The sequence below is a fragment of the Oculina patagonica genome, chromosome 2 (assembly GCF_052425735.1).
Source record: "Oculina patagonica isolate OP01 chromosome 2, crgOcupat, whole genome shotgun sequence".
Taxonomy (NCBI): Eukaryota; Metazoa; Cnidaria; class Anthozoa; order Scleractinia; family Oculinidae; genus Oculina; species Oculina patagonica.
This window is the reverse complement of record NC_135759.1, coordinates 8,696,848-8,827,181: the sequence shown is the minus strand read 5'-3', so window position 1 is coordinate 8,827,181 and position 130,334 is coordinate 8,696,848. Positions and strand designations below refer to the sequence as shown.

Genomic DNA, 130,334 nt, shown 5'->3' with positions numbered 1-130,334 from the left:
GTTATAGGCCCATGTACCTGGAAACAGGAAACCTGGAAACCGGATATAAGCCTCCCTCTGTCGGATGACAGTACTGAACAGGGCTAATAATTTTGCTTTATTATGCATTTTAAACTTAAAAAACATATTTCGATCAACACTCCCGTGGCTCGCTTAGAAACATTTTTTTAATTTCGCTTTTAAGAAGCCCTCCCACATATAAGCCCCTCTGCTTATAAGCCCACACAAAACTCCTTACGAAGTTGTATGCCCAGGGCTTATAACCGGAATTTTATGTTATTGCAATAACTTTTCTTAAGTTCTGATTGGTAAACAGGCAATGGTACATGTATATGAGCTCATATACCATTGACCACAAATATGGTTGGTATTCGTAACAACGAGAACAGCCGAGGAGCTCAAATATTGCAATTTTGTGTTTGCACACACGCTGCTCATCACTATAGGATCATGTGTATACTGAAAAATTTCGTCACATAGGGGATATATAACAATTATTCCATGAGGGTGCGTTGATATGAGATGGTAGATAGCCAGCTATAACTACCTCATATCCAACAAGCGCGAGTGGAATACTGTAACAGGGACTGTGCAGGAAGTATTTGAGGTGGGGGGGGGGGGGGGGCCTTAAACTCGAACACGGAAGCATGAGCCAGCTGGAACAGGGGGGAGGGGGGTCTGGGGGCATGCTCTCCCGGGAAAATTTGGATTTCAATTTCTCTTGGATTCTGAAAAAAGCATTTGAAATTTAAGAATTCAATCGTTCAGCTCTTTAATGAATGAAAACAGAAAAGACAACTGCACTTTCATTGTTACAAAATTAATTACCTTTAGCATGAGCTCGAAAACAAATTGTGTTGTCTTATAAACTTAACCCATTTGTTCGGATCGAAACTGACCAATGATGAAACAGGCCTAGCTTTTTCCTGAGAAGGGCACTCCCTCTTAAAAAGCCAGTTTTTATTAAAGGGCATGATCCTGTAGTAGTTTAACATTTTCCGAGTCTATTTTAGTAATAGTAATTGCTGTCACTTTCGTCCTTTACAAACTGAATCAATAATATGGCATCCAGAAACAAAATATTTTCAGTAGTTTTTTTTTTTTTTAAATTCATTATAATTTTTTCATGTTACTGTAAGAACGTGGGAGGGCTAACTGAAAGCCCCCCTAGCCCCTCCCTCTCCGCGGTCCCTGTGTAACTTTTTTTTATTAAAAACACCCAAAGAAAAATGGAAGTCACAAGTGGGACCCTCATAGTATATCAAAAGAAAAAATTGTATATAAACTATTTTATCCCATACTTTACCCATTACAGTGTTAATTGTATGGGTAACTTGCAATAGAATAAAAGGATTGGCCAAAGATTTCTGGCCATTTTCTGAAGATTATCATCAACTTTACAAATTAGAGTTTTAAAAATCATTTTCTCAAGTTCATTTGTTTATTCCTGATCATTCATTTCTGAACATAATTTTTTTAAAGATTTCGGAGATTTTCAATGGAAATCAAACTATGTCTTGATTATAGAAGGCGTTTTTGGTTTGAGACCCCCCCCCCCAACCCAGCCTTGTTTAGCTTCATATTTTTCATAAAAAAGTCTTGCATTTGAAATCTACAACCCCCCCCCCTCCTTAGAATATCGAGTGACCTGTTGGGTGGGGATGGGAATATAATTGATTTTTTTCCTAAAAAATACTTGCTCTTGAGCCTCCCAAAAAAATTTTAAAATAATTAAATATAATGTTTAAGAATATTTATTTTTTATTAACATTGTGAAATAGTTTTTCCGATTCGGGGTGAAATTGTGGATTTCATTCCACCCTTCACGTGCAGTGGACATAATTTGCAAACTTAATGTTTCCACTGGCTCAGAAAAATTGCAAGAAACAAAATAATCTCTGTGGAATATTCCAGAAAAAGACAGTGCATAATAGCCTCTTGTCCAAAAGAAACCCCAGTATAATATGACGTAAATTACATGTAAACCCTAAAATAAATTAAGAAATAAACGAATATAAAGAGGGCACAGGGAACAACGGTTTGTACAGATGAAAAAGAACAACCTTGTAGCATGAAGCAAGGTAAGTTTATGCTCTTAATTTATTTATGTGTTGTAATGCGTTAATAAAATTAAAGCTTCAAATAATTATTCCCTACTATTAAAGAGGATCCTGGATGGGGGGGTATAAATCTCATTTTCCCAGCCAAAATTGTGCCCAAATCCCATTTCCCAGCAATTTACAAGAACAGTACCGATTTCCAATATTTTAGACAACACAAGAACAATCTATACCATGTTCTATATTTTCATCGACCAGTTTTACTTGAAGTCTTAAACCTAGCATTTGAGCACGCAATGATTTAGCAACTAGGTTCCACGATAGTTGTGCGCTTTCACGCTGTAGGCTAGCACAGTGATAAATGGATACATGAGCAATAGATTACAGTCGTAATGGTGTTAGTGTCGAACTGTGCGGTGTGGGGGTGGGGGGGGGGGGTGGGAGTTAGGGGGTGCCGTAGAGGAGAGAAATGAAAGAAAAATCGAAGGGGTTACTCTGGAGCGGTTTCAGAGCCGTCGTTGATTTTCGAAAATTAAAGGTGGCTCTGAAACCACTCCGGAGAATTTTTTTTTATTTTTGCTAAAAGATGTATCTTAATATGCTAATCATTATTCAATAATAAAAAAATGGGGGTCACAGGGCTCGTTTTTGAGTTATAAGCGCTTAAAGAAAAATTTAGGGTGTTTTTAACAGGTTATACAAGTGACGTCATGAAAATAACCACAACTTGTTCAGCAATGATTGGACATACGTTTGGTATCATTTTTGTAGTAGCAACTGATAAAGATTTGTAGTACTGACCCATCAAAGTATAAGAGCTTGAAAGTGCTAGAAACCGTTGTGAGCCTCCTTAAATAAATTGTAGATATGTTATTATTATGTTGATATGCTACTGATTTTTTTTTATATTTAAACAAAAATACGCCACTATTTGTGCCGTTGTGACTGACGCCGGATAACTTTTTTTTAAATAATTTGCCAATATGTTAGAGCGCCACTTACGTTTAGAGAATTTATTTTTCTTGAGTGATTGTAAATATGTAGCAAAATATGTCGCCATGCTGCAGCTGCATCACGTCATTCAAAGATTTTTCTCGATTTTTCAATTGGTGATTGTAAGTATTTTGTTTAGTATGTCAAATGATTTTGTATATTTCACCAAATACAATAATATGTCGCTGAATTTCAAACAGTTTATTTATTTTTTTTTAAATTGACAATTGTAAATATTTTTCCAAATATGTCAAATGTGACTATATAAAATGACGGCAATCATTTCATCGAAAACATGTACTTTTAAGGCAAACTCTTTCAGGGAAACAAAAGAAACTAAAACAATGTATCTGCAAACCTCATAACATTGCTAGTATAAAAAAGAGTCGATTAGTTGTTAGTAGGAAATAATAATAAAAAAATAAAGCTATTTATCGGCTCTTTTTTTGCGGCGGGGGGGGGGGGGGGAAGAAAGGAACTACCACCCTACCAGCTGGAAACAAGTGACTTCATCGAAAAAGAAGATTAAGCACTACTCCACTTTCTTTAGTAGTGACAGGAGATTGATCTTGGATTCAGGGCCTTAAAGGGACTGTGTCACTGCTGAGTTAAGTTTATTTTATTTAGTTTTGCCTAATTCTTGCTATGAAACTTAATGTTTGCAGATAAATTAATTCGATGGATCTAAATTACAAAATCACAGCTTCATAGCTTCAAACAAATGTGTCTCGATCTCCCGGGCGTTATAAGCAAACTACTCTAACTTTGAAAACTTTAAAAACTGTTCAGCCCAACTATTTCAAAAACCCATATCGAAATCTGTTTCAATCTTAGTCACTTTGGCTATCCGTACCTTCTTTTGTATTTTCTGTTTTAGGGACGGACCATTATTTTCTTGGAGGGGGGGGATGAAAAATTTTTCTCTGCAAACTTTTTTTTTAGTTTATGCACCTCTGCAAACTTTTTTTTTCGAAATTCTTACTATTTTTTGTTATACATATCGTGTTTGCAAACAATTTATTTTGTCTTTCCAGGCCCTGCAAACAACTTTTTTCAATATTTTTCATCCCCCCCCTCCAAAAAAATAATGGTCCGTCCCTTATTGAAATGTTTCTTCACTGTTTTTAGAGGTTATGTTTTATATCTCACCGAAATTGATGGTCATTTCCCATCACTACATTTGGCTAAAATCTGTGACACAGTCCCTTTAAACACTTGCAGAACTACAACTAACAAAGAAAACTATCACGTAAAACAGAATTTTGTGCTGTCTGTAACACTTGTTTATTTTCAAGTTAGTTGTTCTATTTTGCTCACTTTTTGTTACATTTTACAATGATAATGAGCACTTGAATTAATCAGGTTAGCTATAATAAAATTTGGTTGAAATTTAAGTTTAAAACTGACTCAACTATCGTCTATCGCCATTTCGAATTGTAAAACTTTCAGTTAATATTTTGCTTTGAGATTGGTACCTCTCAGAGACAAAATAAATTTGAACCACGCTCACAAAATGAGATTCTGATACCATATTTGAAGAACTATCACCCCGTGATATTTACATGGGAGGTCTTCGGGTTCTTAGAGGGGGTGGGAGGTGGTGTCTTAGGTCCACTAGAGTCAAGGATTGCCTTGGATTACAAAAGCATTTAGCTGAATCCCTTCCCCGGGTGGATTTGGACTCACAGCATTGTCATTACCAATAATTATCTTCTTAAGGAATTCGCGAAAATCTTTCATCTGTGCAACGTATATGAAGAAGTTAATGGCACTGTTTGAGAACAACAGCACAGCGCCAGCACACCTTGTTATAAAGTCTGCTTGAAAATCAAGTGAAGGTTTCGCCAACATTACATAGGTTGCATAATAAAATGTCGCTGAATATGGGATGATGAAAGCAAACGTTAAAGCGACAAGGAGATATGTCCTTCGGAGTGTGGCAGTCCTCAGAATAACCCTGATGGCGTTGTCGCTCTGAATATCTACTCTTCTCTTATGTTTTGTCCACATTGTTTTTGCAACGGGAATATTAAGATAACTTAAAATAACACAAGGTATAAGATGTTGTATTATGGTATAACTTACTGTATAATGTGTATCGTTAAGATCGTATCTCATCCCTTTGAATGTTGCCGTTGGACCTAAAACAAAGAAAAAACCTACAATCCATGCGCTAAAAACTAGTTTACGAACAGTAGAGACTGTGACTGAACGTGCAAGGAACGGCTCTAGTTGTCAAGTACATCTTAATGCTTATTACTATCAAATTATTCATTGTGATAGAAGCAAACAGTATGTTGAGGAATCTAACAATTTTGCATGCCCAGCTACGTTGGAATACATCAAACATAACCTGAATACAAATCAAAGGAAGTGAAATCATATTAGAAAATATATCTGAAAGAGCCAAGCTCTTAATGTAAACGTTTACATTTCGTAGAAATGGATTGTACTTTAAATATGAGACACTTTGTTTCTTCAAAGAGATAAAGTAATAGATGAAAAAATTGCCGACAAGTCCAACAAATCCAACTATTGCCAAAAGTAAGACTATAACGAGTTTAGTGGTAAAAGTGGCTGGTGTGAAAACGTAAATTCGATTTCTTATTTCTGTGGTGTTGATGAGAGCAGTCTGATTGTTGGTAGAGAGGTTGGTCAACTGCTTTCATGTTGGCCATCTGAAAAAAAAAAGACTGTTAAAGCGTAAATACTCAAATTGTGTGATCTTGTAAGGCCTAAAGCCCCATTTAAGCCCTATTTACACGACAGAAAATTTTTGGTACGCCTCGGGTAAAAATGGTACGCGTACCGAAAAGAATGGTTCGGAACGGATAAATTTTGTCGTGTAAACGACTTTGCCTCACCCGTGCCGAACCATAATTTTACCCGTGCACGGACCTAGTCGCGAGGTAGTCCGAGCACGGATAAAATTGGTACGCATTCCTGAAAATCTAACCCGGCCCGAATATAATGTGTAGTGTAAACGATTAGTCGTGCTGAACCAACTCTTTTCTTATGAAATTTCATTCAATAAATTTGCAGCAATTCCACTCGATCGATATGGCGGTCTGTTAGACGTGTATTTTAAGAAAAATAGTTGCCAAGAAAATCTCATGAACATTCATGGAAGAACTAGCGTGACATTCAGCAGTCTTCTTTGGACGCTTTCTCCTGAGTTCGTGATCGTTAGTGTCCATAGTCAAAAGCTTAAATTCTGCCTTGGAAGAGCATGATGTAAGGAGTTGATCCAATAATGCAAGGAGAATAAAATAATAATAAAAATAACCGTCGTCGTTAATAGGGGAGATATAAGCCATCACTGCTGCCATTAACTGCTGCCATTTGAACAAGAACCATATACCTTTGATCACCGCTTTCTTGTCTTCTGGGAGAAAGTCAAATAGACGCGCTACTCGTATGTGACGTTTAAATGAAATAGCGGCATGCGCACTAAGGCAGAATCGCGTACGCTGGACTTTGACACATTGCCGGCTCAAAAGACCTTCCGAGTTGATAATGTTTGCAACAACGTGCACTACTCAAGTCTGTAAATAGTAAGGAATTATATTTCAGGAGTTGATTCACGATGAGCTTAAACCTGTACCATGAAAGAAGCAAATTTGAGAACTCCTTTTCAAATAAGAATATAGCATGTTTCAAAGTTAAGATTTCGCATTTTTACTCTCTTAGAACGGCCAATAATTCTAAGTAATTTTTGAAATCGAGAATTTTCTTCTGTCACGATACAAAAGTGGTCATGATTTATCACAAGGTTATATGATCATTTAAATCGGTCCGCTATTCTAGCTGAAACCTTGGACACGAAATCGTTTAACACTTGGCATACATTCCGAGGGTAATTTGGGTCATTTTTTGACATAAAGAGCTGCTTAAAGTGTGTCCCTGAATAGCGTAAAAATCTCAGAATGTCAGTTTCCTACTCGTAATGAGCGCAGAAATGCATCTGTTTTGGTGCCCCTTGACCCCCTGATGGGCTCCTTCGGTTAGCTACTCGGGCTAAGCCGAGTCAAGTTTTCGCTCGCGTTTTTTTTTGTGTGTGTCGCAATTGTCCTGGTAAGGATGGGTCTATAATCGATATCAAGTATTCGAATTACTGATATTTTGAAAATTGTTTTATGTGTCGACTACCAACAAACCAAGGAAATTAGCACACATTTAACAGCCAAACAAAGCTTTAATATTTGAAAGATCATCGAAATAGTACAAAAATAAATCCAAACATTTTTTGAATTGAACGGAATTCAAGCAAAAAAGACGTTCACGCACAAATGAAAAAGTGCAATCTAAAAAAGATATCTCTAACTAGGGGAAAAAACCTCCCACAAGCGTAAACCATGGACTAGCTATCAATCCTTTCGGAGATTTGCTCGAAAATCTTATAGAGCAGTGGAAAATGTTTTTTCCGGTCTGTTTTCTTCGTAAGATAAAAAAAAATTGAACACGAATTTTTCGAGATGTAACATGAACAACCACATGCACAGATTTTCTACCAAACTAAGGAAATTAGCGCACATTTAATAGCATTTAATGGCATATAAAGGTAATACGGAATGCCATTAGCTGATAAGATTATGTAGAAAATCGTCGTTTGACGAGGTTTAAAATAATTTGTGTGGAAGAAAGTCCATTTTGAGCTGACACTAAAAACATTGGACTAAATGCGCTTGAATGTGTTCACGAAATTATGAAAGGATTTTGAGAAACTTTTTCCTTTCTCAGGCTCAACCCACTTAGATATATCCAAATTGTTTATTTTTTTTAGTGGGTTTTGTAACTGGCCGGACCGTTTTCAATTATTACTATTAACAGTAATTTTTGCAACACCAAAAATAAACAAAATTCTTATCAATACCTGCATCAGGTACTAGTACTCTTTTCGTACCTTGCAGATGAATTTTGAAATGTCAGGTTGTTCAGGTTTCTGATGGCTGCATCGAGTTTCTTTGTTGTCGATAAATGGTGCGAAGCTGAGGAAAAATATTTAGTTTATATATCTAAGCACTTATTAAATCTGAACGTGTTTTGAACTCGATCACTCACCATCTTTACTGCTCACGCCAAATATCAGAGAATTGCATCTTACACTGTGATGTGGCACAAACTTGTGATTTTACAGATATGAGTTAATGTTATTGTTCCAAATATTTTGAGGTACGTTTGCTTTCATGTGAAACTGATTTGTCTCGTATTGATGCGACACACAAAAGGGTTTGCTGCATGCATCAGTTTGGAGACTCAGATATGGCCTAAATTGATTTGACACTTTCTGATTGGTCGAGTTCACCCGAGATAAGTTGCTTTCTATTTTGGAACTGGTCATATATGAATGATTTTCAAGATTTTGAATGAATGGCTACCTCAATTTCCTGGTCTATTATCCTGCTCTGACGTATTATACCCTTTTTGGAGATAATAAATAAATGAAATACAACAGAGTTAATTTTCGTTTTTCAAGAAAAATTCTACTATTTTTTTACGAATACGTGTTGAAGTAGAATATGTCTGAGGCATACATACGTCTTCTAAGACAGATTCCATGTAATGCCATCGAAACCAGGCTTCAATACGTGTCGAAAAAAATATCTTACTGAATACAAAATGTAAAATTTCCTGACCGAATACAAAATGTACATTTTCTATTTCCTTTTGCAATTTTAGAAAAGCAAAGGACAGCGATTAAAAAAAGGCATTTTAGCAGCTGGATTATCAATACTTAGATTGGAAAGAAAACATTTCCATGCCAATTTTATTATTCTACGATGTTGATAAAACTTCACTTTACACTGCCTTATTAAACAGTCATACTTGCTTCAGGTCTCCCTTACTATTTTTATCTTTTGTAATAACAAAAAGATGCAAATTTAAAACAAAACAGAGCATAAATCGCTCGTTTCCGAATTTTCCGTAATATTTATCGTTTCCTGTTCAAATTAAAACCTTTTGCCTGTGACACATAATCCATCATTAGATATCAAGCACTGCAAGTTCTCCCTTATAAGTACTTACAGTGAAAATGAGAAGGAACAGAAATAATATATTCTTATTTCCGTCTTCTCCGTAATATTCCTTTGTACCGTCTTTCAAAAAATCTTTTTGTTGTTTAATATAATCCATCATTAAATATCAAGCACTGCAAGTTATTCCTCTAAAAGACTTCTAAAATGAAAACGGAAAGGACGGTCAACACGGTAAAGACGGAAACTAGACTGTATTATTTAGTTTTACTTCTTTTCTTTACTGTAGGTAGCATATTAAATTATTCTTATAAGTACTTACCGAGCTTTACCGTGAAAAAGAGAAGAAACAGAAATAATATATTCTTATATAACCTTCTTCTCCGTGATATTCCTTCTAACCGTCTTTCAAAGAAAACTTTTTATTGTTTAATATAATCCATCATTAAATATCAAGCACTGCAAGTTATTTCTCATGAAAGACTTTTAAAATGAAAGCGGAAAGGACGGTCAACCGTTCCATTTTGAAACTGTTCAGTTGTCTTACTTTAGTCCAGTAGCTTCTCACAGATGCAGGGAACTCGGGAAAGGAATGCCAAAATGGAAAGGACCGTTCCACTCGGTTTGCCCAGTTAAATTAAGCGGAAAATGTCGTTCCATTTTAAACGGTCAGTTCCAGTTGGTCCGACCAGTCACACTTTGAAAATGGAAGGCACCCTTAATGTTTTGTACACGACATAGGCAGGAAATGCGTGCATAACTACTTTTCCTTTCACATGATAGCCAACTACACTTCCAGATTTGCAACGCGAGTAAGAAATGCTGTTTCAACTGGCAGACATGTGCTCCACTTTTGTTATAAATTTCGGCTACTTTTCTTTTTAATTATCACGGTGGGTAAACTACATATTTACAGTTCAAGTATGATACATTATGCTCAGCTAATAACGTAGTCGATGTTCCTTTCTCTTAAAACTGTCCTACAAGCTCATCTTCAAATTTTTTCATGCTAGATCACGACCCGGGAAAAACTTATTTTTATTATATACATGGAACACACACCTAACACCTAAACAGATAAGTATGCCAAAACAATGGCTCAGATGCTCAATATTTAAAAAGTTTAATTCAAGATGAAGTCGCCTCTTTAGCGGCGGATATACAATATAGTATTCATAGTTCATATACAATATAGTATTCATAGTTCACGAGAAATGGCTAAATTATAAAACATAACTGTACAAGACAAGTCCAGTCAAACTTTACAAATAATTACAGGAATAAATGAAAATTAATTTTCCAAAGCAAAATGTTTAACGTGTTTAAATAGCAGTTATATGTATATAATATATATATATAAAATAGCCCGAAGACACGACCTCCTAAAGAGGGCGTGTACTCCAATTGTCATTAATATTCCTGATCTACGAACAGTTTGACATTTTCCCTACAAATTAAGACTATACGAGCCTACAATATTATTTGTAAACATTTTAAGGCTATTTTAAGACTTTGCTTGAAAAAAACGTTTGAACTGTTTGTAGAAATCAGTCTTGGTTTAAAAGAGCTAAGATAGAATCTAGAAAAAATGAAATTGCATTTAAGTGTGCATATTCCAATTAACACATATCAATGACAATTTTTTAGAATTGGTTCTTGGAGTATACAATAGTGACCCTAAATGCAATGAGTCATTATTTCAATGGATTAATCGTTTTGAAGAACAGATAAAACCCAAAGTCGTTGCCCGAGAGTTTTGTTTTCCTTGAACTTTGTTACTGATACAATTTAACTTTAATTGCATACGGTATGTCAATAATTTGCGTCGCACAATTCCTGAGTGATCATGCTCGTTATTCCAAATACACGAAAATTCGTTATCCTGAGTATTCCATTATACCGAAAGTTTGAATTTTTACTTTTTCGCAAAATGTGCGAATGTCGGTTATTTAGATAGATAAATAATGCATTCAGCATATTAAATTAAATGACTGAGAGGCATTTTTCCTGAATATTAAGCTGTATATCTTCGAATGCCTAGAAGTCAATGTTAGCTTCATAATACCTGTGTTTCTAAAAGTGAATCGGTAACTTTTAGAAACGGCGTCAACTCACAACGAAACTGTTGCGTCGTCTTTGTTCATTTGATCAATCTTTCGTGGATATTATGATACAATAGTTTCGATGTAGGATATTTTTTTTGGGGTTGTGACATAAAATATACTTCGATAATAGCCTCAAGTTGCCCAGCAAAGAGCGTCACTTTTTTGCCAAAAACTTGAAGAAACGAAGGTGGCTGGGGAAAATCGTATTTGCATCCTCCCTGCACTAAGTAACTAAATTACTCCTAATCGCCAGCTGTATAATATCTAGAGTATGGAGGGTCAACTAATATATTGGTGTAGGGGAATCTTTGCTAACGTCATTGTTTACATTTTGCCTCCTTAGCATACGACTTTGCGTAGAGCTTGTGAAACTTAATTATTAGCGAAAGTTTCAGTTCTTTGCGTGTAATATTGCAGGAGATACTAGTGTTCAAAAGCCTCACAATTTTTGGGTGGGAAAAGCGCCAATGAACCCATATATTCTTTGTAAAATTTTGAGTTTTCAAACCCGCATCACAAAGTATTAAATACAGTATATCGGGCTCAAATTCATAGCGAATGTTTATCGTGCCATGTTCTTTCAATGTTCAGAATTGATACTTTTGTAGCTCGATCAGAAACTGAAGCGCTTATGCCATGCATGATAAGGCAAATCTTGTAATTTGTAAACAAGGATTCCCCTACAAGGACTATCGTGCAAAAAAGTCTAAAAGTTAATTAAAGCGAGATTGGTTGGTGATCTGGAAAACTATGATCAAAAAGGAAAAAGATAGGGTGTTTAGCCATTTTGTCAGGATGCCGGAAGAAATTGCCGGTACCCATTTGTACCCCTGGGTTGAGAGAAGCATTGTGAAAGTACTGAATAGCAGCCAAGGGGAGCTCTGTCGACTCTCTTGAGCTACAATCAGCACGCCACATAGCTAGTAATTTAGAGAGGGTACGTCAGTGTTAGACTTGCCCCAAGTCGCTCGTTTCCTGCCGATAGAGTTACTTGTGTATTGCTTACCCGGGGGGGGGGGCTCCATATTCGGTGGTGTGTGCCGCCCGGGTTCTTCCCTGCCCTTTAGGATGCGAAAAGATCCCTTTGGCCCTAACACCCTTTCGGGGGCGTTCCGTGACGACGCAATACGGCTCACCGGCACCAAAAAAAAAATCTTTAAAAAAAAAAAATGCTTTACTAACACTTGAAGGATGCCTTTCGTTTGCTGGGCGTTTGCTGATGATTGGTCCTTCTGTCACGCACAGCAAAAGAGCAAAAGAGATACCCTATTTAAGGACTGGAACCTCACACCTATCGGGCGGCACATCCTATGCCCAGTCCCCCGGGCTTAAAAATCGCGCGCGAGTGACCGCGCAGAATTTTTTGTCCGTGCGTGATGCACGAAGCACACTAAATGACACTAAATTTTGGTTTTCAAGCCCGCGCCCTCGGTTTCCCTATCCAGCAATCTCCTGCGAATCTAACGAGCGACTTGGAGCAAGTCTAGGTACGTGTACTGTAAAAAGGCTAGAAATGAGTTTAATCACGAGTTTAAATCTCACCTAAACTTTACATACGTTCTTCCATTCGGTTTTGCCGATAAAAAAGGGACCCTTTGCAACGTGGGTAACATCATCCCACCAATAATAATAATGGCCTTTGAAGAAGTACGAGACACCGTCATAATACCACAGAAAAACACTATCGATGTTATTAGGGAGACCGGGCCATACCTCACTAATCGGTCTGGGGTATCCAAAGGCGACTTGGTCATTGATGTTATCATATAAGTACACTTGGTCACCTTTAAAAAAGTAGCTTCTGTCTTTACTCCAAGTAAACCCGGCATCAATTCCATCTGCCGGCAGTCCAGGCCATCCTTGCGAGATGTTTCTAGGATAGTTCGTTTCCACTACTTTCTGGTCATCGTTATACTTGTAATACATATGTCCTTTGAAAAAATAGGTATTCCAGTTGTGACCCCAGAGAAAAACTTCATCGATGTCATCTGGGACATTTCCCCATGACGGATTGACTGTCTTTGGGTAGCCACGTTCGCTCTCGTCTTTTGCGTCGTTGAGACGCCAGAAACTACCCCCGTTGAAAATGTAAGTTCTACCATCGCCCATCCAGTATTCAATGGCAGTCACTGTAGGCCTACAGTAACCTTCAAAGAGAGAATAGAAAACTACTTTTTAGTAAACATAGCCTGACAAAATAGTAGGATTTCTTTGGAGAAAAAAATGGTTTGTTACAAATATAATGGTGTCAATCTTTAAATGCTGCAAGAATGGGTTTTGATAAAAAACGAAGGTTCGGAAATCATATTAGGCGTGTCTAATTGTCGCCAATAAGAGTCTCGTCTACAGATACCCATTTAAAGATGTTTTATAGCGGAGCTCCCGCGCGTGCCGAAGGCGCGCGAGCGTACCCTCATACCTTAGAATTTTTGGTAAACCATCGAGCCGAAAAATTTTGGCTGTCACGTGACCGTCCGAACCGACCGTCCGACCGTACTTACACACGGATTAGGCCTGGGAACGAGGTCGCCCGTGGTTAAAGGAAAGTAAGAAAATAACAAACTGCAAATAAAGCTTGCAGGGTAAGTCAAAATACAGACAACGGGAAAGATTACTCAGAGACACTACACAGCAAAACGTCTGAGAGACTTATTATCCAACTGCTCTATTTTGTTTACCCTCAAAGTGATTGTATCGAAATCTCAGTGCGTATATTTGGTGTTAACGCAAAAAACTGTTGCTCTCTTTCGACAGCTGAACAGGTTAATTTTATTGGTTCTGGTCGCATTTTTCGGAACTCTAAAACAAGCAAATGACTAATTTTTTATCGACTGGATGATGTGGACGTTTCAGTTAGATCTAAACGAAGTGATGGTATGAAAGCGCGGCAAAATTTGTTGCGCGGTGTTAACTGTGCCGAGATTGAATGAATCGCGAGTAAGTGGAGCGACACAGGACTTTTTCCCAAACTATTTATTGTACGATGTGCTCAGAAGTCTCAGAGAAATCGTCTATATTCCGTGACGTTGTAACAAACGAGAATACGAGGACTCCAAATAATTGCGTTGTTGAAAGATATATTCCCTGTGTAAGTCCAGTTTGCTTGTCTACGGTTGAATCTGCCTGCGGTTGTCATCATCAAGAATATACAATTAAGCTAAAATGATTGTGTTGAAACGAAGCATGCATTGATGCATGGATCAAGTCCCCTGAAGTTAAGAACAAGTCCCTGATGTAAGGTAACAAACTCTACTGAATTACTTAGCCTAATTTTACGACAAAAAATGTTTTTACTTTCTGAACGCAGTTTCAAGATGATTTGTATCGGCTAGGTTTGGATCTTTTCGTAAATACTTTGCCGCTTTTGCCTTCATTTAGTCGGCGCTTCTGTGGTACATTTACGCTTACACGAGTTGACTCTTTTTGTTACCCTGAGTTGGTTTTATTTTGCTATCGGTTTACTGATTGTCTATTGCCGTAAGTTGATATTCTTTGGCCGTAGTTTGATTTTTTTATCCCTTGTCGTGATGTCCTGACAGGTGTGAGTTTCATTCATATTGTTGTAAGTTTATTCCGACTTAAAGCCGTAAATTTTCTCGCAGAAAAAATTCATACAGTATATTTAAGTGAAAATTTCCAAAGTGCTTAACGACGACAAAGCAGAAAGCTCGACCAAAATTAATTTATTTAAACTATAAACTTGCTCTGAAAATAATGTTTAATACCCCATCTACATGTATTTCGAGCGCGAGCTGTGATTACAACTGACTCAGAGTTTTTTAAGTAATTGCAAACAAATTTATTTGCCTCAATTAAGTTTACTTTTACACTGAATATTTCGTAGAGATAATTTAGTGAACAGTAAAAGTTGTTCAAACTGTGTAAAAGGCAAGAGATAAAAGTTTAAAGTTTTTGATGCGTACGTGCGTACGTGAGCAACCGAGTTGAGTGCAGCGATGTCAATTAATTTCAATAACCACAGGCCAGAAAAGTGAGACGGGGATACTTAACCACAAAAAATTCCGCGTCTCTTTTGTAAGCAAAACTATAACAGAATCGCTAAACTATTTTCTATTGCTAGAAAGCAGAGAATTTACTGTACTCTTAAGTAATTTCTCGTGCCATGAGTTACATTTGCTCTGCTTTAAGATTATTATTTTTCTCGCACCGCAGATATTCAGTTTAACCGTGAGCGAGTTTTAAAAATGTGTTTCAGTGCATCCATGAAACCACCGTTTACATTAGTGCTTTGGCCGCTTTATAATATTCACCAGAATGACAACCTTGTTAGCTTCAGTGAAAATTAAATAAATGGGGAGCTCCGCTTTTAGGCTTGCCTAAATTTATATATTACAGTAGCTCATGATCCAACAAAGGTACCCAATAAATTTATTTCTCTAATTTCCTCGGTGCTTCTTTCGTGTTTTAATTTAACAATAAATAACCGTTTACGTCTTGTATTTTCTTTTAATTCTGGGGCTGTGTTTGTTGACCTGTAGCCGTCAGTGGTAAGGGTCATTGAGGGTGTTATCTTTCTTTATGTGAAAGTAGCTTTTTTAATTTTATTAGTTCTCAGGAGTTCAATTCTGAAGATCTCACCATACGTCTGTTCAGTCAACACAAAGGCCCTTCATGCGAAAGCTCCGCCTTACATCTCTGGCCTTTTGAAGGCCAAGCCTGTTGGTCGGTACAACCTGCGTTCCGATGGCCATGATATGCTAGTTGTCCCTAAGACAATGCTGAAAACTTTGGGGGATAGAGCCTTTGCCAAGGAAGGCCCCTCCCTGTGGAATGAGCTTCCTGTTGACATTCGCAAAGCGTCATCAGTGGAGACTTTTAAAAGTCAATTGAAGACTTTCCTTTTTAAGAAAGCATTTCGCGTTTAAGCGTTTTAACTTTTCAATCACACTTTTTCTAGTTTGATTTGTATGTAGGTTCATTCTAATTTTTATATTTTTATATTATTTTTACATATTGTAAACAGCGCTTTAGAATATTTATAGTTTTAGCGCTATATAAATGTATAAATTATTATTATTATTATTAGTTTCATAATGCTGCAACCGGAAGTGTCACATACCATAAATTGAGCGGATACCGTTGACATCGTCATCAGATAGAACGACTTTGCTGTTTAAGTTGGTTGTAAATGAAGTCATGACAGAACCTGGCACATTAGAATGGCGCAGTCCCAGGCTGTGGCCTATCTCATGTACTGCAGTCGGCAGTAAAAAGTCGATAGTCCAATTCTCGTCATCATCAAAGTGAATGTCTCCTCCGTTATCAGGGTAGAAAGCGTGAGCTACAGCATTCCCTGGGCCGTCAAAAGCCTTAACGTCTCCGTGATTTCCTAACAGAAAAAAATTGAACGAAAGGTTTGAGATATAGAATATGAGCGATTCATTTTGCTTTTACGAAGGTCGTGCTTACAGTTTTGTTTTTAAAAGTGGCCCAATTCCCGAGTCTCCCTTATAGCTCAGTGGAAGGGCCACCTATGGGAAGGTAACATAGTGCAACCATCACGGAGTTTTAATGAACTGGGATATAACGAACCCCTCTAATATCAGAAACTAACCTCTTGGGCCGCCCGCCTTTCATATCATTCCTCGCCAGTTAAGAGAAACCCAGAAACATTTTTACGGCCGACTGAAAACTATTTGTTTTTCTTGATCAAAACTTTACTTTTTATCAACAATTATTAATCACTTTGTGACATAGCGGCTTACAAAAAGACAACCAAAATTCGAAATCATGCTAATGGCAACAAGCGTTTTCGATTTGTGTTGACTGAACAATATAATACCAAAAAACTTCTTGGGTACAGTACTTTGTAGCAGGGGCTTTTTCGGGGATTTAAATCTATGGCTGAGCGGGAAGTGCCCTGCCACCTTCCGGGATCTTTTATATCAAGTGGACCAAAACATCATCAAGGAACATGGCGTTTAATGGCGATCTTGACTCACTCGCTTACAGGCAGAACTCAAAGTTATTACAAAAAGGACAATTGTCATATACCAGTTGTAGCCAATAGCGTTTCGACAACTCAGTTTGACTTACGAAAGCTATTACAAATATAGAAAATTCTAAGGATATTACTTTTCACGCCCTTAAAACCTGGAGCTCATAACTTATTCGAAGGCTTTGTTCTAAGAGCAGGTGTAAAACACCTATACACTAGCTTTACGATAACAGAATATTGTGTTGTTTCAAAATCTACCTTTTTTTTTTTACCGAAAAACGTTCCGTAACAACTTTAACGAGGATCGACTCCTGTATAAACGTTCCACATCCGTGAACAAACTGGATTGCCTGACAAAAAATTAAGGTTTGAGTCGTCAATATTATCACAATATTTGACAATTTATGTGGGTTTGCCACTCATAGTCTTTGTGAATCTAGTTTGTCCTTCCGCCTTCGAAATGGCAATAAATAGCAGTGTCTAAGTTCCGATTAACGCAGGATCAACCATTTTTCGACCTTTCTAAACTCGTAGTTCGGAATTGGATGAAAAGTATTTTATGCTGGAATCAAACAGATTACGACAAATATATACAGAAACGTATTTCGACATAAAGATTAAGAATGAATAATTCGATGGCAAAACGCCACTATTCAACACTTTTTATGGAATCTCAGGGACTGATCATCAATTCTAGACGGAGCGGTTTTAAGTGGGACCATGCCAAGACTTCAGGCTTTCGATACTTGTACGATTAATTACATATAGTAATTGTTGTAAATGTTTGCTTCCGTCCAAATAGAAGGGATTTAGAAACGAACAGAAAATGGAGCTGGGTCAGGATGATTTTGGCAAAACATCTCAGTGCAAAAGAGAGATCGGAACTGACAATCCTGAATCTTATCCAGCTTTGTCTGATTAAAATCACTAAATGAATAAGTACCCATTTGCCGGTTTTGATTTAAATCTAAGCCAAAGCTGGAAGATGTGGACGCGATATAACTGACATAACTAACTGATACTGTGTCTGCATGCAATCGTGTTAAAAGGCACAGGGAAAACTCTAGCTAAAAATAGTAAATAACATGGCCAGGCGGCCAGTTCGCCGCCTGCTTCATATAATTAATTAAAAATGTTACGATCGCATTACTGTTGCACTAAATCAGATACCTAAAGGGTGTTAAGTGAGAGTATTGAAGTTGAGACTTGAAAAAAAGATTTGTACGAAAAAAAAAAAAAAGAAACGATCCTATCTGTCGAGCCTTGTATTTGTAAAATTTGCATCTAGCATCCAATGTGTAAAACATTGTTACTTGAACTAACAGGTGTCAGATCACTTAGATGAGTCAGTAGCAAGTGAAATACCGCGGAAAGAGGGTTTAGTTTCGTCCCGTTTTTCCCGTAATATTATCAAGATCCAAAATAGGATTACAAAATTGCCTAAATATGTTATCTTCCTATTGCAATTCATGGATGTTAAGTATCAATCCTAAAAAAACTAAAGTTACTTTGGGCAAGAAAAGAGGATTAATGTTTGCACGTCACAGATTGGCGGTTTTTTCTCTATCAAATACTCGAAAATACCGGAACACTTAATTAAACTGTAGCGTGACATACTTTCGCCGAATCGAATACTGGTGTTTTTTTCCTTCTTAACCAAAGTTAGTGCCATAGTTAGTGCCAAGCACTGAATGGTTTAAAGCCCTGCTGATGACGTTCATGTGGGACTTGGAAAACGAACAAGGCATGCAAGGCAAATTGTTGAAGTAAATTTTCGGGTTTAGTACCGTTATAGATAATAGAATTGGAAACGTTTCAATTCTAGTTTGAGTTTCTCGAGCTGGTTTCCGTGTTAACTTCCCGTGGAGAAATAGAAAAAGAAACAAATACTATACAGAGACTCGAAGAGACAGCGCAGGGCAGTGAGCACGATACGCGGCACAAGGTCACATCATTGGGAAGGTACTAGCGATCTAGAGGCGCGTTTACACGACTGAAAAATTTGGGTACGGACCCGTCAAAAAATTGGTCCGGACCTGACCACTTTTGTAGAGAAACAGTTAAATCAAAACGAGGCCATAGGCGCCTATGGCCCCGTTTTGATTTAACTGTTTCTCTACAAAAGTGGTTAGGTCCGGACCAATTTTTTGACGGGTCCGTACCCAAATTTTTCAGTCGTGTAAACGCGCCTTTTCATGGCGCGAAGAGAACTAACTAACTAACTAACTAACTAACTAACTAACTAACTAACTAACTAACTAACTAACTAACTAACTAACTAACTAACTAACTAACTAACTAACTAAATAACTAACTAACTAACTAACTAACTAACTAACTAACTAACTAACTAACTAACTAACTAACTAACTAACTTACTAACTTACTAACTAACTAGCTAGCTAGCTAGCTAGCTAACTAACTAACTAACTAACTAACTAACTAACTAACTAACTAACTAACTAACTAACTAACTAAATAACTAACTAACTAACTAACTAACTAACTAACTAACTAAATAACTAACTAACTAACTAACTAACTAACTAACTAACTAACTAACTTACTAGCTAGCTAGCTAGCTAGCTAACTAACTAACTAACTAACTAACTAACTAACTAACTAACTAACTAACTAACTAACTAACTAACTAACTAACTTACTAACTAACTAGCTAGCTAGCTAGCTAGCTAACTAACTAACTAACTAACTAACTAACTAACTAACTAACTAACTAACTAACTAACTAACTTACTAACTAACTAGCTAGCTAGCTAGCTAACTAACTAACTAACTAACTAACTAACTAACTAACTAACTAACTAACTAACTAACTAACTAACTAACTAACTAACTAACTAACTAACTAACTAACTAACTTACTAACTAACTAACTAACTAACTAACTAACTAACTAACTAACTTACTAACTAACTAGCTAGCTAGCTAGCTAACTAACTAACTAACTAACTAACTAACTAACTAACTAACTAACTAACTAACTAACTAACTAACTAACTAACTAAATAACTAACTAACTGTGAACAGGCTCATTGGGCAAGGATTGAGCAAAAAGAAAGCGGGAAGAGAAAGGAGGGGGAGGGGGAAGTGAGTTATTCCTCCCCCAGGCCCTTCTCGACTCGCTTCGCTCGTCGATCAGATCGGGAGCCTGCTTCAGGCTACTAATAAAGTCGCTTATGTGTAAAACATTACAATTCAGGAAGAATAACCTTAAGTTTGTATTTAGGTATCCATCGTTGCATTAAATATTCAGCAGGCAAATATAATTAAAGAACGTGAAAGTGTTTGGCTGTGAAAGAAGACTGAAGACCGGGAGGGCATGGGTTCGATTCCCGTCGGGGACTCAGAATTTTTCTTTGTCTCATGCTCGAGTCATGTTGAACACTTCATCTTCATTATTTATTACCGAGCTTAAAATTTACCATCTTTTTTATTTGCTACAAACTTGATGAATTCGACATTGCTGATCCTAGCAGTATGCAGGACGCGTGTCACTTATCAACCTAGTAAAATGGCCCAGCTCACAACGAGTCTCTCGTACCTCAGTTGGTTAGAGCGCCCAACCGGTATCTGGGAGGCCATGGGTTCGATTCCCGTCGGGGACACAGAATTTTTCTTTGTCCCATGCTCGAGTCATGTTGAACACTTCATCTTCATTAAGACTGAAAATAAAACTTGCAGGGATAGTATCATCTCTTATTAGGGCGTAGAAAAGAAAACACGAGAAAAGTATTGCAATTGTCGGATGTGTCGAAAACGAAGACCCAAAAACGAAGACCGAAGACCAAAGACTATGCGGTCTAAAACGAAGACCCAATAGTCTAAAACGAAGACCCACCGGTCTAAAACGAAGACCCACCGGTCTAAAACGAAGACCCATCGGTCTAAAACGTAGACCCATCGGTATAAAACGAAGACCCAGTGGTCTTAGACGAAGACCCGCTGGTCTAAAACGAAGACCCATCGGTCTAAAACGAAGACCCACTGGTCTAAAACGAAAACAGAAGGTAGAGTAGCGTTTACAAAAAAAAAAAACGCTAAAGCATAGCGCTCCTTTTTGCATAAATTTGTTTGAAAAGGCCAACATAACGTTGCAGTGTTTTGACAGATATATTTACAGAGTCATGATTTGTTACTTAATATTATCAGCTATCCTAAATGATATTAAATAAATAATTTGTTTATTTTCTTTCTTTTTTCACCTTAGCTTGTTCTGTACATGTCTAAACGGACTGATATATGAACGCGCATGTTATGAATACAGTACATAGTTTACTTTGCATACTGATATGCAGGTCACATGCAGAGTTGACCTTCACGCCTTACATTTGAAAGGGCTAAAGCGATCAGTACCAAAGGAAAAATAAATTCGTCAGTGTATTTTGCTCAATATGCATTTCAAAAATAAAATATGAATGATAATGAAATGAAACCGGATTACCTTGTAAAGCATCCATTGCGGATAAAATTAGGTTGCGTGACATGCGTGACACGATTTCACACGGATCGTACTGTTCAGAAAATAGTACAGTGTCAAATTTCTCGCGCGTTCGGATGACATTTTAATTTATGCAAAGAGGAGCGCTATGCTTCAGCGTTGTTTTGTAAACGCTACTCTATCTTCTGTTTTCGTGTTACAGTCAACTCTCTCTAAGACGGACACCTTCGGGACCGGCCGCAACTGTCCGTCTTAGAGAGGTGTCCGTCTTGTAGAGAGTCGAGGTAACGTGACACCAGTAATTCTGAGATAATGAAGCTAAACCTTGAAACAATGCAACAAACCTTTACTAACTGCAACAAGACTAAAATAATAAAAGGCCGTATTTGCTTGTTAAAGCAAAAATTAAGAGCTACAAACTATAATACTGTAAGTAGAAAACGACCTCTTTAGTGTCCATACACGTAAGCAGAGAAGTAATCCGTTAAAGCGTCATTGTTTCTGGTTAGTAAGCTTGGTCTGACACGTATCCTTAGGGCGCTGACTAACTTTGTTTTAGGTCGATACGACCTATGGTTTGGAAGTATTTTCAATAATAAAGCATGATAAAAAACACTTCTCAAGTGTCCGTTAATGATTTCAAAGTGTCCGTTGTCCATCCTCGGAGACCCAGGGGCAGTTAGTGGGGGCGACGGGCAGCTTATCGGGACAACGGGATTTTCGGGCGAAAGTTTACAACATAGAGCGTAACAGCCCCTGGGCACTTTGTCTTACCGAACCAGTTCCAGAAGCGTTTGAACTCCTTCCCCTTGATTGGCCACAAAAATATTTTTGTGGCCAATCAGCGAGGTTGACCAGAAGAGCGACTCTGACGTCTTCTTACACGAAGTTGTTTTCCTCATTGACTCGTCGTTGTTGTTAAGCCCGTCCATCGGATGACACTACGTGGGTCTTAGATAAAAAAGCAAAACAAAAACAAAACAACGAGGCCTGGGAATATGTTAAATGTAGCATAGCGCAAGGAAACCAAAAGTTTTTAAAGCTATACGCGAGCACCTCTTGTTTATAAGTTTTGTTTTTGTTATTTAAATATCCAACAAATTAAACAAAAACCCTTTGTTTCAACAGTCAAGCTGGCAACAAAATAACAATAGGTGACGACAGCGATATCTTCGCTAACGCGTGGCCCGTGCAGTGAAGTACCCAGACCGTGGCAAGTTCCAAAAGTCGGGCAAAGACCGAGAAAAATAATAAGAATTGTTGTTTACTTGAATAACTATTAAAAAGCGCGCAACTAACAGTGTAGAACTGGCAGTCGTCTAAGGCTTATTTTTTTCTGAGACTCTCCATGTAATAGCATCCGATTGATGGGCAGAGCATCCACGACGAGTCTATGAGGAAAACAACTTCGTGTAAGAAGACATCAGAGTCTCCTGGCCGGTCCTCGTCGCTGATTGGCCACAAAAATATTTTTGTGGCCAATCAGGAGGAAGGAGTTCAAACGCTTCTGGAACTGGTTCGGTAAGACAAAGTGCCCAGGGGCTGTTACGCTCTATGTTGTAAACTTTCGCCCGAAAATCCCGTTGTCCCGATAAGCTGCCCATCGCCCCCACTAACTTCCCCTGGGTCTCCGAGGATGTCCGTTGTCCGTCTTAGAGAAGTGTCCGTCTTATAGGGAGTTTGGTTACAGTAAAATGACTGAAAAACGGCAGGGACCATCACCAGGTGTCCGTCTTATGGAGGTGTCCGTCTTATAGAGGTGTCCGTTAAGAGAGAGTTGACTGTAGACCAGTGGGTCTTCGTTTTAGACCAGTGTGTCTTCGTTTTAGACCAGTGGGTCTTCGTTTTAGACTATTGGGTCTTCGTTTTAGACTAGTGGGTCTTTGTTTTAGACCGGTGGGTCTTCGTTTTAGACCGGTGGGTCTTCGTTTTAGACCACAGTATGATTGAAAATGAAGCTGTGGAAACTGAATGCTCTGTGTTTCTGCGAAGCAATGAAACGTAAATTAAATACTATTAGTGGCGGAAACGTTATGAATGCTGTCTCACTGGGTTTCGAAAATTGTGACATGTTCACGGTATCTCCTAGGCAAACCACAACAAGCAAAGATTTGTAAGAAGCAACATATTTTTGCTTTTAACTAAACAAAACTAAACGTTCCATTCGAAGCAAATTTCAGTTAGCGAGCATAAACGATTTAAGGTGTTGGTATCGAAGTGCCAAAAGATGAAGTCGCCGAATGATGATAAAAAGGCGTAAGCCGGTTTGCAATACCCAACAATTATAAAAGTTCACTTGACTGTTTTGAATTTTGGCCTTTCGTCGTGTTACGTGCTCTATGACAAGGGTTAACGAAAATGATAAAACCGCTAAATAGAGATTACTCCATGGAAAATACGCGCGTACGATTTTTATTCACGAGTTGAGTAGTATCAGAAAACGAACGAGTGAGCGTTAGCGAACGAGTGAGTTTTCTGATACAACTCTACGAGTGAATAAAAAATCGTACGCGCGCATTTTTCATGGTTACGCGCGTGTTTAGGAAACCCATTTTTCCAATTAAGGTTAGGTGGAAATAGGCGGCAAGCGGCAAGGATTCACAACTAGAAAAGAACTTGCGCTGCACGTGGTTGTATTATTAAGGACATGAATCACACGGAACGCTCCTTACCTGTGACAAACTTAAAGGCTATGTCAGCTACGGTTGGCGGATCAACCCAACGGAATACCAGCGGAGATACTTCTGCCCAGATCCTTAATGCTTTTGTTAAAGTGTTGTTAACGTCATTATTTGAGAGTTGCACGCTCCAATCGACAATATTCCAGGTAATTTCTCTTGAAGACCACTTGGAACCTTGTGCCGCATAACGACGAAGACGTCTCAGTACTTTTCTACTCCGAACTGCGTTAAATTTTGATGTGACTTTTCGCTGACTGAATTTGGCCAAATAATCCAATTTCTTCTGTGTGATTGTTTCCCTCTTCTGTATAATGCGCCCTTTTTTGGAAGGGAAGAATAATTCTTTGCGTAATTTTTCGCCCCTTTCAAGCCTTTGTAGAACTGCCTTTCTCTCGGTCGACGATTTGAGGACATTCTCCACTAGCGGGCGCTTGATAAGCGCTTCTTGTCTGTATTCTTGTAGTTGATTTTCCTAAATGGGATTTAAAGCAATTCATGAGCATTATATTGACGTGATGTCAGGCGACAATGACCCATGTTATTCAGTTTTTACAACTGCGACAGTAATGCTATGACTCTGTTAAACTCCCGGGGGGGGGGAGGGGGTACTCCTGAGAATTTTTGGTGGGGGTGTGCCGCCCGCATCGCCAAATCCAGACCCAATTTCAGACCAAAAAATGCCATTTTCCACACCCGTTTTCAGACCTTGCCTCAAAAATCCATACCTGTTTCAGACCTGACCTTGAAAATATACACACGTTTTCAGACATCGTTTTAGAAAGTCGTTACATTATTAACAACTCGTTATTACATTATCCGAGTGAAGTCACGACAAAGTGTATTTTGTTTAAGCATTATATTTTTTATTAGGTAGTATAGAATACAGAGAATTGCCTCAGGCACAATATTCTAGAGCAGTTCTAGCTTCATATTGTGCCGTATGTACATTTATACCATGCCATGGAAAATACAGCCAATCAGAATACAGGAAAGCCGTTGTATATTCGACGGTATTCAACCCGACCTTCCCATAGTGCGCTGCGACTGTATTCTTGACGAAATTTAGTAAGCGTATTTTCTATGGCATGGTATAAAATAGTTACACAACACTTTCTCGTGGTATACTATGGAATATCCCACTTGTCACTTGTATTTTCTTGGCATACACATTCGCCTAAAGGCTCGTGTGTATACCGAGAAAATACAAGTGACTCGTGGGATATTCCATAGTATACCACTCGAAAGCGTTGCATAACTAGTATATACTTTATTGTCGATCTGCATATAGTGGGGATATGACGAACAGACTAACAGAACAGAACAATAGTAACAAACTAACTCGAAACGAATGAAAATACATTGACTGAATAGTTGTTAAAACAACTATTCACCGAAGTGGTGGTGGCTAGTTGTGGATATTTACCGAGCCAAGAAGCGGCGAGGTAATTAAATATCCACCACTGGCAACCGACACTGAGGTAAATAGTTGTTTTAGTATATACTCAAAACAAACAGTGAGATAATATAGCCTGAAAGGATGACTTTTGATCAGTTAATTCCGTTAACGAGTGTAGTTTTCGCGCGCGAGTTGCTCGGAGGTGAATAGTCAACAATTATTATATATGTTAAGTATTGGACTCTGGCCAATGGTTGTATAATACGTAGTAGCAAGTGTCAATCATTGTCAGTGCGTGACATGGGCTTGCCTTTTAAGCCCACGATATATTATTATTCGAATCAGTCTTTCTTAGCTAGCAGAGCCGTCTTTGTATTTTTGTTATCAGTCTTCAAAATGCCTCCCAAAACGAAAAGTTCGAAAAAGCTCAACAAACACTCTTCCCCCGAGAGTACATGGCTATCCAAATTTTGCCGCAGTCAGGACATCCCTGATGATCTAAAAGACGTCCTGATAGAGAACCAGATTACAACGAAGCACGTCAAGCCCGCGTTGGATACGAGGTGGTAAATAGGCAACGAGGCGCGAAGCGCCGAGTTGGCTATAACGACTCGTATCAACAAGGGCGAATGGAATAATTGTTTTCTTAAATTCTTCTTTAAGTTTAAATCGACTGGACATTTCATTTTGATGTAAACGAAGTGATAGTATAAGGAGGCGGGAACTGAATTTGTGGCGCGGTGTTCACTTCTTGAGTTGAATGAAACACACGAGGAAAGCGAACGAGAGAGTTTTCTTTCCAAGATTTTCCTCGAACAATCTCCTCTAAAGTCGTCTATATGTGTATCCTGGAAATTGTGATAACAGTTAAGATTTACGGGAAGATACGAAGCAAAAGCTTTTCTGGAAACTACGTCTCGTGCAAGTCGAACGAAGTAAGTGTTTACTTAACAAATAGATTTCATTTTGCCGTGCGTCTGTTCAGTAATAGATCACAGATGACGTCAAAATGTGGTATGAACAGAGAAGTGGCCCACGAGGCGAGTGGCGCTAGCCGAGTGGGTCACTGATGTTCATACCACATTTTGACGTCTTCTGTGATCTATTACTGAACAGACGCACGGCAAAATGAAATCTATTTGTTTTATATAATAACACAAGACTTCAGCACACTTCTGTGTGAGCAATGCTGCCGTACCGATGAGCTAAGTTGTTTTGATTTCACTATTAAGTTTTCGTTAACACGAAGCATTGTCCACATTTTGAATAAACAGAAAAATGGTCAATTGAAAGTCAATAAAAAAACTAACCTTTATTCCGATTTGGAAAGTTGTTCAAATCTGTAAGCATTAACCGAAGCGTTCAACCGCAATTCGTTTGTTTTCCGTGGCGTCGTCCAACTGTACAACATCGGTCAAACTTTCATAGAGATTTCGGATAATTTCTCGAATAATTCACTGTCTTTTCAAGCTTGTTTCGCCCAGTTAAATGCTTCGAAAGGTGAACGATGCTTGGCGTATTGTTTCTCACTGAAGATTTGTAATTAAGCTGAACTTTTTTGCTTTGTTGTGGCCCCGCAAGTTTGAAAAACTTTGCCGGCAACTCTGATTTGGACTATGAACTCTGAATACGCGCGCGAGTCACACCACCGCGTGACGTCATCCATGTTTCTGTACTCTGATAGATCATAATAGTCCAGCCATATGGTGCAAAAAAATACTGGAATTGTGCACTTCGGGGTAAAAGCACCAAATTTGGCATGGTGATAGTATTTAAGTTGCTGAACAATATTAGCTATGGACCCCAGCCAGGGGGGTGATTTTGTACTAAGGGGGGTGGGGTGGTTACAATTTTCAAAGAAATAACTGTAATTCAAGAAAAAAGGTGTACAGTTGAGCCGAATTTGTTATATGTAGTAGTACTTACTTACTATTCAGGTTGCTGAACAATATTAGGTATTTACCCCAGCAAGGGGGGTATTTTTTGTACTAAGGGGGGTGGGGTGGTCACAATTTTCAAAGAAAGTACTGTAATTCAAGAAAAAGGTGTACAGTTAAGCTGAATTTATAAGATGTGATAGAACTTGCTTACTGTTCAAGTTTCTGTTAATATTAGGTATTGTCCCCAGCAAGGGTGGGGGGAGATTTTTTGTACTTAGGGGGGTGGGGTGGTTACAATTTTCAAAGAAAGTACTGTAATTCAAGAAAAAAGTTGTATATTTGAGCCAAATTTGTTAGATGTGATAGAACTTGCTTACTGTTCAAGTTGCTGAACAATATTACGTATTGTCCCCAGCAAGGGGGGGGGGTTGTACTTAGGGGGTGGGGTAGTTGCAATATTGAAACAAATTGCTGTAATTTACCGAAAAGGTGAAGAGTTGAGGTGAATATGCCATACTAACAGTGCACGATGTCCTGAGATATGTCATCTGACTCCAACCAGACGTTCTTCACAAACGGGGTGTATAACCAACACGCAGGGGAGGGGGTGGGGTAGTACGTACCATGGTATTTTTTGACTTTGTAAAGTAAGCAAACTTAATCCTCTCCCTCGTATGTCCCACCGCATTTACAAAGCACAGTCCAAGACATGACAGATTTCTAATATTTACAACGTTCTCTTTGCACCCTCATTTCACCAGCTCCCTGGCATACTGTTGATGCTTCAGGTGATGTGGTCCACTGAGGCTTCCATGCATCTGACTCGGATTGTGCCCATCCTAATTCACTAAGAGAAGGTAGTTCAGGATTAGATACAATGCACTGTCCTCAACAATGACCAGCTTGGTAGGCCACTATCTTGTTGTGTTGTACTAATGTACTAATGCATCAGCGGTAGAGGGTTGTTCTAAAGGGTCCTACCTTCTGTGCAAAAACTAACTTTCCTGGCATCATTGTCTCCTTGGCACGGACTTGTCTGGTCATACAACAGCACCACAAATCTTTCCAGCAAACGCATACCAGGCATTTTGCTGAGGACCATGAAAAGCTATAGTGGCTTCTCCATAGGACATCCATGTGGCCCATACTGTGCTCTTCCCTCGTCCTTAGAATGCTGATCACAGCCTGTAAAGGCGTGGAAGATGTGCAACACTTGTGATTTCTCATCTCCAAGAGGCCTGACGATATCAAGTATTGCTTTCTAACTCCAAATGCAATCACATCTCACTATACTCTTAATTGATTTAGATTTAAGTTGGAAATAGCGAGCATTGTGACATTAGTGTCTTCTGTACGAAGATTTACCTTGCTGTGCACAATCAGATGCAATTAAAATTAGCCTTGTAGCGTGTAGCAGCCTCCTTGTGCATGCAAGGTGATATTTCAGGCGTAACATCAACTGAAGATGACAATACGAGAGTGTTGCTGGTAGATAGAATACATTTTGTTTGCTTCACATGGCAACGTGATCATCTCCTAAGCTAGATATGCTCTGTTTTGTTGGACTCTTCCTTCAGAAATTCTCCCAGCTTAGCAGGAACCCTTACATCTGTTTCTACTCTGGCGACCTGCGACCTGCAAGTAAGCGTAAAGTCCGACTTGATGAAGTGTATGGAAAAACTGACACCAAACCAATCTATAACCCCAGTAGTAGATGTGATGCTTATCGATGGTACTGCCCCTGTCAACATATTAAAGCCGTCTGGAACATGTAAAACATTCTCTGGCTATGCATATCAAGTTAACTTGCCGCAAATCAGTAACCAGCTACCGAGTGTGCAGCAGATTGATATCATCTGGGATAGATGCATACCAAACTCGTGACAAGTGTGGAAGAGGTGTCCGTCGCAGAGTAGAAGCAGATGTAAGGCTTCCTGATAGCTGGGGAGAATCTCTGAAGGAAGAGTCCAACAAAACAGAGCTGATTTTATATGTGCGTGCACAGCAAGGTACTGACAAGATAATTCTTTGTACAGTAGACACTGGTGTTGCAGTAGTGCTTGCTCTGGAGATATGAATTGCATTTGGAGTTGGGCCTCTTGAAGATGAGAAATCTCAAGTGTTGTACACCTTTACAGGCTGTGATTAGACATCAGCATTCTAAGGACAAGGGAAGAGCACAGTATGGGCCACATGGATGTCCTATGGAGAAGCCACTATAGCTTTCATGGTCCTTAGCAAAATGCCTAGTGTGCAGGATGTTCTAAATGCTATGCCTGTGCTGAAAGGATTGGTGGTTCTGTTGTATGACCAGCAAGCCCGTGCCAAGGAGTCAATGATGCCAGAAAAATTTTTGCACAGAAGGAACGAACCCTTGAGAACATCTCCCCTACTGCTGATGCATTAGTACAAACACAACAAGATAGTGGCCTACCAAGCTGGTCATTGTTGACCAGCTTGACTACCTTCTCTAAGTGAATGGAGATGCATATGGGCACAATCCGAGTCAGATGCATGGAAGCCTCAGTGGACCACATCACCTGAAGCATCAACAGTATGCCAGGGAGCTGGTGAAATGAGGGTGCAAACCTGAGTTAGGTTGCAAAGAACATTGTTCAAGACTGGCATGTCTTGGACTGCGCTTCGTACATGCGGTGGGGAATGCGAGGGAGAGGATTAAGTTTGCTTACTTTACAAAGTCAAAAAATACCATGGTATGTACTACCCCACCCCCCTTCCCTGCCTGCTGGTTATACACCCCTTTTGTGAAGAACGTCTGGTTGGAGTCAGATGACATATCTCAGGACATCTTGCACTGTTAGTATGGCAAATTCACCTCAACTCTTCACCTTTTCGGTAAATTACAGCAATTTGTTTGAATATTGCAACCACCCCACCCCCCTAAGTACAAAAAACCTCCCCCCTTGCTGGGGACAATACGTAATATTGTTCAGCAACTTGAAAAGTAAGCAAGTTCTATCACATCTAACAAATTCGGCTCAAATATACAACTTTTTTCTTGAATTACAGTACTTTCTTTGAAAATTGTAACCACCCCATCCCCCTAAGTACAAAAAATCTCCCCCCCCTTGCTGGGGACAACACCTAATATTGTTCAGGAACTTGAACAGTAAGCAAGTTCTATCACATCTTATAAATTCAGCTTAACTGTACACCTTTTTCTTGAATTACAGTACTTTCTTTGAAAATTGTGACCATCCCACCCCCCTTAGTACCAAAAATACCCCCCTTGCTGGGGTAAATACCTAATATTGTTCAGCAACCTGAATAGTAAGTAAGTACTACTACATATAACAAATTCGGCTCAACTGTACACCTTTTTTCTTGAATTACAGTAATTTCTTTGAAAATTGTAACCACCCCACCCCCCTAAGTACAAAATCACCCCCCTGGCTGGGGTCCATAGCTAATATTGTTCAGCAACTTAAATACTATCACCATGCCAAATTTGGTGCTTTTACCCCGAAGTGCACAATTTTTTCACCATATGGCAGGACTATAAATAAGAACCAATCAAAATGCGCGTAGAATTCAGGTTATTATATAAATTGTACTTGTTTACGGCTCCACGGCTGTCATCAAGACTGCTATATTATTTGAAGCGAAATTGAGCTCAAAGTGAAACAGGTTTATTGAAGTATAAAAGGACAAGACCAAGATTGAAAGGTAACAAACTTTACAGAAGTGCTGAGCCTTATTTTATGACGTACACTGAATGAAACTGTGTCAGTTTGCCGTTCTTTCGTAAATTTTTTGCTTCTTTTCAATTTTATTCACTCGCTCTTGTTGTGCGTTTACAAGTATTATTAATTAAACTTTTCGCATCAATCCTTTTGTTTTGCGTAGTTAATTTTACTATGGCATTTCTGTGGTTTTTGTAGGCACCGCTGATCTTTTCTTGTTCATTCTTGTTCATTGCTGTTTTCAACCATTTTTCTGATAGAACTGTCGCTTCCCGCAGAAAAATTTTACGCTGAGCGGAACTTGCCGCACTCATTTCCCATATAAGGTCAAACAGAGGTATATGAGCTGATAACCGGGATTCAGTGAACCAATCAGAAAGCTAGAAATGCAATATCCGAGGTTGAGAATTTAATAACATAGGTTAGTATAATTTCAGAGGTGATTATAAGAATTGAAGCATTCTGATTGGTCGAGAAGCTCGGCTTATGAGGCTATAATCACCCCGCGCGAGGTGATTATAGCTTTGAAGGCTTGGTTACTTAGCCACGCCACCTTTGACATCCAGGGAAGTAAACATGGCCGCTTTTGCTGAATGAAAATTTCTTTGATTTGAAAGAAACCATTCCAAGTCCTGGATATTTTAAACATTGGGAATTTTTCAAATTAACTACCAAGACTTTTGGACCGAAAATATTTTCAAGAGATGGTTCTCAAGGCATTAGAAATGATCGTAAACACGGCGGTTTTGGCGATCGATGTGAAACTCAGTCAGATCGATTGAGCAAACATTATTTAGTTCTCTTCTCACCGGAGCTACTCATTTTTAGAGGATTCGCACATTCGCTTAGAAGTCATCCACAATCATACAAAGGTAACGGACATCTATCTTTCTCATTGTGTTTGTTTTGTTCCGTTTTATTGCTTTAACTAAATAAATTGATTGCAATTGATGATTTAAACTGGTTTACACCGTATGCAAGCGAACACTTGTGTTTGCTGTTTTCTTGTTTGCTATCTTTATTTTTTTAAGTTCTTGATGATCACCTCTAAAAATTATACTAAAACAATTATTTGCCTCACTTCGCCTTCGGCGAATAATTGTTAAATATTCTGAGTTTGAGTAGCCAATCAGCGCGCGCCAAAAACGCTATCCACTGTTTGAGTATATACTAATACACAATATTGTGACAAAAGGACGCAAAGCGGTGGAGTTAAAAAGAGCATTGAGGCAAATGAATTTCCACGTGGAGATGCAATAGCTGGCAATCGTCACGGTGTTTAAATGACAGCTCGCACGGTCCGATCCGGCCATTGCTCTCCGGAAACAAAGAATTGGAGATATAAAGGGTCATAAAGAACTCGCAATTTTGGCAGAAGGATAATCGTACCACTTTTAGCTACTTTTTTTATTAGAAACAACCGAAAATATAACTTAATGCTATTGAAAGAACTCAATATATGGTGTTTATGAGACAGTATACAAGATCAAAGTCGGTTTTTTTAATTTTAAGCTGATTTCACCCGGTGATTGCATTTGATCGCCTAATGCTTGAAGTGTTAATGCAAACAGGAAACGCTTTCTTTGTGAATTAGTAATTAAATCTACCACAAGTTGTAACAAATAAAGCGTTGCGGTTACAAATTTTCACACTGGCTTTGTAGTACGTGATTAAGCAAAGCATATGCATCAGTCCTAAACGGAAATCATCGTAATTAACAAAGATGAATAGGTAAAATTTAGCTGGAATGATATATTTTATCTATTTCTCTTTCTCTCTCACCAGTTACTCGCCCTGGTTGCTGGGAAGAAAAATAAGTTTATAAGCTTTCGGGAACGTTCCCCCGATAACCGTACCCAATTTCAGACCAAAATGTTCAAAATCTATACCCGTTTTCAGACCAAAACGGCTCAAAAACCATACCCTTTGGGGCGGCACACTCCTATATACCTAATACAGGGGAGTACCCCCCACCCCGGGGGTTACAACAACAACAACAAGTATGTAAATTATAAAGTTGGTAGATTTTAAGCTCGGTGATAAATAGTGATGAATATTATTCTACATAACACGAGCGTGGGACAAAGAAAAAAATCTGAGTCCCCGACGGGAATCGAACCCATGGCCTCCCAGATACCGGTTGGGCGCTCTAACCAACTGAGCTACGTGAGACTCGCTGTGAGCTAGGCCATTTACTAGGTTGATAAGTGACACGCGTCCTGCATACTGCTAGGATCAGCAATGTCGAAATCATCAAATTTGTAGTAAATTATAAAGTTGGTAGTTTTTTAGCTCGGTGATAAATAGTGATGAATATTATTCTACATGACACGAGCGTGGGACAAAGAAAAAATCTGAGTCCTCGACGGGAATCGAACCCATGGCCTCCCAGATACCGGTTGGGCGCTCAAGTTTATTCAGTATTACCATTTCTATACATGGTGTTACCGATTGAAATACAATAAACAGCTATGTAATATAAATATAATTGAATGGTAATTAATTAAATATTATTGTTTCTTTCGTCTTTCAAATGCTTGAAAAATAAAAGTAGCAGTTAGCCTGCTGATATATGAATCAGTATTGTTAAAAAGAAAACATACTTTATCATGATAATTGTAATTTGTAAATTGCATATTTCGTTCATTGATTTTAATGAAAAGAGCCTTTCTCAAATCATCATTTTAGTTGCAGTGAGATAATACGTGCATTTCATTTTCAACTGAATTTAGACTGCAGTGATCGCAAATTCTAAGATCTTCAGGAGTTTTGGGGATTGTAAATCTTCCAGTTTCGATTTTTAAGTTATGATTTCCTAGCCGAAATTTGGAGGCGATACATTTATGTTCAGGATTCTTAACATAATTAATGAATTCAGAATACTTTGTTGCATTTTTAAAAATGGAGTAGAATTTTAGTTTTTTATTTGTACTTATCAAATTGAGTTGGTGGTTTTTTAAATGTACTGATAAATTATTTTCAGTTTTTGATAGGAAAGCAGAAGGGTTTTTAAAGTTAACTGATTTCTTATTAACGTTAAGTTGTGCACATAAACTTCAATATTTACAACTAGACTTACGGTAGATTGCAGTCCATTCATTGAAGTTTGTCTTGAGGCGGCAGGCCTTGCGTCGGATCCGCTAAACAGCGTCGTCAATAAAATTGCCACTTGATATATTTCTAACTCCATGTTTCAGTGTTGTCGTTTGGTTTATTACACTTCGTGTCTTCCAGTGTCGTTGTTGTGCATCGTTTCTAAAAGTCTAACAAATTAACAATAGCTGTCAATATATAAGTGTTGCATGCTCTGCTATGGGCGTATTCGATTACACTTTTCACCATTCCTATTGCCATCCTTCCGTTTCCTGTTAACGATGATGAACGGGGATTTATTGCATAATTCGTTGTATACACCTGCATGTGTGTGGCCGCTTATCAGCGGTGAACCGTCCCTTTTAACATTGACACGAGACACGCGGTCTCTCTAGGCGTGAACTGAAATTTATAAAAGCCCCCTTCTAGTCAGATAAAAAACTCCTCTCAGGATAAGTCAACCCGATTGACTCGATCACAGTCCAAGTAAAATAATAGAGATACCGTTTGTTTACGTGTTAAAATTGTTTGTAAGTCAGTCAGTCGTGGTACGGTTTACGATGTCCCCGATTCATAGACCTCACTATGTGGGTGGGTGGGTTTATGGCAACGCCACTTCGAGTTACCATGCAAACACACTCTTATTATTTGCTATCTCTTTCCAAAATGCAATTTGTATTTACAACTCAAGCCGTCCTCAGTGACCAACTGCATGTTCCTACCAGGTTTGACGGGAAGGAAAACGTAGCGTTTTTCTAAGAATGCCTAGTATCCTAATAAATTCCAAGCAACACGCTCAGTGTATCGGGTTGGAAACTCATTAGAATGAATGAACTAGTGATGAGATTGTTAACTGACGTTTGACTGAGCAGAGGAGGGGGCCTTTTACAGGAACCGTTTATGATACATGATAACATAAAAATACTTACATTTTGGTCGATTTTGCGGTATTAAAAGCTCCATAAAACTCCGGGATAAAACCACAGAAGGTTGAGAAATGAAAATAAAAATAGTGACACAGCGGCACTTAACCGTTTCATTTGCAAATCCCCCCCACCGCAAAAAAAAAACGCGTTTTTTTAACCGTTAAACTGCATTTTTGGTCTTTTGATCTTGAATTCACCTTAACTTTGCTAAAAAGGTACTTTTTCATACTGCAGCAACATTTTCATAAAGATTCCATGTAAAAATGTACAATATTTCACTTTGATGCATGCGCATAAGCCAAAATTTGGACTTGAAATTTGGAATTTGGATTTTTTTTTGCTGAACCGTTCCAATTTTTTTTTTGGCCCTTTTTGCTTCCCTTTTTTTTCGGCTTTCTTATCCTCGCCACTTTCTACTCTTCATATCCTTTCTTTTGGCCAAAAAAGTTTGGACGTTATCATTGGAAAATCCTGAAAAGGGGATCTTGATCAATTACAGGTGTAATGGCCCTGTTTAAGCAACGATTTTGGATCAAAAACGGATCGTGTTTTTCTTTGATTAGCTCTGTCAGAATGCAACTGTTATTCAAAATGAACAGTTCTGTAGAAAGTTCAATCCAAGCTCTATCAGAATCTTATGCCAAAAATTCACTGACGTGCTAATTGATGACGTCAAAAGTGGTTCGATGACCGCGCCTCCAAAGAGCGCCTGAAAATGCGCGTTTGCAAGTGAAAGGGTTAAGATCAGTCAGCAGAAGATTAATGAGTAATTTATGATTTGAGTGGCAAAATCCTGAGTTTGTTTTGTATTAAACACTCCGTAGGTTAAGATTTTTCGTCGGCTTTTTATTCCTTTCAGTGAACTGAAAGGAATGAAAAGGATGATAAATATTAAAATTATTTTTTCACCTTGTACGTTACATAAATGTCTGGGAGTAGGAACATTCGAAATATAAGCCTCCTACAAAACTTAGGTTTTTTTGGTTATAGAGACTTGCTAACGAACTATGCCGAAAGTCCGAAAGTCAATACAGTACCGTGCAGTCTGGTAGATCTGATAACGTAAAATGGATTACTGTAGGTGGAAGATTATTTAGTAGTCGACTCTATCGATACCGAGAAGCACAAATGCATGCAAGTGCATATAAGCCATTTCTATACAAAGTCCCTTACAGTCAACTTCATCGATCTTCCCTGTATAGTACACAACACAATCAGGCCTGAATAGCTCGTTCTCTACCAAGATTACGAAATAACAACAAACGAAAAGGTGATACAGACGGAAAGACACCAGTGGAATGGAGCCGGGCTACTATGGAGAGATACAAAACTAGTTTCACTTACTTTCTATTTATTATTTATGATGATAAAATGCTCCGTTAGTTTTGTACATATTGTTCCAAAATTTACACAAATGCAGCTTGAAATATTAGTATCAAAGAAAAACAAATTCATTCCGAAATGTATCGAAATGTAACAAAAAACGAGATAAAAAGTTCCAGAAAGTTATGATTAATAGCTAGACTGACAGAGACACAATTAAGCAGGCCTAACTAAGGACGTCTGAACTTGTGCTGTTAAACAAAATTCTTCACATAAATAGCCTCCCACAAAATTGAAGTCTCCTGTAACAAAGTTCAGTTAAAATAAATGTACTTAGTACCTTTACAGATATACTGTAACAGATACAAAGGAAATATTTAGAGTACAACTTGGGGGATCTTCGTATGCGCCTGGGTATGTGTCAATAGGGTGATCCTGTATACAGTTCAGCGCTGTGATAAACTTAAAACATCACGAGTTTGGATTCACGATACTTTTTTATTAATCAGTTAATTGTAAGAAACTAACGGATTTTGGCGCAGTCAGCGAAAGAGTACTTTAGTTGAATTATTGTCAAGAAGTAAACTGAGAGTTACTATACAACCTACAGTATTCATTTATGGCGCTATCCTAAGTTTTATTTGGAGTAGTAGACCTTGAACTGAAAAAGTTATCAAAATATAAAAGGCTTTTAACCAGCGACAATGCAGTATAGTCAATGTGGTTTGCTTCACCTTGCATACGCGGTGACACTCAATCTAGTCTAGACAAATCGCTTCCGTCAATGGCGGTTAAATAAGTATTTTGAGTTGCCGGGGATATTTCTAATCACTTGAAATAGAAACTTAGGAGTTTGTGCAAAGAAACACTTTTCAAGAGCAATTTAGACTGCATTCTGGAAACAGTTGTTTGATCTTCGGATGACTGTTGTTAAAAACATCTCCTTTAACATCTAACAAAGAGTCATTCATTGTGTTGCTCACATAACAGTCTCGAAACAGTCATAACACGTTTTGTGACCCTTTAACTTTCTAATCCCTCTCTTTATCAAGTCTTCTACATTTGTTGTACGACATAGACAAAATTTCTCAGGAATCTGCATACAACAGCGTCCTCAGACTAGGTCAGCCTATCACACTCTAAAACGGTACCTGCGATAGTATAACTGATACTAGCAGTAATCATAGATTAACCAAGTGCGTTCGTCTAGTTTCTGAACGAGAATTGCCAGAATGCTGGGCATAATCAACTCATTTTCATATATTTTTTTATTGTAACATAAAATTCTATAAAAAGTCATTCCCGCAAAGAAGCTGCGTAATGCTAATTAGCATTGCGCAATGCTTTGGCGGGATCGAGATGTGCATGCTATGCTCATGCTAAATCGATACTAAACTGTCAAAGTTGTTTAGCGGCTTTCCGGCTAAAAATGCCGCAGGATAATCAAGGGGGAGATAACCTTCACTTGATTCCTAGTACGATAGTTATTTCCTTGCTGGCGAAATTGTATAGCCTTGTTGATCGGACCACATTGAAGGCCACACGTATGCTAGTCCGAACGTTACAAAATATCAAGTGGGATAATGTTTTACTTTAAGATATATTTTTATACATCATATTTAGTTTTATATTTGTCATTTATTTACGTCAAAAAACATTCTCCTATATCATTGTGTTTTTTGCTATATCAAATTATATTTTCATTAAAACAAATAATCACTGTTTCATACATAACGTGATTGATCTTGATGTCAAGTTGTCGCACATTTTCACACACCAAGAACGTTTCTTACATGACGTAAGTATTTTTTTCATGTCAAGTTGTCGCAAATTTTAATACATCAAGTAAGGAGAGATTATCTCTTGATCAGCAAATATCGCGGTCAGGCAGGAGTCTGCATGGGTATGACCAGTTGAGCACAAACAAAATGGCGGCCAGTAATCGGTTCGAATATAGGTCGTTTAGCCCCCAACTGAAGTCGTTTAGTCCCCAGTTAGACGATTGACCCCCCAAAATTTTGTCTATCGAATACTTTAATCAAAATACTCATTCTTCTTTCATAGGCGCTGGTTTCGTGGTAACCGGACGTTTCATCGGCCCCCGGCGTCGGCCAACGTCTTTGCTCAGTTAGCCAAAGTCTTAACTCACTTCGCCTGAACGTCTTTCGCCTTTAAATGAAGTCTGAGCAGAGGAATAAATCTCCTTTGACTAACAAGAGCTAACAAGGAAGAATGCAAATTAGGACTCAGTGGCAAAGTTACAAGTTTCGCTTCTATCTTTTGCTTCAAAGTTTCGCTTCTAGTTTCCTGTTCAAAGTTTCGTTTCTAGTTTTTGCTTCTAGTTATGTTATATATTTACTCTCACATCAACTCAAACAAAAAGTAGGCTACTTGGCTGTAAACATTCGATAAGGTTCCGTCGGTTTCGGTATTTGACTGAATACACAAAACCTCGCAATTATTTGTGAAAGCAGTAAATTGAGTTTCGCTTCTAGTTTTCTCTCCTGGATTTGTTATCTATTTACACTCTCAACTCAACTCGACAGAAAGTAGGCTACTTGTTTGTTAACATTCGATGAGGTTCGTTCTTGGTATTAATTGATTATATTGAATACTCAAAACCTGGTTAACATTCGATGAAGTTCGATTTCGATATATACTCGCAAATTGAACGAAGACAAATTAATTTTGGGGCTAATGGATTTTTTTTTTTTTTGCGCGTCGTATTCCGGTCTCTACCCTGGGTGCCAGAGGGTTTTTTTTTCGGCGACAAAGAGCGGCTTCGCCACTCTCTCGACGATCGCGGCTTCGCCGCTCTTTGTCACCTCAAAAAAAAAAAAAACCCTCTGGAACCCAGGGTATCCGGTCTCTGGAAATATGATGAAACACTCTCTCTCGCCGGTTTGATATATATAACTTACCACACAGACCAAACATAACTCTTTTGAGTAAGGTGTCCATTCCAAGTCGCGTGATGAGCAATTGATATGGGTGTACGTGCGGGCGGTACGACAAGTTATGCCGCCTTCACAGGGCACTTTGACCGTTGTTAAAACGTTTTAGATTTCAATGTAGTCGTGCCATGACACACAGTTAGTCAAGAGGCCGTTGTTCTTAAAGGCACTCTCCTTAGCTTACATTTTGCACACGATTAATTTAGGACAAGTGCCGAATTAAGTGTAACCGACTGGGGTCGATCTGCTGCACTTTTTTAATCAAATGGTTGCTGCGGAAACAGGTGGTTTTCGTGAAACCATGCTCGCTAATCAATTGTGCATGATCATTGACACTTAACTGCTTTTGTGTTTGCACGAGCAAAGGGAAATATCTTATTATCTGTACTTTCTTTTAATTAAACACTTGTTGCGGATACAAGTGGTTTTCGTGACACCATGCTCACTAATCAATTGTGCATGATGGATGACACTTTCGCGTGAGCAAAGCAAAATATCTCCCCTTGGCTGTGAAATTCTAGACTAAGCCTCGCACTTTCTCGAAGCTATTTCAGCTCTAGTGATCAAGTTGATTTCCGAACCTAACAAAGTAGGATTCTATTGGCACTTTACTCCTTCCACGAGAACTAAACGACTTGAAATGTATGCTGGGTCTATGTTAGCAGAAACAGTTGAATCAACAAACAGAGAAATGTATTGCTTGATGTTGGTGTAAAATGATTTAATTTTCAGAAGATTTGGGCATGTTCCTGAACCTCAGTGGAGTTTCCCGAGAGTTTTGCGCTTTTGCATATCACAAGGGCCAAAACTGACTTGTAGTTTAAAAGATTAGAAGTAAAACACTTTTAATCCCAGTCCAAAATGACTCGGACCTGTTTCCGCCGCATGAAACCGGCCGATTTTGCTTTGGCTCTGCTAAAGTTATTGTACTATTGCGTGAGTTTTTTCAACTAGGGGCGCAGCGTGAGGCCGATAGGGTAAGAGTTGGAAAAGTAAAGCTGATCACCTATTCAGAAGGCTCTTAATTTCGTCGATATACATAAGTATCCGGCACCTGCTCACGTCATGGCTTAAACTCTCGCTCTAAAGAAAGCTAACTTGAATTGGTAAGTTATTTGAACACATGCGAACACTTTTATTGTGTCGGTTTCCTCGATTGGGTGTGGGATAATAAGAACATAATCTGTTACATTTCCTCGCCGCCAAAAGTTACCTTCTCCAGTTGTCGGCAACCGTTTGTAAAGTGACGTAACGTCAGTTGTTCTTAATAACTGACGCGTTTCATTATTCGCGCATTCTTGAAATGACCAACTATTTAGAAGATGTTAAATCAGGTCGGCCTCGGCTGTTTTAAAGCGAGCTGTATGAGTCTTGAGTTGCACTATTTGTTCAACTTTTAAACGACGCTTCTCCTTTGTTGAACTAAAGTAATTAAAAGTCAAGTTTTGTCAATACTTACCTGAAATGGCCATGTCAGAAGATTCTCGTGTTGCACATATTTTGTCCCACAACTTCTTGAGATCTCTTTTCTTAAGTCGCATACATATTTTGCACTAAGGGACCGGTCATAAATTAGAAGGGGGGGGGGGGGGAGGGCTGGTGCAAACATGGGGAGACACAGTGTTTTTCATGCAAGCACAAAAGGGAGAATCAAACAATTTGGTGCATATCATTTAGGGGGGGGGGAGGGGTCATTGCTTTTTATGCAAAGTTGCTGGGGTCAAGGAGTCAATCTGGAAATTTTCTGAAGTCACAGTCATTCTTCTGTAAATATGATATAGAACACATTCTTTATTTGATGACTGTAGAATATTAACATGGGATTTTAATAACACTTCTTGGTCCTATGTCTAGATTCTCTCCTGACTTGAAGAAACAGTAAATTGTCAAAATAGAATGTAAATATATCTTTTTAACGATTAATAACTGGTTTCTTGATATGATGTAAACTAGTTATCCAGCAGCTTGATAATGATCATTGCTCTAGATCTGATTCACTTTCACTTTGCCCATTTTCTTCCAAAAGACCTGGATGGTACTTTTCTATGGTAGAAAGTGCTTCCTCAGAAATTTCCCCATTTTTTACCATTTCTTTGCGGTATCTCATTTGATCATGCTTGAGAGATACAATGTAAACTTTAATAGTCAGCTCCCCACAGGGCTTTTCAGTAACTATTTTACAATTTACAGAATTAAGGGATGAGATCGGACATCAGCATATAAGGCGCCTATGGCAGCCGCTATCCGTCCATGTGTATGACCTCACCCCACCACCAACCCATGGAATAGAACAGACCACAACACCGGGAACTTCATGCCCTACTCTTTGCGATGAGTGTGTGGGTTCTTTAACGTCCCCTGCTAATTATAACACTGAAGATGCAGGAGACGGGGCCTACGGTTTATCGTCCTTATCCGAGAAGACTAGAATGTCTAACCATTTGTAGATGTAATTACAAAGGCAGCACATTCTCCTCAGTTATTTTAAGACCCTGATCTTCAACATTTACATCAGTGATGATAGGCTGTGAGGTATCAACAGATATTAGTGCAGTAAAATCTTTAATTTTCTTCTCTGACCTTTGCTCCTTTCTTTTCTTGTTTTTTCTTCTGTTTTGTTTCTGGACCTTTTGACAAATTTGTTTTTAAGCAACATTCCTTAAAACATATCTGCAAACATGTCCTCTTTACTTTTCAGAAACTCTAAAAAATGTTCTTCACCCTTTCTTCTTGTTCTAGCAACTGAGTTGTCATTTGCTCATCCAAAGGTATCCATGTGTTCCTGTTGTATATTTGTTTGAAGGTCAACCATCGTTTTGATGTTTGATGTTAGCCTTAGTTTTGGTGGAGGGGTGAGGGAGGGGGAGTGGGGGTAATGATAAATTAATTTAGACATTACCCCCTCCCCCCTTCTATGAGTGTATTACTTTTAACTCTGCCCCCTCCCGTTTTACAACCCCTCTTCTGATAATTATTTCACAGTGGCAGGGACTTTACTAAAACACACACTGGTGAGAAAAGTGTAAGTTATCCTAAGATTAAAAAAAAAATCAGAGCTTGAAAGGAACGTGACACCTGAGTTTCTGATTTAAAATTTTTGTCAACAGATAAAATTAATAAAGTAAATGGTTTGAACCCAGGAGTATCAGTAGTTCGTATAGTGTGATCGTCCGGGTGAGAGTAGTTCTGAGAAGAACTGTTGTTGGTGACTGACGTTTCGACAACCTGAGCGGAAGTCATCTTCAGAGTCAAGTGAAAAGTTGTTGTCAGTCGATGATGTTATAAGTCTGGCCCGTTGAAGCTGATTGGTCAGTTAAGCCGTGATGTTATTGGCTGTAAGACTCGTGTAAAGTTTGTCATCAGTAATTGGTCAGTTTCGATCCGTCTATTGTTAGTCTAATTAAGTCGTTCTGTTCCGTCTATTGTTAGTCAAATTTAAAAGTCGTTCTGTTGGCGGTTCGTTTGTCGCTTCTCTTTACGTCGTGAATAAGTCGTTTGTAAGGTGCCGGTAGTTGTTGACATCTGTTGATAGGCGTCTGTTCTAAGTTTGTGTACCAGCTTTCCAGAGTCGTCGTTGAAAATAGTTAGTACTGTAGGTTAGCATTCAGCAGAGTCCCAGTCGATTTTGTGTTTAGTAAGTCGGTGGTGTTCAGAAATGTGATTGTTGACATCACCATTTCTCGTCGCTCCTTTGTGTTCAGTCAGTCTCGTGGTCAAGTTTCTACCGGTCTCTCCGATGTAGGAGGCCTAGCAGTCGGAGCATTTGATCTTATAAATCGCTCCCTGTCTGTTGTTAGGTTCGTCCCTGTCTTTAACGTTGGTCAGTAAATGTCGTAACGTTGTTATAGGTTTGTGAGCTACACGGATATTGTAGGGTTGTAGGATCCTCGCAATAGTTTCAGAAGTGCCCTTGATGTAGGGTAACGCACACGACCAGACTTATAACATCATCGACTGACAACAACTTTTCACTTGACTCTGAAGATGACTTCCGCTCAGGTTGTCGAAACGTCAGTCACCAATTGCCGGCAACAACAGTTCTTCTCAGAACTACTCTCACCCGGACGATCACACTATACGAACTACTGATACTCCTGGGTTCAAACCATTTACTTTATTACGTTCACTTGGACGACAGAGCGAACGACTTGCGAACAACTACATCAGTTACGTAAGTACTGTCAGACGAATACGCCAGCAACTCTGGTTCAACCACCGCTGCAAAGATCTTGGTCTCGCTCCGGCTGGACTTAAACTTAAGTCGCCGTTGAACACACAAGAGGCCATCCAGATCGTCAAATCCACCTGCAGACGACTGGTCAAAGCGCGGATAAACGACTGTCACAGAAGACTCAAATACTACAACAACAAACTACAACAACAACTTGACAAACTTAAACAACTGATACCGACTGACTTACTTGACACTATTACGACTATTGCCGACAGACGTGCCAACAAAACGACAGACCGTGTTCGCACTGAACACAAACAAAAACTGACACGACTTCAACACAACAAAGACAAAAAGCGACACAAAACTGACGAAAACTGGGTCAGGAATATTTCTTCCCGTCCCTTAGACAAAACTGAGACGCAGGTACTCTCATACGGACTGAAACACTCAGTGACACCTAAACGTATACCGACCGAGACTATTGTATTTAGTGTTGAGGCGGTTCTGTCTCGTCAGCGAGATTTATCGGAACCAGCCAAGGATAACATCAGAAGCAGAATTGCTTCCACGATACAGTCAGCCTCCATACCTAACAGCAACTTGACTAAAGACGAACAACAAGCACTGAAACGACTGAAAACCGACGACAACATTGTTATACTACCAGCCGACAAAGGACGCGTTACTGTTGTTATGGACAAGACTGATTACTATGACAAAATGGACGCACTTGTTAACGACAAACAAACCTACGAAGTACTTAAACGTGACCCGACGCCTGCACTACAACGTAAACTGAACAACAAACTACTTACGCTTTCCTTAAAAAGACCGACGCTTTTGACAATCAACGTTACTACCGACTGCGGTGCTCAGTACCGCAACCACCGACACTTTACGGACTACCGAAACTGCACAAGCCGGGTTATTATAATAAATAAATAATACCGATGCGACCCATAGTCTCGTTCTGTGGGTCCCCTACGTACCAACTGTCTAAATACCTGACGACTATACTGCAACCTCTTACAGAGGAATCCAGACGTAAACTACAATCTACTGAGAACTTTATTGACGCCATCAAGACTGTACAGATACCTGACGACTACAAACTTGTGTCTTTTGATGTGAAATCACTGTTCACCAGTATTCCACTTCAATTGGCTCTACAGTGCACCGAGACCGCTATTCAACAATCTACTGTTACATTACCGCTACCGACTGAAGACATTATGGACTTACTGAACCTCTGCCTTACATCGACTTACTTTCAGTACAACGAAAAACACTACAAGCAGTTGCACGGAACAGCCATGGGGTCGCCGGTTTCCGTTGTTGTCGCAGAAATTGTGATGCAAAACATCGAGGAACGCGCCCTTGAAACTTGCCGACAAACGATACCGCTCTGGTTACGCTACGTTGACGATACTTTTACCGCCGTACACAAAGACGAAATCGACGACTTTCACAAACACCTAAACGAACAGAACGCCGACATTCAGTTTACCAGGGAGATCGAAGAAAACGGAAAACTTCCTTTTCTTGACTGTCTGGTAAGCTGCGACGACAACAAAATACGAACTACAGTGTACAGAAAACCGACGCATACCGACAGATTACTGGACGAAACATCGTACAACCCGACTTCCCACAAAGCTACGACTATCAAGACTTTGACGAGACGAGCGCAACTAGTTTGTGACACACCAGACAGTTTATCTGACGAAAACAAATACCTTGACCGCGTTTTCCACAAGAACAACTACAATACTGACTTTATTAGACGCAACACTCACAGAACTACTGAAACTGACAGAAATCTGACATCTGTTACTACAGCGACTTTACCCTACATCAAGGGCACTTCTGAAACTATTGCGAGGATCCTACAACCCTACAATATCCGTGTAGCTCACAAACCTATAACAACGTTACGACATTTACTGACCAACGTTAAAGACAGGGACGAACCTAACAACAGACAGGGAGCGATTTATAAGATCAAATGCTCCGACTGCCAGGCCTCCTACATCGGAGAGACCGGTAGAAACTTGACCACGAGACTGACTGAACACAAAGGAGCGACGAGAAATGGTGATGTCAACAATCACATTTCTGAACACCACCGACTTACTAAACACAAAATCGACTGGGACTCTGCTGAATGCTTAACCTACAGTACTAACTATTTTCAACGACTGACTCTGGAAAGCTGGTACACAAACTTAGAACAGACGCCTATCAACAGATGTCAACAACTACCGGCACCTTACAAACGACTTATTCACGACGTAAAGAGAAGCGACAAACGAACCGCCAACAGAACGACTTTTAAATTTGACTAACAATAGACGGAACAGAACGACTTAATTAGACTAACAATAGACGGATCGAAACTGACCAATTACTGATGACAAACTTTACACGAGTCTTACAGCCAATAACATCACGGCTTAACTGACCAATCAGCTTCAACGGGCCAGACTTATAACATCATCGACTGACAACAACTTTTCACTTGACTCTGAAGATGACTTCCGCTCAGGTTGTCGAAACGTCAGTCACCAACAACAGTTCTTCTCAGAACTACTCTCACCCGCACGATCACACTATACGAACTATAGATAAAATTAAACTACAACATTAATGTTTATAATTATGTTCTGTTTGAAAACGTTTCTTGCGCCACTCTCGAATAAGCACAAGTAAGCACTGCAAACAATATTCCAAATATTTAATAAGCGGTAAGACTATTGTAGTTTCCATCTTGTTGTTGCTTGCACTTCTCCCAGCTTGACGTCATATGACAATAATTTTTTAAAAGTTAAATCTTCTTAAATTGTCTTCCCTTGCCTTACCCCCTACAAATAAAAATACTTTAATGCTCTTTAATGCAGCTCTTTGTTTTCATAAAGTTCTTTTCTACTTGAAGCGTTTCCGTGTTTGTTCGATGCCAGTTTGCCAAAGCGATGTTCGTGACAATAACAATTTTCGCTTTTGAGCTTTCTATTCATACAACCCAAATATAATCTTCCGCTTGTACTCTCTTTAAGGACGTTCGCGCGAAAATCTTCCAACATTGCAATTTTTCTTAAAATTTCACCAGAGCTAGTTTATTAGTTACTTTTATCAGAAATGTAAAAAAAAGTGGGGCTCACCGACTTCGTTTCCGAAATACGATAACCGAAAGAGGGCGCGTATTTGGATAAATTTCACTTCGTCACTCGATATGACCTCAGCGGCTTCGGGCGACAAATATTTTCAATTAATTGACGTAGGCTAACTTTCTTTGTCTGAATTTATTTTAGTGGGTCTATTGTACAAATATATTTCGGTTTTGAAGTCCCTTAAGGAAATTCTTGCCTTAAAAAATTGGATTTGCGAACACTCGAGACTGGAAAAGTGACTAATTTGGTCGCGCGCGAGGGGAGAAAATGAAAAAATAACAAAGTTCCAACATTGGAAATTCGCTCATTTTTTGTCAATCAGTAGAGATTTATCGGTAAAGGTGGTATATCCAGAAAAAAGTTGGGGTCACCGACCGTTTAAGAGAGGAAACTACAAGCGAAGTTAACGCAACGGCTACCAACCCTATACGTGTTTGGAAAGTTTTCTCAGCGCGCGCGCTCGTGCATGACGTGGCGTGACGTTGCGACATGAATAACGTGCGCAGTAAGGATGCGCATAAATAATTAGCGCGAACGTCCTCAATAGAGACATTACTTTAATAAACTTGATGTGAAACTACCCGGCAAGACAAAACATGTTTGCTTACTCGGCACAAAAGTTTCTGCACCATTAATTAACGCCTGCAGTGTAGAAAAGAAGCATGAAAAGTCATGTTGTCATCTAGGAAAAATTAATCCTAAATTATATATTACAGGTTACAAAAACAAGTATCAAAACTTTCGGTTTTTTAGAAAATGAAAAATGTATACGACGGGGGGGGGGGGGGAGGGGGCCCCCCCGACACTATCACTGTATTTGTCAAATTTCCCAGGATAATGACTGACTTAAAGATTTACGTACATCCGGTATTTTACTTTCCAAAGCGAACAGTATAAAATAAGCTTAACAGTAAAGGGCAATTTATCTAAGGAATACAAGCTGGTCTTCAGTCTTTCAAGTTTAATTTAACGTTGGCGCCGGGTAAGTATAACCTGCCTTACATTGCTGGTAAGCTATTTCTTACTGAATCCGTACCAGTTAAAGTAAATAGGGTAATGATTTTTTAGCCAAGCCGGATTTACGCATAAACAAGCTGTTGTATGATGCGAGTGGAATTCTGCCGTGATCTCATGGCGATAATGACAAATTTGCATATGTGACATGAATGTTCACTCCCTTGTCGGCGTTCAACGAGGTCTCAGTTTACTCATGAAACTCATGAAATATCTCGTATAGCCTACGTGCATTCTAATATTTTTGTGATTTGAGAGAATAAATTAATCAAGAATTTTAATGCTCATGACAGATATGAGTCCGAAATGGACGTGACCACTGATGAAACAATCAAGCACATATGATCAATTTACGTTTATAATCAGTGATTCCGTTGGCACTTATTTAATAACGTTCTAACCACGCCATTTGCTTAATTCTGACGAACTCTTACTAAATTTTTGTCTGCAGAACAAATCAATTTGTTCGCTGTTAATGAATTCAGAACTTTTTGCTTTCTGCTACGTTAAAATGCGAAACACGTGCTTTTAGATTTAACACAGCTAGATAATTAGATAGGAGTCAGGAAACATGCTATCTCCCTGCTTTAAGCTTCCCATCAAACAAGACGATGTCAAGCATATTGCTTTCTTCTCGAGTCGTTGCGAATGGTCAGTTAATTTTGAATTCACGTGACCATCATTCATATGCAGAAGTTCCACAAAAAATTTTCGGGTCCGTTTTCTAAGGTTAAACACCCTTCATTTCGCAACCACATAAATCCCAGTAATGACTGAGTTTGTTTTACGTTTTTTTCTTCTTCTTGAAAACCAAATTATTTTAAAGAACAAGGTAGCAAGCGCTTAGGGTCAGTAAAAACTCAGTCTCTTATACTGAGTCTTTGTGTCTGCCATCTCTTCCATTAGTCCACAAAATGAAAAGAGATATTTTCCCAATTTGAATGTTAATTTGTTAAATTTGTCTTTTTTTTTCAACCCCCTAATCCGACTATGCTGTTCTCTTTCTCGTAATGTTACAAGATCATTGCACAATGCTGGAAAACTCTAGCTTACTGTGTTTATTTTTCAGTTTCAAGTATTAAGGACAAGGCGTCATGACCAACAACAAGGCAATTCCACAAGCCCTCCCTATAGCCTTAGTTGTTACTCGTTTCCTTCTCAACACAGGTCGTGTTCTAAAAGCCATCGAGTTATGCAAGGAAATCTTGGTTTTGCATAACAACAGAGCACGTAGTGAAGAATACCAATCTGGCAAACTGATTTACAGGGCAATCTATAAAACAATATTCATCGCGTACTGTCGTATCTGCGATAACACAAATTCAAAAGCATACGGCAAGAAACTTCTTGTCATGTATCGCGAATGTGGTGACAAAGTCAAAGAAGGGTGGCTTGCCATAGATCTGGCAAAGGTATATTTAAGTCAAAGTAAGTATGTCAAGGCAAAAGATCTTTATGAGAGAGCAATCAGTATCATGAAAGAAACTGGCGACAAACGAGGAGAAGGAGTCGCTTACGGAAACCTAGGGACTGTGTTTCGATCTCTTGGTGAATATCTTAAGGCTCAAGAATATATCGAGAAAGCACTTGAGATCACAATGGCAATTGGCGACAGAAGAGGAGAAGCAAGATGCTACGCAAACCTAGGGACTGTGTTTCGATATCTCGGTGAATATGTCAAAGCTAAAGAATATCTCAAGAAAGCACTTGAGTTCACAATGGATATTGGCGACAGAATAGGAGAAGCAAGATGTTACGGAAACCTAGGGCGTGTGTTCCAGTCTCTTTGTGCACATTCCAAAGCTAAAGAATATTTCAGGAAAGCTCTTGAGATCGCAATAGAAATGGGTGACAGAGAAGCAGAAGCAGCCGTTTACGGAAACCTGGGGAGTTTGTTTCTATGCCTCAGTGAATATGTCAAAGCTAATGAATATATCGAGAAAGCACTTGCGATCAGGATGGAAACTGGTGACAGAGCAGGAGAAGCAGCAGATTATGGAAACCTAGGAACTGTGTCTCGAAGTCTTGGTGAGTATGTCAAGGCTAACGAATACCACAAGAAAGCACTTGCGATCACAATAGAAATTGGTGACAAAGCAGGAGAAGCAACAAATTACGGTCAACTAGGAACTGCGTTTCAATCTCTCGGTAAATATGTCAAGGCCAAAGAATATCATGAAAAAGCACTTGCGATCGGAATCGAAATTGGTGACAGAGTAGTTGAAGCAGGAGTGTATGGAGGATTAGGAGCTGTCTTTCAATCCCTTGGTGAATATAATAAAGCTAAAGAATATCTCGAGAAAGCACTTGCGATTAGAACGGAAATTGGTGACAGAGCAGGAGAGGCAAGATGTTATGGAAACCTAGGAACTGTCTTTCAATTCCTTGGCGAATATGTGAAAGCAAAAGAACATCTCGAAAAAGCGCTTTCGATCAAAATGGACATTGGTGACAAAGGAGAAGTAGCAGCCGATTATGGAAACCTGGGGACTTTATTTCAATCCCTTGGGGAATATGTCAAAGCTAAAGAATATCACAAAAAGTCACTTGCGATCGAAATGGAGATTGGTCACAGAAACGGAGAAGCAACATCCTATGAAAACCTGGGAGTTGTTTTTTGGTATCTCAGAGATTATGGAAAGAGTAAAGAATATCTTGATAAAGCACTCGCGCTGCAAATTAAAATTGGCAACAGAGGAAAAGAAGCGTCAATTTATGGAAACCTGGGTGCCCTGTTTCAATCTCTTGGTGATAATGTCAAGACTAAAGAATATTATGAGAAAGCACTTGCGATCGCAATTGAAATTAGTGACAGAGAACTTGAAGCACTAAATTACACGCGTCTTGGAAGCGTGTTTCAATTACTCGGGGAATACGACATGGCTGAAGAATATCTTAAGAAGGCACTTTCAATAAGTAAAGACATAAGAGACAGTGAAACTGAGTTTATGTGCTTCTGTGGTCTTACATTAAATAAGTTATCACAAGCAGAGTTTCAGGAAGCTTTTTCCCTTCTGTTTCAAACTGTTAAGAAATGCGAAGATTGGCGAAGTTCTTTTGGGGACAACGATCAATTTAAGATATTGTTTGCAGACTGTCATGTTTTCCCCTATGAAGGGCTCAGTAATCTGCTTTGTGACTTTGGGCATACTAACGATGGCCTTCGTGTTGTGGAACTGGGACGGGCTACAGCTCTAGCAGAATTGATGGCAACCCGATATTCTGCTGAAAAACACACATCAGCTAGACCGGAATCATGGCTTGGTATTGAAAATGCCATGAAGAAAGAAAATAACTGTTGTTGTCTTTACATTTCTTATTACAATCAAGATGTGTTTTTGTGGATTCTCAAAACAAGCGGATTCCTTTCTTTCCGAAAAATTGCAGTGGATGAAAAGACTCTTCACACCAGATTAGCAAAGCCCGCTACAAATTTAGATGAATTCTTTAATATCATGGCTGAAAGCTTCCGAAGCTTTGGTATTTTACCCAAGGAGATTTGCGAAGATAGATCTTTTAATGACATCGAGTCAAAACCTGATTCTTCTCAAGAAGAGAATCTCGCAGCCTCGCGACAAGGAAAGGGTAAAGATGATCCCCCACCAAATCTAACTTTGTTCTACAAAATGCTCATCGATCCTGTGTCTGACTTACTCGAAGAGCCTGAAATCATCATTGTTCCTGATCGCCGTTTGTACCGTGTTCCATTTCCAGCTTTACTCGATGAAAATGGCAAGTTTTTATCAGAGACATTCAGGATCCGCATCGTCCCTTCTTTGACAACTCTCAAGCTCATTCAGGACAGTCCTGCAGACTATCACAGTCAGACTGGTGTACTGATAGTGGGTGATCCTGCTGTTGGTGAGGTGATTTACAACGGACGTCTCAATAAAAAATTCTTACCATTGCCTGGTGCAAGAAAGGAAGCAGAGATGATTGGGCGACTGCTGGGCGTTCAGCCTTTGTTAGGAGAGCACGCAACGAAGCAGGCGGTACTTCAAAGGATAAATTCAGTGAGTTTGATACATTTGGCTGCACATGGTAATGCTGAAAAAGGAGAAATTGCCCTTGCCCCTCTACGCTCTACTACTGAGATTCCACAGGAAGACGACTACCTTTTGAAAATGTCTGACATTTCACAAATTCAACTGCGAGCTAAACTGGTGGTACTAAGCTGTTGCCACAGTGGCCGTGGACAAATAAGAGCTGAGGGGGTTGTTGGAATTGCTCGTGCGTTTTTAGGATCCGGTGCACGCTCAGTATTGGTGGCACTGTGGGCCCTGGAAGACAGTGCAACATTGCAGTTGATGAGTCGTTTCTACGAGCACCTGGTTCGTGGGGAAAGTGCCAGTGAATCTCTTCACGAGGCCATGAAGTGGATGAGGCGTAACGGCTATTCCGATGTGAAGAAGTGGGCACCTTTCATGTTGGTTGGAGATAACGTAACATTTGTGTTTCTAAAATAAAGGCATGTTAAAATGGTGAAAAAAACAGTTCATTATTTGGTTAATTTGGTCACCTGCATGAGTTAAGTCAAAACTAAAACATTTCATTACAAGAAACAAGGTCAAAATAAAAATCTTTCTGTGCCGTACCGTTGAAAAGCTGTATATCAATCGGTTTTCAATTTCCATTATTGGCGTAATTTTCTTTTGACCAAAACACTTTTTGTGGGCTATCAGTTCGTTTATTCTTTTGATCTACATGTAACTAGTAAGCATTTTGTTTCATGTGATCTACTGATTATAGTGTTTTTTAAGGGCTTCTTCTTGATTTAAAAACAATTTTAGCGAACAAGAAATGATCTTTGTTTGAAGCTGGGTTATACAAGTATGTCTCATGAAGAAATGTGTCAGGAGGAATGCACTATAAATTGGGATGACAGACTGAAACTTGAAGTGCTATTACTCATAGAAAATTACAGGAATGCACTAAAGGGACATTTGTTACACAATGTGTGGGCAATTTTAGATTAATTTTCTTAAATCTAGTTTTTCGTTTTTGGAGGTATAGGAAGAAAAGACGTCATCAATGGAGGATTCCATCGAGACAGTAAGAAACAAGTACAGTGTAAAATGGCAAATATTTTTGCCTTTCTTTCACGTCAATCATCTGTTAGAGACGTATACTCTCTAAAACGCAAAAAAATCGTTCTCTGTTGTTGCTATTCAAACTTATTTTTTAGGTATTCTTTCGACAGAATAATCACAACGAATATCTCGCAAGAATTCATCGGTCACGCGAATGTTAATTAAGTTAACCGTTAATTTATCAGAGTTCTCGTGTCACTGAGAGGCGCGTAAACCGATGTATTTTGCCACTGTGACAGAGTAACCATGAAAATTAAGAATAAACGTGGGAGTCATAGCCTGAGTGAATTCAGGGAGTTGGAGTTTATTTCCTTTTTTCTTTACAGAAAATCTAATGCATTAGCCCTTATTAATTGTCTCCTGCACCCAGTACTTGACGTCCATCATGTCAGCGTACACTCCATATCTTCCTCTGCGCGCGCAGCCTACTCCCCAGCTGACGACACCCATAAGGTACCACTTGTCATTTCTCACACAGACCAGCGGTCCTCCGCTGTCCCCTTGACATGCGTCAATTTTTCCCTCGGTGTAACCTGCACAGCGCATGCGTGTTGTAATGGTGTATCCCAAGTCGTTGTATCCTCTCTGACAAGTGTCACGTGACACAAGGGGTACTTGTGCTTGCTGCAAAATCTGAAAAATAGCTAAGCTCTTTTGAGTATGAGACGTAGTATACTTTCAATTACATGTACCTTAAACTTTCAATAACCATTATTTGTATAGGAAAATACTTCGTAACGTCACCTTTTTGTGTTTCTAATTAGCTTGATTCACTGCCCCTAGGTCTCCGAGGATGCTTGGTTCAAAATTCGCCCAACAAACAAACAAAACCAACAACGTAACGAAGAACAAATACCTTGAGATGAAAGAACATGTTCAATTTACTCAATCTGTCAACTTTTAAAGGAAAGAATGAAGACTTGTTTTTAAAGTTTTATTTCAGCTTTAGAATATTTACAAAAGCTTCTTAACAAGGTGGCAAAACAAATCTCTATTATAAAAATGTCGATACATAGGACCCTTTTTAGAAGAAAGGACGAAAAATTTAGTTGATGTTCAACATTGTCCTCACATACAGTAAAAATCCGCGAGTAAGAACCTTACATTTTTAAGCGATGGCGTGACATCGCTTTTATGCCATCGCACGATCGGTTCGTTTTGTCTGTTTGGCCCGATCGAACAGAAATCAAGTTTAACTTAACAAGAAATCGCCGCGTAAAACACAAAAGCAAAATACTTCTGTGAAGTTAGAATGGAAAACTACAATGTATGAACGAAAGAGACTTATTATATATGATGGAATCTATTAGATTGAGTCACACTGATTGAGTAGACAGAAATTTCTAATTCTTAAAATACAAAGGGCCGCTGTGAGCAAGAGACCGTTTGACCTTAAAAGCTTGCTCGCGCGTATCGTATGTCGTTTATCCGTGATATCACACTGCAGTATAACGCAATCTTTGTTGAGACAACATAGGGAAATCTAAATAAATAATAAAAATATAAAATAAAGTATTACTGTTGTTCAATTGAGCAAATCTACGAAGAAAATGTATTATTTGCATCCTTGGTCTGTGAATTCATATTAAACAACTTCATTTATTTAAATTCCATCAGATCCTCGGACTATACTATTTATACAATCAGTAACATTGCTTCTTATGTTAAAAAAATGTAAGATGCAGTTGGATAACAGTCATTTCGACACACAAGGTGTCAGCTACTATTATTTACTTTAAGTTTTCCTCAAAATTATGTAAGACCCCTCGTGAAACGCCATCGCTTCGGCATGCATCGCGTGCCAGTTATTAGAACCTGTTGGGCTGAAATTTGCCAATTAGACCCTATTTTTATAAGAACCTATTTTGCCTCAAGTTTGGAAACAGGTCCTTCTTTTTCTAAAATTAAAAGTGATTAAAAGTGTCAACTTTTGGGAAAAAGTTTGGACAAGGCATTACTGTACATGTATGTAATGTCATGTTCTGAAAGAAACATGCTTCATTTTCACATAAACACTTGTGTAGTATACAAATTTTATACAAATAATAGGCTGAATATCACTAAAAGTTCTATTAGCCACAATGTACATTTTTCGTCAGAAAATAAGAACTTATTAAGAACCTAAATAGCCTAAATGTAAGTTATCTACCATTTATGTAAGAACCTATTTAGGCTAACCTGAAAGAAACTAGGTTCTTACTCGCGGGTTTTTACTGTACAGACTTTCCACAATTTATACTTTTAGCGGGTTAGGTGTATATCATCCAGAAATGATTCATAGTACTAAACAAGACTCAAGTGTACGTATCCACGCGTTCTAGAAACGGTTCTGTCTCGCTCCGTCTCTGCCACATAAATGATGATGGTGATGATGAGGATGATGATGATGATGATAGTGATGATAGTGATGATGATGATGATGATGATGGTGGTGGTGGTGGCGGCGGAGGTTGGGGTGGTGGTTGTGCGGGTGATATTAATATTTATAATTAAGGGGCTTACCTCTGGAATGTCTCCACCCTCTGACGTATGACCCCACCCAGTGACAGAACAGTTCGTTCCAATATCAAAGTCGGTCTTGGCCAGGCACACAGGTCTCACGTGACTGTTGTATTTGATTGGGTTCTTTAGTTTCAGCAGTGCCACGTCGTAGTCGTGATTCTGTGACGCTTTATAGTCTGGATGTTTGATGATTCTGTCGATCGTCATATTTTGCTCATATCCCTCTATCCCATTAAGATCGTGTTCCCCTGCCATAGAGTTGAAACATTTAAGTAAGAAAAGCATGAGCTTTCCGTGTTTTCAAAGTTATAGCATGTGTAAGCTGACATGTGTATGACATGTGACACTTGACACTTATTTTAACTACTTCCATTTTTAACTTGTAACTTTCTAGTCATATTCATGTCCCTTAGATTTTATACCTACCACACATTATACTGATAAGGAAAAATATCGCTTGCATTAAATTTTAACAAACATTTACATACGCGACCAGAATACTAGTTTCGTCAATAGACGTCGTCAGTTGGTAGCCATATACTGTTTTCGATTTTGTATAGGGCTGCCAACTGAAGAAATCTATTGACGAAACTAGTATTGTAGTCGCGTACCGTAACATTTCTGTTATAAGCCCCCCGCTTATAAGCCCCCCCGGTTATAGGCCCATCTACCTGGAAACAAAAAAATACATCCAATTATAAGCCCCTCCGGATATAAGCCCCCCTATGCCGTATGACAGTACTAAAATTAACAGGGCTAAATGATGCTTTATTATGCGTTTTTAAGTTAAAAACGTATTTCGACAGGCTCGATTCGAAACGTTTTTTTTATTCCGCTTATAAGCCCTCCCGGATATAAGCCCCTCCGCTTATAAGCCCACCCAAAACCCCTTACGAAGTTGTATAAGCCCAGGGCTTATAACCGGAATTTTACGGTATGCCAGTAAATTTGTCTTGAAAGTAAATCCAAATGAGGTTTTTCCTTATCAGTCTTATCAGTGTGATGTTTATGGGTTAGAGACTGTTGTGAGTGTTTTGTTGACAAATACACGCACGCGCTGGCCGCACAATGAACGAGAAATTTTCAATACTGCACGAGGCGTAGCCGAGTGCAGTATTGAAAATTTTGAGTTCATTGTGAGGCCAGCAAGTGCGTGTATTTGTCAACAAAACACGAACGAACAGACTCTAACCCTTTTAATATACAATCTGAGTACACTGCATCGAACTGCAAGCGATCATCGACTTAACGAACTTCAAACAACAAACTTAATGTTTAAAAATAAGAAGTGTAGTAGTACATAATTACACGGGATTACATCAATAATATAAAAATCACAAATTAGCCGTACAGAAATAAAACTTAAAATGGTTCATAAAATCGTTCATCGGCTGTGGTCGTTCATAAATACAGTCAGCGAGAAGCTTGTTCAATGCAAGTCGATGGCTTTCACAATCAAGCAACTACAAGCAAGTCAATCGCACACAAAAATGTATTTATTGAGCTGCAGTTTACCTTTGAACATGAAAGCGCTTCAAGTTGTTATCCTCTTCGATTTTGTTTGGTATTGGATCGTTGATAATTTGAGGAATATACTTTTCTTCCACTTCTACAAGCTTTGAAGCTGAAGACACCTTCAATAATGCACGATTTTCGTGCATTATTGTCAATACTGCACTGTCTGAGTTTGCTGACGACAGGTAAAGCAAAATCACGTGATCTATTTTAACCAATTGCGCGCGTGGATTTTGGACAGTGAACGAAGATTGTATATTAATCATTAATACTTTCTTGTCTTCGGCGAACAGAATTTCACAAAGGATTTTATACTAGTTTTATACGATTTATAATAACTTCTTATAGACCGGTGTTTATGCCCGGTTTCAGTAGCATGAAGCGAATAAAAGTATATCTTCTCCCTTCTAGATGGGATGCTGGTCTATTCTATCGCAGTTAAATCCCCCAGCTTTAAATTCGCCAGTATCCATTTATACACCTGGGTTGAAAGAGGCACTTAGAGTAAAGTGTTTTGTCGAAGAACATAACTCAACTGCCCCGGCCAGGGCACCGGAGTCCAGCGCACTGACCATTAGGCCACTGCGAAAAGAGCTTAACAATCGCTAAACAACAGAACTAAATTCCCAGGTAAATGATAATAGCTCGCTTTCTTTACCTACGACAATGGTATATTTCTTGGGATCAACTCCATAAGCAAAACAATGAGCGGCGGTGACGATCCAGTGGGGGGTGACAATAGAGCCACCGCACCAATGAGGGGCATGATGGTCTGTGTAGTCCATTGTCACTTGCCATGGCCAAGACCCTGGTTTGGCGTTTGTGCCTCCTACAATTCTGCTATGGACCGCTTTTGTACCACACTCCACGCTCCCTAGTTAAATGAAGAAGGCAACAGTTTTACAAGTGAGCTCCCATGCTTGAAATCGCAGGAGCCGCGACCAGCCCATCGGTACTTTACTCTAGTTTGTGTAGCATGAAGCCACTAGAAGTATTTCGGGATGAAAGCTACATACATGTTTACTATTGCAGTTACTCTCCACCATTTAATCAGGACACTCTGACAATACTTCTGCAGTGATTAGCCAGGCCTAGACTGGAACATCTCGATGTAAAGCACAACCACTAACCATTACTACACCCAACCAATTCAGTGGTTGTTTCAAGATAAAATCGACCAGTTTGCTCACTCTTTTTATTACAAAAATGAATTAGGCAATCACGGATCGATGTGTTTTTATTTTTTTGCTTGTTTGAGAAAGCGTAAATGACGGGAAACAAGCGCTGCAAATAAAACATAAACTTGGTGAGAATCCTAGCTTCCGGCAGCGTTCATTTGCAATGTCGGTAATGAATGGTAAATTTTATTTTCTCCTAATTAACTTATTTGGAATAGTCAAACGCAACTTCAGGACCCTTGAGTGTCTTTACAACAACGACGATGGACGAAAAACCAATTTCCGAGTAATCAATCGCATCAGGCCAATCAAAACCAACGCAAATAACGTAATTAACCATTGAAACCAGCGCCAAGCGCGGGAAAACATGTGATTGGTCTCAGTTTTGCTATAATCTGATTTGTTAAATTTGATTGGTTAAAATGATTTGTAGGACAGCGTGCGGCTGACAATAAAGAGTACGTGTACGTGCACTTTGCGCGAGAGAAAAGCAAAGCAAATGCATTCTTTCACTTTGATGCAGTTAAAAGATGATTTATGTTTTGAGTTTTGCTCTTATAATTTTTACCTTGGTCAATAGGCTGCTCTGTGCGAGGAATAGTTGTAGGTGGCAGAGTTGGTAGAGTTGGCGGAATAACTAAAACGAACAAAAAGTAAAAAAACAAAGTGAGCTGTAAATAAGTAAAGGTAGTTGTGTTACCTCTCGTAGTTTTGTGGCATTCATCTCAACAAGGTCAGGAAAGTGAGAAAAAACTAAGCTTAACTTTATTCGGTCCGTTTTGATAATGTATGATAAATTGTATTTGTTCAGCAAGAATCACGGCGGGCATATAAAACCACAAAAGTTCCGGGTAGTTATAACTTTTATAGCTTTAATGCAATCAATCTGAAATTTTGCACCAATAAAGAACTCGTGATTTTCTGCAATCCTGTGTTTTTAGTTTTTCAGATTTCGACATTTTTGGCGGGAAAATGACTTCACCAAATTGGCCGCATTTTTTATTATTATTATTATTATTGATTTTTTTCTTTAAAGGACTTGCCACAAGGATCTACAAAATGAAAACACTTTTGTAATATGTCTATTCATTCAAAAGATGTAGGGTTTTGAAATGTGAATTTTCCGCCAATTTGTTTCTAATAATAGTCCATTTCAGTTATGACATGTAAAAGACACAAAATGTAAAAAACAGGACCTCCAGTACGCCAAACCGATGAAAAGACTGCCGAGATTACCATATCATACGGTATAATTCTGTTAGTAAACTCTGGGTTTATATCTGTTTTAAGGCCTTTGTGGTGGAAATGTTTAGGTTGATATTTAGAATGGATACTGTGTCCGAAAAGGTTTGGGTGCGCCCGAAAGTGTCGCATGAATTTCATAAAGCAGTCATTGCAACCTTTCAGTTATCGTGGTTACATACCTTCGCACACACCACAGGTCTTCGCGCAGTAATATCTCATCGACTTCCCAATTATTTTGTCCCTGCATCGCTTCTTGATAACTTTGCAATATGAAACTCGATCAAGGCATTCTGTAACAACAACAAAAGACAGTTTATAGCAAAGAGGGAAAAAGTTCGCTTCTGTTTTTAGAGGTATTAGTGTAGGAAATTACACGACCTGGAGAATTTATAGGTATGAGTAACATCACGAGTAATTATTACTCACCAAATGGAAAAGATGGTCGTGCGATTTTTTATTTATAGTATACTCAATAAATTAACGGGAATATAATTACGGCTTATAAGCAGGGCTTTTTAAAAAAAATGGTGTCCATTCGGAACTGTGGGCTTTATAACTCTCCGGTTCAAAGTCTTTGAATAGACTTCGGAAATCTCCGGTTGTTTTGTGGTTAACTTCGAAAACCTTTGAAAGACTTCTTGTCTACTTCGAAAAACTCCGTGTCAACTTCGGAAAGAAGATTAATTTAATCTTACCTTAAATTTTTGAAATTTAAGGTGGCTCTGAAAACGCTCCCGACAATTCTTTCAACTTTGCAAAAAGGTTGTATCATTATTCAGTAATAAAAAGTGGGGGTCACCGGGCTCGTTTGCGAGTTAAAAGCACTCAAAACGTAAATAAAGGGTGTTTTTAATATGTTATACCGTTACTATGGTTACCAGTGCGTCAAAAAGCCCACAATTTGTTTATCAATGACTGGGCATTCGTTTGATATCATTTTTGTAGCAGTAACTGATAAATGTATGTAGCACTGAGCCATCAAAGTATGGGAGCTGGAAAGTGCTGGAAGCTGTTCTCTTTGAACAACTCTTTTGTAATACATATGCAAAAAGCATTTGCAACATACTTGTCCCAGGATCTCTCGATACAATTAGCCGGAGGGGCCCTCGGTGCGAGAACCGAGTGACTCTGGAAAGAAATGAATTTGTCAAATATCTGCGTTTGAGCAATCACCAATCGAGATGAATACAACACCCGGCTTACAATGTGATAAGAGGTGTTATTTAACAAATCACCTTTCGGGCAGAGGTCACAAGTCTTCTTGCAGTTATTTTTGACCCACTTTTTGTAATCTTCGTGTTTGCAGTAAGGCTTGTAAGGCTTGCAGTTATGGTAGCGGTCTTCGCAAGCTGCTGATAAAATATAAACAGAGAATGTCTTATTTAACATACTCTGTCAGAGACTGAAAACAAAAGATCTGGCTCCAGTTGTTCAAAGGGTAGATAGCGCTATCCACCGGATGAATCACTATCCAGCGAATAAGTGTTGGCAAAACAAACTACGCCATCCACTGGATAGCGATTTATCCGCTAGATAGCGTTATCCACCCTTTGAGATACTGGACCCTGCATGATTCTTGTAATAAACGATTTAACCTAAAATTTTCGGAATATGGGAAATAATGCCCGCTGTTTTCGGAAGGGTAAAATGGTGTTTATAACGCTTGCTACAAATTTCAGAAAGGCAACTTACAACACCTCGCACATTTCTTTTATAAATTTCGTTAATGATTTTCTTCCCTAAAAGTTTCTGCCACTTTTTATTGTTAAAACAATCACCCGAAAAGTGCGAACACATCAATTCATACACTTAGTTATATTAGTTAGTTAACACAAATATCCCTTAAAAGGACCCTAAACGATATTGGTTAAACAGAACAAGACGGAAATCACTATATTTGAACATCTAAAACAAGATATAACCGTAATTTGCTGTGAGGAATCAAAGCACGGCTAAAAATATCGAGTTTTTGATGACGCGCAGAAACCATTTTTTCAAATCCGGCGATCCATTTCCATCCGAGCCATGTTTACGCTTGTTTACAGTTTCAATGCTCTAATATAGCAATTTTTAATGAAAATGGACTATTATTTTTTGGTTTCTTACGACACAAATATAAATTTTGGCTGTTCAGAAATTTAGTAAAACTCATGACAAAGCGCCTTTATACTTCTTCTACTTGGCATAGATCATACCAGCAATGGTAACAACAATTTCTGCTGAGGATGTTCTATGGTAACTCTTCTTCAAGTGTGGTCCGCCTTTTCCTCTCTCGCTCGGGGTCCGTTTTGCGCCCTTCCCGCTCCGTCTGTATGTCGCTCATGTGCCATTCTGCTCAGCTTCACTTCCACGAGAGTTGTGGTGATTTCTCTCTTTGGTCTTTCACGGCCCCACAGCTGCTCACTTTTTTCCGTGTTTATAGTTATTATTATATATTATTGTATATATATATATATATAATTATTATTATTATTCCATTCGTAAATGAATAATAATGAACTTGTACAAACCTTCCCTCTTATTCCTTAATTTGTACTCTTTGAAGAAGTCCAATATATCTGAAACAAGTGTAAACAACAATTTAGTACCAAAACGAAGCTTCGTCTGAAAATCGCTTATATTGGGTCAAATCGGAAAAATAACCACACCAGGAGCAAACAACACACGTATGAAACAAGGTAAGCCATTTCTATTGAGAATTTTCACTTTAAACTACCTCCATGGATGACTTGTAGAAAATCCCACACAACTCTTATAGTTCGGCGCCATATTGTGTTGTTTATGTGGTTCAAAGTGAGAGCTTGGGCTACCTGTGCGCCAAGTTACTGCAATGCAACAATCTTTGTCGCTGAGATCAGTCGCACGAATTTAAACTCGTTTGAAATCGTGCGAATGATCGCAGTGGCAAAATGAGCGAAAATGGCTTCAATTGACTAGCTCGTAAACAATAAGATTGTGAGCTCGATATTGCTATGGGGTGATAATTAAGGAGGCCAAAGAAACTCTAACTAAATTTCCTTAAACTCAAATCACGATTCACAATTGTTTGTGTAACTTCACGCTTTAGCGAAATCTCGCCAGGACATTTCGGATTTTTAAGCTTGCAACGATAATATTTCTTAAGCTGTGTTCACATTAAACTCGAAACACGTTTCGTGTCTGAAGTGTAATTTATGCGGTTTTACGGAATTTGCATAAATCTTGTACACCGAAAAATTTAGCTCGAAATTACTATTAAATTTCCATTAATTCTTTGGTTTTGTCTCAATTTTGAAGCCCTTCGGAGGAGAAGGGCTTTCAAGCGTTAAGCAAGGAGACAGTATTGTGAGAATTTGCGTTTTCTTCGGTACAAGAAAAATTGATTGAAATGATGATATCTAAACTTCGAGCCAGGATCCGAGCTAGAATCAGAGCCAGGATTCGAGCTAGGATCTTGAATAGCACTCTGGTTAGCCTAAATAGCGTTCGTTTAGCCTAACTAGCACTCCAGTTAGCCTACTTTAGCTTGGGTTGCTTGTGGTTAGCTTTTATAATAGGGCTAGGGTTTCTATCTAAAAAAATTAGGATCGAATCCTGGCTCGAATCCTCGCTCGGATCCTCGCTCGGATCCTGGCTCGGATCCTTAGCTCGAATCCTCACTCGGATCCTGGCTCGAATCCTGGCTCGGATCCTGGCTCGAATCCTGGCTTTTTTATTAGTTTATCTCGATTGAAATTACCTCGTGAGGTTGTTTCAATCACGTTCAAAATAATCATGTTTCAACAATGATTCGCGCAATGCACTGCCTGATGTGAACACTTTTCATAGCGAAACATGTTTCATTCGTGATCAGACTAATCATGTTTCGGTCTAGTGTGAACACAGCTTAAGTCTTGCTCTGCCTGAATGAGAGAAACGAGAAAACATGACCATTTTATCAACGACCTGTAGTCACACACAAATGGCTGATACTGTCTACGATAGCTAATGCAGTCAATAAAATTGCAACATTTACTTTAGAAAACTGTTTTAGATTTCAACTACAACAGTCTTTGGTATTTCCAGCATTGCACTTGAGCACGGAGGAAATGTTCGAACTGTATTCAACCACAAGTCTATTTTACGGGCTTCCTTTGAAGCCGTTAACTGAAGATTCAGGGCCGTACCTATGATTTTTTGTCTGCGGGGGCAAAATCCGCTTAATTCCGCTGCGGGGCAAACTCCAAATAGCTACAGCAAAATCAAACACTTTGTTAGAAATTTAGTTTTCCTGGCGCGGGCAACTGCCCTGAAATTTCTTTTTATTTCTGCAGAAGATGCTTCCCATGGCAAAATTATTGATTTTATTTGCCAGATATCAGATAGAAGCGGGCCGTTTTACTCGAACATAACACAAATCCACGTAAAATTTCAGGAACACAAACGAAATGAACATATTCTTTCTTCAATCATCTGTTGCAACACAATAAACAATGATACTCAACATACCGGTAATTTCATCCTTTGGTTGTTTCACTCGGGATTGGCTGACTTCAGTCCAGCAAATGAGCAAGAACAGCGCAGAATATGTTACAAACATTTTCCTTCGAGCTGTCAAAGTTATCAGACCGCTTCCCTTTTGTGAAAGACCACAACGCTACACTCGTTTGAAATTTTTGTTCTAATATATTCGTTCGCAGCTCGAAAGAATCTCAGCTTTACAAATACAAACGTGCAAAATGGGGTACAATCATAATTAAAAACAAACAGCGTCGAGAACTGTATGAAAAGAGCTGTCATTCAGAATTAAACACAATAGCTTTTATAAATTAAACTCTTTGTTACTCTTTGCGACTTTTTTCCGTTACAAGACTGAAGTTAATAATTGTTAGCAGCAACCACTATTCAAGTGCTAAGTTGTTACAGTTTTCAGTGGGTGTGTGTTGTAGATTGTATCGCTCCTTGAACGAAAAACTGTTCCTTTATTCATACTCTGAAAAATGCCTTAATTGCGAAGATACACACACAAAAACTAATAAAGGCTGAAATTTTTATAACGTGTAGATAAAAACTCCGATTTAAACAACTTAAACTGTGGATATTAAAATCGTCGCCGAAACAAACATTTCCCGAAACGAATTTTTCAAATTCTTTATTCCTTATTTATCACTGAGATTTTTTTTAAACCGATCGTTACGCATGGTATGTGCCGCTGTTATTAAACAAACTAACAAAATGCATTCAAGAAGAAAATAAAATATATTCTTCAGTATTTGCACAACTTAAATAACTTCATATATATTTATCGCAGTTAATCTGTTGGCCATTTTTAAACACATCCATAAAAATTGATATGAATTCATCTGTTCCTTTTCTTCACGATCTTTATGATAAAACTGCAAAATGTTACAATAATAAGAATTTAACTCGCCAGATTTGGCAGGGATCACCGTTTCGCAGTCATATACCTGTATTCTTCACAGCAGTTATAGAAATCGTTTGTTTGCTGAGTTTTACAGGGCGGTATTTATACAGACCACAAACAAACAACAATGGGACACGGTGAATGCCGAGCTTAATGAGTCGCGCGTGAGTAATAAGTATTAGGAATAAGGTTTTTGTTTATTTCTTTTTCTTCTTTTTTTTACACATGTAGATCGATGTCAACTGTCTTATTACAATGTTAAAATAATCTTATATACTAATAATGGAAAGAAACGATTTTTAAAATTATTTTTAGCAAGATTTAGGGCCTATTACCAATCGCCCGCTCCCCCGTCCGCGGCCCCCCTGCCCCCCCCTCCGCGTCCCGGCGCCGGGTCGGCGCCAGGGTGCCGCTGCCGCCCCCGATTCCATGATCAGGCCTTAAGAAGCTTAACGTTTATTTATATAAGCCAACAGTTAAGTGTCAATTGAACATTTAAGTGTCAATATGACAGACCTTACAAAAAAATTGCGCGTAAAGTCAAAGCGTAATAAAACACAGATGTCACTGGCAATAGAACAAACAACAGGAATAACGCCCCTACTCCCCAAAACAATAGCAACTGCTACACTAGAGGACCGGAATAGAATTGCAAGCTTGTGAGACCCCCTGCCCTATCTATTCGTTTCTCTTGCCGGCTGGGCCCGGGCTCTGGCCGGTCCAGTCCTGTCTGGCTCCTTCTCGGTGCGTCATTGTGGTGGGGCGCGGGCGTTCCCCCATCCTCTTGTCCCGCTCCCGCCGCGGGGGGACTGGACGTTGCTAGAGGGGTCTAGAAGAGTACCATTTTATTAAGCATACTAAACTTTCCCCTCATCTACTTTTATAATGGACATTGTAGAGTTGTTCCCCTTCGAAAACAGGATTAAACCCAAAGTTTTATTAAAAAAACAAAGTATTTGCCACTTTTGTTACCAATATAATATATTTAATACAACAAACATACATTATACTGCTGGTTTATTAAAGCTATGCACAATTTACATAAGTCTTATATACATTGTCTGGATCATTTATTCATTTTAAATTTACTTTTCAATTCGTTTCTACTCCAGCATTCTCACTATACATTTTACTTTTAGAAACGTGATAATACTAAAAAAAATCTTTCTTTCCTGAGCAATCGGAATTTTTAATACACTTGCGAATACTCAAGGGGTCCAAACATAAAATTTGAGGATGAGTCAACGTTTCTTTTGTTTAGTGGCGACCATTTTGAATTTGAAATACGCGGTCAGCTGACGCGAGGTCTGGAACCGAAACATGACGAGTCTGGGCACTAGCGAGTTTCGCAGAGATTCGGAGCACTTTTCAGAAGGTTTCTCGGTTCCAGGTTTTGAATCGCTCAGATCTCTATCGTCTATTTAAGTTTCAAAATGGCTGCCAATAAAAAGACACCTCGATTCCTCCTTTAATTTGATGTGGGAGCCCCCTGTGCTAATGCGCGATCTGAAGCACTGTACAAAAGTAAAATAAGTGGGCCATTCACGGTTACTCATAAATTTAGTCCGGCTTCTAGTAACGTGGCTACAGGACATGAATGAGCTTTAAACTTTTTGTTGTTTTTGCCTGAAGTTGATCAACCTCGCATACAGCTGGGTCCATAAACAATGAAAAATTAATCTACGATATTTGCCTATGCGAAACTCGCGCTGAGATGCATAAATATATATAACGTACAGATTAAGGTTTGAAGCTCAAAGAATTTTCAAAACCTTTCCGTGGTAACAGCAGCCATCAAATTAAAGGTCATTACTTTTCTAAGATCTCTTGCGGCGTATGAGTTTTCTTCTCTGTTAGAATATTATTTTATACTAACCGACTCTGACGGTAAATATTTAATGCTTTCATGCTACTATGGCCGGAATAACCCACGAGCCACTTGTATTTTCTTCGTATACACACGAGCCTTTAGGCGAGTGTGTATACCAAAAAAATACAAGTGACGAGTGGGATATTCCGGCCATAGTATACCACGAGAATGTGTTGTGTAACTAACTATTTTATTATTATACCATGCCATAGAAAATACGCTTACTAAATTTCGTCGAGAATAAGAACGCAGCGCACGATGGGAAGGTTGGGTTGTATTTTCTATGCCATGGTATAAATATTATTTAAGTGCAAAAACCAACTAAGTGTATCATCAACTCCCAAAGTAAATAAACTTAGTAACCGTAGTACTTAATATAGACGAAACAATTGAGCTTATGTACAATGAAGAACAGCATTTGAAACAATGGCTGACCAATTATCAAAATAACGAACACCATAGCGGATGAGAACGGACCCTGAATCCTGTTCACAAAGCGAGGAAGCTCAGGCATATGACGATCAACAACTGCAACGTAATACAAAACAACGACAAGGACATACGCTAAAGTAAAAACGTATGAATAAACAAAATGCAACAACCTTATCGGTGCAAAGCTAAATACTGCGTCAGCCATCATGAAGGCGTTGAATGAGAGGTACATCGCAAGAACTAAGGCGTCAAGTTTTTCTTCTAGAATCAGATAGCAGAAGGTCACGACCAAAATGCTGTTTGCAGCTATGGTTTGCAAAAGCCACACAACTTTATGGTAACATGGAAGATTGTCAGCTTCGCGGTGGTCACCAGGGTGCGACTCCCCACCTTCGCTCGCAGCCCATAGCAGCTCTGATTCACTCTCGCCATGGTGGTCTTCGCCCCACTGACCGCTTTCAGGTCTTTGTTCATGTTTGGTTTTTTCGTCATCCTCGCTGCTGTTGTTCTCTCTGTACGTTTTTATCGTGTCGTAAATGAGGAGTAGCGTTGCCAGGGTGAAATAAAAGCAAACCGCAGTGATACTCCAGTTATCAAACTGGACCAGCCACAGATAACTGGGGGTATAGAACACACTTTCCACTGTGAAGATCACACAACATGACGTCACCACCAGACGGTAGATGATAAACAGTGCCGGCGGAAACCACTGAAAAGAAATTGATGACGAAATAAATAAATAAACAATGTAATTTGTGATGATGCAGAATTGGCATAAATTTTTTTTTGGGGGGGGGGGGGGGGGGAAAAAAAGAAAAAAAAAAATAAAAAAAAAAAAATAATTTTTGATAGATAAAAAAAAAAAATATAGAAAAAAATAAGAAAATTAAAAATAAAAATAAAGAGAGCGACCGAAGGGGGAAGAGATATATTTAGGAGTTATTTAAGTGAAAAAAAAAAAAAAAAAGAAGGGAACCCTTTTTTATTTTTATAAAAAAGGGAAACAATTATAAAAAAAAAAAAAAAAGGATAATTTTTTTGAAAAAAAAAGAAAAAAAAAAAGGGAAGGGGGTAAGACTTGGGGGGGGACCCCCCCCGAAAAAATTTTTTTTAATTCCCCCCCCCCCGGGGGGGGGGGGGGGGGGGGGATGGAAAAGGTCATCCTTCGTCGCGCACCTATTCTCAAATGAGCTACGTCACAAAGGGCGCCATATTTTCCAAGTTTATCGTCAGGGGAAACCAGTAAGATCTAGCAGACCGTTTCGGTAAATATCTGTTTTGAAGACCTCAGATTAAAGTGCGTTGAAAAACTGGAGATTTCTTTAGCTCAAACTTTCGTGACATGGGGAAAGTAATGCCTGCTATTTTCGGAAAGAAAAAATGTCGTTCTGGGCACGAAAAAAGGCCAGCTTCGATTTTCGAGAAGGCAACAGCGGCTCGTAATTCGGGTAATAATATTTCGTTCCCTAAATTAAAATTCTCTGAAGATCCACTTTTCTTAGCGTTTAAAAATAAGGCTTTAAAACGCACAAAAAGGACACTTTTAACGTAAGATGTCGTTCCGACATCTATGGTAAAATTTTCTCGTTGCTTTGGTGCCCCTGTATCGTTCGTTCTTCTTAATTTTCCTTAGTCGTAACCATTCTTGTTTATGTTTAAATTGGTTTATTACTATTATTTATCAATAAAAACAGGACCTCCTGATGAAAAATTGTGAAGGAATTCAGACCTCAATATTAAATTGTCGCTATTCTTTGAGCTCCCACGAACCAAAAAAATGCGTGCGTATAAGAATATTTTTTTCTCTTGTACCGGAAACGGAAAAGGTACTAAACACGAGAGAGAAAGCTATGCTTTCAAAATCTCAGATTTTTCAATTACTGCACAGGAATAGACTTTTAAGGCAACATCTTAACTCCAATATTAAAATAAGGGCTCCCTGGACGAAGGGCTGCGTCAAAATGTCCGCTACTGGAAAAGGCTCCTAAAGCTAAGAAACCTTTATTTTAATATATTACATGGAGTCAACGTTTAGTGTAGAAATGGTTAAAAGGCCTAAAAATTTATTTTCTGGTATTTAGGCACATGGAAATGGGAATGAAAGTTTTCGATCCTTGAAAGGAATAGAACTTTGATACAAAATACAGTAGAACCCCGGTAACTCGATCTCAGATAACTCGAAAAACCCCGCTAAATCGAACTAACTTCCATTTCCCTTTGACCTACTTTTCAGTCATTTTTACTCGGTTAACACGAAAACCCCGCTAAATCGAACTGTTTCCCTTCAGAGTTCGAGTTACCGGGGTTCAACTGTACTTCTTTAGCGTGTATAAGAAGAAGAAGTTCTCACGTAAAGATTTTTGGACATTCGTCGATCTAATGGGATGCCGTTGTACAACGTCAATAAATTTAATGCTATAAAATACGAGATAACTGGAACATCGCAGATAACGTAACAGTGAAAGGAGAAAAGGCAATGGTCTAAAAGACTAGTTGTGCAATAAGCAACATAGCATGTTTACTGTTAATTTCCAACACCTAAATTAAACGTCTGCTTAAGTCTTATTTACATCGAGTTGGTCTCTTAGACACTTCAGTAAGCTACTTACCGGTGATTCTGAAAACAGCTCGGCATTTGGAAACTTCAGTGACAAGCTGTGGATACGAAACTCCTCGGAGAATACGGCTTTTAACCACTTTTTGAAGTTCAACATTTTGAGCCAATTTTTGGCGCTTTAACAGAGCAGAGCAATGAAGCGTAAATGGCGTTATGCAGATTCGAGAGGAAAGTGTATAAAAGGGCGCGCTTGGTAAAATTAATAATAACGTTCAACGGTGAACGCCTCAGTGACCTTAACACAAAACGAGACAAGAAATCGCAAACAGAATATTTAATTAGGCCTGTTTGTGATGGAATTGGAGATAGAATGGTTCCATGCCAGTGGGGCTTATGACTTAAGTTGAAACTTGTAAACAAGTTTTTCGTGCTCAACAAAGGAAAATAAAACGTGCAGGCACTTGTAAGGGTGAAAAAGCGTACTCTTCTTTTGCCTTAATAAAGCTCCCAGCTGTTTTTAAATACCCTTGAAATACCCAAGCTTGACTGAGCATTCAATTCTTATTGTTTTCGCTTGAGATATAAGTTATGCGTTCCCGCCTAAAAGTGAATTATGCAGATCTGCTATCCACTTAGCCATTTCTCTGTACAATCCGGCATCTCGCTGACGTTTGAAGACCCTTGTCGAAGTAATTATGGGTCGTTGCTGTAAAGCGCTTGGCGATGAATGTAGCATAAGAAGGCTGGGATTGCGATATCATGACTCCAGAGCTTTCACCGATGCCCCGGTAAGTGAGTTATCAACCACAGCCTTGCTAAAAGGCATGTAGATAAATGCGTTGCATTGTTTTGAGCTCGCGCGCCCAACATAGAAGACTCCGCAAAACATACTAAAGCGCTAAGAATTATAACGGTTCAGTAATTCCCTTGTGCCGAAATTCCGGAAAGCTATGTTGCAGTAACTTTTCGTACAAGTAATAGGAGTTTTTGCCCTGTTTTTGAAGGAATGTTTCATGACATGGCTTCCATTTAAATTCTTGTACCCCCTGCCATTGTCCTTAGTTGTCGAACTTTCGTTGAGGCAAAGAAATCGATTTAAAATTACGAAGTTAACTTTAACCGGTTAGGCTAGACAAAAATAGCAAGGAAATTGTCTGAGAATAACAGTTAAAGTAAACAAACTGAATATGTTTTCGTGTTTTACGGCTGGCATAAGTTTTGGCTTTTAGAAAACTCGGGGGATTTGCATACATAATAATAATTAAGGATATAATTTTAATTGCGTGGAAAAAAGCAGCAAAAGAGATAATAAATTAATAAAACTGCAATAATCTGATATGGAATATAGCTTTCTGTCAAACATTTAGTGCTCTAGAGGAGAAATAGGAACAGATTTTGTGACAGAAGATTAATGTTTTGAATGCAAAAAGCGCGCTAATTTTATTCAGTTATATAGTTAACTTGATGGTTGAGTACTCATAAAGAATAGATGTCAGTTTATGCCTCACTTAACCTCTTGAATATACGCTTTCCCTTTGTTAACGAAGATTGAAGTCTGAACAATGAAAGAGTTTAAAGAGCTTATCCGCAAGTTATGCTTCTAGGCTTTTGTACTTTGCTGCTTTTTCGGCTTGCCGCCGGCTTGTGGCTCCCTGTCGTGGCTCCCCCCGTCCCGTGCGTGCGTCTTCGTGTGTGTCCCGCTGTCCGGGCCCCTCTGCGTGGCTCGCGCTGGGGCGGCTGTGGGGCAGTGGGGGGGCGCCCTTTCTCTGATGATTCGTGCGCAAATTCCACGAAATTACTGTGTGGGTGTTTAAAGGAACTGTGTCACGGCTGAGTTTAGTTTATTTCAGTAAATTTTGCCAAATACTCACTATGAAACTTAGTGTTTGCGAACAAATTACTTTTAGGGATATGAATGGACAAAATCTAGCTTAATAACAACCAAATATGCAAATATGTCTTACGGACATAATAACTAGTTTAAGTTACAAACAACCCAGACTTAGGCCCGGGCTAAACGTCGAACTTCACATGAGTCGAACCTAATCGGCAAATGAGCAAAGCCTATTGTTTTTGGTCATTTGCATTAGGTTCGACTCATGTCTGAAGTTCGAAGTTTGGCCGGGGCCTTGAAGTTTGAAAACTGTTCAGCCTTACGGTATTTCAAACACTTAAAATCTTCTTCACTTTTGGCCATCCGTACCTTCTTCTGTATTTGCTGTGTTATTGAAATGTTCCTTCACTGTTCTATGTGGCTATTTTTAAATTTCAATTCTATTCTTTTTTTGGAATTTGTAAGGAAATTAACGAAATGTTTTAAAATGGGTTATTTCAATCTCGAGTATATTATTTCGGGTTTACAGTACTTCAACTAAACCACTTTCTTGTCGAGGTTATTAACAAGAAGAGCTGTTTTCCTACAATAACATATACTTTTTTTTACTTAAAACAGGGCCTCCCAAGACCACTGTTCGCTGTTCTCCGCTTCTTGTACGCCGCACTAGCAATCGGTGACCTGGTCTGGATTGGCCTGGACCAACCGAGAGGAGACTGGATCATTCACCTGGGGAACTGGAGCCGAGCAGTGACAGCGTTGTATTTTCTGATTGGTTCACTGACCGCATTCCATCGCTCAATGTGCGGATCAAAGGAAAGCGACCAGTACGATAGAATCGTTCAAGACGGGGGTGATCCAGGGGATTCTAATTCCTGTGGATTAAGACCCGGCGAAAAAGATGACAGCCTGCCTTCAAGTGCGAACCGTCTCTCATGGCATCACGAAGTTCTATGGGTCTTGCACACCCTCGCGGCAGACAGTTCCTTTGTCTGCATGATCGCTTATTTCACATTCTTCTTTGAAGTGCGTTACACGTGGCTAGGGCTCCTGGACATCCCAAGACACGTTCTTTATCTTGTCCTGATGATTGTCGACACACTGGCCAGTCACATCCCCGTGAGGCTTCTACACGTCATGTACGCCTACATATTCGGTGCCGCGTACGTTGTCTTCACCATTGTGTTCATCTTAACGGAAGTGAAGATCGATCTAAGTTTAAATCCCATTGTGTATCCCTCGCTGGAGTCTGGTGACGAACCTCTGCTTTACACAGCTTACCTATCAATATTCTTGATCGCTGGTTTCCCTGTAGCACAGATCTTTTTCTTTCTCATGTATAAACTCAGAGCTTCGATTATTTCGAGGTGATTTGACATTCGCACCTTTTCGAACACGTTAATGAATTTGAGTTTGAGGCTCTTGTCATAAATTACAATTATAAAGACACAACTATTTAGTCATAAAACGTTGCATTAAGAAAGAAAGTGATAAGCTAGTTACAGACAAAATCAGTTATGCTGCGTCGGACATTCAGAATCGAAAGCTCGAAAGGTCAGCTTTAAAAATTCTCCACGGCGGTTAAAGACTGGTCAAGATTGCGTGTGATTGGTCGGTAACGTTAATCAAAATCAAAATAGCCGTGAGGAGTAAATAGGCCAATAGGCCATTTCCGAGTTACCCTTTGCCTCTGTTTCAAAACGAGTCTACGTGCGAAACCATTCATACTGTATTCATTGAGTTTGATTTGCATGAAAATGGACCTGTAGGTGAAAAATAGTTTCATATAGTTTTGCACGTGGACTCGTTTTGAAACAGAGGCAAAGGGTCACACGGAAATGGCCTATTACTTGACTTCAAACCGTCCAACAAACCTTGTAAACCTTAAGTTTTCTAACCCGCAAATCTGGGTTTGAACTAGTTTTTCCCGTAGCTGTCCAAAACAAGAATGCCACGAATTAATTAAATAAATTACTACTAGGTCTTTCTAATGTCGGTTTTTATACAAACGACAAATTTATTTAATAGGCAAGTCAGTCAAGCTATAAGCTAGCAAATCTTATACACAATAATATTGAATCATGTTTGCATTAAAACTTTTTGGTATAAATGAAAGTGTATAAGTGGAGTGTTAGACATGTACAAATAACTTGTTACTACACAAATACCGCTTGGTGCGATTTTTGTCGTTGTATTAAAAAAAAAAAAAAAAAAAAAAAAAATAATTTTTTTTTTTTTTTTTTTTTTTTTTCCCTTTTAATAAAGGGGGATTTTAATAATTATTTTTTTTTTTTTTTCCTCTTTTCCTTTTTACCGTCCGGCCCTTATAAAAAAAAAAAAAAAAAAATTTTTTTTTTCCCAACAATTATATATAAAAAAAAAAAAAAAAAAAAAAAAAAAAAAAAAAATTTTTTTTTTAAAAAAATATACAAAAAAAAAAAAAAAAATTTTCTTTTTTGTACGTCGCGTTTATTTTTTTTATTTTTAAATGTTACCCCCTCTCTCGCATTAATTTCCTTTATTGAGAAGTACTGTTTCCTTCAATTCGCGTTAATTTAAGTCGCGTTAATTTCAAATACCTTAATTAACACAAGCGTTAATTTCCTGTAATAAGGTAATTGCTTAGCGGTAGAATAAATTCTGAACGAAAAATAGAATGAAAAAAAAATAAGCCTACAAAAAAGGTGCAAAAAGGTTTTCCTTGAATTGTTCTAATTAGTTCTATTCCGCCCTTCCTTCCTCCAGTGTAGGGTATAGGACCTTAAGATCCAGGACGGGACGGCTAGGACGGCTACCGGAAGTAAGTTTAGACAACCAGGCATGCGCACGAGAACTCTCGACTCATCTCCCTGCCGTCCTCGTCTCGTCGAGGACGGCATTTGCGCGTCGTATCGAAAACGTGAGTATTTACGCTTAACTCCCCATTCTCTCCCCTGCCCTTTCTTCTCTTGCTGGCTTGGCCGGCGGGGGATCTGGGGCTGGTTTGTCTTTTTTGGCTGTGTGCGTCCTCCCTGTCTCGTCCTCTCGTCCTGTCTGCTGGTCCGTGTCCCCGCCCCTCCTCCCCGCTGGGGCGTGCCTGGTTTTAACATGACGTTACGCGAGAGAATTTTGAGGCTCCCCAGGGGTTTCATGGAACAAAGGAACGTGGCCATTAACTTTTGGGAACACGATAATAAAAGGAAAATAAAACTAGGAACACGGGAACAAAGGCATACTTTTAGGGAACAGGGAACACAACGTAAATATTGTTGGGAACAAGGCAACATAGACCCCCCTGGGAGGCCCTCAATTTTCGACATGAAACTCGATTTGTGAAAAATGCTTCAAAGCTATAATTTGAACAACAGTCCCCTCTCCCTGGTTTACAAGCAAACAGTTATACTTACATTGATGAAAACCACCGATAAGTTTGTACAGTAGAATATATCGATCGAGGGTTTGTTTTTCGAACCCTCCATTTCTCGAAATTTCCGATAACTCGAACCTAAAGTCGTTTCCCTTCCCTTAGTCGAACACTGAAATTTACCCCCCCCCCCCCCCCATTTCTCGAGCCAATTTTCGTTACCCTTGCATGTTCGATAAATCGAGACTCCACTGTATCCCTGTTACAAATCCACAGGTGCTCAAAGGGGAGATGGAGGCTTGTTCCAATAATGGATACGGAATAAGGAGGGGTGGGGGGGTGGGGGATTTTGGGTCTTTATATAGGTCTGGAGCCTCCCCTTAGATAACCCACTGGGCTTGCTGCCGTCTCTCTCTCTCTCTCTCTGTCTCCCACCCCCAAACCAAGAACACTTAATCTGCATCCTCGCACGAGATAATACGTATTCATTAATTGAAGTTCGATCGTTTAATTTCCTATTTTTTTTTTACACTTTTTCTCAAACATCTTACTAACACGAGTCAAGTCTTCTATAACTCAAATATTTCTAAAATATTATACCCACATATGCACTTCACTTTAGTTACTAAAACAATGATAAACAAATGAACAATATTTAGTTTTAATTTCAAACATAACCATACTACAACATTGAAGTAGCATTAGTTTTTGAAAACTGTTCAAAGCATTATATTTTTTCACTTGGATGCACTATTTCAGGTAAAGTTTCCAAGCAAAAAAAGCAAAATTTAATATTTTCTTCCTCTCAGTTTTCTATCTATAACAAGATTCTAAAGAAAAAAAAGGTTCTTAGGCAGCCCTATTTTCCACCAAATTGGACCATGAAAAAAATCAATTATAAATTTTGTCCAACAGCAAAATTTTTGTGCCATCATGCATTTGATTAGGATCCTCATTGTAACTGAATAGTTATTCATTCTTTATTTTCCAAAAGACAATTTCCCAACAGATGGTTGTTTTTGTTGAGTTTTGCCATCAATATGGTTACCGGTAGCAGTGACCAGGCTTTCCTTTTTACCAACTTTCTTCTTCAAATTTTGTTATAGATACGATTCAATGGTAACAGAACTTTATGGTCCAACACAGTCTAACAAACTTGGCTGGGTTGTTCAAAAGCCGATTAGCACTAACCCAAGATTGAAAAGTGATTGAGGTTTTAATTTCTCTTGTATAAAAGTGTTCTTTCATTGCTAATGTTAGTGGAGTTGGAGATAGGTTGATGCCAAAACTTAAGGGGAGAAAATATAAATAGAAAACCTTACTGACATGCTTTAAAACTGAAATCAAATTTCACGCTAATCCTGGATTAGTTTAATTCTGCTTTGAGCATGGCCCTTGACTCTTGCTAAGCTGTTGTTTGATTTTGTTATTAACTTGGTACATGACCTTCAGACCAAATTGGACTTCACTCAGTCCAATCTCCTTCCCAGAGCCTCTGTTCCTCTTGACCAAAGGTTAGGAAATTCAACGGCTCTGGGCTAATCGAAAAGCGGAACCAGGTAATCCTGCTTCTGGTTTGATTGTCCGTGTGTGCCGGAGATAGTGGTGAAAGTAAGAAGTATTCAAGATTCGGTTGCCTTTGTGGCAGTCTTTCAGATAAGCCCAGAGGTCCTGATCTCTGGCGCAGACCAGAAGGATCGTGGCCTCTGGGAACGAGATTGCACTCCGTCTTGTTACCATCTCTATAAATTTGTATACGCCAGCCTACGTTAATAATTAACCGCAAAAATATATCTAACCTTAAACATTCATAAATGATAGCAATGCAAAGTACAGAGTTTTGTTAGTATTATTCATAAATTTTTACAAGTGCTAATGACATGCTACTGTTAAATTCATGAAAACCTCCCCAAGAAGTCCACAGTTTTGTATTAGTAACAACTGTCATCAACACTTGAACATGCTACAAACTAAACAAGAATTCACTGACTTGGATTGCTTATAAATATCTTGACCTGTTAGAAACTGATCTTGAAGAGTCAAAGAAAATTGATTGTGTACAATATTTAATGTATAAAAACTCTACGCTTCCATTTCAGTGTGGTCACTTGCTAAGTTCATTTGAGAGCCAGTCAAGTCCTTCATAAAGGCCTGTTCCTTGAGTCGCACATGCAGCTTGCACATACCACTAAAGAAAAAATAAAAAAAAAAAAATAAATATGTTAAGGTCGCGGGGGACACCTTAGGCTCATCATTATGCATTTATTTAAAGCGCATGCACGAAGTACAACGACTGGCATCAACAACTTTACGAGATATTTATGACTGGACAAAAATATGGGCGCGTGCGCGTGATTTGTAAAAAATCCCTGTTTCTTTGATATTTTAACCAATTTAAAACAACACTTAGCGATATACGTTCATATAGTTTGTAGGAAGTCTTTGAGCTTATTTTCATCTAATTTTGAATATTTCTGCAACTCAGAGTAATCACAAAAATATTCGGCATAAACAATCGTGTCCTGTTTAAAAACGCATTGTTCTCACCATAAAAGCGTGGAATATAATTACCATAATTGCATCTCTCCTTGGCAAAATGATCGTATTTAGGTCGGGACACCTTCGGAAAACTCAAAGTTTGGACTTTTCCGACAATTTTTGTGGCAGAGAATACAGCACGGATACAGAACTTTATGACTTGCCATTGCAGATAGGTAAACTATGAATACTGAAGTGTGTCATAACAGAAGCGGAATTTTAAAAGAGCGCTTTTAGAAAGAGGTAGAAGACATTAAATTCAAATTTGCGCACTTAAACCGCCGTAACTTGCTGGCAAACTTTAAATTAAAAAATCCGCTTCTGTTATGACACTCTAGAGGTATTGACTGATTAGTTTTTGACAAGATCACAGTGTGCAGTCTCCTACTCGTTCCGCAAACTCTGCCACAAAATCATGTTTTTCCCAATTTGGCACTCACGAGGCTATAACATCGCCGCTAAAAACAGTCTATCAAATAAAAGACGACATTCACATTCTTTCATCATTTCTTTGTGTCTCTGTAAAATTTGAGCATAATCGCACCCATAACAGCTGAGAAATAAGCGTTTTAAAAGATGCAGGTCAAGCAAAATTTCCCTTCATGAATTTATTTATGCTGTAGGTATCCCCCGCGACCTTAACAGTTGCACAAGCACAAAACCTATCTGCAAGCACTCTCTGTTTGCATGGACTGTGTTGTGTCATTTACTGTGATTGGCTCTCACAGATTAACAATCACAGTTTGTTCAATTTGTCTTGAGCTTACAATAACTTTGTCCCCTTACTGACACCAGCTAGAAGGGCCAACAAGTTGAGGAACAAAGGTAAGCCTCAAACCAAGCAGCCCATACTGCCAGTTTCTGTGGCATTAAGCAGCTAGGAATATTTTACTCCCCCTGGATGGGATGCCAGTCCATCGCTGGGTACCCCCCAACATTATAACACGTCTGGTACCCATTTATACACCTGGGTGGAGAGAGGCAGTGAGAGTTTAGTGTCTTGCTGAAGAACACAACACAGTGACCACGGCCAGGGCTAGAACCCGGACCACTAGGCCACCAAGCCTCCCAAAGGGATAAACATTGATGGAATTGAATTGTCTCTGTTGTACCCAGAACTTGTGTGTACCATGTGCTACCTACATTTACCATGCCAGTCGCCTCAGTCGGGCCGTGTTTTCGCCCCCCTCCCGTCGCTCCTGTTTCTCTTGTGCGTTTCTCTGCCCGCTGCCCTCCTCCCCCCCTCTCTCGCGCCCCGCCGCCTGAGTATCCTCTAGCCTGTGTGGCAGCCATTAAAAGAGGAGCAGGAGGGAGAGCAGGAGGGAGGAAAAGGGAGAGGGAAAAAGGAAGGGGTTCCCTCCCTTCTCCTGTTCACACTGCCCCCCCCTCCCCCCCCCCTCCCCTCTTTATGCCTGCCACAAAGGCTACCTATCCTCCTCCCTGTATTGAACACGCTCATACTCAAATATTCCAAGGTAATGGTCAGAGACTAAAAGCCACCTTCACAGGACGGATGTTTTTTTATTTACATGTACATTGTGACACAAAAATTCCCCACCAAAGCCCCATGCACAAACATGGATATATTGCATTTAGCACAACAGCCCTGCTAGTACTATCATAGTTAATAGAGGGAAATGGTTTTAACCCCAGCAAACATGAATGGAGCAAACAAAGAGGCCAAGATTCAGGTTGGAAGGTCCATGACAGTGCACTGTATCTATGGTACTATAAAGCCTGTGCAAATCAAAAATGTCTCACCTGTCTGCCTCTAATTTCATGAAGTCCTATCTTGTCTGTTATTTCTCCGACTGAGAAGGCATTCGGTAAGTCCTGCTTGTTTGCAAACACCAGTAAATGAGCATTGGTGAGTTCCTCTTCTTGAAGCTGTAGGTTGCAAAATAATTAATATATGTCAGTCATAGTGAAATGCCTTTGAAACAAAAAATTAATAGATTTTTGAACCACATCCCGGAAAAAGTAAGTACCATACACCTATTGCTATTGTTAACAACATGAATTAACCCCCCCCCCCCCCCCAAAAAAAAAAAAAAAAAAAAAAAAAAAAAAAAAAAAAAAAAAAAAAAATCCCCCCCAAAATTTTTTTTATTTTTTAAAAAATATTAAAAAAAAAAAAAAATTTTTTTTTTTTTTTTTATAAAAAAAAAAATTTTTTTTTTTAAAAAAAAAAAAAAATAAAAAAAGCCCCCCCCCCAAAAAGGGCCCCCCCCGAAAAAGCGCCCACTCTCAAGGTCCAAAAATTTAATAAGTGCCCAGGGCGCTTAATCAAATAAATACGGTAATTACCATTTTTTGCAGCTCATCTTTTGCTTCTGCTATTCTTTCTCTGTCATTGCTGTCTACAACAAAGATCAGACCCTAAAAAGAAAAAAAAGAAAAAAAGTTTTATTAGTACTTAGCTAAGTACATGTAGCATGGTAACCGTTGTGTGAAAACTGAGGATCCCTTTCATGCACAAATATATGCAAACATGCGCGAAAATCAAAAGGATACAAAAAACAACAGCAATTAGCGTGACCTTTGCACATTGAGATGTTTCAAACTAACAGTAACATTGCAAAGCACTGCAAATGCTATTTTTCTTTTTCTGTACACTTCAGTTATTGATTACATATTAGAGATCTTTATTCCCTTTTTTAAGGAAGTATAACTCATTCATGAATGAATATGAACAAAGTTTAGTATTAAGTCATTGAATCAAACTGTCATGTTTCAAGCAACACAAAATTTTATAATGGCATGCAACTTTATTTTGAACAGTTTAAAGCAGCATTTGTGATAGTTTCAATGAAAGCAAAAGAATATATTAAGCTGTACAGGTAAGTGACAAAATGAATAACAAAGGCAAAACAAGTCGATGAAAAAATTTTTTTTTCAAGACATGTTGGCAAAACTGCCCCAACACGTTGAGTGCTTTTTGTCAGTGCATTTAAAATGTGTGTGATGGTTTGCTTATCTCTTTGGTACTGTATGCAGTGTCATGAGTTGCCTGGAAGCTCATACCTGCGTGTTTGTGAAGTAGTGTCTCCACAGTGGACGGATTTTGTCTTGGCCGCCAACATCCCAAACGGTAAAGGAAATATTCTTGTATTCAACTGTCTCCACATTGAAGCCTTTAGAAAAAGGATTGAATTTTGTTAAAAAAGGAAAAAATATACAAAAATCGAAAAGCAAATTATTCATAGTTACAACTACAACAAGTTGTTAATTTGTAGAGTTACATACATGTACACTGTATTTAAAAGTACATATACATGCATCTGAAATGAACACACTTGTCTTTTTCCATGTCACCCTCCTTGTTTAAAGGGACAGTGACACAGCTGAGCTAAGTTTGAGGTTTGCAAAGAAATAACTTCTATGGATCCAAATGACAAAAATCAGAGCTTCTTTACAACCAAATGTGTCTCACGGGCGTTATAATTTAAAGTTAGACACAAACAAGATTTTTTCTTTGTCCCACGCTCGTGTCATGAATAATTGAATAATTTCTTCACTATTTATCACCGAGCTTGAAATTTACCATCTTTATTATTTACTACACATTTGATGATTTCGACATTGCTGATGCTAGCAGTATGCAGGACGCGTGTCATATATCGACCTAGTAAATGGCGCAGCTCACAACGAGTCTCTCGTAGCTCAGTTGGTTAGAGCGCCCAACCGGTATCTGGGAGGCCATGTGTTCGATTCCCGTCGGGGACTCAGATTTTTTCTTTTTTTTTTTCTTTGTCCCACGCTTGTGTCATGTTGAATAATTTCTTCACTATTTATCACTGAGCTTGAAATTTACCATCTTTATTATTTACTACATAAGATTAACCCATTGTCTCCCCTGCTGGTCGTATCCGGCCGCACGAAAACCACCCCCCAAATTCCCGTGCCGGCCTCAACCGGCCGTAAAAACCACGTGTTGACAAACCCCCTTTCCCTCCCACTCCGAGCTTTTTTGGTTCTCCTATTGTTCTAAAGATAATAAGGGCAAATAAACCAATCAGAATCCGTTTTCTGCGCATATTTTTAGAGATTTCTAGGGGTCCTAGAAAGGAGGTTTTTCGCCCTTGTGCGTTGAAAATGTACAAAAAAAGCATGGCGCCCAGGGTTCTCCTTATCAGGCGGTAACCGGTAAAATTTACCGCTTGTAACACGACTCTCTACCGCCTAGAACCGCTTAGAAGTCTTGAAAATTCAACAGGTAAATAACGAAGTATTTAAACGCCACTCGTTTCACCTTCGTAGTCATGATCGAAAATATAAAATAACAGATTGAAAATAAACAGTGACAAATGCAATATTCATTTACGAACTTGTGCTAGTATTCAACAATCTTTATTTCCCCTTTATACCTATCGAAGAAAGAGCAAGTTTTGCTGGTCTTTCTCACTTCTCGGCAAGTGCACATCTATTGTTGCACAGTTTCCACGATCGATTCCACAATAAGGCGGGAGCAATCCTTGTGTCCTTTCACTTTGTCCGTTGAAAATGAAAACACAACCACAAAGGCAAAAATAATTTCAGAAGTGAGAGATATTACTTACATATAATAGTTTAGTTTTCAAAAACATGCAAAATGCAGAAAATAGTTGATAGTTGCTTAGTTGACCGTAGCAGACACGTGGTGAAGACAAAGGCAGCTTTCGTTGTCAAATTCTTCTCATTAAGTTCGTAAGTATTTAAAGCGAAATCCAGACGACAGCTTAAAAGAAGCATTCAGAATACAACTTTTCAACAACGCCGTTGTGACAGCTGAGTATTCGAAGCAAAGAAAAAAAGAGCCGCAGCGATTTGTAGCAAAGACGAAACAGGACCCTCGATTCTTCAAGTAGTACGTCATGTAAGCGGCCTCAAATGTATTCCCTTAAAACAACGGAGGGTAATTTTATGCAATTTTTCTTAGGCTGTATAGCAGGCAAAAGAGGTCTGTAAGGCCAGAATAAAGTTGTCATGAAATAAAATTCGACCAGCATTTGGACAACATTCTGCTCCATGTAGGTAAACTAGAAAACGGCTGGGATTTACCGGAATTTCCTTACCGGTTTAAAAAGTTTTCTTACCTGCTGTGCTGTAAACTAAGGAGAATCCTGGGCGCCTCGCGGGACGTATTTACAAACTTCTAGAGTCTTGTTTTCCGTTCTGGACACAGAAACTTCTTTTTTAAGCTTAATTATATAGCTGTCAGTAAATCCTATATTGTCAGCGCAGCTATTTTTCCTTAATTTCTGAGAACTGTCCAATTTGGGATTAAATTTGGATAGTTTCGAATAGGACTTTCAGGTAAAATGTACAAACTGTCCAATTTAAGAAAAATTGGACAGTTTTGTCTCAGCCAATCAAATCGAAGGAAAAGCGACATGTGACGGATATCAGCCAATTAGCATTAAGCATAGCGTCAGCCCGGTAAACTTGTCGCATTGTTAGTCGACAATGGCGGAATTTTTAAGGCAAGTTTGCTACATTTTTCCATTCCTTTTGAGCTTTCCAGCAATAGCAACAACAAAGAGAAATTTTTTACGTTGTCAGAGGAGGAGCTAGCTACACTAAGAAGCAAAAACTAAGAGCAAAACGCCTCTAATAGTACAAAACTTGGGTGAACGTAAGTGCAGCGAAGGGAAGCAAGAAATCTGTCAGATATTCATCGCCACGAGCTGGATGCAATTCTTTGTCGTTTATGCTGAAATTCGAAAAGAAAACACGGCCATGAAGTTTGAACAAAATAGTGGAAAGGAGTATGTCAGATTCAAGAAGTTGTAAAGCTCTTCGGACACTTTGTTTACGACTTTCGTTGATTGATGCAGTGTTTTCACTCACTTTGTAGCAAGCTTCGCAAACTCAGGTGAATAAAATTGCACTGTTTTGTTTAATTTTTATTCGTGAAGACAATGCTTTGAGTGAGTTGCATGTGCTGTGTTATGCCTACTATTGTTGACTGTTTTTCCCGCTCTGGACATATAAAAAAGTTTATTATTTACGCTGGATTGACTAACTAAAAGCTATATAATTAATATGTAACCGGACTACATGCTTGTCCAATTTGGAAATAATTAGATTCAAAAAATTCCTCTGACAGCCAAATTGGACTCGGCCTACGGCCTCGTCCAATTTTGGCTGCCCTCGGAATTTTTTTCATCAAATTATTTCCAAATTGGACAGCATGTAGTCCAATTACGTATACAAATATGGAATGAAGAAACATGGATCGATTTTAAAGTGGATCTAAAATGGAAACTAATGGATAACAGAGTGCTTAAACTGCTTTGGTGAAGAAATTTTCCTTTCCTTCGGCGGCCAAGATTACCTCGTGTCATGGCGCTTCTAAAGTGTTTTGACTACAATTCACGGCCTTGATCACGGTTTAATGCAGCTTCTCAAGGCTTCAGAAAGCAAAATGGTAATGTACAATAATTGCTTCGAACTTGAAAGGAATTTTTAGGAAGATCGGTAAAGTGCTCGATTGTAAAATTGCCTTCCAAAGCCGTCGCACTGAAATAAAACACTTTCACTTCAGCTGGAATATTTAATTTGAACATGGTGCATGCGAAATATCACGGCTTGCTTTATTTCACAACATGATTCGCAAATAATTTTATCGCTTCCAATTACCACTTTTCTGCACCAGGATAATACTTCATAGCTGTTAAATTAATGCCAGCAACAATTTTACATAACATTTGCCAACATTTTACCAGAGTTTTTTGAGATTGCTTTATATTTTGTTCAAAGATTTTGTGTTTTTGTGAGTTTTTAAAATGACGCGCGGAAGTGAATTTTTTTTCGCTGCCTTCAAGTTTGGTTTGGGGTCAAGTTATTAAGGTTGAAAAACATTTTAAGTCATAAATTAGTCTTTTAACATGTCTAGCTGTATTAAAAGTTTACTTCCGAAACAAATTATTTGTCTGAATTTAATGCGCATACATGTATGGTTTATTTTTTCCACTCGCACGTCTGTGTTAAATGCTATAAAAGAGCCGGGAATTTGGGGGTGGGTGCGCGTGATGTAAAACCTTCGGGAGTCAATGGGTTAAGGTAACTTTGAAAACTGCTCAGCCCAACAATATTTAAAAAAAAAAACATAAAATTATCGCAATCTGTTTCAGTCTTTGTTGCTTATGGCCATCCATACCTTTTTTTGTATTTGGTGTGTAACTGAAATGTTTCTTCACTGTTTTAAGAGGTTATTTTTATATTTCACCGAATTTGGTGGCCATTTTCTATTCCTACATTTAGCTAAAATCCGTGAAACGGTCGCTTTAAAAATAGTACATGTATCCGACATGAACACATATACTTTTTTCCATGTCACCCCCTTGTTTAAATCTAAATTTATATTTCATTTATCTCTATTGTCAATTCACCTTTCACTTCATGTACTTACCAATTGTCGGAATGGTAGTGACTATTTCTCCCAGTTTAAGTTTGTATAAAATTGTAGTTTTACCAGCGGCATCAAGGCCAACTGTAAAATTCAACGAGAAAATTTAATTAGTTTCTGTACGTATAGATGTACATACATGTAAAGATGTATGCTGTACATGTACAGTGTATCTTATGTGATGTTTAGATTTAACATAGCATGTTTTAATCAAGAATAGCTACAAAACAAAAATGGATATGTCATGGAGAGTGTTTTCCATCAGACATATCAGGAATGGCTGCGAAATGGTTAATTAAGCTTAGCATCTGAATCAACAGGCATACTTTGGTTAATTTGGGTTGGTCCAAATTCAAATTAGTCGGCCCATGAAAAGTTCGGTGTCTGTACCGGGCCTCCTATCCACACTAGCATAAATGTTGTTTATTTTGACAAATTGTCTGCCATCACCAACACTTTACAAGTGCGGATGGTTTGTCGCGACCCGACAAATTTTGGCGAAGTGGACAAATTTTCAAACACAATGCCAACAAAATTTGTCCCGGCTAAACAAAAGGACAAAATTGACAAAATATACAAAAACGTGTTATACTTGTCAGTCATTTGTCATGCAGCCATCAGCAATTGCATTAGCCGGGAGTTGTGAAACTGAATTTTTTTTTTCGTTATGAATTTAGGACTCAAACTACTCTTGTACTTTTATTAGCCGGCCGTTTCTGTAAGGCCTAAAGCTGCAGGATGTTGGAAAGTTTCTTTACTAATAACACGCGCTTGAAGGCGGCTTGACCTTCAAGCAGACAGCTGAGCGGACCCCGGACGGATTCGCAATTTCTGAAGAACCAATGCTGAATTGTCACAATCCTCACAAACAATAAACAAATGAACGACACTAGTAACTTTTTCTTTGATTTGAAAGCTGAAAAGCATGGCCGACTGCAAAGCAAGGACGCGCAAGAGCTGTCAGATTTGATAAGTTTGTAATTAAAGCATCATTAGTTTGAGTGCGGATACAAGTTATCTGACAAAAAAAATTGTTGCGACAAAATGTGTTCTTTAGTTTTGCCACAGATAATTCCAATTTTGTCTGCTAGTGCGGAAAGGCCCTAAGTTACTGGTTATTCCTACATGTATGAGAGTTACTTTAACTAACAAGACATGAAAAGAAAAAAACATGACATAAACATAGAGCTTTATACTACATGGCCCCTGATCGATGTGCAAGTTGCCATTCTTTCTACTTGATCCTAAACTGATCCAAGTTTTGACAAAAAAAGAAAATATCATTTATTCAAAACTTGTTGCCCAAGCTAACACTGTAATCTTTCATACAGTGTATTCAATACAATCATACCCATTTCATATTGACTAAAATTACATATTATGATGTGGAAAATACTCTAAAGTAATACACTTAAAAAAGAAATTCTTTCTCTCAACTTATCCGTTTATGCTACGAGTACAGGATTAAACAGTCGAGCCTTGATTTAACAAAAAGCCGGTGATCAAACGAAGTAAAATGCGTGGACTAACCAGATTCCACTAGAGTAACTTCATAAACTAGTTCAGAAAAATATGAAAGATTTCAAGCAAATTTAGAGCAACCTTACCCATTAGTATTCTCATTTGTTTCTTGCCAAAGAGCCGGGTGAATAAACCTGATATGGTGAGCCCCATGATCGCGTTAAAATCGCCAAATTATTACAGCAAAGATCTCTTTATTTTCGCGTGGAAGCAGTGACAAGAACTAGGCCACGTCAAGAGTTCTCGTGCGCTTGCGTAACCAGCGAATTCCCGCTCTTCCCCAGGCTCTAACGTACAAATCCAAGATGGTGGCCTTCCTGCGCCATTTTGCCCGGCTATGGGAAAGTCAAAACAATGATTAGATTATATTGAGTCTTTATTGTAGATACAGTAACAGCCCAGTTTGAATAAATCAGAGATTTAAGAAAAAGTTCTTGCCTACGGTTGGCACAAACAGTGAATATTTTCTGGGTATGTGGTTATGAGTGATGGGGGCGGGGGGGGGGGGGGGGGGTCTGAGTATCCCGCAATGACCCGCATCCCATCAAATTTGGCCTAAATATCCCGTATCCCGTTAATTTTCCCCAAAATATCCCGTATCCCTACAATTTTTTACCTAAATATCCCGTATCCCGATAACCCTAAATAGGGCCTTTAGCAAACTAAGAAAAGAATGAATTTTTCAGTGTAAAAAAATTGCAATTTACAGTCAGTGCAATAAAAATACACAGCGGCAAGTTTTAGTTTAAAACAATGTGCGAAAATAAAGAAAAAAAACAACAACTCGAAAATGGACGACATCAAGGCACATGAAACATTGCGCTTGGCTACAAAATCATGTTGAATTATGAATTCAATACCACTGATTACATTTGAGGACAAAGAAGTCTTTATATTAACGAAATATGAAGGGTGGATTTATTTGCAATATACTCGTATAACCGTCCCATTTGCTCGTTGGAATTTTTTTATTGTTTTTAGCTCGAAAACAATAAAACATTTTAAATAAATACATAAAATATTACGCCTCAAGTTATGCCAGAAAAATCGAAAGCCGTGTCAGTATAAAAAAAAAAATATGCTGCCACAAAATATTCTGGTTTGGTTAATTGACAAAACTTGCTTACGCTTGTGTTTTTCACATTAATTTTGTCATGTGTAACTACAAAATGTTTGTCGTGAATAATGAAAGTAAAATATATGTCTTCGGCTTCCTTTTCTCTATTCTCTATAGATTGACACGAAAGTGAAACAATAAAGACGATTTCCCTGCTTAAAAATCTGAAAGATCAGACTTGCTTTGAAAAGGAGTGTTTCCAATATATTTGGCTTATATATGGGCTGTCTTCAGTATTCCTAGTTGGGAGATTTTTTGTGATCTTCACGAGAACAGCCTGTTTATGTTCCAGGCGTTCGGTTAGTCTGGGATCAGTGCAAAACTGAACAAAACGACGTTTCTCGGCGTTACCTGAAACGGAACTTCATTCAGGTTTCTCTGTCAGAACGGAACACAAATAAAATTAAACACCAAATGAAAATAACATTTTAAAAGTGTTTATTTGTTGTTTACTTTCATAACAATACTTTCCCTAATTAATTCTAAAAAAAATCTCTTTAGTTTACCCTTAAAAATGGAGGAATGAAATCGAATGAAATCGAAATTGGAGAGTTGGAACGAATTTAAATTCGAAATGGAGACTGATGAACTTCTATCCTTCTACAACGTCCTTACTCGTTTCGAATTCAGGTCACGAAAAATTTTCTTACATGGTCACTGTTTCTTTTTAGTTCGTCTCCATATATCTTCTTAGAAAGGCGCCAGTTCTTCTCATTCTACAAAAGAACATAGTTTATTCCCCTCAGCTGAGCTAAAAAGCAGAGACTAAAGTTGGGAATATTTTTTTTCTCCGGTCGACAGCTGGTTTTTGTAGGATATTGTCAATATAACAGCCCTCAACGTTAAACTCACATTCATTGGTTCTCTCCAATTTCGATTTCTTGTCTTCACAATCTCGAAAGTGCAATCTCTTTTATTCAAAGCCACTGACGTCAAACAATCAATCAAAGAGACCCCTTGGTAATCTTAAAATGAAATTTCGATTCATGATTGAGCACAAATTCGAAACGGGGTAAATCCCCCATCAATTTGAAACCTCGGTTTATAATTGCTAAATATTACTTCTACTCCACCTCGACATAGAAAGAACACTACTATTTTGAAGCCTTCCTTGCTTTCCTTAAAAGCAAATTCGAATTACAAATTAACTTTTTGATTAAATGTAAGCTTTTGTACTTCTTTTAAAACAAAGCTACGGCTAGAAGCCTCTTTAAAACAAAGCTAATGAGTTTTTTCTTTCACTCTGATAAAACTTTAGAAACAGAGTATTGTACAAAAGGTTTAACACTTGCGACTTTTTTCAGTAATTAAGAAAATGTAGAAAAGATGTTCCGTGCTTTTATTGAGTAAAGGAAACATGAGTGGAAGTTTGGGAGAATGCATTTGGAAACACGAGTTGCAGGCGAGTTTTTCCACGTTTTTTTTTTTCGAGCTCTCCTAAACTTTTACCAGTGTTTATATTATAACTCGATAGAAACACAGAGAAAGGTTTTTCTATTTCTACTATAATGAAAAAACACAGCGAAACTGAAAAGGAAATTCGTTATATTTCAATAATCAAAATGTAAATCATGATTCTCTTTACTCGCTCGTAGTCTAATTGCTAATTAGAAAATTTATTGTAACATGTTAATTTGACAAAACAAGTTTTTTGTACAAAAAAAAAAGTTACTTAGAAATTCGTGTGACCCACGCCTTCTTACAATTTATTTGTGATTATTCTCCGTGAAAGCAAAAAATCTGAAAAATCATTTTGAAACAGCAACAAAAAACTTTTTCTGCTGCTTCAAAGAAATGAACGATTATGTCTTGAACAAACAATTGTGAAAATCAACGATGTCTGTGTTATTTTACACTGTACTTGCAAACGTTTGTCAGTTTCTTGCTTGCTTTCTGTCTTTATGGAGTCCATTGATATGATCCATTCATCCTACAAATGAAAATCAAAAACGACAAACCAGATATTAAAACTTAGAACAAAAAAGTTCCTATAAACATTATGAAATGAATTTCCTTTTAGTGCATTCCTGTAGTTTAACTGCAATTGCAATCCGACTTAATTTCCATCACAAAAATCTAAACGACAAAAGCCCCAGAAGGAAAAAGGATCGAACCTGTTAAAAGATCTGACCAACTCACAAAATAGAATTGCAATTTTCTTAAAAAAGACCCAACAGTAGGAATTCAAAACCCAGAAACTGCCCACCTACCCCTCCCCAAACCTAACATTTTGCCCAAAGAAAGAAGTAAGTGTTAATGTTAGGTTAGGGGAGGGGTAGGTAGGCAGTTTCCCAGAAACGACTATTGATCCTTCCAAACTTTGCTATGTAGCCTTTTACTGTAAAATTTTGTAAAAATTTAAGGTAAAATTTTGATTCCGACCTTGTTACTTGTTGTGAAATAGAAGATATAGAGTTTTCGTTTTGATTTAACTCACACAGTTAACCAAAGTCGTGAATATACCAGTTTTTTCTTCGCAATTTTAAACTTACCTCTATTTTCCAAAGTCGAAGGTCACGTTATCTCCAATCAGCATGAACGGTGCCCACTGCTTCACATCAGAATAGCCATTTTCTCTCATCCACTTCATGGCCTCGTGAAGAGACTCACTGGCACTTTCCCCACGAACAAGGTGCTCGTAGAAACGACTCATCAACTGCAATGTTGCACTGTCTTCAAGGGCCCACAGTGCCACCAATACAGAGCGTGCACCGGAGCCTAAGAACGCACGAGCGATTCCAACAACTCCCTCGGCTCTAATTTGTCCACGGCCACTGTGACAACAGCTAAGTATCACCAGTTTAGCTCGCAGTTGAATTTGTGAAATGTCGGACATTTTCAAAAGGTAGTCTTCTTCTTGTGGAATTCCAGTAGTAGGGCGTAGAGGGGCAAGGGCAATTTCTCCTCTTTCAGCGTTACCATGTGCAGCCAAATGTATCAGACTCATTGAATTGATCCTTTGAAGTACCGCCTGCTTCGTTGCATGTTGTCCTAACAAAGGCTGAACGCCCAGCAGTCGCCCGATCATCTCTGCTTCCTTTCTTGCACCAGGCAACGGCACAAACTTTCTGTTGAGACTTCCGCAGTACATCACATCACCAACATCAGGATCGCCCATTATCAGAACACCAGTCTGACTGTGATAGTCTGCAGGACTGTCTTGAATGAGCCTGAGAGTCGTTAACGAAGGAACGACGCGGATCCTGAATGTCTCTGATAAAAACTTTCCCTCTTTATCGAGTATAGCTGGAAATGGAACACGGTACAGGCGGCGATCAGGGACAATGATGATTTCAGGCTCTTTAAGTAAGTCGGACACAGGATCAATGAGCATTTCGTGGAACAAAGTGAGACTTGGATTGGGATCATCCTCATCTTTTCCTTGTCGCAAAGCTGCAAGATTCTCTTCCCGAGAAGAATCAGATTCCGGCTCAAAGTCATTCAAGGATCGATCTTCGCAAAGCTCTTCGGGTAGAATGCCAAAGCTGCGGAAGCTAGTAGCCATGATAGCAAAAAATCTATCCAAATTTGTAGCAATCTTTGCTAGTCTGGTGTGAAGAGTCTTTTTATCCACTGTAATTTTTCGGAAATGAATGGCTCCGCTTGTCTTAAGAAGCCACAAAAGCACTTGTGTATCATTATAAGAAATGTATAGACAACTGCAGTTTCTTTCCTTCTTGATTACATTTTTAATTCCAAACCATGATTGGATGATAGCTGATATGCGTGTTTCAGCAGAGTACTGAGTTGCCATCAAGTCTGCTAGGGCTCTAGCTCGTCCCAACTCAACAGCATAAAGAGCATCCTTAAAATTTCCAGAGGTACAAAGCAATGCACTGAGTTGCAGGTAGGGAAAAGCATGCTCGTCCGCTAAGGATATCTTAATTTGATCATTGTCTGCATTAAATCCGCGCAACTCTTCGCATTTTTCAATACTTTGAAACAAATACGTTAAAGCTTCCTCAATCTTTCCTTGCGAGTACTTCGTAAATGTAAGATTACAACAGCAGTCAAACTCAATTTCACCAAATCTTATGTCTTTACTTAAAGAAAGTGCCTTCTCAAGATATTCTTCAGCCGTGACATAATCACCGAGCGATTGAAACAGATTTCCTAGTTTATGGCACATAACTGCTTCTGTTTTTTTGCAACCAATTTCAATTCCGATCGCAAGTGCTTTCTCATAGTGTTCTTTAGGCTTGACATGATCACCAAGAGCAAGAAATAAATTTCCTAGGTTTCCATAACAGGTCGCTTCTCCAAGCCTGTCACCAGTTTTAATTACGATCGCGAGCGCTTTATCAAGATATTGTTTGCTCTTTCTATATTGCCCAAGAGAATTAAACACAGTTCCCAGACTTATGTAGCATTGTACTTCGCTTTCTTTGTCACCAATTTCCTTAACTGTGACAAGTGCCTTCTCGAGATATTCTTTAGCTTTAACATGTTCACCGAGAGAGTGAAACATCACTCCTATTCTTACGTAATTTATTGCTTCTCCGTTTCTGTCGCCAATTTCCTTGTTGATCGCAAGTGCTTTCTCGTAATATTCTTTAGCTTTGACATATTCACCGAGAGATTGAAACACAGTTCCTAGGTTTCCGTAATTTGTTGCTTCTCCGCTTCTGACACCAATTTCCTTGTTGATTGCAAGTGCTTTCTCGTGATATTCTTTAGCTTTGACATATTCACCGAGAGATTGAAACACTGTTCCTAGGCTTACGTGATATGCTGCTTCTCCGTTTCTGTAACCAATTTCCACACTGATCGCAAGTGCTTTCTCGAAATATTCTTTAGCTTTGACATATTCACCGAAATATTTAAACACAGTTCCAAGGTTTCCGTAATTTACTGCTTCTCCTTCCCTGTTATCAATTTCCACACTGATCGCAAGTGCTTTCTCGTAATAGTCTTTAGCTTTGACATATTCACCGAGAGATTTCAACGCATTTCCCAGGTTGCCGTTACATGCTGCTTCTCCGTTTCTGTGACCAATTTCCTTGTTGATAGCAAGTGCTTTCTCGTGATGTTCTTTAGCTTTGGCATATTCACTGAGAGATTGAAACACATTTCCAAGGTTTCCGTAACTTGTTGCTTCTCCCTTTCTGTCACCAATTTCCTTGTTGATCGCAAGTGCTTTCTCGAGATATTCTTTAGCTTTGACACATTCACCGATAGAATGAAACACCATTCCTAGGTTTCCGTAACTTGTTGCTTCTCCGTGTCTGTCACCAATTTCCGTGTTGATCGCAAGTGCTTTCTCGTGATATTCTTTAGCTTTGACGTACTCACTGAGAGATTGAAACACATTTCCAAGGTTTCCGTAACGTATTGCTTGTCCTTGTCTGTCACCAATTTCCTTTGAGATCGCAAGTGCTTTCTCGAGATATTCCTTAGCTTTGACATGTTCACCGAGAGATTGAAACACACATCCTAGGTTTCCAGAAGCGATTTCTTCTCCTTGTTTGTCGCCAGTTTCTTTCATGATAGCGACTGCTCTCTCATTAAGTTCTTTCGCCTCAACATTCTTACTTTGACTCCGATATATCTTTGCCAGGTCTATGCTAAGCCTCCCTTCGTTGACTGTCTCACCGTGCTCGCGGTACATGTTGAGAAGTTTTCTTCCGTATGTTATTGCATTTGTGTCATCGCAGATACGACAATACGCCTCGAACATTGTATCATAGATTCTTACAAAAATTAATTTGCCAAATTGCTTCTCAAGTCTCATTGCTTTATCACTAAGCAAAACCAAACTTTCCTTACATAACTCGATGGCTTTTAGAGCACGACCGGTGTTAAGAAGGAAAGTGGCAACAGCTAAGCCAATAAAGACGGCTTGTATAATTTCGTCTATGTTGTTCATGACGCCTTCTTCTGTAAGTCTTGTAACTAAAATATAAGCAGAGTAAAATGTTATGTAGGAGTGTGCAATGCTTTGTAACGACTGGAGCAAATCAAAGCGTAGACACTGGGAAAAGGCAGGGTTGGACAATTAAGTATTTCAAATTTCAGTGCGCGTTCTCTTTAAATTTTTCATCTTGTGGCCTAAAAGAGGCACTTGTAAACACAGAAACGCACTATAAAAATGTTTGCCGGGGAATTATTTTACGTTTGTTACTTTGTTCTTAAAATATTTTGATTTGAAAAACGATGAAAGGAAAATTAACTTTAAATAATTAAATTTACAATAAATTTATTACTTTAGAGTAGCTTGCCTACCCGTGGGCCCGGGCCTACAAATGTTTCTGCCTATATACTTGTCTTTTAAAAATGCACAACAGAAAAAATTCAGGCTGATGCTCTGCCAAGATGAAATGGAAAGCAATTTTTGACATATCGTAGCATAAAACATTTCGCAACTCCCCTTTCCTAACGAGGTCTAAGGTCATCTTGCAAGTGCAAACTATGGAACCTCATTCTGGAATTGGAACTAAGTTAAACGTTGGAGTGAGTGTATATTTCAATAAGCCATAATCGTGGGCTTTCCGATCTTCACAGCAGCAATTTACTTGTAACTTACAACAGCTTACTGCATGTATAGATCCCTTGGCTAAAGAAATTGCCCTATTTATTTAGTGCAGTAAAAGATTATAAAAGGCATACTATATATGGCAAGTTGTGTACTCACCACAACAAAGTTGAAATAAAACACTGAAGACCAGCTGGTATTCCTTGCTTTAGTGAACTTTACTGGCGAGTCAGTTATTTTATACTGTTCTCTTTGGAAAGTATAAATAAATATCTGTCAATGGTAAAGTCACCCGTTCCTTTTGGAGATTAGAAATTGAAATTCTCTACCCTTAGATGTCATTTCAGTTTCTCAAGTTTTCATTTTCCAAAATAAAATGAAATTTTAGACATCTTCCTTTGTCAACGGTTGACATATTGGAGAAATGAATTTTAATTCTTTTACACTAAAGGTGCAAGTTGCTGGTTTAGAGACTAAAGGACCCTAAAGCGCCGAGTATTAAAAACTTATTTTGTGTTCGACTAATTTAAAATGTTAAATCACCGAAGAACTGTCTCTCTGAAGAAAAAAAAAGCGGAAGATCATTCATTTAGGTTTTGTGACGAGAGAGAAGTTGAAAGCGAAACTTGTGATTGTCACGAGTATTATTTTTGGGAATACGACCAAACATGAAGGAATTTTAGGAAGAAGACATATTTTGTTGAAACTTTGAAAGATTCTATAGATTAAATCACTAGAGTATCCTTACACTTCCACAGTGCTAGGGAGAGAAAAAGCGATTGCTGGCACAAAATCAGTTGGCAAGGATATCCTTAAACCTTAAAATTAAACTCGCAAAAACCGTTTCAGTTTTCAACTAGGAAAACAATGACCTGCGAACATACCTAGTTTGATGCAATTAAACATTTCAATATTCAATTGTTTATTTTTAGGAAAAATATAAAATGAATGTTAAACCTGCATTTTAGGGGTAAATAAATAGTAATTAAGCTTTTATAATTTCTAATACTCTTTACCGCAAATATAAGCTAAAATCGGACTAGAAACTATTCTTGTCTTTCAATTTCTTAGGAAAATGAATAACCCAATCTATGATGGAAAAAAAAAAACAAAAAAAAAAAGGGGGGGGGGGGGAAAGAAGGGATTTAGACAGGGGGAGGTGGGCGGCCAAAGGAGAATAGCAACGCGAAAGTGAGGGAACTTCGGGGGGAAGAGGAGGAAGGTTTCCATCCATTTATGTACTACCATGATCTTGCTTTGCGCCCCTAAAATGTTTCCTGGGAATATACATGCTAGTCAGTAACAACCAAAGGAGGGTTCATTCCATATATAACCTATGCTCGTTATATTCACGGGGATTAGAACTCTCCAATACTGTGAAAAATTGCCCAGTCATGGGTCACAAAGAGGCCAAATTAGAGGGGGGGGGGGGGGAGAAAGGAGAGGTTTATGTATCCCGCATCCCATTTATTTTCGGCCTAAATATCCCGTATCCCTTTAATTTTTTACCTAAATATCCCGTATCCCTTTAATTTTTTACCTAAATATCCCGTATCCCAATAACCCCCAATAGGGCCTCAGGGACTTTCTAATAACAATTTTTGACGGAGTCAAAAGTTGGAAAGAAAAATTCGACTAAACAGACAAAATATAATTATAATAAAAAACAACTTTGTTATACAGGCCCCAGTTGTTTGAGGGTGGATACGGCCCCAGTTGGTCGAAGGGTGGATACGCTCCACCGGATAATTGCTTCCTGCAGTTGTGCGTACATGTTTTGTCAAGCATTCCACTGGATAGCGATTTTCCGGTGGATAGTGTTTCCGTTTCCACCCCTTGAACAACCGGCTGTCTTCTGATCTTCTTATTATTCTCAGCTAAGCCAGCGCTTTTTTGACCCAGCAGCTTCCGCCCCAAAAATCTTGAGCCCGCGAACCCTGACATTGAAAAAATATGCTCAGAAGTCCGAATATTCCCTGCGCAGCGTTTTGGTCGGAAAGAAGCAAATATGGCTCTTTTTGGAACCTTTTTGCGGGCCCCAAGCAAGGTAAATCTCTTCACTCTTCTCAGCAATAAAAGCCTGGACTCCTATTTGATTTGCGTTTCTTTACGACAGGGTGTCCTCTCAACGATTTGTCGCAGTGCTTTTAGCACAACACCACGCGCTGCCGCAACGGTGAGTACAGATATCATATTTTGCAATTTGCTAGATCTGCTGATAAGCTTACTGAAAATAACTTTGTTCTTGATTTGTAGAGCTTATTTTATATTAGCTTCTTTCTGTGTAAGCTTTGGGAGATTCGTGTAAATAGCCGAATCAATGATCGATCTTGAAGACTACATGTACATTAGTGGCAGACATATTAGTTTCAAGTACATGTATCCATGTATTGAAGCCTTACTACCAGTCAAAAAACCCTCCCGGTTACCAATTAAATCAGTTTTCATGACGTTTTTTTTTTAATATTTTAAATTTGAGCCATTGTACGTTTGGCTTTTGTAATTTGGTTACAGCTTATTATTGCAATAAAATGCAAAATAATAAACTCACTTGCCCTGTATTTGAGATTCGCATTGTTATAGAGCAGTTTTCAATTGAGTGTCGTAAAACCAAAACCAAAGTAAAAAAAACAAAACAAAGTAATCACTCTGACCAAATTATACAAAAGACACAGACAATCCAGTAAACCAATCAAAACTTGAAGCAAATAAATGTACCGTCTCTTGCATCTAAGCGTGAACACGTGCTGCCAAAACATGATCTAATTGGGAATCGAACATGACATGTTTGATCGTCAAACATTTGAAGTTTAGCAGGCCATAACGTGACCTTTCGCACTCAAAATGCTCACCATAAACACTGATTCAAGGTCAAACTTTACACTAGAAGTGATTCAAGTAAACCTGCAAATGCATATTGACACAAATCAGTATCATTGTTTTGGGAGAAGTCTCTATATCCAATCTTTCCGCCATTTCGAAACCGGTATGTGTTGAACTTTTGGCGCGGAAGTCTTCAAACGTTTCATGACCAATCATGCCACGTAATATCCAATTAGATCATGTTTCGGCGGCACGTGTTCACACTTAGATGCAAGCGACAGTAGCCGGCACGAAGCACAGGAAAACTTACGTGTGTGAGTCACGATTGGTTTTGGTTTTACTTCTTATTGGTTGAGAAAATGGCGCAAGATTTTTAAACCAAACATTAAGCGTGGTAATGCAAAACCAAAGCAAATGCAAATTACTTTTGATACTAAAGTGAAAACCGCTCTATTTCTTTTATAACAGATGACTATTCGAGATGCTTTAAACTCAGCCATGGAGGAGGAGATCAAGAGAGATGAACGAGTGTTCTTGTTGGGTGAAGAGGTTGCCATGTATGATGGTGCTTACAAGGTGACTGTTCTTCAAAATTGTTTATTCATTCTTATTTAAAAAAGCTTGAGTAAACAGCCATGTTTCTCTGATACCTCCAGGACTGCAAATAGCAGTCAGTCATCAAAATAATAATGGCCAACAAAAATTTTGCCCATGTCCAACAAAATCCCAACTGTAGTCGGATATCATCTCCGGCCAATTTTTAAATCATGAACAATTATATAAGACTACTTGAGCAAGATCATTATTTGAATATGTGATGCTTCTCTTAAATGAGCTTTTATGAAAACAGTGCTCGAAATAAGCAGTTGTCCGGTTGTCCGGCGCTAAGGCGTTCGGGCCCGTTTGGGGCCTGGGCCCGCCGCCGACAATGGTGTTCATCTTGGAATTCTACAGTTTGTTTAGGTGAGCTGTTTCACACCGTTATGAATTGTTAGTTCTTTTCTCAACGGACAACCAAGCCCTCAGCAGGGCCCACAGGTTGGTTGTCCCCATTCCATAGGACAACCTGATTTTTTTCTATCGAGCACTGTGAAAATGACAACTTTGAATCAAAAATAAAGTTCTACCTAATGTCAGGTCTGACCACATTTTTGTTTTGTCCAACCAAAATGGTGACTTAGACATAGTTGGACATTATGTTATTTTGTGAACAGCAAAAAATTAAAATTTTCAGCCTGGTACATTGGAAAAGCAAAGCCAAGTCAAGTCTACATTAGGGCCTTGTGGCCCATTCGGCCAGAGCTTATCCTGACTGTTACCATAGCATAAGCGACTGAAATCTGTATTTCTACAGTATTCCTCCCTGGATGGGACACTAGTCCATCACAGGGTTAAACCCCAGCACTGGTACCCAATTGGGTGGATAGAGGCAATACGAGAGTGAAGTGTCGTACCCAAGAACAGTATGCGATGACCCCAGCCAGGGCTCAAACCTACAACCCCAGACAAAAATCTTGGGAAGTTTTGCCTTGTTATTCTTCCCCTCCCCTCCCCTATTCAATGTTGAGCCAAAAGCGACCTTACACACGCAAGGTTGTAAAATGAGGGACCAACAATGATAGGCGGAGCAGGGGGGTCCTACAGCAGTACAGGAATGGCGATTGCTAAATTTAATAAGAAACTCTCTCTAATCAGGAATGTTTATACAACCTTTCCTGGCAACTCTTTCTGTCTTGGGTTGTAGGCCACTCAATTCTGAGTCCTGTGCACCAACCACTAGGCCACTATGCCTCTCGTACTGCAAGCTATGGACCCTTGAACATTTACATGCAAATCAGGGGTATTATAAATATCTACATAATATTATGTATCTTGACAGGTCAGTCGAGGATTGTGGAAAAAATTTGGTGACAAGCGAGTGATGGACACACCCATTAGTGAGGTAAGCTGTGATATTACAATGTAAATCATGTATAAAGATTGTAATGATCTATCTACAGCTTTCACTAACCCTGTCCATTCATTGCAGATGGGTTTTGCTGGTATTGCCGTGGGAGCAGCTATGGTGAGGTCCCCTTTGATCACATTATTTTTAAGTTCAATCATTATTTATTGTTTATTGTACACAAAGCCTTGTGGAGGGAGTTTGGATACTTTCTTGAACAGCACAATATACTATACAGACACATTTACTAACAGGAAAAATGACGCTTTTTTAAGAAACGTAATAGCGAGAATAACATAAAGAGTGTGCAGTTCCAGAAAATATCCATACCCTCCCCATGGAAGGTCATTGGAAATTCAGAGGGGGTGTGAAGGGGGGCTCATACATGTACACTGTAAGCCAAAATTTTTAAGTGGTAATTCTTCTTTGCGAGCAAACATGAGACATCCAATGTTTCTTTGCTTGGCAATGATAATGGCAAAATAACTAAGAGTGCAGAGATGTAGCTAAGATTTTTTTGTTTATCACAGGCAGAAAATTTGGGTCACATTAAAAGAAAGATCTAACCAGACACAGTTCTATTAGCCGGAAAAATCATGTCCTCTGGTGGTTATTTTTCTTTTCGCCTTCCACCTATTAATTACATCTCTGAGAGTGGTTTTTAAAATTCAGTTTTAAACTTAAAACAAATTAATTAACCTTGACACTTACATTCTGCTCTTATTCCATTGTAGGCTGGGCTCAGACCTATCTGTGAATTCATGACTTTCAACTTTTCAATGCAGGCTATTGATCAGGCAAGTAAATTGAATTTAGTTTGTGTAAAGTTTTATTATAAAGATATATGGTTTGTAGCCAGGCATGATAAGATTAAAAATTATTTGATAAAAGTTGACACTGGCTTAAAATATGTACAGGACGTTTCGGCTACTGCTGTAGCCTTCTTCAGCAATATGTAAATTTAAAACGGCGTCCCTGGTGTTATAGGAATAAAAACTAAAAAATGCAGAAAAAGGTGACAAGGAATGTACTGAATAAAATTGGGGGTGGAATTCTGAAAGTGCGACTAAAAAGGATAGAATAGGGGGTGGTATGCAAATTAAAAATTGTTAAGTTTCTTATAAATGTTTGGGAATGTTACGTGTTCATTAATAGCGTTTCCATCTCGGACTGAGTGCCACGCTTCAAGGAAAAGTCTTTGTCTCCAAACTGAAGACCGGTCGATAATGTCAACATTTTCCAGATCACCTTGTCACCTTTTTCTGCATTTTTTAGTTTTTATTCCTATAACACCAGGGACGCCGTTTTAAATTTACATATTGCTGAAGAAGGCTACAGCAGTAGCCGAAACGTCCTGTACATATTTTAAGCCAGTGTCAACTTTTATCAAATAATTTTTAAGTTTTATTATCTTTCAGTAAACAACAAAAATGACTAAAAATAAGCAGTTATTGGCAACCAAATTCAACTTGTTGCTAGAGAATGTGTACTCTACATGTACATGTAAGAAGCAATCAGATTTCAGAATTTTTCTATTAGCGTGATTATAAAATTGAAACACTGTTATATTATATGTACTGTCTTGTATACCAGTATTTATCCTAATGGCTTGATATTACATGTACTTTCCTTTACATGACAGGTAATAAATTCAGCAGCAAAAACATTCTACATGTCTGCTGGTCAGGTAAGACATTGCTTTATTTTCATTATTATTGTAAGTTTAGAGTACTTCAGAATTGCTGCAAGATATATTGTTTGGATTCAGCATGTTAGTACAGTATTAAGAAAGAGGGCAAAACGGGAAATGAGCACTCAGCCACTTAAGCAGCGGAATTACTTGGGAGTCATCAACTTATATATTTTGTTGTGTTTTGAATGTAGGTTCCAGTCCCAATTGTATTCAGAGGCCCAAATGGTGCATCAGCAGGGGTGGCTGCTCAGCATTCGCAGTGTTTTGCCGCTTGGTATGGACACTGCCCTGGTCTTAAGGTTAGTACATTGTAAACTAATGGACATCACAAATTACAAACTTAAGACTTGTCTAGTATGTATATGAACTGTCAGGTATATCTTACAGTGTAACCTGAGATCATGCCCTCCCTCCCTCAGGGCTGCAAATAACAGTCGCTCATTGGACATTGGCCAACCAAATTTGCTTATATCAGATAAAATCCTTGTTGTGGGTGGACATGATGTCCGGACAATTTTTTTATCATAAATTATTACGGCAACGATGAATAAAAATCTGTCTGACCATGATTTTGTTTTGTGCAACCAAGATGGTGTCTTAGTGGGACATGATGTCCTTTCAAGTGAAAAAAAATATTTTCAGCCCTGCTCCCTACATGTACTTATCACTCCGGGGAAGGATTTTCCCTCTTCTTTAAAAAAAAAAAAAAAGCCTGATCGCAGGTTATTTACAGCGCTGCGTACTGTACCATTGCCAGTTGATAAATTTCTTGGATTAACTTTGACATTTTTTGACAGCTTTCAGATGGCTTCCGTTTGAATTGCCCAGTTAAAATGCAAGAAGAGTGGGAGGCAGAGTTGACAATTCTCATAGAGCAAACATGGAACTTGGCAACTCTGCTGCTCTCAGCTGAGACATGCACTTTAATTGGTCAGCTCAAAGAAAGTTTTCTGAAAGTTGTGAATAAAATATCAAAAATGAATCAATCAACAGCAACAGTATGACTGTATTACATTTATTTAATGTTTGGAAAGATCCCTGATTATTGGGGATCTCATTGTCCTACCATCCCAGTTGTTCCAAGCATGGTGTCATGTACGTTACTAGATGTCTATGATTAAAGTAGCAGTTATTCAAGTGAAATGATACAACCTTTAGAAACCAAAGTTACATGTACAGTAAGCGTCTGCAACAGTAAGCCATGTCTGTTCTTTTTTTGCTAAGGATCAAAACAAACTTACTGACAGGTAGTTTCAGGGCTGCAAAGAACTTTTTTCACTTGAAAGGACATATTTCCTACTAAGACACCATTTTGGTCAGACAAAACAAAATAATTTTATTTTGGTTGGACATTGCCAAAAACAAAAGGTTGAATTTTATTTATTGTTGCCATAAAATGATTTACGATCAAAAAATTGTCTGGACATCATGTCGGACCACACTTGTGATTTTTAGTCGGCCAATGTCCGATGACCGACTGTTATTTGCAGCCCTGTAGTTTATTGTTACCATACAGATAACTCATTAAGGGTGATGCTATGTTAAAGAACATAAACTAATGTACTGTTATGCAACATTACTCCCCCTCACCAGCTGAATGTCTGACTTTGTTGTACTGCAGGTAGTTTCTCCTTATTCTGCTGAAGATGCTAAAGGTTTGCTCAAGGCAGCTGTCAGAGATAATGATCCAGGTATGATGCTACTGTGTATAGTTTTAAAATGAATTTTAGGTCAAATGATTTTAAACTAGCATGATTCATAATAATTTGTATATTATCCGTTGTTTCAGATTAATATTTTATTACTATAATCCTCAAATAAAGAAAAACATGTCAAACTAGTTTAAAATCATTACCCGGTAAATGACCTGTAATTATTTTAAACTACATGTGTCGGGTAAGCTTTAGTTTGAAGCTTTGTTAATCTAGGATTTTGTCACTATTTTACAGTTATAAGCTGCTTGTTGTTTCATACTGCCAAAAATAGGCAGAAATTTGTCCATGTTCCCAGGCTACACTGTGTATTTACACTGTACATGTGTTGTGGTTCAATTTTATCCTTTTTTTTATCCTTTTTTTTTATTTTTTATTAATGCTTACAACAATGCTAACAACAACACAATACACACAAGGAAGGAAAAAAATTACAAGGTAATAAATAAATGAAACAAAACGAAACAATGTATTACAAATCTCTACACTACTTAGCCATAAGAAAATAATAAGCACAAAAACGATAAAGGGGCAGGAAAAAAAGGACGAAATCAATAAGGTGGCAGAAAAATGCAGAGCTGTTGGTGGCATTGCCAAGGCAAGTGGGGGTAGAAAGTGGAATGTCAGGGGATACAAGAGATTTCTTTGGTTATTTGACCTTTTTAAATGAAATTGTTCAAAAGTTCCCATTTCAATTTTATCCTTGTTTCAAATTTCATTTTCCTTTGTTTTGAAACACTACCCAAAACAGGAAAGTGATATTTCAACCAAAGATAAAATTGAACCACAACACATGCACTTACATATGTACACTTGAAATAAAATAAAAAAATTAAAAGAGGTACATACAGTCAACTCTCTTGTAACGCACACTTCTATAAGATGGACACCTGGTGTTGGTCCAGTCCCTGTTGTTTTTATAAGTCATTCTATTGTAACTTAACTCCCTATAAGAGAGACACCTCTCTAACATGAACAGTTGGAGCTGGTCCGGGCAGTGTCCATTTTAGAGAGAGTTGACTGTACTTTATAACCACTCCCCACTTCGGGATTTTCAGAGGCGGTAACTATGCTTTTATTGTGAATGGATTGTTTGCATTTTAAAGCTGTGCAGAATTAATAAAATGAGTCTGAAATTGGCCTAGCTGCACATTCACAGCAAAATTACTAACTCATTACTAACCCGAGGTGGCCTCCCCCATAAGCCTTGTGGTTTCTTGGAGGTCTCCTCACCCTATCTTTTTAAGTTATTTTGTATGTTTAATTCTGAAGTGGCAAATAAATGATGATGATGATGATGATGATAATTATCATTAGTCATAGTAAAGAAATAAATTAAGCAATAAATTCTATTAAAACAGAAAGGAATGAAGTATATTATTGATGTATTTGGCATTTTAGTGGTGGTTCTAGAAAATGAAGTCCTGTATGGTACACAGTTTGAGATGTCAGATGAAGCTATGGATCCAGATTTTGTAATTCCCTTCGGCAAGGCCAAGATTGAGAGAACAGGTACACTGTAAGCCTTGACATGACTGGGCTTCTGCACTAATGCACTGTAAATTACTACCTACAGTTAGCAAAGTACTAGTTATCAATTTTGAGACATTGAAAGCAAAGGGAGCAAGTATAAGGTCATTGTCTTGCTCATGCATTTGTCTCACTGGGGAGAGTGGGGTTGGCGCAGTGGTGAGAGTGACCACCTCCCACCATTGTGGCCTGGGTTCAATTCCGGCCCAGTGCCATACACAAACATGTATGTGGGTCGAGTTTGTTGTTGGTTCTTGCCTGGCTCCGAGGGTTCTTCTCCAGGTACTCCTGTTCTTTTCCTTCCTGAAAAATAAACAAGAAGAATAAGACCACGTCTTTTAGACATATTCGACACACTTAAAATAGCTGAATAAAGCTGAAAAAATGTGGTTGTCCAAAAAATAACTTAATAAAACTGTTAAATCGTGGAAGTTTATTATGAGCCACTTCAGTTATCTGTCATATAAAAATCAGAAAAACTGTTCATGAAAGAGCCATGAAACAGTCCATCTTTTCTTAACTTCATGTACGCCACCACAAGTTTTCCTATCTCGGTAGGCGCATGCGCCCATGTGTGACTACTGCACGCGGAATGTGAAAATAATTCCATTCGTTTTAACAGTTCATCAGTGAGCCCTCATCTACATTTGAACATTTTAAAGACATCACATCGTTCGGCGTATAGAATTTATCTGAGTAACCAACACTTTCAAAATACTATTCAACCTGAATAGAGGACCTGCACGAAAACCAGCTGGGACTCTGGGGCTGATGTGGCATCCTTTCTAAATATCATAAATTTAATTGTCTGGCTAAGCCTGACAAGCGACTGACTGGATGTGCATGTATGCTGTATGTAAACTATAATTATTTAGGGACTGTGTCACAGATTTTAGCTAAATTTAGGCATGGGAAATAACCATCAAATTCGTTGAAATATAAAAATAACCTCTTAAAACAGTGAAGGAACATTTCTATAACACAGCAAATACAAAAGGAGGCATAGAAGGCCAAAATCGACGAAGATTGAAATGGATTGCAATATGGGTTTTTGAAAATAATATGGTGGCTGATAAGTTTTCAAAGTTAAGCTTGTTTGCTTGTAACTTTAAATTATATTGCCTGGAAGACACATTTGGTTGCAGTGAAAATATGGTTTTGTTATATAGATCCATAGAAGTAATTTCTTTGCAAACATAAAGTTACATAGCGAGTATTTGGCAAAACTTAATGACATAAACTTGACTCAGCCACAACACAGTCCTTTTAAATGTAAACCCACTGATGATAATATGTCAGCTTTAATGCGACTTTTGGTAAAATTAATATGTAACAGTACTACAATAGTTATTGAATGCAGTTGTTAAACTGACCACTAGCCGGACATCAAAATCTGATCACATTTATTTGTTTGTTTTAATTCAGCCAAGCCTTTTAATTTAACAGCTTGTCCGAATTATCACCAAGAAATAAATAATTTTAGATAAGCGTCAATGTATCAAAGCCAGCTTGTGACAGGTTGGAGGATCAAAAGCCTTGCACAAAAAATACACACTATTTTGTGTTTGTTTGTTTGTTTCTTTTTTTAAAAAAAAGACTGTCTGAATTTTTGTTAAGACAAAAACAAAATGGCCACAGCAATGAGATGGCTGAGGGGTCATTCAGAGGTAGAACTTGTAGTGCTAGAAATACATTACTTGGTCTAGGTACAATGTAAAAAAAAAAATCATGTTTTTTTTGTCACCAATCTATGCCTTCTAAATTATCTTCATCTAGATGTTGTGCTTTTAAATGGAGTTTAGATTACAGTCAAAACAGCTCAAGCGTTTCTATCAAGGGCCGATTAATGAATTAATTAATGGAAATTTGATTTCATTCTTTGCTTCAATATTCCATTCTCGAATTGAATATTTGAATGTTCAAATGGAAACTCGATTCAAAACTAGATAGTCTGACAGACAGACAGACAGACAGACAGACAGACAGACAGACAGACAGACAGACAGACAGACAGACACAGATAGATAGATCAAAATCACAACTAGCAGCTATAAGCTGAATTACTTGTGTTATGTACATTTGGTAAAAGTTCTTGCGTTGTGTTCACTTGGTTCTGTTGTCATTGTGTTGCAGGAAGTCATATCACCATTGTAGCTCACTCAAGATCTGTTCAAATTTCATTGGATGCTGCTAAACAGTTAGAGGCAGAAGGTGTTGACTGCGAGGTATCTCTCTTTGACACCACAACAAACAGGCTTCCAATCAATCAATCAATCAATCAATCAATCAATCAATCAATCAATCAATCAATCAATCAATCAATCAATCAATCAGTCAAATCACGTTTGCATAATTTTTTTTTGACAGAAGTACCCATAGAATGAACTGAGAAGTTCAACTTCCAGTCAGCGTTCACACGCACCTTTAAAGTAAAATTTGAAAGTAGAAATTCAGTTTACGGCAGTGAAAAATGCAATTGTTAGTTGGGTTTTTTAAGGTGCAATAACTTCCTAAAGTGTTCACAATCATACAGGTCATGAGGAGAAACCAAATGATCGCTATTGGGAAATTGTATTGACAATCACAATTAAAAAAAAAATCCTTATTAGTACTGTAAGGAAGAAGATTATTTTTTTTGTTAACCGTGGAGCTTAAGAGGTAAACATGCATTCAAACTGAAGAATCATATCTGTAAAGCCTGGTTTTCACTAGCGACGCAAGCACAAACACAAACGCAAGCGCAATCACGCGAAAAGAAAAAAAAAATTGACCCTTATGCTTGAACTTGCCGCAATCAAAAGCCACAAGCATGCAATGTGCTTTTGCTTGCGTCAAAGCCATTTTCACGGTGAAATAACCAAGCTAAAGCCAGCTCTCCGTTCTGTGTATTTTACATTCCCTTCACTGTTTCAATTTAGGTCATCAATCTCCGTAGTATTCGTCCAATGGACTCGGAGTGCATAGCCAACTCACTCAAGAAAACAAACCGTCTGATCACCGTCGAAGGAGGCTGGCCACAGTTTGGAGTAGGGGCAGAAATTGCTGCTACTGTCCTGGAAAGTAAGTACAGGGTTTGTTTTACAGGGTCATATCGTTCATGGTTTATGCTTTTTACGGCGTCAACGTTTCTTCGGTTAGGTATATGTTCGCTAGAGCTTACCTCATCGGAAACTTTTATTGTTCGCTAGCTAAACCTTGTACAGCATAATAAATAGTACCACGCGAAAGTACTGCTCACTAGCTTTAAATTGAATGGCCACGTGCTAGGATTCAGTCCACTGATAGTTAGAACCACCTTGTTAAGCATAAAAAACAGTACCACATGAAAGTACTGCAGTAGGGTTTAATCAATAGACTAAAATGTTAAACCATCTCGTACAGCATAAGAACCACATAAAAGTACTGCTCAATAGCTTTTATTTGAATGGTCACACACTAGGGTTTCACCCACAGACTTACAAGTCGGCACACACTAGGGGAATAGTCGCAGGGACTTGTCGCAGGGACTTGCCTCGGGGACCAGTCCCCTTGTGTGTACTCGTATTTTGCATCGAATTTCTAGTCGCAGGGACTACATTTTTGGTCCCTGCGACTAATCCCACGAATTAAGCTGGTTTGATTTCTGGGACTAGTCGCAGGGATCAATAGTCCCACAAAAGGTTCAATTTTCTAGTGTGTACACACTAAGGGATAAGTCCCCACGACTATTCCCTGCGACTAGTCCTCTAGTGCGTGCCTGGCTTAAAAGTTAGAACTACCTTGTACAGCATAATAACCAAAACCATTTGAAAGTACATGTACTGCTCAATTCAAGGTAACACACTTGGTCTCTATCCACAAAGTTTCTACAAAGAGAATTTCAGTTAAAAGATAGAATCAACCTTGCAGAAAAGCTCACCAATACGTAACTATCACTGCTTCTTCCTTTTTTTCCCTAGGCGATGCGTTTGACTACCTAGACGCACCAATATTCCGTGTAACTGGAGCGGACATCCCGATGCCGTATGCGCACCTCTTAGAATCGAATTCCATCCCTCAAGTGCAAAATGTCGTCACCACCGTGAAGAAATGCCTCAATCTAGCTTAACAATAAATCGACTGCGAAAAATAGTATCAGATTATCTCGAATGAAGTCCTAGATGTAAATTGGTGTAAATGAAATCTATCATATTTTCAAGACATTTGTAACTGTAAGGTTTTTTTAGGGAAATTCTGTCCAATTGATACCGTCTTTTGAATGACCTTCTATGTTTTTTCCTCTTTTTACCGAATCCACCTTGTGGTACTTCGCCAGAGTCAATTTAGCGAAAGAAGTGAACGAAAATTGCGCAGTTCAGTCTTCTTTGAAGCACTCGGAGAGTTTCCGTTTTTTCTTAGCCAATCAGAATACAGCTCGGGGACTCACGAGTGTGACGAATTTGGGATGAAAGACGTTGCTTAGCAACTCCGCTGACTAAAACAACGGGCTCATTCAATTCTTGAGGCGGGAGACGCCCTCGACAAGCAAAGTCGTATACTGTTTGCCGAAACTTTTTGTATTTTTTAAGATTCTTAGAATTTTAATTGCATTTGTAAAACTGTATGGTTGTTTGAAGTCCCTCTATTTGTTTGTGTTAAAACCGTACTATGGTATATTTTAAAGTCCTGGTGTAATGCAAACCCGTAGAGTATTTGTGAAACCGTTTATTGTTTGTGATAAAGCCGGATGGTGTTTGTAACATTGCAAAGGTTTTGTAAAACTCCAGTATATGTGTAAATCCGTATGGTATTAGTGCGAGAGAATATATAACTAAATAAAATGACTGATTTAAAAGAGGTGTTTTGTGCATGTTTCGCTGGCTTCGGTATGAGCTGATTTACATTGTGGTGATCTCTTATTGAGTGTGTGGGATGATAAACGGTCAACGATTTCAGGAGGGAGCAGGGATACCGCAGTAGTGAGAGCGCTCGCTTCCCACAAATGTGGCCCGTGTTCAATGGTACCCGGCGCCACATGTGGATCGCGTTTGTTGTTGGTTTTCTTCTTTGCTCCGAGGGTTTTTCTCCGGGTTCTCCGGTTTTCCAATATGTCATCAGCTGTCTCCATATGGTCTGAAGCAATGCTTGGAAGTGATTTCCCACAAAAGCCAACACTTCTAAATTCCAATTCGATCGGGAATCCGAGGGCCACAAGTTTGTCAGTCGCAAGACTGTTGCGTGCAACCCTCGTTAAACAAAGTCGATTTATTTTTATTTTATTTACAAGCTGCTAAAAAAGCCGCTTATCAGTATATATGTGAGCCCAGGTCTTCAGTAACACGGTTCCAGCAACTCTATTAAGTCAGGGTCGGCAAATTTTTATCGACCCACACCAACCGAGACTTTTGCTTGTCTGTTTGTTTTTTTTTTCTTGTATGCTGTGAGTAAAATAAATGACCCACTTTTTCGACTGAAAAGGAGTGCAAATAAAGCGCCACTTTGGACGGGAGAGGGCTGCCACTCCCATCCCACTTGCACCTTATGTTTGTGCAGGTCACGAAGCATTGCGTGACGGCCAAAATGGCTGCGAAAGAGCCTATCTGTAATAGGAAAAAAATGTTGAAATGTTTTAAAATTTTGCAATTTCTTTCCACAAAGTACTGTTGTGTGATGATTTTTCGCGTGTACAGGTTTACTTTATACCCTTTCATTTACGGTATAAACCACACAACATATCCGAAGACACGCACTTCCGCCTTTTCAATCCCCGACCAATCACTGTTCGTCCCGAAAGCCCAAGCTGTATCGCGTGACAAAGTCACGTGCAGAGCTTGTGAGCTGTCATTGTCGAAGTTCAAAATGGCGTCTGTTTTTGCTGCAGTTGCGGGCATTTTTCTGCTTTCTTCCTTAATTTCAGTCAGTGCAGACACTCCTGCTAACTGCACATACGAAGAAATAACAGGAACATGGCTGTTTTCTATCGGAGAAGGCGGCCACGACAACAAAATCAACTGCTCCGACTTCAAAGCTGTGTCGGAACTTCAAGTGGAGCTCCTGTTTCCCGATGTCGCAGTCGATAAGGATGGCAATACTGGCTTTTGGACCTTGATCTACAATCAAGGGTTTGAAGTGCAGATCAACGGCAAGAAGTATTTTGCATTTTCTGCTTACGAAAAAAGTGGTGAGAAAGTTGTTAGTTACTGCGACAAAACGCTGAACGGCTGGAGCCATGACGCAGCAGGATATCACGCAGGGAACTGGGCTTGTTATAGTGGTATGTTGATCATTCTTAAAAGGAGTTACCGTATTTTCTTTGAATGATAGCTGTCCTTCGATAAATCTCCTCCCTCAAATAATCGCCCCATTTTGGCGCAAATATTTCAAATAATCGCGGCAAGATTTCCGCACAGCCCCATACATTAATTATGCATACAATTTTCTGACTGATTCGTTCTTTTCATGATTGCTGTTTATGTATAGTGATAGTATGAAAAAGTTGCATACATAGTTAATGTAGGGGGCTGTGCGGAAATCTTTCCAATAATCGCCACCCACCCACCCCTCTGATACTTCCCTTGAGAAATATACCACCCAGCCTTCTTTTACCCCTATCTGTTACGTTAAAAATTCACAACCTGGTTAGGATTGACTCAAGCTCTCTTGGCGGAGACGAAACATGCGTGTCAGACCAGCCACGAAAGTATTCATTAACAATTTACACATTATGCAATTAGGAATGCTTACACGACGTAAGGCCAGATTGCACCAGGCATAACTAATCGATGAAATCAATGAAATCAATGAGTAATCAATAGGTAATGGCTAGGTAATCAGTTGATAAGTCACTGATTATTGCCGATGATCAATGAGTAATCGATGACTAATCGATAGGCCACAAAATTTTTGGTCATCGATTAGTCATCGATTGCATCGAGTTAGTCTTTGATTGCATTGATTAGTCATTGATTTCATTCATTACTCATCGATATCATTTCATTCCGGTGTGTAATGTAACTGCTGATGAACATCAACTGAACAAAATCTATAACCTGAACCACATAGTCCATTCTTATCAGCGTACTTGCTTTTTCATTTTGTTATGGGCTGCATTTTCTCACTCGAACACTCACTCACTCACTCACTCACTCACTGGATTCTGATATCAAACCGCAATTAATTCATCATTAAACGAGAAACGTGCTGACAGAAAGGTCCTTTAAAAGCATTCAGCACATGTCAATCAGAAACAAATTATTCTTCAACCTCGTTCCAGGGTCTCTCTCTTTCAGGGAGCTAAATTGAATTTCACAAAACAAATCGAAAGAGGATCACTTACACTTATCCTCTGGTGATAAAAGAGAATAGAATTCGCTCAACGAAGCCTCAGAGCATAGGCTATCAATGACCCATTCACGTAAGAAAACATTCAAAGACGCGTTTTAGTGAACACAACATTCATGCACGTTTTTGTTTCGCGTCACATCATCTTCGTGTCACGTCATCCGTTCTTGATCTTTTTGAGTCGTGCAGAAACGCGCATCTCTCTCTCAAATTTTATTCGCTGCTAAAAATAACGCTATACGTGCTGGCAGAAAAGTAAACATATTCACAAAACAAATTTACTTAATGCTAAAAAGGATCAAAGGTTACACTTAAATATTTTTGTGATAAAATACGGAATTCGCGCTATGAACTACATATAGTTACGCTTAAACTGTTATAAAAAATTATTACGTTCGCCTTGTGACGTGTTTTAGTCAACACAACATCCACGGCACGTTTTTGTTTCGCGTCACGTCACCTCGTGTCACGTCATCCGTTTTTTCGACTTTTTGCTTGTTTACAAGCGAAAGTAGGAGAATAACAGTTATGTTAGGGAAAATTTCACATTCTTGTAAACTCTCAAGGGATTTTTTTAATTTCTCAAGGGACTGTTTTAATTTCTCAAGGGATTACTTTCAGCTGTGGGTGATCACTTGCAATCTCGTGGAAAAAACGTGACTTGTCACATTTACAAACGTTATATAACAATTTTAAAAGTGACATGTCAGCTTTCTTATCTCAACGCACGTGTGTCTGAAAGGCGATCTATAAAAAGCGTCGCACAAACAATGGATAGCGTAACTAACGCTAAAACACGAATAAATAATCACTAGCACTTACATCGTTTAAAAAATTACAAACGTCAAAAATAAACCATACCAAAAAAACTCGCTCTTTTCAAAGATATTTTTGAAGTTAAAACAAATGCAAGAGATGGGGGCTTCTTTTAGCTTAGGAGCGGTTAAAAATTAGGCCAAATTTGGTCGCTACAAGCGCCATTCTATTTCGTCATCAGCCTAGGTCGTTAGGGGCGTGACCTCTCGTTGACAGCAATGTTGCATGAATCGGCTTTACAACTTGCGATCGTATCGACGCAGTTCGAGTGGAATTTCAGTCATAGACAGCAAAATTCTTTCGTATTTCATCTTCAAATATAATTCGAAAGCATTCACTGTATATATGGCTTTTGTTTAATCCTTCTTAAGCCCACGAAGAAGCTGTCTTGATATCCGACCCTCGCAGAGCCTAGACAAAACGCAGCTTGAGTGTTTCGATTTGTTTACGCCGCAATTATATGTGCAATGTTTTCTCCGACAGTAGTCGGAAATATCCGTATTTTTTTTCGTGCTTTTTCGTCGCAAAAACAATGAGTCGAACGCATATTTTGTTGTTTCATTTGCTAATTTCGCTGCCGTAATCGACTGCCTCGAAAGGTCCTTGCAATTTTAAAGTATAGAATTGTCATATCTCGGTGAAATTTGCACTGTTTATTTGTGTAATGTTGAGGAATATGTGTATAAATACCCGGCGCGCACGAGCCATTTTTGACAAAATTATATGGCTGCATTTCCTCCGCGAAGATAGGAAATTGTTGAACTAAACTACAAAGCAACTGTAATTATAAGTTCGAAGAACAATGCACAGGATAAACCTTCGACTCATACTTCATGCAAAAAAGTCGGTATCTCAAAGAGACTTTGATTCATCTTTTTGAGTCGAGCAGATACACGAAGTGTTCGGGCGTATCTTTTCTCTCAAATTTTTTCCGCTGCTCAAAAATAACGCTATACGTGCTGACAGAAAAGTAAACATATTCACAAAACAAATTTACTTAATGCTTAAAAGGATCAAAGGTAATACACTAACCGGTAAATATTTTGGTTGTGAAAACTGAATAGCGCTACGACCCCTGCGAGCACGAGCCATCAATGACGCAACTCACGTGGAAAAATAAAGCAAAGTGAGATTGCTTTACTTTATTGGACACTTATTTAGAAAAAATGCGGAGGTCGGCACTTCATTCATCGAATTACCATGAGGGTGCTTGAAGAGCCTTTGATTAGGCTGGTTGGTTCCTGTTAGGTTGTTTTGTCATTGAATAAAGAGTTGGGTAAAGTGAAATATTGCACAGTTAAGAAAAATCTGTTATTGTGATCAGCACTTCACGTCTCGACAGATAATAAAAAAACAAACGAAAAAAAAGAAAAAAAAAGCAAGAAATGTGTCTTTGGTGTGCAGTATAATAGTCGATGAGTAATTGATGGGTCATCGATGAGTTATTAATAACATCAATAATTAATTAATTACATCAATGAGTAATCGATGTCATTGATGAGTAATCGATAGGCCACAAAATTTTTGAGCTTCGATTACCCATCGATTACTTATTGATCATCGCCAATAATCAATGACTTAAATCAACTGATTACCCATCGATTACTCATTGTTTACCAATTGATGTTATTGATCATCGATTAGTTATGCCTGGATTGCACCATCATTTTGACACTAGCGGGACTTCGAACGCGATGTTCGATGAGTTAGCTTCACCGAAAGGTCTCTGATGAGTCTCTTGGCGGAGACGAAACATGCGTGTCAGACCAGCCACGAAAGTATAAATTGATTATAAAAAACAAACTTATAACAGAAAGATGTATAGTGAGCAATATTTCAAACAATCGATCCCCCCTTGCCACCTCTTTTGGAGGGGGAGTGTTTATTCAGATGGTTAATAAAGGGCTGGTGGAATTTGATTGATTGGTTTTATTATTATCTTTTTAAGTTTAGTATATGACCTCACATGCTCGAAGCTAAATCTTTGGTTCAATTAACATTGAGATCTTTATTTTTTTCCGTGGTTATAATCGTTGCGTCTTCGATTTCTTCAAACATATGCATATAGACAGGCTTGTACATAATTATGGTGCATAATTATATTAATTATGAGTATTTTTTGGTTGGACACAACATGCAATATAGATCTGAGGGCATCAGTAGATTTTCAATACCTCAGTCCTGTGCAAAGATTCCTTTAGAACATATTTTCAGTTGTGTGTTTGTGTTTCATCTAACAGGGAAAAAAGTTTCTGAGAGGGTTCTACCTAAAAAACAAAGCTTGAAGCCGCTGACAAATCTTGAAAATAGGAAGTTTATCCCTAATCAGGAGTTTGTCAAACAAATAAACCGTGCCCAGAGTTCTTGGAAAGCTGTGGTGTATGACAAATATAGAGGGATGACTGTGACACAGTTAATTTCCCGAGCAGGTGGACCAAAGAGGCTTAGTTTTCCTAAACCCAGGTCAGTCATGGATCACATCGCTCGATCTGCTGTAAAATTTTTAATGACAGCTGAGTTTTCTATGAACATGCACAGAATGAATGTGGGACTAGCCAACAAAGAGCATAGCCCTGAGTTTGCAAGTCGGGGAGAGATGGGGATGCTGGCTGCCTCGATCACTTAGGGGTGTATTAATTTCGGATTATGGTCTCACTCAGGGTGTTCTGGGCAACATGCCAGTATTTAATTAATTTTTAGCTGTCAAGGTCTTGTTTGGGGTATATGCATTCGGGCATGGCTAAAAAAAGTTGAGCTACACCCAGGTTGGCTCCTTTTAAGGGTTTTATTTAAAATTTTTGACGAGCATCCCCGTCTGTTTCATATGGGAGTCCACTGAACTATGGACAGACTCTTGGTGAGCAAGGCCATTTTGGTCATAAGTGAACTTCAATGTCAATGTGGTGTTGTGGTATGGTATATTATGGATGACATCCAATGGCCTTAGACGTTCTCAAAGTCCTTCGACACGTGTTTGAGGTATGTCAGCCCTCTTGCGACTTTGTCACTTGTGGTTTTTGCTGCATGACTTGCTGCAGGTTACTTCGCGACACTTTTCGGCTCGCTACGCTTGCTTATAGTCATAGAGGGTGACTTGGGTATTAGTCAACAATCACCTCTAACACAATTAAATATCTGGAAATACATTTTATCCAATGCTTTAGTTCTAAATAAAGGAACCTGCATTAATTAAAACGCCTTCTCTAGCTTTCTTGCCTTCTTACCTTTCAGCCTAGTGACAGAAGAGGATCTCTTAAAAGCTGAGTCACTTCCAGATGAGTTTGACTGGAGAAATGTTGATGGAAAAAACTATGTCAGCCCAGTCAGAAATCAAGAAAGCTGCGGCAGCTGTTATGCCTTTGGCACCCTTGCCATGTTTGAGGCTCGTGTTCGAATTCTGTCAAATGGTACTAAAACCCCAGTCTTTTCTACTCAAGACATTGTGAGCTGTTCACAATATTCTCAAGGATGTGAAGGAGGTAATTTAACTTCTGTTCAGTCAGATAAAGGAGCAGCCCGAGGATGTGGGTATTACTGGTAGGGGGTGGGGTAAAGGGTCGGAGAGGGGGGTTATAGACAGGAGATTGATGAAACACTAGACTATTCATAGTCCCCTATTTTTCCGTGAAGTCGCAGAAATGGATCGTTGAGTTTGACGGGCCGCCATCTTGGTTCCTGAACCCATGCAAAAACTGCATGCATCCCTACTCCGCTTCCCTAGCCATGGGATTTTTATACTCTCTCCAGTTTTCACTCCAATCAGGAACCACGATCAACCTCTATGATTTCACGGAAAATAGGGGACTGTGAACAGTCTAATGAAACACTGGGACATAGGTATAATAGGATAAGGGTAACTTTAGAGCCAGGGTGCAGAGGGTATGGGTGGGATATATAGGGGTCCTAAGTAGACTAGGAATATGGGTGTAACAGAAGAGGGCCAGGGAATAGAGGGATGGGTAGGAAATAGGGGACTGCCCTGGGATATGGGTATAATAGGGTAAGGGGTGGAGCGCCAGGGAATAGGGGGTATGGGTAGCAGATAGGGGTCAGCACTGGGTTACAGGAATAAGGGGATAGAGAGTCAGGGAATCGGGTGGATGGGTAGTGAATAGGAGTTAGGGGACAGCTTGGGATATGGGTATAAGGAAATAGGGATAAAGGTTCTGGGAACAGAGGGTATAAGAAAGATATGTGGCTATCATAAGACAGGGGGAGAGGGCCAGCTGGGAACAGAGGAAATGGGTAGTGGATAGGGGTTAGGGGACAGCCCTGGGGTATGGGTATAAGGAGATAGGGATAAAGGGTCTGGGGGCAGGGGGTATTGTATAAGCAAGACATGTGGGTATCATAGGACAGGGAGAGAGGGGTCAGGGAACAGGTATAATGGAATAGAGTCAGGAAGCAGAGTTTTTCAACAACAACGACAACATGGTTTTATTACCTTTAGAGCAGGAACAAATGTTTCATGGCAAAGTTCTCTCATACACTTGTTTGCTTTTGTCAGGATTTCCTTATCTTATTAGCAAGTACGCTGAAGACTTTGGATTGGTGGACGAACAGTGTTTGCCGTATAAAGGCCGAGACTCCCCATGCGACGAGCAGCCGTGCCCAAGGCAGTTTGGGACTGGGTACCACTACGTTGGTGGTTTCTATGGAGCGTGTAACGAGGCACTGATGAAAATAGAGTTGGTGAAGAATGGTCCAATAGCAGTCGCCTTTGAAGTCTATAACGACTTCATGAATTACAAAGGTGGAATATATCATCACACAGGTTAGTATTCATAACTAGAAGATGTTAGTTCTTTGTAATACACGAGGCATACGAGGCAGACAATCTTTGTTGAAGATTACATTCGTGCACAAAGCCTGTTGGGTTTGTGGGCTATTTTTGGCAAAGTGCTCCTGCCAGTTAGAAATTATACATGCTATGTCATAATGATATTTAATAGCAAGAAAGGGGAAAGGTAACGTGGAATATGTAAAAAACGTCTGGGCTCGAGCAGAGATACGTTAAAATGAAAGGTTTTCTTGATAACTTTTATTATGACTTAAGCTGCGGACCTACGGGAGGTTTCTACAACTTCCCTCGCCATTTCTGCTGAATAGTGTAAGGTCCTTTAGGCTATTAACCTCCCTCCCCTGCCTTATTTGATTAAGAATGGGCATACTCCCACTCCACCCATTTTTCTAGCAGGAAGTGGTCCACTTTGAGCACCCGTACATCCACCCCTGACGAAGTTCTTAGAGAAACATTTCTATAGTAGGCATAAACTTCAACCCTCTTTCACAGAAAATCTGAAGCATATTTGTACATTAAAATACCCTGGGTACCAGAGGATTTTTCTCGCATGCGGTGGATACTTCGGCAGCTACTTCCTAGAGACATGACCAGCACCGGAAACTGTGCAAGAAAAACCTCTGGCACCCAGGGTAACATTAAAATGAAACCGCTATCAATTTGTTTGACACATTGCTTTCTGTTTGGCAATCGCAGCGTTTGTACTTATCGTAAATGATCGATTAAGCGCCGCTTCTCGAATAAGGGCCGCTCTCGAATAAGCGCCTCGGCGCTAATTTGGGTATTTACAAAGACTGTGAAACTGTGTTCACATTACCTCTTGTACTTTATTCGAAATAATTTCATATTAAATTGTTCAAACCTAGTACGCGTCTCACTTAATTTTCTCTTTATTCTCCCCTCAGTGTTTTACCGGTAGTTGAAATAAGCGCCACTCCCAAATAAGAACCGCACCTTTAACAGGAAAATTAAATAAGCGCCGCGGCGCTTAATCGATCATTTACGGTGATTCACGTCTGCTTGCTTATTTATTTATATATCACATAGGTCTGACAGACAAATTTAACCCATTCGAGATAACAAACCATGCAGTGCTGGCCGTGGGATATGGCGCTGACAAGGAGACTGGTGAGAAGTTCTGGATCGTGAAAAACAGCTGGGGAGAGAGTTGGGGCGAAAGTGGCTACTTTCGTATCCGACGAGGCACCGATGAATGTTCGATTGAAAGCATCGCTGTATCGGCTGAGCCAGTGATGGACTGACGATCTTCTTTAAAATCATCCGCGACTTGTGATAATCTAAGATAGCTGTAACGAAAAATACTATAATTGCAGTCAAGAGTAGACATTAAAATTCTTTAAAAAATTCTCACGCTGACTTTGGGCCCGGACGGACTGGACTGACAAAAATTGTTTGGCTTTACCAAAAATCTCGACAAATTTTGTCTCTACCAAATTTTGAATGTGGACGCACTTGAAAACAACAAAATATTTGATAACCTCGAAGTGTCAATCACGTTAAAGCCGTACACCTTCGATTACTATCCGTTCGCTGAAAAGAGTCGTATATTATATTCCGGCTAAAAAGAGTTGTATTTTCCCGCTTGTTTCTTAGAGGGTTTTATCTTTTCCCTTTTTCGTCACGTATTGGATACTTGAAGTCATTTCGCTTTGATCGAGCACAATTTTTGCCGTCTTCCATGTTCACAGCTCAATTTGTCAATTGCCGCGCAAAAATAAATTGAAAAGCGAGATCAAATATACTTGTTTGACGTTTTCTTTTTAGATTAAAGGCATGTTAATTGAAAAATCTGTCAGCTTTGACGCTTGACAGAAATTTGTCCTGCTCCGACGCAGGACGACGGCGCCTTTGAAGTTTGATAAGGCTTGACAAAATTTGGTAGATCTAAAAATCGATGGGCGCACTTGTCTCACGGAACTGGTGACAGATTTTTTCGCCAAAAAAAAAACCAAATTTGCCCAGTGCGTCCGGGCCCTTTGTTGAACTTTATACAAGACGTTTCTACCGAGAACCTCAAACATGCTTTTTCTGCCATGTTTAAACCGAAGAGGACCTAAGGTTCTCGGTCGAAACGTCTTGTACAAAGTTTATTATGAGCGTAGTTTTACGTTCAACAAAGTCAGCGTCAGAATTTTTTAAAGAACTTTAAGATAGCAATAAGTTGATTTAAAATTTAGAACGAAAACGTACAGTAGGAATTTAGTTACATTTTTCTTTCGATATGAATATACACGGATCCAGAGTTTCAGACTTTCGTTCCAAATTCAAAAGAAAAGTGAGTACTCATTAAGTCAGGCTATTGTGTTTTGCGGTGTTTAACAATGGTCTGACTTTAAGCAAACTCTGGATCCGTGTATTGTTTCCCCGACCCCAACTGAATAGTCTTATTTTTTTACTGATTTAAGGCTGAAAATATTCTTGTGAATATTCTTGAGATTACAGCATACGACATATCCGTTTTAGAATGTATTAGGGTATCAGTTACAAGTGTTTGGTGTATATAACGTCGTGTAGAATTGTTATTAGCATCAAACATACGGCTAGCGCTGATTTTGTATTTTTTTAGGTAGTTTTGCCATTTAAAGAAAGGAAAAAAATTATACTGTTTACTTGAAAACAAATTTTCAACACACAAAATTATATTCTTTTCAAAATCTTATTGGGTTTATTCTTAAAATTTTGCAAATTTCAGCCTCGATATTTTTATAAAATAACTTTTTATAGAACAAAAAAGTGTATTTTGCGAACCCGCGCGGAGTACGGCCTGTTTCTTGTAGACGACAAGTCGCAAGACGCCAAGCTGTCTAAAATCAGACGATATTCTGCAAGACTGAGCAAGATAATTCTTTTATTATCCAACAAATTGTCACTAAGAATAACATTTTAAAAGCTACACTGTGGTTGTGCAGCACTTTGTTAGATGTCGAACCAGTGTTTTAAGCGCACTTCCAATTTATGTCAAACAACATATATCGCAGGATATTTGTTATGTACGTATGACAGACAGCAAGGCCTTCTTGACCATATATGGGCATCGCGACAACGTGTTGATCCGTTATTACTATTTCTAGGCATAATTTTGTTCATTGACTTGCAGTCATTCATTGCTATTTTTAATTTGTTACGAGCTTGATTATTAATGAAAAAAGACAGAAAAAACAATTAAATAAATGAAATACACCAACCAAATAAGCTTAAGTATCAAAACGCTGTTGTGCTTACACGATAAATATTAAAATTCCATTAACATATTTTCCTTGTGAACTTGTTGTTAGCCTTAGGCCCCGTCCACACTGACCCGGGTAAATTTAAAAACGCCTTTTTTTTTTTAACCGGATAGGCCAAACGTCCACACTGAAACGGCGTGTTTGGTCACCGAAAACGGAGCTTTTAAAAAACGCTCTCCAAAGTGGGTATCGTTTTCAAATTTACCCGGGTAAATGTGGACGGAAAACATTTTACCCGGCGTTTTCAAATTTTGTCCGTTCTCAAATTTACCCGGGTCACTGTGGACGGGGCCTGAAACAAATTACGTAGAAATGGTCCATAGTCAGTAAATGAAGAAAAAAAAAAAGTTTGCGGTGCTCCGAACTTTCGCACGGACAAAGCTTTCTGAAACTATCCATTCTTCTTGGACTTGGATACCTTGAGACAAAACACACTAGTGGCAGAGAACTGTTACTGACCCGTTATCGAAGACTAAATCCCTGACATCGTGGATTACGTTAATTACAGGATTTTTTACACAAACCTTACTTTTCTATACCTTTATGATGAAACTAAGGGATGGGCCATTATTTTTTTTCTTTCGAGTTCCTAATAATGAAAAATACTCAATCTTCTGAAAATCTTCTAAAAGCGGTCGGAATTCTTCGGAAAGTCGTCACAAACTTCGTTCTTGGTACGTTTATAAAACGAACAATCTACTCCATGCATGAATTTTTCTCCTCTTGTTAAACTTGATATCTGAAAAGTTCACTAATTTCACTCGTGAGATATGGAGTTCAACACTTGAAAAGAAATGTCCTTTATTATATAAACTGCAGTAGTATAGCGAGTGGTAACAAATGGTATCCCACATGTGTGGATGAAAATGATATCCACACGTGTGATACAGTAGAACCCCGGTAACTCGAACTCGGATAACTCGAACAACCCCGCTAACTTGAACTAACTTCTATTTCCTTTGGATGTGAACCCACCTTTCAGTCTTCTTTAATCGATCCCGATAATTCAAAACCCTGCTAACTCGAATTGTTTTTCGTTTCCCTTCAGCATGCTTCAGAGTTCGAGATACCGGGGTTCTACTGTAATTTTTGACCAATCAGCCCGAAAATTTCCTCGGCAATCTTCTGATATCTTTCAACATTTTCGGAAATTCTCGCAAAATTCGGAAAGTGTTCGGAAAAATTCATCACCTTCGGACAACCCCGAATATGGTCGCGACATTTTATGGTATTGAGTTCAAACATGAGTTTTCTTGACATTTGGATTACGCTAATAGGCCAGAACAAATACAACGAAATCACGCGTTGACCCCGAGTTGAACACACTCGACAACGTGTAACTTGCGAAAGGATTTTTGTTTATTTTGAGACCCCGTTGGCATGGTTGTCAATAAAAGATATAAATAAACCTAAGGTTTCACTGCAAAACAAGCTACGCGCCGAAGTTGATTTCCCGAATTATTATTCCATAAACCGCTCCTTAGAAACGTTCACTCACTTTTCCTTGGGTGGGTTAGCCTGCGTGGCCGGCGTTCAAAGGGGAAGGAGAAGGAGAAGGGGAGTTCGAGACCTCGCGCTCTCTCCTCGCACCTCGCGCTTCGCGCTCAACCTCCCCTTCTCGATCTCCTTCCCCTTTGAACGCCGGCCACGCAGGCTATGGGTGGGTGGTTGTTCTTAAATACTTCTCTTTCATTTCTCTTTGATTTGTCGGCGAGAGCCAGGGGTACAGTATCAATTGTTTGTTATGAATCTGTCAAGACTTTTCAAGCTGTGTTGATCCCTGCAGCATCTTCTCGTGGAGCGCTCGTCATCAAGTGTTGAACTCCATATAGCCTGTGAACAGGCTCGCAAGCGGTGAAGGCGAGCGAAGCGAGCGCAAGAGCGGGGTTTTCCCTTCAGCCTTCAGGCCCCGCTCTTTCGCTCGCTTCGCTTACGTTCGCCGCTTACTTCGCTCGCGTAACCCCACTCGGGAGCCTGTTCTCAGGCTAAACTCCATATCTCACGATTGAAATAAGCGCACTCTTGAGATATCGAGTTGACCACAAAAAGAGAAATTCATGCATCTGTATAATTTTGTTCGTTTCATAAACATACCAAGAACGAATTTTTTACGATTTTCGATACATTCCGACCGCTTTTAGAAGACTTTCAGAGTGTTGTCCAAAGGGAATACGAAACTTTCTCAACATTTTCTAAAATTGTCCGAAGATTTCCGAAGTTTCCCGAAGACTTCCGAGGATGATCCGAAGATCTTTCGATCAAACATGGTATCAAACATAATTGACGTCAACGATATCACCACAAAGTGTTCAACTGTTTTTATTCTATTTTTTAGAAATCATATTACTATTTTTTTTATTTAATTGTTATTTTATTTTATTATTTATTATTATTTTACTTTCTAGTTAATTATTATTTTATTTAATATCCTCGACATGGTACCCTCGACCCTCGACCCTCGAAAAAAACCCAGACTCGTGTTTGGTGTATATAACGTCGTGCAGAATTGTTATTAGCATCAAACATACGGCTAGCGCTGATTTTGTATTTTTTTTTTAGGTAGTTTTGACATTTAAAGAAAGGAAAAAAATTATGCTGTTTACTTGAAAACAAATTTTCAACACAAAAAATTATATTCTTTTCAAGATCTCATCGGGTTTATTCTTAAAATTTCAGCCTCGATATTTTTATAAAATAACTTCTTATAGAGCAAAAAAGTGTATTTTGCGAACCCGCGCGGAGTACGGCCTGTTTCTTGTAGACAAGTCGGCAAGGCGCCGAGCTGTCTAAAATCAGACCATATTCAGCAAGACTGAGCAAGATAATTCTTTCATTATCCAACAAATTGTCACTAAGAATAACATTTTAAAAGCTACACTGTGGTTGTGCAGCACTTTGTTAGATGTCAATTGAAACTAGTGTTTTAAGCGCACTTGCAATTTATATCAAACTACATATAACGCAGGATATCTGTTATGTACGTATGACAGACAGCAAGGCTTTCTTGACCATATATGGGCATCGCGACAACATGTTGATCCGTTATTACTATTTCTAGGCATAATTTTGTTCATTGACTTGCAGTCATTCATTGCTATTTTTAATTTGTTACGAGCTTGATTATTAATGGAAAAAGACAGAAAAAAAAAAACAATTAAATAAATAAAATACACCAACCAAATAAGCTTCAGTATCAAAACGCTGTGAACTTGTTGTTAGCTTTAGGCCCCGTCCACACTGACCCGGGTAAATTTGAAAACGTCTTTTTTTACCCGGATAGGCCAAACGTCCACACTGAAACGGCGTTTTTGGTCACCGAAAACGGAGCTTTTAAAAAACGCTCTCCAAAGTGGGTATCATTTTCAAATTTACCCGGGTTAAAGTGGACGGAAAACATTTTACCCGGCGTTTTCAAATTTTGCCCGTTCTCAAATTTACCCGGGTCACTGTGGACGGGGCCTGAAACAAATTACGTAGAAATGGTCCATAGTCAGTAAATGAGATAAAAAAAAGTCTGCGGTGCTCCGAACGTTCGCACGGACAAAGCTTTCTGAAACTATCCATTCTTCTTGGGATTTGGTAACTTGGACTCGGATACCTTGAGACAAAACACACCAGTGGCAGAAAACTGTTACTGACCCGTTATCGAAGACTAAATCCCTGACATCGTGGATTACGTTAATTACAGGATTTTTTACACAAACCTTACTTTTCTATACTTTTATGATGAAACTAAGGGACGGGCCATTATTTTTTTCCTTTCGAGTTCCTATTAATGAAAATAAACTTTAATGTAATTATTTTCACCCATTTAGGGTTTTTGTACCGTTTAATTGTTTTTGAGTACTTTTCAGTTATTTTGTGCGGTTTTCTGTTTTTTGGAAAATTTTAAAATCCAAGATGGCGGATCCAAGATGGCAGCCGTTTTGACATCATGATATATTTTCACGTGATGTGATCAAAATATATATTTTTGGACATACTATATATCTTCTGAGTTTCATCATAAATGCTTAAATATTCTGGAAGCACGGTCTGAACAGGGTTAACTTATTACTTTGGTTTCAATAGTTTTCCTTTTTTGTTAAACGTTTTTCTCGATTAGAATGAGAGGTGCCCACCTCTCTCGAAAGCAAGCCCTCCTGTAAAATGTCCTCCACGCCTCTGTATAATACCAAGTCCGAATATAAGTCCCTGGGCTTGTAATTAAATTATTTATTAAACCTTAAGTTTATTCCACTGAATTGTATTGCGCATCCTTGCTGCGCATACGTTTTCGCGTCATTTAGCGCGCGCACAAAGAACACTTCGGGTTTTTCATCAGGCTATGCTTGATATATATATAGGAAATAAATGGTCGTTTTCTTCTAAACGAGCACGGTCACTCCCATTTTGTAATGCATTAATTTAAATGTCAAAATCGTCATTTTGAGTGGCTCATGTAACAATTTCTTTTTCGATTCTTTTGGATCTGGAGTGAAAATTAGGATGAATCCATGTGAATGCAGATTTCCAGAAAGACCCAAACTGTACATTTTAAGGCGATTCCCCAGTATTGCATTGCGCATCCTTACTGCGCAGAATTGTACGCGTAATTAGCGCGCGCACCTGCATAAACAAAATGGCGGCTTTTTTCTATGCGGCTTGGCTCGCGAGAGAGATAAATCATCGTTTTCTCGTAAATGAGTTCGGTGACCTATCATTTTTTCCTCTGCGTTCGAAAGTAGCGATCAAATTCTTTCTATAAAATGCATACAGATCAATTTCTATGGCAGAATAATACATTATCATCGAAAACGTGTACTTTGCCAGTACTTGCAAAGGAAATATATGGAATTATAAGGTAAATACAAGGTCTTCGTGCTCCTAAACGAATACGGTGACCCCCCATTTTTATTTCAAAATTTAACTTCCCTTGAAGTAAACAACCAACTGGCAAAGTTTGGTTGGAAATCTATGAGCAGTTCTATTTCAAGGGAATCACCTTAACTAAAACTGGCCCCGCGGTTTTGCTGGATCTGGAGTGAAAATAAGTTTGAATCTACATGGTGGTATGTCAATACAAGGGCCCAATATTGTCATTTTCAGTGGCTCCTGTAGCAATTTCCTATTCAACTCTTTTGGACCTGGAGTGAAAATTAGAACGAATCCACGTGATGGCGGTTTTCCAAAAAGATCCAAACTGTACATTTCAAGTCTCAAACTGGCCGGTTTGGCAGGATCTGGAGTGAAAATAAGCTGTTTAAGGGTATTTTAACACAAGGGCCGAAAATTGTCATTTTCAGTTTTGCTGAATCTGGAGTGAAAATAAGTTTTTATCTACATGGTGGTATTTCAATACAAGGGCCCAATATCGTCATTTTCAGTGGCTTATGTAGCACTTTCTTATTCGATTCTTTTGGACCTGGATAGAAAATAAGGATGAAGTCACATGATGGCAGAGTTCCAAAAAGATCCAAACTATACATATTTCAAGTCTCAAACTAGCCGCTTTTGCTGGTTCTGGAATGAAAATAAGCATTAATCAACGTATTGGTATTTCAACACAAGGACAGAAAATCGTCATTTCGAGTGGCTCAGGTAGCACTTTCCTTTTCAATTCTTTAAGAGCTGAGTGAAAATTAGCATGAATCCACGTGATGGCGGATTTCCAAAAAGATCCAAACTGTAAATGTCAAGTCTCAAACTGTCCGATTTTGCAGGATCTGGAGTGAAAATAAGCTTTAATCTACGTGATGGTATTTTAACACAAAGGCCGAAAATCGTCCTTTTTAGTGGCTCATGTAGCCTTTCCTTTTTTTATTTTGTTGGACCTGAAGTGAAAAATATGATTAATGGACGTGATAGTGGATTTTCAAAAAGATCCAAAACTGTAAATTTCATGTCTCTAACTTGCCGGTTTTGCTGGATCTGGAGTGAAAATAGAGCGTCAGTCTACCTGCTGGTATTTCAACACAAGGGCCGAATTCACGTGATTGCGGATTTCCAAAAAGACCCAAACTGTACATTTCAAGTCTCAAAATGGCCGGTTTTGCAGGATCTGGATATAAATTGAGCTTAAATCTAGGTAATGGTATTTTAACGCAAGGGCCGAAAAAGACTCAAACTGTACATTTCAAGTCTCAAACTGGCCGGTTTTGCAGGATCTGGAGTGAAAATGAGGTTCAATCTACGTGACGGTATTTTAACACAAGGGCCGAAATCGTCCTTTTCAGTGGCTCATGAAGCTTTTTCTTTTTCAATTCTGTTGGACCTGGATTGAACATTAGGATGAATCAACGTGATGGCGGATTTTCAAAAAGACCCAAACTGTACATTTCAAGTCTCAAACTTGCCGGTTTTGCAGGATCTGGAGTGAAAATGAGTTTTAATCTACCTTGTGGTATTTCAACACAAGGGCCGAAAGTTGTCATTTTCAGTGGCTCATGAAGCTTTTTCTTTTTCGCTTCTTTTGTACCTGGATTGAACATTAGGATGAATCAACGTGATGGCGGATTTTCAAAAAGACCCAAACTGTAAATTTTTCCGGTTTTTGCTGGATCTGGAATGAAATTGGGCTTTAATCTACGTGATGGTATTTTAACACAAGGGCCGAAAATCGTCCTTTTCAGTGGCTCATGTAGCTTTTTCTTTTTCGATTCTGTTGGACCTGGAGTGAAAATTAGGATGAATCAACGTGATGTCGGATTTCCAAAAAGACCCAAACTGTACATTTCAAGTTTCAAACTTGCCGGTTTTGCTGGATCTGGAGTGAAAATTAGCTTTAATCTAACTTGTGGTATTTCAACACAAGGGCCGAAAGTCGTCATTTTCAGTGGCTAATAAAGGTTTGTCATTTTGCTTCTGTTGGACCAGAAGTGAAAATTAGGATAAGTCGACGTGAGAGACAGGGAGGGAGAAAAAAACAGTAAGATTGCATTCACTACATTAGAGAGGGCGACATTTCATTGGAAGAAAGCCGAACAATTCTCCGTATCCTCAAAAAAAAAAAAAAAAAAAAAAAAATGAAACCCCATACATTCCTTAACAGCCCGATAGCCACCTTTTATCAAATCAAGGTAGACATGTGTGAATAAAAATGATATCCACACATGTGTGATATCATTTTTGACCAATGATGTTTTAATTCTCAATGAGCCAAAGTGAATCGATATTAAGTCGAAATATCCTCGGATCTTCCTCTGCAATCTTCGGTATTCTTCGGAAAACTTTTTCGGAAATTTTCGGAAAAGTTCCGAAAATGTTCGGAAACATTCGTACGACCTTCCGACAACATTTTGAAAATCTTCGGAAATCTTCGAAAAATGGTCGGAAATAGGTTTATCTAATAAACAGAATAATACATGGTTGCTTGGATATATGAAATTTATCTTCTCGTGTTCAAAACCGATATCTCACTCGTTTGCTGCGCTTACTCGTGAGCTATCGATTTGAACACTCGAAGATAAATTTCATATCTCCGCGCAGCCATGTATTATCCTATATTAGAAGATTTCTTGAAATAACCATATTCTGCGTTGTCTGGAGAACGTGAACCACAACGTCAAATTTGTCAAGTTTCTATTTGGAATTGAACGCCGTCTTAACATATTAAACTAATGACAGCTCTGACATTAAAAGACAGACTAAATTGGTTTAGTTAACTGCCAGATTATTGAGTTAACCCTATTCATACCGGGGGGGGGGGGGGGGCTTTTGAGGCCCGTGCTGATTTTGAACTCTTATAATTTTTTTAAGATTAAACCAAACGCTGCCAAACTTTCTGAGTTTTCCTAAAATTTATCTGGCAATAATTTGGTAGGGTTGGATGATGTGTCATGAACTTGACATCACCATGGCAACGGCATTTTGACAAGCATGTTTCCCCAAATTTGTAATTTTGTGTGTTTCTGTCAATAAAATCAACTAAAATGGAATTATTTTTACATTTTTACGGATTTAAAGCACATTGTTATTGATTTTGAGTACTTTGCAGTAATATTGGGTGGTTTTCTGACATTTTGGAAAGATTTTGAAATCCAAGATGGCGGATCCAAGATGGCGGCTGTTTTGACATCATGATGTAATTGTCACGTGATGTGACGCCACCATCCCACGTGACGTATACCAAAAGAAAGATGTTCGGACATACAATACATCCTATAAGTTTCATTGTGATTGCTGAAATTTTCTTAAGCCCCCCCCCCCCCCCCCCGGTCAGAGAATGTCCAAAAAAGCCCGGTCTGAATAGGGTTAAATATGAATTCATTTTTATCGAAATTTAAGAAACGACCAAGCAAGGTGATAGATGCTTCATTTCCTTTTTGCTTTATGCTTTTTGGCTATCAACCCGTAATATCCAACCCGGAAGCTTCGGATTTAACTAGCGAACACTAGGATTAAACTGACACACATATATTTAACCGTGACCACATGTTCAGTAACAATCACTCTTGTGCATGTGCCAATGGGTAATACAGCACTACACAACCCTCCGCATGAGCCAATGGGTGATACGGCACTTCACAATCCTCCGGGAATCTTAAGCATTTTTTTGTTAATAACATAAGGTTTTTCCAACGCAAGCTAGGTCCTATTTTCGTTTTGAACAGCTTTTTTTTATCTAAAGAAGGTTTTTTAAGCCGATCTGTTTTTTTTTGTCTAAACTTTCGGTGACATCTGTTCACCTTCATCAGAGTAAGTGAAAGTTCATTGGTGCTCGCGCTAAAATTCCGTGCGTCAGTGCGAGGAACTTTCACTTACTCTGATGAAGGTGAACAGATGTCACCGAAAATTTAGACAAAAAAAACACAGATCGGCTTAAAAAAAACCTTCTTTAAATGTCTTCTACCGATCGCAGTATTGGTTCCAGCTTTTTTATCCTCTGTTCCCTTTAAAGATCACTTTTCTAAAATGGATTTGGAAATATATTACAATGATATTAACAAAAAAAATTCTTTTGTTCCTCAGGCTATCACGACCGAAACAATCTGTTCCTCTTATTTAGCAATTCATCAGTTAAGTCCCATTTAGAGCAATGTACTTCACACCTCTTCTTAACTGTTTTCGAGTTTGATAACTTTTCAACTGTAGTCACTAAAACGGGAGCAAAAGCTAAATATTTTCTCCCCCATCCTAACTTGATGTTCCATTCTTATAAAGATTCATAACTAATTGTCTAAACACAGAGTTTGCAGGTACTGTCATGGTGTCCTTTGATTAATTGACTTTTGTTTGCTGAAGACTTTCGTTATTGCGTTTAAGTCAAAATTATTCCATATGTTGCGAGCCACCTTAAGCCATATATTTGTATTTTAGAAAAAAATGCGCATCATTTTTTCTTCACGTCCAATTAATCTGCGCAGGATCTTAAACGATTCGCATTTGCGCGGGATCTTTAACGGTTCGCATTTGTGCCCATTATTAACAACAAAGCGTTTATGTTAAACGTTAATGAAAAACAGTAAATTAATATTTCTCAGCTGGTAATGTTCCTTTTGTTTAGCAATTCATCGGTTAAGTCCTTTTAGAGCAATCTGATTCCACCTTCTATTAATTGTTTTCTAGTTTATAAATTTTCAACTGTAATCACTAAAAAGGGATCAAAAGCTTAATATTTTCCTCTTCCATCCTCAGCTGACATTCACACCTTAAAAAGATTTACAAATGATTGTCTAAGCACAGAGTTTGCAGGTACTGACATGGTGTCCTTTGATTAATGAACTACTGTGTGCTGAAGACTGCCGTTATTGCGTTTAAGTCAAATAATATTTCATATTGCGATCCACCTGAATCCAAATATTTTTATTTTAGAAAAACATGCTATCCATTTTTCGTCGCGTCCAATTAAGCTGCGCGGGATCTTAAACGACTCGCATTTGTGCCCGTTATTAACAACAAAGCGTTTATGTTAAACGTTACTGAAAAACAGTAAATTAATATTTCTCAGCTGGTTGCAAAAACCTCTGTTTTTCTTACCATTTTGCATTTGACATTCAAAGCAGCAGAGCTAGTTTTTCTTGTATTTTTGACTTATCTTAATGTGTGGAATTTTTTAATTAGCTGTTCCCCGTTTCCAATTTCAATTAATTTGTTGCTCTTTTGAAACGCAGGCATTTCACGATAACTATCTAAGATCTGTCCGTTGCAATTTGTAAATAAATAAAAGGCGCGTGAAATAAATTTATCATTTTAAAATCGTAAAAAAATAAAAAACGGTCTGTTTAGTTTAGTCTGTTTAGTCTGTTTCTAAGAATCTGTTTCGAAGTTAAACAAGTCCTTTTCAGTAATTCATTAAAGGGGCTATGTCACACATGTACAATTTTAGGCAATTTCGACACCGTTCATAGAGTTAACTGAAGTATCACAGTAACGGCTTAAAACTGTAGAAGAACTCAAAAGAAGCATAGAAAGGTCAAAAAAGGGCATTGATGGTCAGAATTCGAGAAGATTAACATGGATTACGTTCGGGTGAAGTTGAAAAACGTCAGCCCGACTTTTTTGAAGTTTATCTCAATTTGTATAAAAAAAGTGTCATTTACAATGCTAGAGAATCATCCTTGTTGTTATGTGTCCGTGATTTTGCCAATAAAAGGCTTTTCTCCTGCCAATTTAAAAGGTTTTAAAGCTCTTAAT

General features: G+C 38.6%; 11 protein-coding genes across 12 annotated transcripts; 5 read left to right on the top strand and 6 right to left on the bottom strand.

Moving 5' to 3' along the window:
- Positions 1 to 12,675: 12,675 nt before the first annotated feature.
- On the bottom strand, positions 12,676 to 39,879 carry LOC144642926 (uncharacterized). Its single transcript, XM_078502031.1, has 5 exons — positions 39,850 to 39,879; positions 34,292 to 34,475; positions 24,224 to 24,704; positions 16,214 to 16,483; positions 12,676 to 13,280 (listed from the first exon to the last, which is right to left on the bottom strand). Exons 2-5 carry the CDS (start codon positions 34,400 to 34,402, stop codon positions 12,676 to 12,678), a joined length of 1,467 nt encoding a protein of 488 aa, XP_078358157.1. The 5' UTR covers positions 34,403 to 34,475; positions 39,850 to 39,879.
- A 1,600-nt stretch (positions 39,880 to 41,479) lies between these two features.
- Positions 41,480 to 46,615, top strand: LOC144642141 (uncharacterized). Its single transcript, XM_078501133.1, has 5 exons — positions 41,480 to 41,543; positions 42,248 to 42,276; positions 43,647 to 44,475; positions 44,718 to 45,379; positions 46,601 to 46,615. Exons 1-5 carry the CDS (start codon positions 41,480 to 41,482, stop codon positions 46,613 to 46,615), a joined length of 1,599 nt encoding a protein of 532 aa, XP_078357259.1.
- A 2,270-nt stretch (positions 46,616 to 48,885) lies between these two features.
- LOC144642896 (uncharacterized) lies at positions 48,886 to 53,220 on the top strand. Its single transcript, XM_078501998.1, has one exon. It carries the CDS (start codon positions 48,961 to 48,963, stop codon positions 52,330 to 52,332), a length of 3,372 nt encoding a protein of 1,123 aa, XP_078358124.1. The 5' UTR covers positions 48,886 to 48,960; the 3' UTR covers positions 52,333 to 53,220.
- Positions 53,221 to 53,242: 22 nt separating this feature from the next.
- Positions 53,243 to 64,052, bottom strand: LOC144642935 (serine protease 33-like). 2 transcript variants are annotated; one of them, XM_078502044.1, is made up of 8 exons: positions 63,864 to 64,052; positions 61,907 to 61,954; positions 60,632 to 60,748; positions 59,576 to 59,686; positions 58,720 to 58,788; positions 57,632 to 57,847; positions 55,459 to 55,706; positions 53,243 to 53,589 (listed from the first exon to the last, which is right to left on the bottom strand). In XM_078502044.1, the coding sequence occupies exons 1-8, from the start codon at positions 63,952 to 63,954 to the stop codon at positions 53,296 to 53,298; spliced, it is 1,194 nt and encodes a 397-aa protein (XP_078358170.1). In that variant the 5' UTR covers positions 63,955 to 64,052; the 3' UTR covers positions 53,243 to 53,295. The 2 variants fall into 2 exon arrangements, with proteins under 2 accessions (XP_078358170.1, XP_078358171.1); XM_078502045.1 differs by having other exon boundaries at positions 60,632 to 60,745.
- A 1,745-nt stretch (positions 64,053 to 65,797) lies between these two features.
- LOC144641769 (uncharacterized) lies at positions 65,798 to 69,842 on the bottom strand. Its single transcript, XM_078500796.1, has 2 exons — positions 69,691 to 69,842; positions 65,798 to 67,790 (listed from the first exon to the last, which is right to left on the bottom strand). Exons 1-2 carry the CDS (start codon positions 69,793 to 69,795, stop codon positions 67,005 to 67,007), a joined length of 891 nt encoding a protein of 296 aa, XP_078356922.1. The 5' UTR covers positions 69,796 to 69,842; the 3' UTR covers positions 65,798 to 67,004.
- A 441-nt stretch (positions 69,843 to 70,283) lies between these two features.
- On the top strand, positions 70,284 to 74,165 carry LOC144641768 (uncharacterized). The gene is made up of 3 exons (XM_078500795.1): positions 70,284 to 70,426; positions 72,091 to 73,663; positions 74,087 to 74,165. The coding sequence occupies exons 1-2, from the start codon at positions 70,334 to 70,336 to the stop codon at positions 72,841 to 72,843; spliced, it is 846 nt and encodes a 281-aa protein (XP_078356921.1). The 5' UTR covers positions 70,284 to 70,333; the 3' UTR covers positions 72,844 to 73,663; positions 74,087 to 74,165.
- A 1,134-nt stretch (positions 74,166 to 75,299) lies between these two features.
- LOC144642972 (ADP-ribosylation factor 4) lies at positions 75,300 to 86,508 on the bottom strand. Its single transcript, XM_078502094.1, has 6 exons — positions 86,351 to 86,508; positions 84,747 to 84,827; positions 80,378 to 80,487; positions 79,661 to 79,732; positions 79,115 to 79,240; positions 75,300 to 77,003 (listed from the first exon to the last, which is right to left on the bottom strand). Exons 1-6 carry the CDS (start codon positions 86,415 to 86,417, stop codon positions 76,920 to 76,922), a joined length of 540 nt encoding a protein of 179 aa, XP_078358220.1. The 5' UTR covers positions 86,418 to 86,508; the 3' UTR covers positions 75,300 to 76,919.
- Positions 86,509 to 87,834: 1,326 nt separating this feature from the next.
- LOC144641767 (tetratricopeptide repeat protein 28-like) lies at positions 87,835 to 92,598 on the bottom strand. The gene is made up of 2 exons (XM_078500794.1): positions 89,874 to 92,598; positions 87,835 to 89,311 (listed from the first exon to the last, which is right to left on the bottom strand). Exon 1 carries the CDS (start codon positions 92,570 to 92,572, stop codon positions 89,876 to 89,878), a length of 2,697 nt encoding a protein of 898 aa, XP_078356920.1. The 5' UTR covers positions 92,573 to 92,598; the 3' UTR covers positions 87,835 to 89,311; positions 89,874 to 89,875.
- On the bottom strand, positions 92,575 to 94,102 carry LOC144642140 (uncharacterized). The gene is made up of 3 exons (XM_078501132.1): positions 94,013 to 94,102; positions 92,734 to 93,273; positions 92,575 to 92,606 (listed from the first exon to the last, which is right to left on the bottom strand). The coding sequence occupies exons 2-3, from the start codon at positions 93,245 to 93,247 to the stop codon at positions 92,575 to 92,577; spliced, it is 546 nt and encodes a 181-aa protein (XP_078357258.1). The 5' UTR covers positions 93,248 to 93,273; positions 94,013 to 94,102.
- A 1,703-nt stretch (positions 94,103 to 95,805) lies between these two features.
- Positions 95,806 to 108,371, top strand: LOC144642874 (pyruvate dehydrogenase E1 component subunit beta, mitochondrial-like). The gene is made up of 13 exons (XM_078501968.1): positions 95,806 to 95,900; positions 95,970 to 96,029; positions 97,145 to 97,252; positions 98,556 to 98,618; positions 98,706 to 98,741; positions 99,356 to 99,418; positions 100,264 to 100,308; positions 100,506 to 100,613; positions 101,936 to 102,005; positions 103,428 to 103,538; positions 105,690 to 105,781; positions 106,475 to 106,616; positions 107,495 to 108,371. The coding sequence occupies exons 1-13, from the start codon at positions 95,862 to 95,864 to the stop codon at positions 107,641 to 107,643; spliced, it is 1,086 nt and encodes a 361-aa protein (XP_078358094.1). The 5' UTR covers positions 95,806 to 95,861; the 3' UTR covers positions 107,644 to 108,371.
- Positions 108,372 to 109,336: 965 nt separating this feature from the next.
- Positions 109,337 to 117,780, top strand: LOC144642927 (dipeptidyl peptidase 1-like). Its single transcript, XM_078502032.1, has 5 exons — positions 109,337 to 109,788; positions 113,912 to 114,134; positions 114,903 to 115,150; positions 116,179 to 116,445; positions 117,520 to 117,780. The coding sequence occupies exons 1-5, from the start codon at positions 109,374 to 109,376 to the stop codon at positions 117,732 to 117,734; spliced, it is 1,368 nt and encodes a 455-aa protein (XP_078358158.1). The 5' UTR covers positions 109,337 to 109,373; the 3' UTR covers positions 117,735 to 117,780.
- The last annotated feature ends 12,554 nt before the right edge of the window (positions 117,781 to 130,334 follow it).

Excerpts from the sequence above, each read along its gene's own strand:
- LOC144642926 (XM_078502031.1), bottom strand. The coding sequence starts at position 34,402 with ATGGAGTTAGAAATATATCAAGTGGCAATTTTATTGACGACGCTGTTT. Across the intron at positions 24,705-34,291 it reads TGAATGGACTGCAATCTACC|GAAAATCAACTACAAGAATA; the intron begins GTAAGTCTAGTT and ends AATCCCATTTAG. Across the intron at positions 16,484-24,223 it reads AGCCTTTAAGTTTGTCACAG|GAAATCACGGAGACGTTAAG; the intron begins GTAAGGAGCGTT and ends TTTTTCTGTTAG.
- LOC144642141 (XM_078501133.1), top strand. The coding sequence starts at position 41,480 with ATGATCATTGCTCTAGATCTGATTCACTTTCACTTTGCCCATTTTCTT. Across the intron at positions 42,277-43,646 it reads TGTCATTTGCTCATCCAAAG|AGCGAACGACTTGCGAACAA; the intron begins GTATCCATGTGT and ends CTTGGACGACAG. Across the intron at positions 44,476-44,717 it reads CCCGACGCCTGCACTACAAC|AGGAATCCAGACGTAAACTA; the intron begins GTAAACTGAACA and ends AACCTCTTACAG.
- LOC144642927 (XM_078502032.1), top strand. The coding sequence starts at position 109,374 with ATGGCGTCTGTTTTTGCTGCAGTTGCGGGCATTTTTCTGCTTTCTTCC. Across the intron at positions 115,151-116,178 it reads TTCTCAAGGATGTGAAGGAG|GATTTCCTTATCTTATTAGC; the intron begins GTAATTTAACTT and ends TGCTTTTGTCAG. Across the intron at positions 116,446-117,519 it reads TGGAATATATCATCACACAG|GTCTGACAGACAAATTTAAC; the intron begins GTTAGTATTCAT and ends TATATCACATAG.
- LOC144642874 (XM_078501968.1), top strand. The coding sequence starts at position 95,862 with ATGGCTCTTTTTGGAACCTTTTTGCGGGCCCCAAGCAAG. Across the intron at positions 100,614-101,935 it reads GACACTGCCCTGGTCTTAAG|GTAGTTTCTCCTTATTCTGC; the intron begins GTTAGTACATTG and ends GTTGTACTGCAG. Across the intron at positions 105,782-106,474 it reads CAGAAGGTGTTGACTGCGAG|GTCATCAATCTCCGTAGTAT; the intron begins GTATCTCTCTTT and ends GTTTCAATTTAG.
- LOC144641768 (XM_078500795.1), top strand. The coding sequence starts at position 70,334 with ATGGGTCGTTGCTGTAAAGCGCTTGGCGATGAATGTAGCATAAGAAGG. Across the intron at positions 70,427-72,090 it reads GAGCTTTCACCGATGCCCCG|GGCCTCCCAAGACCACTGTT; the intron begins GTAAGTGAGTTA and ends TACTTAAAACAG.
- LOC144642935 (XM_078502044.1), bottom strand. The coding sequence starts at position 63,954 with ATGTTTGTAACATATTCTGCGCTGTTCTTGCTCATTTGCTGGACTGAA. Across the intron at positions 59,687-60,631 it reads TTGTGACCTCTGCCCGAAAG|AATGCCTTGATCGAGTTTCA; the intron begins GTGATTTGTTAA and ends TTGTTGTTACAG. Across the intron at positions 53,590-55,458 it reads AGGGTGGAGACATTCCAGAG|ATTTTGCAGCAAGCACAAGT; the intron begins GTAAGCCCCTTA and ends GCTATTTTTCAG.
- LOC144642140 (XM_078501132.1), bottom strand. The coding sequence starts at position 93,247 with ATGAACAACATAGACGAAATTATACAAGCCGTCTTTATTGGCTTAGCT. Across the intron at positions 92,607-92,733 it reads TGCGATCTCAAAGGAAATTG|ACACGGAGAAGCAACAAGTT; the intron begins GTGACAGACAAG and ends AATTGGTGACAG.
- LOC144642896 (XM_078501998.1), top strand. The coding sequence starts at position 48,961 with ATGACCAACAACAAGGCAATTCCACAAGCCCTCCCTATAGCCTTAGTT.
- LOC144642972 (XM_078502094.1), bottom strand. The coding sequence starts at position 86,417 with ATGGGGCTCACCATATCAGGTTTATTCACCCGGCTCTTTGGCAAGAAA. Across the intron at positions 84,828-86,350 it reads ACAAATGAGAATACTAATGG|TTGGCCTTGATGCCGCTGGT; the intron begins GTAAGGTTGCTC and ends TGAATTTTACAG. Across the intron at positions 79,733-80,377 it reads ACTACTTCACAAACACGCAG|GGTCTGATCTTTGTTGTAGA; the intron begins GTATGAGCTTCC and ends TTTTCTTTTTAG.
- LOC144641767 (XM_078500794.1), bottom strand. The coding sequence starts at position 92,572 with ATGGTGTTTCATTCTATCGGTGAATGTGTCAAAGCTAAAGAATATCTC.
- LOC144641769 (XM_078500796.1), bottom strand. The coding sequence starts at position 69,795 with ATGTTGAACTTCAAAAAGTGGTTAAAAGCCGTATTCTCCGAGGAGTTT. Across the intron at positions 67,791-69,690 it reads AGCTGTTTTCAGAATCACCG|TGGTTTCCGCCGGCACTGTT; the intron begins GTAAGTAGCTTA and ends ATTTCTTTTCAG.